Raw genomic sequence first — 142784 nt, forward strand, 5'->3', positions numbered from 1 at the left:
AACACACACACATGGAGAGAGAGCCAACTCCCTGGAGAGATTTACCTGCCACCTGATGTTTTCTGAATGGCACCCAATAAATTATCTACACTCGCAGCTTATACGTCCTGCAATAACTGACAATGAGCTGATTCCACTGAATTCCAAAATGACGGAGCTTCTGCCTCCTTCTGGTGGTGGGGACGTGGCTGGCCTGAGGAAAGTCAACCTTCCATGCCCCCTGGAGCAGGCATTCCGAGATCGAAGGGAATCCCCCTGCACTGCCGCAGCCAGGGCGCTGACTCCATGGGCCAGATGTCACCATGCTGGCAGGCTGAGACAGGGGCTTAGAGCCCAGGCTGGCTCTCTGGCACCTCAGCTCGCTGCAGCATGCCTTGCGCTAAGGCTGGCGTGTGTTCGTATAAGGCCAAGTGTAGGGAGACCGTGTTTTCAATCTCACCTAAGAAACTCACTTCCCGGAGTGGCGGTGGGGTGGTGAGGAGTGGTCAAGTGGAACCCGTGCTCAGCCCCCAGCCGCTAGGGAGCTAACTGTGACCTCTCTATCGTTTATAAACCGATGCGTGGATGTCAATTAGGGCCTAATTACCAACTTGCCATTGTTGCAAATGGCTGCAAGTAGCGGAGCGTCTCTCTGGGCTTTGGGTGGTCCCTGGCAGCTGCCCCCCCCGACAGCGAAGAGAACATGCCAGTTCCCAAGCATGAGGCAGGTGGAATGCAGGCTGCCTGGGAACCTGGCAGAGCTGCGATCAAAGGCACCAAACTGGGAACATGTTTTTCTTCTGTGTTGCTGGTTTTTTAACATTTTGAAAAATCCTGTTTGTGTTTTTTTATCCCCCACGGGGGATACAGACTGTCTGGAAGAAAATGCGAGTGCAGTCACCGTTAAGCCATGAAAAGCCGGGGCTGGACTGCTCTCTAACACTGCTGTGAGGTTACTATTTATCTAGCCCAACTGAAGTTGGCACTCACATCTGGCGCCTGGTACTTAGTGCAATTATTTATGATTTCCACGAAGATTTAAAAGCTCATCGCCGGCCTTGTAATGCAGTAACTGATTGCACTGCTAATGTAATTAAGAAAAGATTATGATGTCCACGTGGCACACCAGATGGTGGCATCCATAGCAATCGGCACACACAACTGGCAGACAACTGCACAAGGGCAGCAAGGCACAGGCAGCTGGAGTGCTTCATTTTCTACCATTCACTTGGAAAGGAGCAAAGGCTTCACACCACCCATCATATGGGGGAAGAACAAGTCCTCACCAGAGAGTTATGGCTTCCTCCTTACATTCTCTTACTAGCCCACACCCCCATGCTCACACAAAACACACCTACATTCCATAACACAACCACTCAGACATACAAACAAGTACACAACCCCATTCACATGTACCACTAACGACACCCCCTAAATACAAACACACCCTATTTGCTGCACACTCCCCAAACACAAGCACATACACACCCTAAATAACACCCTGTCCGTTTACGCATATACGCATGCATATAACCCTAAACACGCCTACATTTGCACACACACTCCCTCCAAGCACCGGAGTTGAGCGTGCCGTCCGTTAGGAATCATTTCCAATTTGCATGTAGCCCCACGTTTGGTCAGTGCCCCATTTGCAACCCACTCAGGGTTTCTGATTGGTAAGCTGGGTGACTAATGCCCAGATGGGGGCTGTTTGCAAACTGCTCAGGGTTGTTGCTTGCTATTCATGATTTATTGTGTGTCGTTGGCCACCTACGTCCCATGGTTCTGTATCTGCTCCCTGGTCGGACAAAGGAAGCTGTTTGGACAGGAGAATGATGAGTAGCGAATAGTGAATTGTCCCTGAGGAACGCAGTGGGGCGCTGGACTTCTTCACGTTCATGCTTCTTGTCTCCAGTCCCACTCTCCTCCTCTGAACAGCACGGCCTGGCTGCTACTGTTCGTGTGCTGGATTCCCCACAGCCTCCTGCAGCACTACCCATGGCTTCCCCTGAGGCATTCCTCTCCCTGTACACGTGCACTCAGGCTTCTGCTTTGTCGAGCAATATGAATAAGAGCGGGAGTGCGGGAGGTTCCATGTATAACTCCAGAGATGTCCTGGGGCCACGTTCTCCCCTGCAGCAGACCATCAGTTCCCTTTGCTATCAGCTTGTAGCCTGCATGGGGAGAACGGGTCCTGGGGGCTTTGCAAAGGCCAGGGTGCCAGCTCCCTTTGGCAAAAGAGTCACGTTGCACTTGCTAGCCTCTGGGCACGCAGGGGTCGTGGCCTTCTGACTCCATCTCTTTCCTTCACCATGGGGACAACAGAACGCTGCCCTCCCATCCCTTCACGCCCACTTTGCTGTGGCAAGATGGCCATGATGAAGCAGGGGGAAGCAGCTGCAGCAGCTTCTGGCAAAGTTCATTCAAGCTTGTGGGCTGCTTCAACGAGCACCCGGCCGCAGCAGCCTTCTGCGGGCAGAAGTCAGGGTCCTCCAGCGGGCCTCTTGGGCACAACACCCCTGTGTGCTGAGCAGGGCTCCAAGGCAAGGACACTAGCCTGCATCTTCAGGGCTCTTGGCCCATCATTTTGGCCATTGTGACCCTGGGACATTGGATGCTTTGGTGGCCACAGTGGCACAGGAGTGACGCTTGGAGCCCCTGTTTGAGATATCGCCCCTTAGCAGTCTGGAGCTGGAACAGCCCACATGCTGCGGCTCTGGGGACCTGCCAGACGGGGCCCTGGGAAGGGCTGACGGGATAGATGGCCCAGCCCAGTAGTGATGGGCCCTATCAACTTCCAGTCATTTCTGTGGGAGCGGGACTGCTTGGCAAGGGGCTCTCCAGCCTCGCTCCACTGTCTACTGCAGTCGGTTGGGACTCGGCCAGAAACCCCCCCCCCCGGCCCTGTCCCCTGGGCGGGGGTGGGGGACACGACTTCTCAGCACCTGCAGTGTTCGCATGTCAGGAACACCACGCCCGGGACTGTGTCTGCCGCTCGCATTCCTGTGCAAAGCTAGCAACCACCAGCCTGAAGCTGTGAGTCTTCATAATCCAGACCCCACCCCTAGTGCAGATGCAATCACTCCTGCTCTCTTTAGCTCCCGGGACTAGCTAACTATCTCCTCTTCTGCACTAGTCTGCATATACTCTACATACGTGCTAAACCAGGACCTCAAGACACTGTTCTATAACTGTTGATCTGCCATCCCTTAATTGCCAGGAGTTGATAGGTGACTGCTACCGAATTCTCCCTTCGGACGATTGCGGGAGTCTGTTTCGTTTTGCAGTTTCTGCTGCCTTCTTTTGTAAGTGTTCTTGCCAGAGGCACCATAGTGTAGGAGATGCTAACATTTCCCTTCAGAAGCTTTGGGCAGATTTCTGAAGTGGAATGAACCCTCGAGCGAGGGGTTGGGGGTGGGGGTGCGCGCAGCACTGGACCATGGGAGGAGTGCGTTGAGTCACTACTGCGGATCGCCTCTCCCAGGAGGCCTGGAACACACCGGCTCTTTTCCCATGGAGAAAGTGGTCTTTCCCTTTCAGTATTAACGAGTCTGTTTGTGGGTCTGAGCCTGATCTCAGCATTACTAACAAACAGCAGATGGCCCCTACAGAGCCTCCTATCGCCAGCCTCAAAGTTCTTGCCACACAATAGATCAGGCAGCCCCACAGGACCCCAGGCAATGGCTCCACTTCACAGGTGAGGAAACTGAGGCACGAGGAGGTTAACTGACTTGCTGGCAGTTACACCAAGTCCCGTGGCAGAGCCAGGAACAGAACCCAGATCTCCTGACTCATAGCCCTCCCAGATTTCAGAGCCAGCCTTTTGATTTAGGCCCATCTCTGATTTATACCTGCCCATCATCATGGTCTCTGGGCACAACAGCTGTCACAGACCATACCTCCCCCTCCCCCACCGGTTGATGATAAGTAACTCAGGCTCTGTCTCTGGCCCAGTCAGTCTCTTGCATACCCAGTGGGGACTGGATTCCTAAGCAGGTGCCCTCCCCCGGTACCTTTCCTCGCTCTCCCTTCCCTGGGTTCCTCTTATGATGGTGCTGTCTGCTGCTGGTATCAAGGGGCCAGCTCCAAACGGGTCTCCTGGGTTGCCCTGACAGGATAGCTCCCTAGACACATTGAGGTGGCTTTAATCTTCTATTACTCATTATTAGTTTTGTTTTCATGTTCCAGCAACAAACCCTACAGAGCCAAAATTGCCACAGTGCTTCCAAGTAGCAATTCATGAATTGGGCATTGCACTGGCAGATGACTAAGTGCAGACAGGCCTTTATCAGCACCAGCCAGGATTCGAGTATGGGGTCTCATGTTTCTTGAGATGAGCTCTTACCCTATAAAGGGCTTGCCGGCACGAATCGTGGCACAGGAAGGGACACTAAAACAGGTCCGATGAAGTGAGCTGTAGCTCACGAAAGCTCATGCTCAAATAAATTGGTTAGTCTCTAAGGTGCCACAAGTACTCCTTTTCTTTTTGTAAAACAGGTGCAGTGCTCATAGACCGCTGGAGTTCCTGCTTCAAGCTGGAAGGGCATTCCACTAAGTCTTTTTCTCCTGCTCTATGAAGGCTGCAATGAAAAGAGGTTAGAGCATTAAGCTGGTGTCACAGTATGGAAGCCGCAGATTTTCGTGGCTGTCACAGGGCGAGGATCGTTGGAGTTGTTTCTCTTGGTGCCTGATGTGCAGAATGTTGGTGGGAACTGCAGCAAGCAGTCAGATATCACCAAACCTGTGACAGGCTAAATTCCAATTCCAGCACCACCCGTGTCGATCCAGAGTAAACCCATTGTTCTCAATGGAATTGCTTCAGATTTATACTGCTGCAAAAGACCTGACTTTAGTTACGTGTTTCCAGGGGTTGAGGCTTTCATCATAAGGACTCTGTGAACATCAAAGGGGAATCAGAAGGTGGTAGGTAGATCAGACAGATTGAGAGTTGTTCATACAATTAGCTGGCAGGCATCAGATTATGGGATTCAGTGAAAGCCATGGTCACATCAGAGTTGGTGATTCTTGGGGAAGGATGGGAATCATGTTCCTGACGTACTTGGTTCTCCTTATATCTTTTAGGGTGAAGGATGTGCCTGAGGATTGCATGGAAATAGACAGTTCTTTTAGTGCTTTCGGTAACCAGGGGCTGACTTGTCTCACTCCATGATCTTTTTGGCAGCTTAGATATTCTGGAGAGCAGATCCTGCTGTCCCTGCATGAGGTAGCCCCTGACTGATGAGTTCCCCACATATGTATCTTCTCCTCAATGCTCCTAAACGGATCTGGGGTTTTATTGCTATAGGAAGAAAGTTCTGCCTTGTCCTTTAGAAACCTTGCATTTGCCAGGGACCTTTCCAAAGGTGAATGCAACCAGGCACCGTTCCAGGCACATACGGTCAGGTCACCCAGGAACCCCTCCCCTGGGACTCTGCTCCAGGATACTGATGTCTGTGTGATGGTTATGTGCACTATTCAGGATTAATGCTTATTTATTTGTACAGCCTTCTGTTATGTAATGCTGCAGCCTGGGCAGTTTATGGATTAGTATGAATCTGATCTCTATTACCATAGCGCCTAGGAGCCGTAGGCCTGGTCTACACTACAAAGTTATGCTGGCATAGCTCTGTCGGGTAGGAGTGTGACAAAATCGCACTCAGCCGACAGAGCTAGGCCAGTAACCCTGCAGTGCAGACACAGCTGTGCCCAGTGTAGCTCACGTCATTCGGGGTGGTGGTGGTACTGTGTGGGCTGAAACACTCCCTCTGTCGGCATACGCTGTGTCGACACTGGGGGGCCATGCTCACATTGGCTCTGAAGTGTAGAAACAACTGCAGCATGGCCCAAGACCCCATTGTGCTAGGCACTGTACAAACACAGAGATGAGTCCTTGTCAAGTGGATGGGAGCTGAGCTCAGAGTAGGCCCATGTTGAGGTTCAGTCTGTTGGGACAGATACAAGTTTGTAAGCAGTCAGGATGAACTCCACACTGACATCTGGTGGTGAGGTGTGGCAAGTTGTGGAAAAGAACTTCAGAGGCTGATCTCATTTGCATAGGCACACCCATCCCGCCTAGCCTGAGGCTATAGCTGCCCAAATAGTCACTTTGGCTGCTGTGGGATCCCCAGTTTCTCTGTTATTGGGGCAGGAAGAATAAATTGTTATTTATCCTGATTATGTGAATCAAGGACAGTGGAACTGTACTTGGCCTTTTGTTATGCTGGGGGGACTCACCATCAACTATATAAGATATATTGCGGAGCAGTTCGTGGGACAGTTGGAGTGGCTATTGGAGCAGAGCAGTTTGCGGGGATGACTGGAGCAGCTCATGGGGGAGGCTGGCAGAGCGGACCAATTTGGGGGATGGCTGGTGGAGCAGAGCGGGGCCCCATGGAGAGGTGGGGCAATCGCTTTTGACCATGCAAGGTGCCCCTTAAACCCCCCGCCCCATCTCCACCCAGTTTGGGAGGTAAAACTCTGCAGATAAACTTTCAAACTCTGGTGCTACACTGACCAGGGACAGAGACTTTTGGGTTTTTGGGACTTTTGGGTTGCTGGATTCAAGAACCAAAGGAAAAGAACATGCCCCAATTTGCTTGGGGTGGGTTTTTTGCTCATGGGTTGTGTTATGAATCCTGTTGGTGATGTTTCCCCAACATAATGCCACGTTGTTTCTCTCTGTTATTAAAAGGCTTTGCTACACTCAGACTCTGTGTTTGCGAGAGGGGTAGTATTGCCTCTTAGAGGCGCCCAGCGGGGGTGGTATATATTTGTCCCAGGTCACTGGGTGGGGGCTCGAGCCGGTTTTGCATTGTGTTAGTGGAATGGAACCCCTAGATACTGAACCCAGCCCTGGTTGCTGCCAACTCTGACAGGCAGAAGGGCGACACAAGTATTTGCCCTTCATAGCAGTAACGTGTGCAAGCTGCCTGGGTAACCTGAAGACAGTTCAGCCCTGTGTGTCCTTCTCCTGCTATTGTCTGTGGATTGAATAAAGTGGCTGTGACTAATACCTGCTCAGTGGTGGATCTGACACCGGTAAATACGTAGGGCTGTGACCTCGCTGACGATTCCATGCTGCCTGTATTTACGAGATGAATATTTCAGCAAATTTGACATTTCGGAGGCTCCTGTCTTTCAGGTTTAGTGACGCTGAGTATCTAGGTCAGAAGGGCTGCAGGTTCACCAGCAGCATCCTGTCAATAATTTAATGCTTTAAGTGCAGAACAGCATTAGACGCATGCACTCAGTCACTGCAGGGTTGGGTGGCTCATTGAGCTGACACAGTTCTGAGGCAACAGAAAACCAGTTTTTGATCTCTTGCTGGCAGCCTCTAACTGAAAAGCACAAAGCAGGCAGTATCCCTGCAGCAGTGATTCTGCTAACGTCACCGTAGCATGAATGCTGTTGGGCTGTCACTCTGAAAATGAAGAAAAGAAATACATAGGAACAGGGTAAGGCATTTCTCTCTTATTTGCTGCCCCAATGCCTTTTGCATCCTAAAGTGGATCTCACAGCTTGGCAAGCAAGGCCAGAGCATCTAGTCAAGTTGTGCTATTTATTGTTTAAAAGGGCCACTGCTTATGTTTCTTATCAACTCCTCTGGAAAAGGTGTATTCATGCACTAGACCATAACAGTGCAAGGGGCACCATTAATGCTCACAATGGCCCAAACTTCAGTCTCCCACACACTACCTAAGTACACGCTTGCCACCGCAAGAGCGGTCAGCGTGATGAAGTAAATAACGTGCAGATAAATCATTGTCTCAGCATCCATCAAGCTGGTGTCAGGAGTAGGATTTAGATTGCCTGAACCTACCCAGAATCTGAATAATCCTGAGCACAGGGAAAATGTGAATCTGGCTTTGAACTTTGTGGCTAATAACTATGCCTATTCTCAGATAAAAACTACATTAAGATGAAGCTCAGGGGAGTGCACATAGCAGCAGCATGAGGCTGGAGACATCACAGGGATGTTACTGTTAGCCCCAAAAGAAGTGTTCCAAACAAACATGAGCAAGTCTGGAAACGCCTGGCTCATGCACCCAGCTCCGCCCCACAATCACACCAGGCAATAACTGTACAGTTATGATTAATGTATACCGGAGGTTGTAGACCCAGATTAGATTAAACTGATTTTTAAAGACACATTTAGATTTTTTTCATCCCTCCCCTGCCTCATCATGACACGACCAGGTAAAGTTAACGTTTTCTTAACATAGTTTTTATCTGGAAATGTCCTTTTTTTAAAATACAAAAAAAGCCCCCGTGGCTTCAGTCCCATGGAGAACAAGCGTGAGAGATGGCAGCCATTTTGAAAGAGGTCAGTTCTTCATGGAATTCTCAGTTTGATAACATTATTTGTCAGCCCTGACGAAGGAGAAATGTTCAGTTATGAAAAATAACTACAAAAATTGCCTTTGATCCTAGAAGAATTCTTCAGATGTACCCAGTGCATGAGATGTCAGAGAGTTGGAACTACATTATCCTGGTACTAAGATTACTTGGGACAAAAAGGTCACCAGAGAGCCAGTGCTACATTTCTTAAATGACCCTCTGTAAAATGACTTTTAACTCATAAACTAATTAATCAATTCGCTTATAAAGTCTCAGAAATTCTGTATTCAGAGTAAGTGCTGTGAATCTGGGGGGCACATTTCACATAAAATGAAGCTGTTGAATCTCTGCTTTGAGTGCAAAACTCAACTCCGCTTTAACCGTGACACCACACTGCTGCTTCCACAATAACTTCCAACTGGAATCCAGATTTTCCAGGCCCTCCCGGCCCCAGCTTTCCCTTGAGCAATTTCCTCTGGAGTCTCTCGCGTGCTCACTCTGAAGTTTGCCCTTCTCTGAGATGTCAGAGTGCTTAGCACCATGACTGGCAATTTGCCCAAGGCCGCAGAAGGATCAGAACACAGGCTGTCCTGGCACCAGCCTTGTTACAATGACAATTTAGCATCAGCTTTGGGACCCTTTTCATTTCTGAGGTTTGCTCCACAAGCCAAACTGTTTGAAAGAAGAAGCTGAACAGAAGGCTGTTCCACTTCGGGAAGCCTGTTCCCACCTCAGCCCCAGGCTCTAGGTACAGAACTGCTCAGAAAACTAAACATTTCGCCAACATTTTTTTTCTGCTGCTTTGTTGTTGACGTTTCACCAAACACTTCCCCTGAAATTTTGAACTGTGGAGGTTTTTGGCTAACTCGAGTTTAACCCCAGGGCCCTGAGGCCATGGCATGTGTGCGAAGAAAGGAATCTCTTCTTCCAGACCTGCGCAGCACTCTCCCTTCAAGGCCTGTAACCCTAGCGCCCCAGTTTTATGCTTTTTCTCCACAAAAGAAAAACCCTTAGAGTGACAGTTCTTCCTCTGTCACCAGTGAGGACACTTGCAAGTTGTTTCAGAGGAACAGCAGTGTCAGCATGGCAGCAAGACCATCTGAACAAAATCAATCACCCCCTCCCCCTAGCTCCGCTCACCCTCCGCTATCACTGCCTTTGCCTCCATTGACTAGAGAGGGTGAAATTCACCCCTGTGAAGAGGGAGCCTGATCCAAAGCCAACTTTGATTTACTGCAAAGGGCTTTGGATCAGGCCCAGGGCTAGCAACAGACCTATGTGCTCGTTCAGTCACATTTCAGTCCTACGGGGAATGGCACATAGACCGTCCACGGGTCCCTACCCAGGGGTGAATTTCACCCAGAGAGAGAGAGAGCAACACACAAACAGCTGCTGTTATCATGCCTAATTATAATAATAAATCCAGTGATTAATGGGGTGGGTGGGCGGGGAGACATTCTGCTGTTGGCTTTGTAAAAGAAAAAAAGAGGGATTCAATGAGCAGGCCCCTTCTTGTTAAAATATGGGTGAGCTTCTTAGTCCTCTTGTGAAATGCTTGTGCTCTTATAAAATATTTACATAAAAAATACACCACTTTCCATACAAACGCTGCAGTTGGGCTAAGCACCCTCACAGCCAGAAAGGGGCTATGAGGGCTATTTCCTCTTGAATGTCAGCTCATTACTGCGTTGTCAAGGCGCACTCCAAACACCGAAAGGAACACGTGCTTTTGCAATGCGTCAAAACTCTGTTTGGTCATCAGAGAAGGTGATTTCAGCAGCAAGAGAATGGTCCTGCCTCAGCTGTGTCTGCTCTGCCAGGGTATCTTTGAGGGATGCTCATGATTGCATTTATGGAACAAAAAAGTTAAAACACGGAGCAATTAACTCAAAGCCAGAAAGCAAGTGAAATGGAATGGTTTCTCTTTAGTGTGGCTGGATGATCTGTAAATTCTCCCATCACAAGAAACCCACTTTCTTATACTTCCCATGAATGCAGAAATCATTCCAAGGGAACTGGCTTCTACATTTCATGTTGGTTTTATCTTCTTTCTTGTAAGAATTGGTGAGTGTGTTTTCCTGAAAGAACTGTGTGTCGGTAGGGTTCTAAGTGCTGGTAAAGCTGGAAGGGCATGAAAGCATGTTCTGAGTATGCAGCTGCTCTCGCTTGTGAGCCGTTGCAATCTAGATGTTCATAGTATCCGTTATAATTATATTACAGTAAAGGCCAGAAGCCCAGCTCAGAATCAGGTCCCTATTATTCTAAGCACTCATAAAACAGGAGCATGTCTCTCCCAGTGCTGGCCCATCATCAAAGACATTCGGATTCCAATTTTCTGGTCTCCCAGAGCTATTTTAAATTGTCCAGTTATTACTGACTCTGACATCCTTATCTGCACTGAGTCCTGTCCGAAGACTGACAAGCTCGCTGGGGTGCTAATGGGCACAAGCTGCAGCAGCCATGGCACAAGCTGCAGCTTCTAATACTGCCAGCTGGCCTGGGAATTAGAGCCGTGTGGGCGATGGATTTCTCAAAGGAGGGGCTGGGACTGTCTGTGTGACCTAGCACTGCTGTGCGTGTGCACGTTGCAGCCGGGAGGTGGAGGCATTGGTTTGGAGCTGGAACTTGGGCATAAAGTCTCTGGCACTGTTTTAAACAAGCTGTTGAGGATTTTATTAGCACAAAGGTGCATGCAAGGTGCTGACTGGGGGCCTGGTGTGGGCAGGGAAGGGTGTGCTCCAAGATCGTCCAGTCCCAGCATCACAGGATTAACTGAATCAATCGGGGATTTTACAGCAGGTTTATGCTTGGATACCTTGGCAAATCTGTTCCCCTGGATCCTTCTTCCCACTGGACCCCTTGGCCATTTCTTTACATAGGAACACATCTGAGCTCATTCCCTTTAAAATTATTTGTCTTGGTCCCTTTCCTACTGTCCACCTTACCTCTCCCATAGCTGTTCCTAGTTACTGGCTTCCTGTCAGGGTGCTCCTCGGGTTGGTATCCCTGGATGTGAACTCCCTGGTGTTTCGCTTTGCTAAACAGCATTTACTGCAGAGACTCCTGTGCCAGGCAAAGGTATTTGTGTTTATAGCTCTGTTCATGATGCTGATGTGGCTATTGCCTGCGTGGATTTTCACAGGCACAAAGGGAGAGCCAGTAAAACCCTCCAAGCAGTCAGAAATGTGCAGGGTTAGTCCAGCTGACGCATTCACGACTGAATATCGAACAAACACAGGTCTCCCTGGAGCGGGGAGAGACACGGGCCTGGCAGTCTCCAGCAGAGAGCAGTGTGCGGCAGGAAGGTGGTCGTGTGTGCTTTAGGGTCTGGCCCAGCCCTGTTCTCAGAGCGGTGAAACTGCCTTGGGGACTTGCTCTCCTAGGTGGAGATAAAGCAGAGCAGCACAAATCCCACTGGCTCTGGGTGTGAGAAGGCCTCGCACACGGGACTGTATGCGTACAGCCTGCAGGGTCTAGCAGGCACATGCAGATGACGACACGTGTATTTCTCGGGTGCTGGAGCCTGGGTGAATGGAATTGGTGAGTTACTAGTTGCAGACAAGGCTGCATGTTGCACCTCACTGCGGTGCTGCTGCCAGAGGGAGACGGCCAATCCAGCCTTTAATCGATTACTAATGGGGCCATTAGCCATGAGTAACTGCTGCAACAAGTTTCTAATATTTAAAAGGAGAAACCAATTTATGCTCAGATAAATTTATTATGGCCTTTCTCTAAACGAGAGAACTTGTGCAGACATTTATTTGTACACAGATACAGCTTGTTATAATTCCAGCTCGTTTATAAATCAAGCTCTAGTGGGGAGATAATAGTGACTATTCCGTGAAGCGTCAGTCTCCCCTAACACAGGATCAGACCAGATGACTCTGCAGAGAGAGTGATGGAGTAAGAGGGGTGCAGCCAGCTAGTGGGTGGCGAGGACTTGTCTATCATGAACCAGGTGGGGGAACCAGGAACCCCAAGTGCTTGGTAGTGACTATGGGAGCCTGGAGGACATGCCTCGTTTCTGCTGCAGGGATCAGTTTCAGCATGTTAGCACCAGTTCATCTGTGCCAGGCCACCATCCTCCCTGTCTACAGTGGAAACCATGGGGCCAGGTTAGAATCCCTCAGTGTCTTGCATGGGGCCAGATTTATCAGGGCAGCCAAGGGGAAGAGTCCCTGATTTGTGAACTCTAATTCCTATCTGTTGACATCCCAAAGCAAACTCAGGCAGTGTGGGACTTGCTGTAGGGCTGTGAATCTTAGTAGTCAGCAGATGCTCTGGGGAGGACACTGTGGTCCTGCTCACTTGACCTGAGTTGCATGGAACCTAGAACAAAGCAGCTCATGCATTCTCCCTGGTGCGGTGAGCACTATCGGCTAGACTGAAGGCCCAGGTTACTACTGGTCACTTTCTAGGGAGCACCAAAGAGAAAGAAACCAGCATGGAGATTTCCCAGTGGATTTCCCTGGAAAGTCTAGTCTGGCTCAGAGAATTTCTCCTTATTTCAAGAAAATGACTGACAAGATCCACTATGGCAGCAGAGCCAGGCAAAGAGCTTATAACAAATTCCAGAGCTGAGGAATTTCATCCAAGAATGTCCCTGAGCAGAACACGGTTCTCCCCAGCGTAGTCTTCAGTCACAAGCAAAGGTTTCCGTCATACTGTGGTTTGAAATCTGAAAAGCTGTCTGCGTTGCTGTGATTGGTCATCTAAATCACATGGCATTGTTTCTGTTCCCTGACTGGATGAGCATAACACTGATAATTTATTTCTAATGTGGATGCTTGCAGAAAGAGGAAGGATGGTCTGATGCTTAAGGCCCTGAGCTAGGACGCAAGAGCTCTGAGTCCACTTCCATGCTGGTAAAACTACTGCGGACTCCATGTGTGACCCTGGGCAAGTCCCCTCTCTCTCTGGGCCCCCCCTGCCCAGCCGTACAATGGGAATGATAAAACTCCTTTGTTTGGCCGGTCTATTTGGGCTGTAAATTCTCGGGGGCAGGAATTGCCTCTTACTCTGTAAGGGCAGCACCAGACACAATGGTGCCTAATCATGGTTCGGGCCACAAGGAACTACCACAGATTAGAATGAATAAATAGAGAGACCAGGTGGGGGAGGTGATATCTTTTATTGGACCAGCTTCTGCTGGTGAGCGAGAGCATCTTTCGAGGTACACAGAGCTCTTCTGCAGGTCTGGGAAAGGTACTCTGAGTGTCACCACGAAATACGAGGTGGGACAGATTGTTTAATATAAGCATACTGTAAGACACCATTCAAGGTGGCGTGGCCTGTGTGATGGGGTGTGCCAGTCCTACACTGGACCAGGAGGGGTTAACCCCATACTCTGGTCTGAGGAAGCCACGCCCCCTGGCCCTGATGGGCATTCTCCAACTGGAGCACCAGTATAAAAGGGAGCAGGACAGCTCAGTCCGGGCTGATTGCCGAGGAGGGAGGCTGCAGGTTGCAGGCTGCATCTCCTGGGAGCTGCTGAAGCCGCTGACTGTGGAAGCCTGAGGCGCCAAGACCCAGGTGGATACCCAGGCTCCTGCAGACGCCCGAGGGAGGTCGGAGTCACCGGGAGCCACCCACACCGAGGAGCCTGGAGACCCAAAGATGCCCAGAGCACAGCTTCGAGAGATCTGGTAGGAAGTAGCCTATGGGGGACTAGTTTCAGAGTAGTGGCCGTGTTAGTCTGTATCTGCAAAAAGAACAGGAGGACTTGTGGCACCCTAGAGACTAACAAATTTATTAGAGCATAAGCTTTTGTGGGCTACAGCCCACTTCATCGGATGCATAGAATGGAATATATAGTAAGATATATATTTTAAGGTCAGGCTTGACAAAGCCTGGCTGGGATGATTTAGTTGGGGACTGGTCCTGCTTTGAGCAGGGGGTTGGACTAGATGACCTCCTGAGGTCCCTTCCAACCCTGATAGTCTATGATTCCCCAGATGGGTTCCAGTGTGGTGTAACAGGAACAGCTAGGGGTGTGCAGTCAGAGGAGGGTTTATTTCTGTATTAAAGCAGGTTCTCTCAGGATATTTGGGTGGCCTGTTCAATGTTGTGATCTACCTCTCTGGGAGAGTGTCCTTTTTTGATGAAGGCAGTTTTTAGTGTGCTAAGGTGTGTATCCCTTTCTCCTCGGAGCATATTCTATGGTGTGTGAGTGTCTGACTGTAGATAACAGAGATCTTTGTGTGTGTTTGGGGTGGTTCCTGGATCTATGAAGATAGGTGCGGTAAACCGTGGGTTTCTTGTCTATAGTTGTCTGTAGGATTTCATTGCTGAAGCTGATCATGGGGTCCAGGAAGTTGATGCTGGTACAGAAGTATTCTAGAGGGAGTTTGATGGACAGGTGGTGATGGTTGAAGTTGTGGTGGAAATCCATGAGGGAATTTAGGTAGAAGATGAAAATAACACTGATGTATCTCAAGCATATCATTGGTTTTGTCCCATGTCTTGTACAAAGTGTTGTTGAATGTAAAACTGTTATGGGTGAGGATGAAATGGATGAACTTGGCGATGTGTTTGGGGTGGATATCAGAGTGTTGTCCATTGTCTTGAGGCAGGCAGCGTGTCTTTTTACAAAGAGAAGCTAGTCCAATAAAAGAGATTACCTCACCCTCCTTGTCGGTCTGATATCCTGGGACCAACAGGGCTACAGCAACACTTCAAATAATTAATAAAGAATACTGCAATAGCAAGTATCAAACTCACTGCACAATAACAAAGAAAATGTAGGAACTTGGCTACACTTGAAAACTTACCAGAATAGCTATAGAGCAGAAGCCTGCATCAAAAATAAATGTACTGGACTAGACCAGGGAGTCATTAGAAGACCAGTTTCAGAGTAGCAGCTGTGTTAGTCTGTATTCGCAAAAAGAACAGGAGGACTTGGGGCACCTTAGAGACTAACACATTTATTTGAGCATGAGCTTTCGTGAGCTACAGCTCACTTCATCGGATGCAAGCGAGCTGTAGCTCACGAAAGATTAGAAGACAAGTAAAGCTCTCTGTCTCCCTGCCGTGAGAATGAGCATGCTAGCAGGAGTGATGGTGAGAGAGAAGAGGGCCCTAAACTCCTGGTCGGAGGCTGCTGCCAGAGCAGGGACAGTTCCAGGGATCACTTGCTTTTGTATTCAGACTGTTTCACTGCAGTAAGAAGGGATGGGACATGGTCCCAGCCCTGCTCCCACTGGAGTCATTGGGAGGTTTGCCATTGATTTCAGTGGAAGGGGCCCAGACCCTGAGGCTTGACACCTGAGTCACCAAAGCACTTAGGCACATGCTTAGAGTTAAGCATGTTCTTTTCTGACTCATGGGATAATGGAGAATCATTTCCAGTAAGCATCATAAACTGTTTTGTTCTCACGGCTTCTGTGGCAGCTGCTGTAGGTGTCCCCAGGTTTACCCAGCACTGTGGGCAGGAGCCACACACTGATCACAGGAGGCAGAGAGGCATGACAACTACTCTGGGTGATGCACCTAGTTCATGGGGCATCTTCTCTACCTGACAGGGCGGGAAACTGAACAGAAAATAAATCCAAGAAAGAGGCAAGTTATTTCCACGAACGGAACTATTCATTCTCTGCGTTCATCCCTCGAACCATCTCCCCACACTGTCCCACACAAGCAAGCCGGACAAAATGTTCTTTCTGCTTTTCTCTGTCCGGATTAGGTTCCGAGGCCAAAACATTTCTCTGCACACAATGCTGCATCTTGCCGTGATCCCCTAACTGCGACGGCCCTTCGATTAGGCCGTATGTCTCACAGACCCGCGTTTAACATGTCCCAGTCCTTGAGAAGGGACACCATGCTGAAAGATGCAGCCCCAGGCATAGCATTTGCAACTGTCAGGAGATATATGAACAGTTCGTAAATGTGTTTTACAGACAGCTGTTAGGATGTGCTGAGCAGTATCTGTCAGGGAAAATTAGTTACCGCCAGGCCACTGCGGAATTGTGATCCGTAATACGTAATGATTATGATCTAACGCTTCCATTTTTCTCCTTGTGTTTTCCCCGGACCTAGTCTTCCGTTTGTTCACAGTTCAGTATATTCTGCTCTAAAAAAAAGTTCACATATTGCTCATGGTTGAAAGCAATTATCAGCTAGAATAAGTGGCATATTTACACACCTCTCACCTTATTTACTCCCACCCTCTGCTGCCTGACGAAGGCCCCGCTGAGGCCTGACATGACCTCTAACACTCTTCCACACTGCTAGAGGAAGTTCCATATTTTTAAGGTGAAATACGAAAGGCCCAGTCTACTCCACTTATAGAGTCTCCAGTAAATGGATAGGGTGAAAACTGTGTCAACCCAGATCACTATCATGACACTTAATCCTGATTGAATGTACCTCTTGCAGTAATCTTGCAAGTATCCTGATCTCTTTAGAGCCAGCCTGACTTCACCCCCTCAGGGAGCCTCGTTAGCATCACCTCCTGTAACAAGGGAGAATGCTTCCCTGAAATCTTCATACTCCTTGGAACCTCTTTTGGAGGCTATCACTGGGGCCCTGAGTGCACTGTTTGCAACTGTCAGGAAATTTATGAACAATTCATAAATGTGTTTTACAGACAGCTGTTAGGATGTGCTGAGCAGTATCTGTCAGGGAAAACTAGTTACAGGTTATAGCCAGACCACTTAAATATTATGATCCATAATATATAAATAGTGGGCCGTGTGCTGCCCTGCTGTCTTCGTGTTTTAAATGAAGGCCTGTGCCTTGCAAACCTCCAAGTAGTGCAATAGCAGGGACGCTGCTCTGCACATCGCTCGTCCCAGCCCAGGATCTCGCCGCACGCTGGCCACGGCCATGGCGACACTCGCCAGGGTACAGAGGCGCAGCTGCACCATTGTGAGCTCCCTAGTGGAGCTGCTCTACACCCGTGGGAGAGAGCTCTCCTGTCGATTTAACGAATCCACCTTCAATGAGCCATGGCAACTACGCCAGGGGAGAAGCTCTCCCACTCACATAGCGCTGTCCACCCCGGCCCTTAGGGCAGTGCAACTCACGTCACTCAGGGAGTGGCTTGTTCCCAGCCCTGCGCGACATAAGATATACTGCCGTAAGCTGTAGTGTAGACATAGTCGAAGTAACACACTAATTAAACTTCCTGGCCTCCCGCTGAGTAGATGTTGTTAGACCTATGTTACAAATGGGGAAACTGAGGTTTGGGGTGTGGAAGAGATTTGCAATTACAGTACTTGATGGCTGTGCTGAGAATGAAACAGAGGAGCCCAAGCTATCAGCCATGTATTCTAACCACTAGACCACACAGTAAGAAACAACGTTAAATTGACTGAAACCCAGGGTGCCAAGATGCCACTTCACTCACTGCTTACCAGCAGAGGGCTCTTGGAAAAGCATGGTGAGAATTGCGCTGTGCACGGTAACTAGGCGCGAGAGGTGAGGTGAGAATGCAGAGGCAGACTTCACTTCGTTTCTTTTAACAGGTTTCCTTAAATCTGGTTTAAGTCCAACTCTTGATTCCTGTTATTAGAGGAAAATGCCAAGGCAACCCTCACACTCACTGTTGCTCTGACACCCATCCATTAGCTAGGAGTTTTCGCAGAAAGAGCCCAGGGCCAGATTCTCAGCTGGTTTAAAACATCATAGCTCCTTGGACTTCAGTGTAGCTATGCCGCTTTAACCTAGCTGAGGGCTGGCCTAGCTGTGAAGCACAAAGTTATAGCAAGCCAAAAACTAACCATCAGTGCTGTTTTTCAACAATAAGCCATTGTTTTAGCTGAAAGTTACAAATGGCTTCTGAAACAAGAACAAAAAACTAAGCTCAAAATAAAACTGAGCAGACAGCAAAATCAGTTTGCATCCAGAATGCAGAGGAATCTGGTCCGTGGTTGGATGACTGTCAACCAGAAGTAAATTCCAATACATCTCTCAACAGAGGGAACCCTTGAAATGTAGCTGCTCCCCTGCTGTGTATTGCTCTAATCAGGAGCATTGTAATGCTCCCTCTTCCCTCTGACTCCCTTAGTCACCCACCTCCCAAAGTAATTGCTGTGGGAATCCCAGGGGAGAGCAGGTGTCTGCTGGAGACGTGGAGTTTCTTGGGCTGTGGTGCAACGTCTATGAATATTCTTTTAAAATTAAATCTCTCTGACTCTATCATCTGCTTTTTACAGGAAAAAAACCCCATTAGTTTACATATGATGGGGAATACGTTATTAGATTCAACCTTCTAAGAGGGCAATGTAGTGTCCTAGGTTACTGGAAGCTCTGAACATCAATGCAGTAAGATTCAGTTTTAAAGTAATTGTCAGGTTTGCTAGACACATAACGGTAAACACTGAATGGACATCTACAAGCACCCGCTAAACTTCCCAAGGCCCCTCTCACTGTGCAACAGGCACTCGTTACATTCGGAGATAGATTCAGTGGGTGAGATCTCGTCCTTGGTTGTCCCAGAGTGCTGGTCAGGAATCTAGAGGAGATCTTTCCTGGATGTTACAAGTAACACATCTAATTCAACAGCATTTCTAAAATGGTTTCCATCACAATAGCATCTAGGCGCTGATATATGATAGCGAACCACAGTGAAATTCCAATAACTTCTGCACTTCCCTTGTTCTACCCATTGGCTTCTGTCTTCCCGTAAGGAATAATTGAGGGAAATGTGTGTATATGTCATTAACAGAAACACCATTTTCACTGTTAGCAGTGCCCAGTCAGAGTTTCTGCAGTGGATGCAAAGGGACCATTTCATCTGTCTTTCAGAAGCACAGTTTAAAGTAGAAACATACAAGGAAAATGGTAGCTTGAAAGGAGACACTTTGCTATGCAAAGCTACATAAGAGCAGGCTAAGCAGGTGCTGAAGTCAGTTGAAACACAGGACAGCACCTGAAGCTCACCCTGCAGCAGTTCCTGCTTGAAACCAAACACTAAGTGCTTCTTCTTTGTTTTGTTTTGGTGCCAAACACAAAGGCAGATTTGGAAACCTGAGAAATGCTGCAGCGTCTCACCACACAAATGAAATTGGCTTGGGAGGCAAATGAGTTCCTGCACACCAAAAAAGAGTAACGCAAACAGTGTCCTGGCATTACATCTCTGAGCGAATGCATGACTGTCTTCTGTCACAGCTTGCTTTTTACAGTATTTCCCCCACAAACTGGGATCATTTGTGAAGCTGAATCTCAGCATTTTCACCTGCTGTGGCCAGATGAGTGCTGCGTCCCACTAGGAGTCACAAAGACTCCATGTACCTGGAGCAGCTGCCAGCAAACTGCCCCTCCCCCTGGCCGGTACAGCATCTACCTACTCTGGTATTTATCAAATGGGCCAGAGGTACCAATGACCTCATCCCAAGCAGCGTAGTGAGTCCCGCACTGAGGTTCAGCCCAGCTCTGTTTATAATAAATAGACTAATCGTATTTCATCCATTCTCTGCTGAAACTATAGGAACCCACAATGTTCGCAGGTCTTGCTCTGGGGGCTCTCCCAGGGGTTTCCTGAGAACAGACAGACCAACGTTTTATTTTTAGAAGCTGCCTGAAATGTAAACGTGGTGGCTCATTGTCACCAGGGGAGCGTTTCCTGTCTTGGATGTTACTCCACCCTGCCAGCTATTCCGCCTCTTTGTGGAGCTGCTCCCTGGGCGGAGGCCCACGCGGCATGTGCTGTCAAAACCATGCTACTGTGAACTCCTGTTCTGCATGCCAGGGCACTGGCCCATCCACTCTTCCTGCGAGGAACAGGGGTAACCTGCCAAGGAGAGCCAGGGGCTGGAGCACGGAGCTGCCATGGCAAGGTCAGGGGAAGGACCTGTATACAGTTTACAGCCCTCGCCCTGCCCTGGGAGGACTGGGAGAGCCTCTCTGGGGATCTATGCCATGCACTCCACCTTCCTGTGGATTCTCAAGCATGTGTGTTTGTGAACAGGGAAGCCATGTGTCCAACGCACAGTGCCTGCCCCACAGCATAGGGCCCATGTCATCTGTACCCATAGCTGTGTGGATTCTCCAAGCTCCCCACCACACGTTTCCTACCCAGCAATGGCTACAAGACTCGTCTCCAGAGACTGACCTTCCTTCCTCCCTTTTCAGAGGGGTCTCACTAGCAGCACTGACGCCAGCTGTAAGGGCCCAGGTATAACCTGTTCTTTCCTGTATTTCTCCTGGGGTGAACCCCAGTACCATGATTTTAACATAAAACCCTCCCTTTGCCCAGGAGGCTGCAGGCTGGATAGCCCCTGCAGAGACAGGATCATTCTCCTCTTTGAGCGCAATCAAAGAGGGGATTCTGCTGGATTCATTGGCTTGTAAAAATGTGGTGACAGGTTGAGACTATTTATATATTTTAGAATGTTTCACTCTTTGTCAGTAACCAAACCCTATTGTATTTGCACAGCATGTCTGTGGGTGGCCTGCCCTGGCTGCAGACTCCGGTTGGCACAGCCCACTCTCCCCAAAGGGCCAACCCACGGGTCATTTTATTTATCACCTCCCTTGTTCTGCCGTGCCCTGAGAGTGCTCACCTCATCCTGAAGCACGGCTGCTGCCTTTTCATGTCTGGGTGTGTTTTACGAGTTCAAATGATGAAAATAGCACACGCGCCACTGCAGAATGTGCTGTGCAGTCCAAGGAGCGGGAGCTGTAGGGCCGGTGACTGACTTGCCCCTTTCTCAGAAACAGCAGCCTGGACACCCAAGTAGTACATTCATTGCTTTGGAGAATTCTTCTGGAAGTTTAAAATCTCGGTGCCCTTCAAATCAGGTGGAGAGGAAACCAGTCTCACTCAGCCACAAATCAAGGCCAACAAGGAACAGAAATTCTCTAAGCCAACGTGTTTTTGTGAAAAACTCCCAGAAGATAAAACACTAGTAATCTGCACACAAGTTTGATAAAATCCAGTTGATTGCAGCATTGGTGTGTTGCACAAATGTGGTTTGAGTAAAAGGAAATAAGTAAACGTACTTAGAAAAGGGATTATGTAAAAGTACAATGGCAACATAATATATATACCTGCATACACTTACACACATGAGTAACTTTAAGCTCAAGCAGTCTCGCTGAACTCCATGGGACTGCTCATTTGACTAAAATTACTAAAATGTGCAAGTGTTTGCAGATTAAGGGCCTGGGATTATGCAGTATGAAAGGGCACTATAGCTCCTTCTCCATAACCCTAATAATCTGCAACAGATTAAAGGTCTCCAGCCCTGCAAGTGTTCTTGGGTCTTCATTGAAACCACCCGGAGCAGCTCAGGGCTCCGAATGCCGCAGCAGGAACAGTTGCTCTTCTTGGACTTGCAATATTCTCTTTAGGCAATGGCTACACGACAGAGTTTACCGTTTCCGTGAGTATAATGCCAGAGAGGAAGTAACTAAGCTGTTCTTGTGTAGCACTACAGGCTCATGACCACCACCTACTCCCCTTGGAAAACTATTATTGCAGGTCATGTAGAAACATGCACCCGAGTACATCTTGGAAGATTTTCTGGATACTAAGCAGCAATTAGACTCCTCCTCTGGAATCAATTGATTTCACACTGCTAGGGTGGGCAGGGAGGGTCTTATTGAAACGCTGAGTTTTTTAATATTATTACACTAAAGACACTCTCAGTATCAGCATTTCCTTAGGGAAGCATTAACACACTGTAATGTGTACCAACTTCTCCAGTTCAGGAAATCTTTCTGTATTTGTAATAGGGCATTTGGGGCATATATTATGTATGGAGCATATATTTCTCATTTCCACCAGGCATCATCTCTCTCTCTCTAAATTACTCTCCAAACCAAAAAATGCATTCTACTCCTCGCCACTCAAAATAATCATCTTTAATCTTTAGATACAGCAGCCAGTACCAGCCATTAGTGATGCACTCAGAGGAAACAAAAAAGGCATTGGTTGGACAAAGAGAATATAAGAACATAAGAATGGCCATATTGGGTCAGACCAAAGGTCCATTTAGCCCAGTATCCTGTCTTCTGACAGTGGATTTACTTAATGGCTGTTCTCATTTAAGTCATGTTTCAGGAACTTGTACAAAAATACGTAGTGAGCCTATTGTAGTAACAAAGTTGTTTGAGTCCTAGACACTGGAAGAAAAGGTCCTACTAACATACTGAGTAAATATAAAGCCTATGCCTTCACAACATCAAATAACAATAACAATTAGAAATTTATCTAGCCAGTAAGATTTAAGAGTCTTGTTGAGAGGGTAGTGTGCCGTGGCTGGAATGCATACAAGGAAGATTGTTGCTGTATCTGTTTGGAATAATGATATCAGAGAAGAGAAGATGCAGTACTTGAAGAGAGAGAGAACTAGAGAAAGAACACAAGAATGGCCACACTGGGTCAGACCAAAGGTCCATCTAGCCCAGTATCCTGTCTACCGACAGTGGCCAATGCCAGGTGCTCCAGAGCGAATAACCAGAACAGGTAATCATCAAGTGATCCATCCCGTTGCCCATTCCCAGCTTCTGGCAAACAGGCTAGGGACACCATCCCTCCCCATGTTGGTTAATAGCCATTGATGGACCTATCCTCCATGAATTTATCTAGTTCTTTTTGGAACCCTGTTATAATCTTGGCCTTCACAACATCCTCTGGCAAAGAGTTCCACAGGTCGACTGTGCTTTCTGTGGAAAAAGACTTCCTTTTGTTTGTTTTAAACCTGCTGCCTATTAATTTCATTTGATGACCCCTAGTTCTTATGTTATGAGAAGGAGTAAACTACACTTCCTTATTTACTTTCTCCACACCAGTCATGATTGTATAGACCTCCATCATATATCCCCTTAGTCGTCTCTTTTCCAAGATGAAAAGTCCCAGTCTTATTTATATCTCATCATATGGCAGCTGTTCCATACCCCTAATAATTTTTTTGCAATTTTCTGTACCTTTTTCCAATTCCAATATATCTTTTTTGAGATGGGGCGACCAGATCTGCATGCAGTATTCAAGATGTGGGCTTACCATGGATTTATATAGAGGTAATATGATACTTTGTCTTATTTTCTATCCCTTTCTTAATGATTCCCAACATTCTGGTCACTTTTTTTGATGGCCGCTGCACATTGAGTGGATGTTTTCAGAGATCTATCCACAGTGACTCCAAGATCTCTTTCTTGAGTGGGAACAGCTTATTTAGACCCCATCGTTTTATATGTATAGTTGGTATTATGTTTTCCAGTGTGCATTACTTTGCATTTATCAACATTGAATTCATCTGTCATTTTGTTCTCCAGTTTTGTGAGATCCCTTTGTAGCTCTTTGCAGTCTGCCTGGGACTTAACTATCTTGAGTAGTTTTGTATCATCTGCCAATTTTGCAACCTCACTGTTTACCTCTTTTTCCAGATAATTTATGAATATGCTGAGTAGAACTGATCACAGTACAGCCCCTTGGGGCATACTATTTACCTCTCTTCATTCTGAAAACTGACCATTTATTCCTACCCTTTGTTTCCTATCTTTTAACCAGTTACTGGTCCTTGAAAAGACCTTCCCCCTAATCTCATGACAGCTTACGTTGCTTAAGAGCCTTTGGTGAGGGACCTTATCAAAGGCTTTCTGAAAATCTAAGTACTCTGTATCCACTGGATTACTCTTGTCCACATGTTTGTTGACCCCCCTGAAAAATTCTAGGAGATTGGTGAGGCATGATCTCCCTTTACAAAAACCATGTTGACTCTTCCCCAACAAATCATGTTCATATATGTGTCTGATAATTCTGTTCTTTACTATAGTTTCAACCAGTTTGCCTGGTACTGAAGTCAGGCTTACAGACCTGTAATTGCAGGGATCACCTCTGGAGCCCTTTTTTAAAAATTGGCGTCACATTAGCTCTTCTCCAGTCATCTAGTACAGAAGCTGATTTAAATGATAGGTTGCATACCACAGTTAGTAATTCTGCAATTTCACATTTGAGTTCCTTCAGAACTCTTGGGTGAATACCATCTGGTCTTGGTGACTTATTACAGTTTAGTTTATCAATTTGTTCCAAAACCTCCTCTAGTGACACCTCAATCTGGGACAGTTCCTCAGATTTGTCACCTAAAAAGAATGGCTCAGGTGTGGGAATCTTCCTCACATCCTCAGCCGTGAAGAATGTTACAAAGAATTCATTTAGCTTCTCCGCAATGGCCTTCTCGTCCTTGAGTGCTCCGTTAGCATCTCAATCGTCCAGTAACCCCACAGGTTGTTTAGCGGGCTTCCTGCTTCTGATGTACTTAAAAACAATTTTTGCTATTACTTTTTGAATCTTTTGCTAACTGTTCTTCAAATTCTTTTTTGGTCTTCCTAAGTATATTTTTTACACTTCATTTGCCAGAGTTTGTGCTCCTTTCTATTTTCCTCACTAGGATTTAACTTCCACTTTTTAAAGGATGCCTTTTTGCCTCTCCCTGCTTCTTTTACTTTGTTTTGCCATGGTGGCACTTTTTTGGTTCTCGTACTATGTTTTTTAATTTGGGGTATATATTTGAGTCTCTATTTTGGTGTCTTTAAAAAGTTTCCATGCAGCTTGCAAGAATTTCACTTTTGGCACTGTACTTTTTAATTTCTGTTTAACTAACTTCCTCATTTTTGTGTAGTTCCCCTTTCTAAAATTAAATGCTACATGGTGGGCTGCTGTGGTGTTTCTGCCCCTTCCCCCCACAGGGCTATTAAATTTAATTATATTATGGTCACTATTACCAAGCGGTTCCACTATAATCACCTCTTGGACCAGATCCCGTGACCCATACAAATGTTTTCAAAAATACCTTGGCATTATCATTGTTCAGACACTGCCATCTGTTGAGCTTTGTCTCTGGTGAACAACCACAAAGGTAATAACACTGGTAGCACAAAGGACTGGTCCCAACGCAACAGAGCGGTGGCCCGTGGTAATAAGAAGACCATGAACATTAGTTGCTCTTGCAGTATATTGTGTTTATACTGTTCACAGGAACATAATCATAATTGTCATTTCTATAGCAGCTTTCATCCAAGGATCTCAAATACTTTACACAGACTAATGAATTAAACCTCACAGGACCTCTGCAAGGTGATCTTATCTTAGCTATGTTAAAGACAGAGAACTGACCTAGACATGATCAGACACAGAAGCGGGAACAGAACCCACGAACTCTCCTGACTCCCAGCACAGCTGGAGCAGGTCAGTTATCAACCTCAGCAACCCTAAACTACATTTTGGGCTATAAAGAGCTGTTGATTGGCTGAGCTGTATGCCTATCTGTAACAGAAACCAATCCGTTGCAAAAGTGAGGGCAGAGAAACCTATCAGCGAAAAGGAGAGGGTTATTTAGCTATTCACAAGGCAGGTTAGATATACAGAGAGGTTACAGAGCTGTAATGAAAGAGTAATTCAAAAAGGATTTTAGAAAAAGGGAACTAGCTTTCTAGGTGAGAAAAGATCAGACTATAAAGGGCCACCTGACAGGGTGAGTTAGAGCAGACACATTATGAGCAAAATAAATCAGACGGGGGAAATCAGGATTATTTGATCATTAGCCATGTAATTAAGACTAGACTGATCAGATACAGGGGACCAGCCTGTCACAACAGGGAAGCAGCACAATGTAATGAGCTACCTGCTCAGCCAGCCAGCGTTTCTTGGCCTTGTAAGGGGAGAGAGTATGGACAGACCTGGATGGTGGCTTCCCACTGAGGGCATCTTGCTCTTAAAATTGACTGGGGCCAAGCCTGCCTGGATGGACCTGTAGCTTTCTGTAGCCCCCGTACCAAGTACAGTAGTGGAACAGAAGTATCTTGTGGGCAGATTTCCATTAAGGTGGGGTCAACCGGTCTGCTCACTGCTGTACAGTTAGGTAGGAGACCTTTGCAGCATGTTGGCCTTAGAAGATGCTGCGCTTTGGATTTGCTATACAGCTTCCTTCCAGTCTACTCTCCTGCTTCTACCAGCAGTAAACAAACCACGCTTCAGAGAAGGAAACTTTAGCTTTCTTGCACTGAGGCGTTGTTTGAAGGAAATGGGTTGTATAGGTCATTTAGAAAATACGTCTCTGGTTCCAGCACCGCTAGCGCTATGAAAACAGGACGGATTGCCAGAACCTATTCCCTTCTCCCCATTCAGGCTCCCTGCATTGATGCAGCGGGGGCCGTGCGAGCAGGCTAGCCTCGGGTAAGTCGCCGTGCGGCCCGGCAGGGGCAGGGGCCGGGGCCGGGCACAGGCCGAGCGCCGCGCCTGGAGCGGGGGCCGCGGGGCCGGGGCGCCCGGGGCGCGGAGACCCGGCGGGGCGGGCGCGGGGCGGGCTCCGGCGGGCGGGGGCTCTGCGCAGCGCGGCGGCTCCGAGCCCGTGTCCGCCGCGCCGGCTCCCGTGGCCCGCGCCGCCGGCCGCAGCTCCCGCCGGGGGGGTCCGGGCGCCGGGGCCGGGGGGGTCCGGGCGCCGGGGCCGGGGGGCCGCGCTCCCGCCGGGTAAGGCACCGCCGCCGCCCCGCTCTCCGCCGCCCGCCGCCCCGCTGGGCCCCGCAGGCCGCCGCCGCCTCCCGCCGGGCCGGGCCGGGCCGGGCCGCGCCGCGCCGGGCGATGAGCAGCTGCTTCTGCCTGCGACGGGGCAGACGCGACCGGCCGCCGCCCGCCGCCCGGGCAACAGTTAAGTGTCCCCGGCCCGGCCCGCGGCCCCCGCCCCGCTCTCCGCCGGCCTCGCCCGGCCGGGGTCGCGCCGAGCTGCCCGGGGAGGGTGCGGGCGTGTCGGGGCGTCGCCGCGGGCGCGGGGCCGCTTTGTCTCGGGGGCGGCGCCCCGGGGCGGGTTTCCTGGGGGCTGGCCGCCCCCGGCCTTCCCCGGCCCGGGCAGCCTCCGCCGCGGGGGCGCCGGGGCCGGGAGCCGCTCGTGTCCTCTCCCCGGCGGCGCGCTGCGGGGCTAGGGTGGGTCTGAGCCCCGGGGAGGCTGGCGGTAGCCGCCGGGCTTTGTCCTCTGCCTTCAGCCAGAACACACCCCCTGCCCCCGAAAGCGGCAACACAAATTCCTCTGCTCTGGCAAACAATGGAGTGAGGAAAAGCTCCCAGGCAAGGCACAGAAGCCTCACAGGGCTAATCAACAACAAATGCTTTCCAGGGCGCCTTCCAGCTTTGATGTTCACCTCTGCCTTTGTGTGCACTCAGTTACAGCCACAATTGGCTGCCTAGCTTGTCTGTGCCTCTCTGACAATGATTTTCCAGTTTGCCCCTGTCCTGGCCACCATTTTTCTGGCTGCGGATTGGGAAGAAGCCCATCCACCCCCTCTTTGCTCACCTGCAAGCTGTTGGTGACCGAAGTCAGGAACTTGCAGTCCGTGGAGCCTTGCGGTACAATCCTGGATTCTGCAAACGCTTATGCATATGCTTAATTAGATATGTGAGTTGTCCCAGGGTCTTATTTCTGGCCTTGGGAGGGACCACGTGCACCAAGGGAGACCAACAGTGAGTTCACTGGGCTGGCTAAAGTCATGGTGAATTTCTCAGTTTGGACTGGGTGCTCTTCGGTGCTGTCGCTGGGTGTGTGTTAGCATTGTGTTCTGGAGGAGACCCTCTCAGTGCAGCACCCAACCACCTGTGTAGATAAACTAAGTTATTTGATCTGCTGGGTCAGTTGCAATAGTAGCTCCAATAATCTGCAAGATGATCTAGAGTACTGGCGAGCTTGGCCTGCTGATTCGTCCATGGGAAGTTAGTGGACTTTGTGGTGAAAGAGCAGCATGTGAGGTGAAGTGTTTTGCTACAGGTGCTTACACCTTAGTATTTCTTGATTTCCCCCTCCCCAATTCTCAGGGGTCTCTCCCCAGCCAAGCTGACAACGTGCATTTCCTTGTCCTGGAACATGGGCTGGGCAATGGCATTGGTGACCGGCACCTTTCTTTATTCACCTCCAACTTACACAAGTCCCAGTGATGTATTTCTGCTCTGGTGTTTGGGAAGGTTCATCCAGCTTCACTCAACCTTATCATGTGTTAGGCTCTGTCTAGACTAGGATTTAAAGATGTGGGATTAGGTCAGGCCAGCGAACATGATCTAATTTACACTTTCTGAAAGGCTAAGTCTGTCCTTCCGTTGAACCTGTAAAGCTCTGTCGATCAGGGGTGCGATTTCTTTTTATTAATACAGCTAGGCTTATATAAGCCTTAGCATGGATGTAGTTACGCCAGTATAACTGTTCTTACACTCATACAGCTAATGCCAATTCCCTGACCCCCTATAAGCACCGTTATACCAGTATAACCATGTCCACACTTGGGGCAGCTTTGCGTGTTCAGCTATACTGGCCTAACAATACCCGCAAAACCCTCTAAATGTAGACAAGGCCTAACACTCTTGTCAAGACAAGGCAAATTGTACTTCAGCAGGTCCCAAGGTAGTCAAGGTAAAGCTTAGATTCCCCAGTAGGTTTCAACTCAACCAAGTTAGCATGTGCTAAGCAGTGGTTCTCAACCAGAGGCATGCATACCTGGTGCAGGGGTCTTCCAGGGGGTACATCCACTCATCTAGATATTTGCCTAGTTTTACAAAAGACTACATAAAAAGCACTAGCGAAGTCAGTACAAGCTAAAATTCCATACAATGATTTGTTCATATTGCTCTATATACTGTACACTAACATATAAGTAGAATATTTATATTCAAATTGATTTATAATTATATGGTAAAAACGTGTAACAGTGCGGCAGTGACACTTTTGTATTTTAATGTCTGATTTTGTAAGCAAGTAGTTTTTAAGTGAGGTGAAACTTGTGGGGTACACAGGACAAATCAGAGCCCTGAAAAGGGTACGGTAGTCTGGAGAGGTTGAGAGCCACTGTGCTAAAGTTTGGCCTTGTCTTGACTGGAGTGATAGTGTGTGTTAGATTGAGAGAGCTAACATCATTTAACAATGCATCTTTAAATCCTAGCCAAGACTGGGCCTTAACCGTCAACTTTCCTCTGGGTACAGTAGGATGTTTAAAGCTTAAAATCTGATGTAGTTCATGGGGTCATGGCACTGAACATAATGTGTCAGTTCTGGTCTCATTATGCATAGCTGTCTCCAACACCAAATCTAAGGCTTTAGCCCAGTTCCCGTGACGCGAAGGCGCTTGTCTACACACACCCTGGAACCAAAATGACTCAGAAGGAACTAGCTCGGATGGAATCCAAACCTTAGGTTACTTCAGTGCAGTCGTCCCTGTGTGGACACTTTATTTGGATTGAGTGTCCTATTTCAATTTCCTTTGGCAATTTTTTTTTAATGATTTAAGAGAAATTGAAATAGGGCACTGGTAATCCACAAGTGTCCACAAATGGACTTGCACTGACATAACTGCAGTGTAAGTTACAACCAATTTAATTATTTCAGTTCCTGTTCCTGGTTAGACCAGCCCAGGTTCCCATCTGTGCTGCAGACGGTAACTGTCTGTGCAGGTAGCAGCTATACTGAAAGCGGGGCCCTTCCTTAGCTTCAGTGTAGAGAGGACCTAACGCAAAACGATAGCTCGCTTCATGGGTGACGTTTGAAACTGAAGTTGTGACTACCTGTGACCATCAAAGCTTCCACGGCATTGGAACCCAGTATCCTGGCCAAAATCTGACTGTCTGCCTAAAATTCTCCCCTGTCGTAAAACTGGCTGTGAGCTATTGAGCAGCTGCTACATCACGCCCCAAGTGTGGCTGCGTTCTGGAGGTGGGTGAAGGGATCGTGACGGTGTGTCAGTTTGTAGTGCTTTGCAATCCGCTTTGTGCTGAGAGTTGCTGTGTAAATGTAAGAGTGCTATTAATAGCTACAGCTTTTTAGAATGAACTTGCAAACAATCTTCCAATGGTATTTGAGTTAAGGCTACAGTAATGTCTCTCTCCATAGACTTTGTAGCTTTATTTCTCCTTTGGTACAGGAAGTCAGTAAGAGGTTTTAATTTTTCAGTTTAATCTTTGCTGAATGTCATTCTGCCTTTGTGGTAACAAGTTAGCGTCAGAAGTGCAGCGCATGTGGTTGAAGGAGGAAACGATAAAATTGTCCTCCCTGCCATTCAGCTTTAGAGCTGTGCTGGTTTCTCATGACGTGTTGTGCATCTGCCAAGTAGATGATCAGATCTGCTCCATTCTCACACAATTTGTTCTTTAAGTTGTTTGTTTTTGAATTTGTAAAACTTTGTTTTCTAGTTTACCTTAGTGTTCCATATTTTAAACTAACAGAAATTCACCATTGGAGTATGCAAGTATGTTTGTCCTGTGCTCTAGTGTGCCTGTGGTCAGGGCGTATTAATGAAATAGCTTTATTGTCCATTTCAAGTATTATACATTTAGCGTAAACCAATACAAATGAAGATGACGTACGATGAAAATAAGGTGGGAGAGAAAGGTAGGGAAGGAGAAAGGGAAAGAGTGTGTTTATAAAGATATAAACACAAGGGATTAAGATACCAGTCAGAAGGGGAGCTCTGTATATCTGTTGATCTGTGACCTAAGGGAAGTTAGCAAAGGCTGTGAAATGAAGTCTTACGGGAGAAGCTAGGATAAAAAGAACTAGACTCGGCTTTGACCTGGTTGGACAATGTAACTTGTTTCAATAATGAGCACTGTTAGCAACCCCCTCAAGGATCTTGGTTTTTCAAGAAACTCGGAAAACTCTTTTGAAGGAATCTAAGGTACTGGAACATGTTACCTGAGAGCACGCTGCTTCTTCCAGTTGAGATGAATATTTTTGTAGGCAGATAAAGGCTCTCAGTTAAAGTCCACAGGTCCCATGAATAGAGTTAGTGTCTCCTGGATTGTGTGCTCCTCAGCCCAGGTGATCAGCAGTGTTCTCTCCAAAGATGGACCCAGAGCTAAAAACCCCTAAATATTGTGTGTGCGTTTGTAGAAAGGGGTCAAAAGATCCTCTGACTCGGGATCCTGTTTCAGTTTGGGTGACCTTTGCCACTGAATGCTTGTTTGATATTCATCCTTTTGAAATATTCTGTCCTGATACATCTTCTGCTATTGGCCTCCAGCCTCCCTCTCTTCACTGTTATGTTGACCACTCTTAAGGCTGAAGATATCTCTAGAATGGGATATACCAGGATCAAGCTGTGGGCTACTTTGTCCATTTTCTTTTAAAAGGCCAGCAGTCTATTGGCTCAGAGCCCAGTGCCGCAGGAAGTCCGGCCCCGCTGATTAATGTGGTGTCCACAGGTAAAACCTCTGACATCTTGACCCTTTCCTGGTTTGCAGTTGGGAAGTCCCAAGGTTGATCTCTGCTGCGTGGCCCCATAGAGCACTGCCAGGTCAGCTATCTGCAGCAGGATGGAGTTGAAACGCTGGTTAGAGTCCTCTAGCCGTGACAAAGGGTTGCATGGGGGGAATGATGAGGTTTTCAGAGGTTATTGCGAGTCTCTCCTAAAGGATCAGGCTCTTCCTCTTCCACCCCCCTGCAGCTTTGGGGAGCTCTCAGAATGTGAGGCACTGTTTGGGTCACTGCTGCCCCTTAGGGTTACTGGAGAACTCACCACAAGGCAGTGGTAGGAGCATGTTTCCAGTGAAGGGATGGTCAGGCTGACTCTGAGTTGAACCCTGTGGGGAGAGAGCTCCCACTAACCAACCAGCAAGAAGCAGTTGGGCTCCTTATTATAGTGATGGATCAGGATGGCAGTGCTTGCATTTCCTGGGTGAATGTAGGTGTTTGCCCGTGCTGCGTCTGCTCCGCAGTGTGGGAGCCTGACTCCTCTGTGCCACGATGACCACAAGGAAAATTAAGAGTTGGCTTATTTATAACAATGCGTGACCCTGCTCAGGGTGAGCTGCTGATGCAAATAGAGAAACCCTCCCTCCCTAGCGTGTGATGTGGAGATCTCAGGGAAGAACTTGTCTACTTCTCCCCAACCATCTGTGTGCCTCCCTCCACGCTCTCCTTTGTATGTGGAATATCTTCTCCTCCAAATCCCTCCTCAAGACCTATCTCTGCTGTGATGCCGACAAGAGACTGGCCAGCAAATAATAGCCAGCTTGAAGGCCAGTCGGGGATGGTCATTCTGGACTTATTTAATAATAAAATCAGCACTATGAACAATGTCTGTCGAAAGCATATTCTCCCAGCCTTGGCCCGTTGCTTGTCGACCTAGATTTTGAGCTTTCCAAGCAGGGACGAGTCCTCCTGTGCAGTGGGTCGTGCCTAGAGTGCTGGTGCTACCGGACTGCGAGGGATGGCAAGTGAGCTCTTTGGCCGGCAAATTCCCTCTCCCCTCCTTCCCTAGTGAGCAGTGCCCACAGCAGCGATTTGAATCTGCCCTCCTAGAGCTCGGCATCTTCGGTCTCGCAGCCAACGTGGACTGGGTGTGCACAGGGCGTTTGGACTGACCTAAAGGGAGAATGTTTTCCCATTAGCTGGAAGCAATCTCTGAATTGATTTGATCTCTTCCCAAAGCGACCCTGCTCAGGATGGAGTTGGGGGGAGGGGGGGGGCTATCCATACAGAATTATACAAACACTGAGGGTATCAAATGGGATTATAAAATGCAGCCTCCCGATCAGCTGGTTTGAGTTCTCAGCTGCAGTGTGTCTAGCCAGGACTACAGGTCAGCCTTGCACTGTTTAAAGAGAAACTCGCTATAATAACAAGCTGTCTAATAGAAATGTTTGCGTAATCCTCCATCTGTATTCAATCCACTCTTTTATTGTTAAGGAAAAAATCACAAGTTCAGACACATGAAGGTAAAGCAAGCAAACTTCATTAATGCCCCCCAGGGAGGAATGAAGTGTAACCAATCGTGTTTGCCCAGCCAGGGTCTCCTCTGTGACCTGTTTAAAGTTCACAAAAATATTTATCTGCATTCCCAGTGGACATCCTCCCCATCCATACCCATTCCAGGCGCATCCCAGGACCATCCCCAAGATGAGAAATTGCCCTAAATAGGCAACCCGCAGCCCAACAGAGCTGTCTGAATAATCCTAGTTCTTCTGTGACATGGCGCTGTAGCTATGCGCCCCTGGTAGCAGAGTACAGGACTGCAGCTAAGTCTGACTGCAGCACACGTGCTGGGAAGGGAAAGGCTCCTGCTCCATGCTCGTAGGATGTGAGCCGTGGTTTGGCAGCAGAGCTGTAGGAGCTGCGCTAGGCGCAGTGTGTGACAGCCGAACCCCGCCCCGGGGCACTAGCCGTCTGAGGGCGCAGCCCAAGCCCTCGGTGGGGTGAGGTCTGCAGAGCTGGAATGCTTCCCAGAGCAGCTGGGTCTTCAGGAGGCTTGGGATGGAGGGAAGGCTGGAAGTGTAGCGCATACTGATTGGCAGCCCGTGGTGGGTCTGTGGGTGCTGTGAAAGACAGCACAAAGGCAAGGGAACTTCTAAGATCACTCCCTTCCCTGAGGTGATCCCCTCAGCCTCATGTGAAGCCAACACATCCCTCTGGTTGTACAGCACCTTGCACAATGGAGCCCTGTTTGTGGCCAAATGTACATCTAGTCCCAGTTGGCTCAAGGAGCCAGGGCCCGAGTCTATGCAGTCCTGCTCCCAGGGGAGCAGGATTGGGCCCGTATCGTTATGCACAGGTCTAGCCCAGTCTGGCTATGCTTCCCCTGGATAATTGTTGGAGCCTGTTTGCCAGGTTACAGTGCCGTGTCCGCATTGGCTGCGTCACGGGGGAACCTGGCTAGAAGAGAATGTGTCGAGCTGGCCACACTGTGCTGCTCCACCAGGAATAGGAGTCAAGCTCTGGCCTTCCTTTGACTGTGTGCGTACATCTCCCACGCCCCCTAAGAGAGTGTCACATCTGTGACTCAGCCCTGCAGCCTCCATCTCCTGCCATCTCAAAGGAGAAAGGCCCGTTTCTTTAGCTCTTAACCTCTGCTGTTACCCGTACAAAAAGGCTTTGTGTGAGCAGTGACAAAGTAAGGATTGATGCTGTTTCCTGCCCCCTGCCCACCATGCTGTGAGTCAGACACCCACAAAACAGCTTTGTGCTTTTGCTACACGGCACCTCGTTGACAAAGGCACCTTTCCCCCTTAAATTGAGGGCAGATTCGTGTCAGCCTTAATGGAATGAGAAGTGCATTTGTATTGAGCTACACCCCAGGGTACATACAGAAGCTCTTGCCTGTGTCTGTAGCTCCCTACAGACACTGAGCACGGATCTGTGACTTGTTCTAAGGGTTGCAGACACTCACTGGGCTGGCACTTACAAGTCAGACAACGGGCTGCTAAATTCTAGGGTGACCGGTCTTGAAGGAAAACCCAGTTCACGGATGCTCTGGCAAGTGTCTGTTCAGTGCAGCATAGTCCGTACCAGTGTGGCCGCAGCACTTCCCAGTGGAGAGAAGGCCAGAGAAATACTGGTATTTAGAATCCCTGGGCATCTTTCCCACTGTGCAAAGTTCCCCAGGCATCTGAATGATTCCCCAGAATTATTTCCCCTGCAGAGTCCTCTGAGCTGCGCACCGTTCCACAGTGGTAGAGGAGGGGCAGGGACCTTTGCTGCTGCTGTTGTTTCTCTTGGGAGACACTTGGATTCTCTGACAGGGTCAGTCCGAGCAGTCAGGCAGCAGCCTCGCCGTTGAGCCAGCGTGCTCCCAGGCAGAGGGTGCTGGACGGGACTTTCATGAAGCCCATTCCTGGGGCTATCAAGGGTGCTCCTCACTGATGCTGAGCACCCAGCCTGTGCTGTCCAAGAGTGGGTGAGTTCAAAGCCCTGTTCTCTGCTCCTCAGTCGCTGCAATGCTTTTCCCTCTGCCGGGGACCCGGCTCCTGTGGCCAGCCAGCAGAGGCAGATGCCTAGAATTGCCCCTTCCCAGCGAGGGGTGGAGCTGCAGGCCAGGTTCTTAGCAGAATGACATTGGGAGAGTTGGTGCCCGGATCCCATGACGTCCAATCCCATTTGGGTGAGTTGGGCTTTCATTGGATTCCGAGACCAGCTACACAGCGCAGGGGCTTACTAGCTTTGACTAGTCAGGTTTGGGCTGTGGGACTGCAGCCATTCGCCTTTATGCTGAGCTCTCTGTACCCTCCTTTACCCTGCTCCCACTGCTGAGCTTTGTGCCTGGCAAGCATCCTGCAATACCAAAACCACACAGCAGCATTACCTGTGCCTTTGAGGAAATGGTCCCTCCTTTACATGTGTCGGAAGCTGGAACTTCATGTTTTCTCTTAAACCGTGATCTCCTCAGGGTCCGGCAGCTGCTGGCAGTGTCCATAGCAAAATAACTCTATGTGGGGAGACTTGAGGGCTACTAATAAGCAGAAGTGTATTTTTGATCCTGGGTGCAATAAAGCAACAAGTATTTTCAGCCAGTGACTGAGAGTGAAAACTAGGGAGACTACACAAATTGTTCATGAGGCACACCAGAAAAAGTTCAGCTCCACCAGAAACCATGGTTACAAGGAGCCCTGGTAATTCTGGAATTGCATGGGAAATTTGCTTCTCCTTAGATGCTCGCAGCTCACGAGGGGCTTATTTTCGATTTAAAAAAAAAAAATTCTGTTCATGGTTTTCACTAACTCTCATAGACTACAGCAGTCTTCCGTCTGCGCAGCTGCTTCTCACTAAACCTTTAGTTCCATGGGAACCCAAAACTGCGGTTCAGGAATAAACAGTGTCCGGGGCCAGCATCACCCTGTAATTCTTGAGATTAAAGAGCTACAGGCGGCTTGAGCTACATTTCTGTGTGAGCCAGTTAGTCAATGCTGAGGAACTCTGCTAGACACAGAAAGAAAGAAAGCCGTCTGGGATGGGGGGAAGTGGTGACCCTTCCATGCCCTGCTCTAAAAGGGGCACTGAGACGGGCTGAGTGAAACGAGCCAGCGTAACTCAGAAGTGTGGAGAGTTCTGATGACAAACTGCATTCTGCATCTTCTGTGCATTTAAAATCTCAAGCTAAACGTTGTGCAAGCTTGTGGGGAGGCGAGGGGATGCAGTGGTGATGTAGCTGAACTCTTTAGTTCAGGGGTAGAGCTGGCTGGAGACTGGCGAACGTTTTCAGAAAGGTTCACAGAAATTTTCTGGGTTTTTAACACCCCTCTCCCCCCAATTTGTCAGGTTTTGGTTTTTCGTTGAAAAGCGAGAAAGTTTCAAAAGAAATGACGTTTTTATGCAAAACTGTCCATTTTGGGAAAGGTTTCAGAGTAACAGCCGTGTTAGTCTGTATTCGCAAAAAGAAAAGGAGGACTTGTGGCACCTTAGAGACTAACCAATTTATTTGAGCATGAGCTTTCGTGAGCTACAGCTCACTTCATCGGATGCATACTGTGGAAACTGCAGAAGACATTATATACACAAAAAGAAAAGGAGTACTTGTGGCACCTTAGAGACTAACCAATTTATTTGAGCATGAGCTTTCGTGAGCTACAGCTCACTTCATCAGATGAAGCTGATGATAAGCTGGTAATAGCTTATCTAAAGTGATCATCAACCAGCAGGAGAGTGAGTTTGTGGGGGAGGGGGGGCGGAGGGTGAGAAAACCTGGATTTGTGCTGGAAATGGCCCAACTTGATGATCACTTCAGATAAGCTATTACCAGCAAGAGAGTGGGGTGGGAGGAGGTATTGTCTCATGGTCTCTGTGTATATAATGTCTTCTGCAGTTTCCACAGTATGCATCCAATGAAGTGAGCTGTAGCTCACGAAAGCTCATGCTCAAATAAATTGTTTAGTCTCTAAGGTGCCACAAGTACTCCTTTTCATTTTGGGAAAGTCCATCTGTGCTTAAATCACGCATGCTGTCCCTGTGCAGTGTGACCGGGCAGGCTTTCCCCAGCTCTGTAGTGCAGTATTACATAACATACCAGCTCCCCTCCTTGGGGCCAGCTGTTCTTCGGAGGCGGGATGGGACTGTGGCATGGTTTGCAGCCCCGTGACTCCTGGGTTGGTATGTTAGAGAGGCTGGGAGGTTCTGAGGAGGAGAAGCTGCTTCAGGCAAATCACATGCATGGACAGATAGCTGGTTTGTTAGCTGCCTAGAGGAAATGGCTTGGGCCAAGATTTTCAAAAGCTGTGATTTTTTGGACACCCAATGTGAGTCGCCACAAAGGGATGGGCGTCCATTTTCAAAGGGCGATTGCTCAGCGCTTTCTGGAAATGAGGCCTCCCCAAATCACCAGTCACTTATGAAAATCGTGGCCTTGCTGGTTTGTGGGTTTCAGAGAAAAGGTATTGTGCGCTCCGTTCTTGTGAGTCTTCCAGCGGAGGACCGCCTGTCGTGATGTCCAATCCCTTATGGGGCAGCTGCTTAGGGGGCAGATGGGATGGTGTTTTCCACAAATGGAAGGAAGGAAAGACTTTTTCATCCCAGCATTCTGGCATGTCGAGTCCTGGCACTAGTCCTGAAGGCTAAGCCTGGGTTCGCCTACTGCCAGTCAGTGCTGCCACTGTGGTACCTGCCGCTGTTGTCGCGTTTGGATGCAGCAATAGCTGGTGAAACGGAAACACTTAAGCGGAATAGACACCCTTCCCCTTTGCTTAGATCGTAGTCGCCATTCCGAAATCTGCTGAGGCTCTCTTTTCCTGTCGTGAACTAGGGAATATCATTATTTCTTTGAAGGACAGTGTGGATTCACCTAAGGGACGTTAACATCAATATTTGTTACATAGCAAAAGAAATTGATGGGCATCAGTAGGTCACAAAGCTATTGCGAGCAACCTGGAAGTGTGTTTATCAGTAAACGTATCTACACATCTCTATGAAGATTTACGTATTCTGTATTTTAATTCACATTATGCTGCGTCAGCACTGCACAGCATAATGCCTTCAGTTATGAATTGTCAATTGCAAAGCATTTTGGTAGGTTGCAGTGTTTGAACCCCAAGCAACAGCATTGGGTTTGGGTTGGTTGTTGTATATAACTAAACATGAGAACATCTTTGCTGGAAGGTGCCGGCTGTGGGTGGGCTGCAGTCTCTCCATTCTCAGGGCTGCCTTCATTCTCCTGCGCTGACTGTGTGAAGCTGAGGAGTCTGTATGCGAAATAGAAGGGGAAAACGCCAGGGTTCAAAATGCAAATTCCTGTCTCCAGATTGCTAGAAGCTTGAGTTGTCTAGAGAATGAAGGGAGCTGCATCTCCGTTTCTTTGCGTTTTCAAGAAACTAGAAGCAGAACTCTTCCTGACACCAATTTGGTGGCAGTTGCTTCATTGACATCGTAGACGGATGCTGACCATTGGGGTTTTGGCGGCTGGGGGTGCTACAGATATGCTGACTCGCCATGTAGCACGGTTCTGTCAGACACCAGAGTCACCTTTTATTGCCTGCACCATGACCCGGCAGTAGGAAGCGTGCACACCAGCACTCACCTCTGCCTGTTTGAGAAGCAATATGTAACCAGCCCTGAAGAGGTTGGGTTTTAATTGCTGTGAAAAAGCAACTGAATGAGGTAGCTTTTTGCACGGCTTGTCTGGCCAGCTTCCCAGCAGCAACGCTCATTTACACAGTGCTGCCTTTTCATCGCTTGGCGTCGGGGTGGCTTCCTGGCGCATTCCTACCTGGAAGCAAGAGAGGACTTGCCTCAACCGGCTTTCCTGGCAGGATGCCACAGGCAATGGCACCGTTCCCCCAGCCTTGCCTGGACTCCGCCCCGGCTAGAATTCTGTCCCAGCCCTCTCACCTACTCCTGGGACCCGCGCGCTCCGGGTGACCTGTCCGCTGACTGCTCTCTCGGGCCCGCTCCCCTGCTACGCTTGGCACACCCCGCCCCTCGAAGTCACTCCAAACCCAGCTACGCTGTGTGCGCGCGAAAGTCTCCAGGCCATGGGCCTGTTTGCGCCTCCCTGGTGTCTCAGCTGTGTGGGACAGGCATGTCGTTCTGTGTCCCAGCTGCTGTACAGTGCCAGGTACGTGGTGAACCAGGTGCCATGTAAACCAGGTCTCTAACCTGCTCTCGCTAAGCCCTGAAGGGAGGCAGGCTCACAGTGCAATCCTCTGCTTGTCTGCTACTGAGCTGCAAGGGGGAACCTTGGAACAGAGTCATTCAAAGTAGCTTCCTTCCCTCCAGGAATGGCAGAGCCACCTGAGCCCGGTTGAATCACAGGGGTCAGTTTGCCTTTCATTGGGTGATGGGCTAAGGTTTACTTACGGGCACTCGATGGGGACCAGCCCAGGCTAAACGTCCTGGAAACAATCAAGTTAATCTCAGAAGAGGCTGTTGGCCTGAATTCCTGGCAAATGTAAGTTCTTATCAAAAGCAAATGCCTCTTTAAAAATCCTTGAAAGCTTGAGCACTTTAAAATGCTGAAGGTGCGTGTGGCCATAGCAGGAGCTGCTCCAGCATGCAGAGAGCCCCTGCGGGCGGGCTATGCATGTGCTAGGTTTTCTGTCTAAGGGGCTGTGCTGCTGCGTAGCCCTCTGACTCTGCCTCCCTGTTTCAGGCACAGTCCATAATGCCTGAAGTCCGAGACCTTTCCGATGCCTTGCCAGACGTGCCAATGGATCCTATCACAGGAGTTGGAGTGGTTGCATCTCGGAACCGGGCACCGACAGGTTACGACGTAGTAAGTAGAGCTGATGATGCCTTGGGAATATTGTTAGTTTGTCCTTTGCTTTGCAGAGAGCAGTATCTCCTCCAGAGAATGGGCCGGCTGTTTGTGTGCTCACCTTGAAGAACGTGTTCGGGGGTTCTTTTTTTTACCAGCCGCCCTCCTCCAGGTCTTGGCTTTGGAAGTATTTTAGCAATACTTTCCATGTGCAGTCATGTTAGTGCATCTCCTCCCCGCCACTGGCATGTCATGCGAAGCGCAAGACTTCTGTAATTATCTGGAGGAGGGCTTTCCAGAAACAGCTGGCCAATGTGGCATGCAAATTTAATAATCCTAGTAACACCCATCTTGAAGGGTTCCAAAGCACGGTACAGATTAAATCTATGTATAAATGAATCCCGTATCAGCTGTTTAACGTCACACCTCAACACGGTGCAACACTTCAGGCTGGAAAGCAAAGAATTCTACATCCAGCTGAAATTGCAGGGAGAACTTAGCCAGCAGAATGCAACCCTGCAAAGTGGACTTTGGTAGGAAGCTGGGCAGCTGGGAGAGGTACTTGGGTACTGCAGTGTTGAGGCCATAGAAGTATCTGCATGGCTAGACAGATGTGGGTACTTAGCAGCTGCTTAGCCCTTAGGTCGATTGGTCAAATTGCTCTGGAACCAGAACAAGAATTTTTTCCTAAGGCTAGTGACCCAAACCAGTGAAAGATTCAAATGTATTAAACTTCTGTATAGCTATAAATTGCAAACGTAGCTACCCCATCAGGGCAGACCAATGGTCCATCTGTTCCCCTCCTCCTGCTCTTTCCACAGTACAGCACAATGACCAATCAGCAGCCCCCAGCAGGGGCCAGTTACCTGCCTGGCCCCACTCGCTCCTTTTAAAGCACTGGGTTGGGGGTGAATAAAATGTAAAAGGGAAGGGAAAGGCTCAGGCAAAGTTGTTTTCCCAGAGCCAAGTGAATCCTCCTCTGAGGCAGCCCTGTGAGCGTTCTCCTCCTGTTCCAGTGTTATTTACACCAGAGTACAATAACTGGGTACCAACGAGCATCACAGCACACTGGCTGCATCTGACAGGTTACCTGGCTTGGAACAGTGGATGTAACTGATGAGCCAAAGAAATGGTAAAACGCAAGGAGACAGAGTGCCTCTGCAGTAGAGGCGTCCAGGAGGTCGTGGGGAATATTTGGTCTGTATTTGTTTTCGTGCAGCCCCTCACCATGGCTTTGAGTGGCATCTCCCTCAGTGTCTGGCTGAGCTGATGGATGGTCTAGGCAGGGCCTCGCAACTTCTGCTGCTTGGTGCATAATGTATCTTGCTCCCGCTCTGTGACAGCATCCCCTCTCTGAACCAGAGGCAAATACCCTTTCAGCCCGCCCAGCAGGAGCCCTTGTGTGCCCATCCCGATGGGAGGTGAGTGAGTTATCTGCACCACCTCCCTGAGCTCCCAGGATATCCGAATTAAATATCACCTGGAGCAAGGCTAGCTGTGGGGAGGTGGAGGGGCTGGAGTGGGGCAGTTGTGGGCTCTTGGAGGTATTTGAGCCTGAGATATTGTCACCTGCATGAGGAGTGTAATGTGCTGTGTGATTAGCCGTGTGCTGCATGATTAGCCATGTGCTGCATTCCCTGTGACTTACTGCTCAGGTTGGGCACTTATCCAGATAGTGTCTCAGTGGCTTAACGGGCCTGTCGGACACTAATGCAGAGTAGAGTAAAGGAGCTAAAAACTCCTTCCTGTGGGTTCTCCGGGTGTTGTGTTTGTGTTCATGGCTGTGGGTTGCTCTCCTTTGGGGCATAGGCATGAAGCTGTCGCTCCTCGAGTTTTGTCCCTTTTCTTATGTTTAGCTGTTCTCTGACCCCAGCCCCAGACAGTGGGGAAGCAGGGCGGGCCTCCTGTCTCTGTCCCTCCTGTGCTCCCTTCCAGCCTGAGGTGTGGCAGATGAGCAATCAGACTCTGTCCACAGCTCCCAGTGAGCCCAGAGACCATGGGAAAGGGGATCCTAGGAGCTGCTGTGTCTGCATCCTCCCAGGTGGGGATCAGGCCCCCCTGCCTCTCCCTGTCTGCGCACCGTCACTTTCACAGCCGTGCTGCTCATGGCCAACGTGGAGCAGCAGAAAGTCCGGAGAAACCCCCTCAAGCCAAAGCCACGGGGCAGCGCTCCAACAAGTTTGGTGGGATGCCGTCTGTGGCAAGAAGCCCCCTTGTCTGGCAAAGTGCCATTAACCCCGAAAGATGCTTGGCCCCTACAGCGATGGGGAATGATGGCGTTAAGTCTACAGGCCAAAATCTACCCCTGGCTGCCTGCGCTCGCCTCCCCCAGGCATCTGTGTGTGATGCTCCTGCCCGCGGCCTGCCCGCTGTGTCTCACGCACATTTTTGAAGCATTGACCAATGCCGAGACACGTCTTTGCATGCCTGGAATGAGATTCCCGGGTGGATTTTCAGTGGTGCTGAGCGCTGCAGCTCCTGAGGGCAGCTTTGGGTCCACTCTAGGGTTGCCAACCCTCCTGGTTTCGCCAGGAGTCTCCCGGAATCGGGCTCTATCTCCTGGAGGCTACTGATGCCAAACCGGGAGATTTTAGGCCGCTAAAAGTCGGGCGGCAGAGCAGGGCTCAGGCAGCTCCCTACCTGCCCTGGCCCTGCACTGCTCCCAGAAGCAGCCAGCACGTCCCTGCAGCCCCTGGGGGGTGGAAGGGGCAGGAGGTCTCCATGCGCTGCCCCCGCCCCGACTCCGCAGCTCCCATTGGGCAGGAAGTGCAGCCAATGGGAGTTGCCAGGACGGTGCTTGCGGGCATGGGCAGCACATGGAGCCCACTGCCCTCCCACAGGGGTCGCAGGGACGTGCCTGCTGCTTCCAGGAGTGGCGTGGGGGCAGGGAGCCTGCCTTAGCCCTGCTGCACCGTCGCCTGGGAGCTGCCCAAGGTAAGCGCCTCCCAGCCGGAGCCTCCAACCTGCACCCAACCCTCTGCCCCAGCCCTGAGCCCCCTCCAAGAGCCTGCACCCCCTCCAGCACCCAAACTCCCTCCGAGCCCATACCGCTCACCCCCGTCTGCACCCTAACCCCCTGCGCCAGGCTTAGCCCATAGCCCACTCCCACACTCCGAACCCCTCGGCCCCAGCCCGGAGCCCGCACCCCAACCTCCTGCCCCAGCCCGGTGAAAGTGAGTGAGTGTGGGAGAGAGCTAGTGACAGAGGGAGGGGGGATGGAGTGAGCGGGGCGGGGCCTCGGAGAAGGGGTGGGGCGGGGGGGGTTGTGTGATTAGACAGCTTAGTCCACACTGTTCTTTTGATGTGTGTGATCTGCTAGGCAACCCTGAGAGCCTGGCTGGATCAGGCCTTTTGAAGTCAAGCAGAGGTCAGGCAAGTTGTGACTGGCACCCAGATGTCAAAATGCAGACCTGGGAGCACAGTCCCCACTCCCCATCTCTGGGCCGATCTAGTGGTAGAAGTTTGGTACAGTGCCAGTCACCACTGTGTTTGGTGCCAAATAGTCTCTTCCATTGTACGCTTTTCCTTGTGACGTGTTTGAGTTTGTGCTTGGAGACTACGGCTCTGTGTCCTGCCTGCAGGGAGCCAGCTCCTCCCTCTGCCCTGTGTTGCGGCGAACACCCTTTGGTGCTCCCCTGGCGAGAGGCAGTTCCCATGGCAAAGCAGCATTGGCTCGGGCTCTCTCTGATCTCACTGGAAGGTCCATGGGGAGGGAGCCCTGCACATGATGTATGAAGTTTCCTGTTTACATTAGTCTATTTCTTCCTGCCACGGGTTTCCTGACAAGCGAATGCATGCTCACGTTCTTTCGGGCTTGAAAGAGGCTGTGAAAGGCTAATCTGGTGCTCCAGCATTGGAGATTAATTGCTGGCAGCAGTGCCTGGGCGTTTCCTTTCAACATTTCAGTCAGTGGCATGTTAACCCCAGCTGCCTCACTCTGCACAGCACCTTATCTGGGGATCTGCATATCGCATTAACTAAGGGCTTGTCCACACATAAAATGCTACAGCGGCTGCTGCACGTTGATGTAGACGCTGCCTACGCCAACGGGAAGGGCTCTCTGCTGGAAATCCACCTCCCCGAGCGGCGGTACTAGGTGGATGGAAGAGTTCTCCTGTCGCCGGCCCTAGCACTGTCTACATGGGGACTTAGGTCAGCTTAACTACCTGCTCAGGGGGGTGGATTTCTCACTGACCTAATTATCTAGGATAGCCCAGCCCTAATTAAGCTTCCCACATGCCCTGTGACTGTGGTGAGCATGAGACCGATCGTGGCCCAGACCGGTGAAGTCTCTGTTCCAGGCCACACAACGCTCCAGGAAACCCAGGAGAGCTTTTTCGTTGACTTCAGTGGGCCTTGGATCGGACTCCTGGTAAGTGGCTGAGCCAGGAATAGATCCCACAGGAGTCCTGCCCCCTCCGCTCGCCAGGAGACGACACGGCCACCCACTAGCGAACACGTGCACTGGGGGAGGCGGTTGCTAGGAAGGGGCCTGCCCCTGCTCTGCTTTGGAATGAGCTTCCCAGTGTTGGTGAGTGGGTTTGTGGGTGCGAAGGGCTGCGCTGGGAGAGTGGAGAGAGGGGAGAAGGCGAGGGTGGCAGGGTGACCAGACCTGGCTTGTGCAAGGGAGCTGAGGCGATGATCTGAGAGCTCAGGCGCTCCCCTGGGACAGGAATGAACGAGACTCTCCTGGCACATACCCTGGGTCTTGGCCTGCAGCTGGTTTCAAGCACTAACACCCTGTCAGAGGTGAGCTGCTCCCAAATGCACAAAATCTCCATCTGTCGCCTACAGCCAATCACTCTCCTTGCCCTGCTGCGGGCATCATGCTTGGCGCTAGGAGGCCCTGCATTTCTCACATGCGTGCTGGGCATTGCCATTCGCGGTAGCGAAGTGTTCAGGTAGGTCTACAGTGCCATTAAACACCCCGACTAGCCCAGCCCAGCTAACTCGGCTTGAGAGGATCGGGCCGTGGGGCTAGAAACGAGCATATGCATCAGGGCTTGGGCAGAAGCCCCGGCTCTGGGAGCCCCCAAGAGGGAGCATCTGTCATGTGAGTGTGACTCAAGGCAGGATGTGGGGCATCCTTTTTCACCAGACATGTGGGATGCTCCTTCATGGCTCAGCTTGGGCTGGGACACGCAGAGAGGGGTGCTCTCTGCGTGGCCAGTGAGTGACTGCAGGGGGGAAGAGCTTTTGCTTGATTTTGGCAAGAAAATGAAAGAAATGGGATTTCCTGGGAAGCTGCTGGGAGGTTTAATGTGTGTGTTTTGAGAACTGCTCAGCTGATGGGGGTGGAGGGGTGGTCTCAGAGAGGCATGGGCAGACCAGGCAACTTCTTAAACTTCAGCCCCCAAGTTTGTTCCTGAATGCAGAACCGCGACAGGCCGTTTTCCATCTCCGCTATCGCATGTCTCTCAAGCTGAGTATTGCACAGTCAGCGACTGCAGTACATTCCTCTGTACCATTGACTCTGACAGATTATTTTCCTTGGAATTTAGTTTCCTGACCCCTTTTGATTACACTCTTTATCTGCATAAGACATAAACCTGTTACAGACATTCCTTCATGGGATAGACTTACAGCAGTGTTAACCCTCTAAACTCCTTTAGACATCTGAGAGGAAGAAACAAACTAATTTTCCCTCTTCGGATCTACTCTCGAGGGATACTTAAAAGCTGTTAAAATCAGCCTACACCGAAGCTCCTTGGTGTATTTGTTGCCCCCAGGGACCCAGGTGTTTACAGATTTTAGCATTATCTACGCAGCTCATAGATATTTTTAAAGGCCTGGGAATGAACGCCCCAAAGCAAGCTAAATGTTATGCCTAAAAATTCAATTAAAATCAACCACAACAAATTCCTCTTCCTCCTCCAAAATGAGAACTAGTGAAAAATAGAGGTGTTGTCTAGGCTTGTGCTAGCAGCAAATGTTTCCTGTGTCTGTCCTTCGCACTGAAATCGCTCCATGGTGGTTGCACCTGCGATGGCCCCTGCCCAGCTGTCCTCACTGGGGACTTCTCCTGCCTGGACAGAGAAATGTGCAGCTGTTGATTCTGGCTCTGTCGTTCGGATTTCCCTCAGGCACGCTCTCTGTTTCAATCTCATGCATTTTAAAAGAACATGATTCCCCCAGGGGTTCCCTTTTCCCTGTGGGTCTGTAGAAGGAAACTCTAGCCACCTGCTTGGCTTGAGTCCTCCTACAATTGCAGAGCCTGAGAGCCCAGGAAAATGACTTGGCTTTAATTCTAGTGAATTCAAAATAGCAAAAGAGACTAAAAATCCTTTCTCAAAGTGCAGAGTTTAACCTCAGGGATGGTTGTTGGATGAAGCAAATCTAAAGAGAAGGCTTTGGGGTTTGATCCTGGAGGGCATTTTCCATGGGGGTATGGGAGGACGTCTTACATTTTCTTTGTCTTTGCATTCATTCCTTTGTCTTTTCTTTTTGTTCTGTCCTGCTCATTGCTTCCCAAGAGCGCAGGAGGGAAATCCTGCCTTCTCTCCTGCTCCCTTTCAAACCTTCCACACCTTCTGTCTCTACAGCTTCTGCAGAATAAGGCCCCCTAATGTCGTCTGCCTCTCCCTTTCTGCTCCACTTCTTTTCTGGTCTCTTCTCTCCCTTTTCCTGTCCCAAGTGGTGGGCAGTTTGGGAGCTGCCTAGCTGTGAGACACAGCATGACCGCTGGCCAAGATCTCCTGAAATCTATGGCATGACGGGCTCTGGCAGCTGCAGCCGAGTTCAGTTAGGGGATGTCTGCACCTTGGAGACTATACCGGTGTAGCAACGTCAGCATAGCCCCATAGTGTAGATGCGGTCTACACTGCCAAAGCTTGTCGGCTGGTGAAGCGATACCCGCTCACTGAACAGAGCTGTGTCAGTGGAAGCCTTCTTCCATGGACGTAGCTGTGTCTGCGCTGGTGGTTATGGGGGCTTGCGACAGTGGTCAGGAGTGCGGATTTAACTTTCCAGGGTAGATCAGGCCTTCGTGCCGCTGTGATCCTGGGGTGCTGCTGCTCGCACAGAGAGAGCCACCGTGAACGGGCACTGGTGCCTCCAGGAAAGCGCTTGTGCACAGGAGCTAAGCAAGTTCTGCAGCTGATAGCCTGGTCTTAAAGAAAGACACAAGATACGCCGGTTGTCTGGAGAGAGGCATGAGGCAGTAGGTCAGAAGGCACAAACTTAGTTTGTCAGGAGCCCACTCGACCATGATGCTAGGAATTGACCCCTTCTCCGTGTGAGCTTGTACTACCAAACCATTGGGCTGCTCAGAGCGCACGCCTCCCATGGCCTCTCAGGGCTGCTGCGGAGGCCCTGCAGCGGTCTGCACAGAGACGTGTTCGTTACGCAGGGAGCAGACCTGGAGTGCAACAGGCCACACCCGGCAGCCTCAGAGTCACGGCCAGGTGAACCTTGGGAGGTACTCTGTTTCTGTGGGATACTCCAGGAGGCAACCACATACCTGTCATCTGGAATAAATAACAATATGCCAGTGATTTTATTCCTTCACATAGAGAGGAGGCAGGAGAAAGTTGGCCCTGAATTCTTAGCACAGTTCACGCTGAGCCAGTAAGCAGTGCTTAGGTTTCAATGTCATATCAGTTGTGTGGTTAACCTTCGCTAACGGTTCTATGAAATACAACTTCCAGAATTATTCTGCAATAGCTGCTTATTTGGCTGCTGTCCTGACACTGCTGCTTATCCAGGCGCGAGTGAATCTTAACTCTGACCAGCCACATCACAGCGAAATGACCTGCAGATGGCAGGGTTGGTGTGCTGCACTGTGTGGATTTTTTAAGAACAAGAAAAAAACGATGCGATGCTCAGTGGCTTAGAAAGGGTTGATCTGAAGCATGGAATGAATGGGAAAGCGTCAGTCAGACGCTGCCTGCAGCAGAGCCTCACAGGAATCCTGCCTTCTGGGAAGTGGCAACTTTTTCACGTGTCCTGAAGCCCCTGGGTGCATTCAGCCTGTGTGGTGCTCACCTGCGCCGATATCCCCAAGCTCTGTCGTTCTGCTTCACAAACGCCTTGCACATCAGAGTGAGCTATTTATGTGGACTGATCACGGTTCTGCTTGCAGGACGCAACTGGCCGTATCCATCTGACGATCCTAAGGACATGAGAGCGGCCAGACTGGGTCAGACCAATGGTCCATCGAGCCCAGTGTCCTGTCTGCCAACAGGGGCCAGGGCCAGGTGCCCCAGAGGGAATGAACAGAACAGGGCAGTTTGTCAAATGATCCATCCCCTGTTGTCCAGTCCCAGCTTGTGGCAATCAGGTGATTAGGGACACTCAAGTTCAAGAGAGTGCCTTTGACACAGTGCTCCCCAGTAAATACCTGGGCTGCTCCCATAGCGCTTCGTTCTGTTACCAGGCCTGTTGCTGATCGTCCTATCAGGATCTGATTATTGCTTCTGTCTTTTCTCCTGAACCGCTCCTCAGGGTGGTCCATACACGTGTTCTCTGAAGAGCAGGGGTGAAAGTAACATTTAACACTTACCGGTACGGGGGCCGGGCTGGGGGTCAGCGTCCCCCAGCCAGCCCATCCGCACTGCCTGGCCCGTGCCGCCCAGGGCTCCGGCTGTAATTTAAAGGGACTGGGGTTCTGGCCACTGCTGCGGTAGCCGGAGCCCTGGGCCCTTTTAAATCACAGCCCTGGGGCAGCTGCTCCTTTTGCCCCCAACCTCCCCCACCGTCATTGGCCTGGGGGGGGGGCAAAGGACAAGGACGTGAAAGTGCTGCCATGGCCGCGCTTTTAGCAGGGTCCTTTGCTGCGGCAGTGTGTTAACGTCAGCTGAGTAAGGGCTGGGACCGGACCGGACCGGACCAGCCCACTTTCACCCCTGCTGAAATGGCGGCTCCCCGTGCCTGGTTGCAGAGAGAGCCTGGACTCTTCTCTTATGTAGTAAGAGGTGGGGCTTCTGCTGTGAACAGAAATTAAATTGTGAAGATGTTTGTTTCTTTCACTATTGGAAACTTTAATTCTTTCAGAGATTCTGTGTTCAGATGCATTGAGATGGGATAGGATAGGATGGGTCGAATCCTGTGCTGATTTACACCCTGCGTTCTGTATTGTGTTGGGGGGAGTGAGCCAGTGAAGTCTGGCCTGCTGCGTTACAACAGTTCTTGCCCTAACAGGCCTGGGACCATGGAGTAGACGCTGGATTAGAGGGGGTTGAGAGCTCCTCTGAGCTGCTGGTCACCGTGGAAACAGGAGACCTATTCCATGCATGAGCTTCAGAGACACTGGTGCCACCTCTGCGTACACAGCCTTCCCTGCAGCTAAAGCGAAGGCCCTTTGAAGGGAAAGGGGGAATTTCACTCTCAGACAGGCCCAGCTAAGTCTGTGGTTAACTCTTCTGAGCGTGTGAACCAAGTGCAGCGATTCTGGTACAATTGCAGTGAGTCTTTCTGTTGGAGAAAGGTGACTGTGACCCTTGTGAACTATCACAGCTTGCAGTGCTCCTTGGAACTGATGTTCAGGGCACAAGGTGCTTTCTGAACTTGGTAAAAAACATTCCACAACGGTTCACTGCTTCCACCCAGCCCCACTTGCTGGGCGTGTGAGCGTACCATTCAGGCAGGCTCCGGCCCAACTACTGGAGCTGGGGCACCTTTTGGAGGGCAATTTCCTGCATCCCTGAAATGTAGCCTTCTTTCCATGTTTGCAGATGCTGTGCCCCTTGTGATGGAATGGTAATGAGTGCTGTAATGTGCTGACTTTCCAAAGCTGCCGTTTCCTTATTAGAATAGTTTTTGTCAGGGATTCTTTAATCAGCTGACTTGCTCGAGACACTATTCTTAGAAGTTGGGGCTTTTTTATCCCTCCACTTTACTTTGTGAAATGAACTAATGAGATGCTGAGAGAATTCGGGCCAGCATTAATGAGAATAGGTACGAGGAAGATGTACTGCACATACATTAACTGTATCTTGGCTCACACGTCCTGTCTCTCCCTCTGTCTCATCTTTCCAGGTTGCACAAACAGCAGATGGCTTGGATGCTGACCTCTGGAAAGATGGCTTATTTAAATCCAAGGTCACAAGATACCTGTGCTTCACAAGATCGTTTTCGAAAGAAAATGTAAGTCCATTTGCCGAGTGACTGAACAATTTGCGACTCTGCTTGGTGTGTTCTTGTTCCTAAACTGATTCAGTTTGGGGAGCCAGGATAATTCAAGCAGGTTTTTCAGCAAGTCCAGGTGCGTCTGTAGCCAAGCTACACTGATGGGATCTTTGCTGTGCGCTCGTTCTCTTAATCAGCTGTTTGTTCATGGGGAAAGCAGCTCTCTGAAAGATTAGCACTCACCCAGGGTTTTCAGTAGCTGTGTGTGTCTGCTCTAGAATCACATTTTCCAACGTGGATAGTCAGACTTTGTTCACTGTGTGCAGGCAGCAGCTGTCTGGTGTGCCTCTCCACCGGGCAACTAAATCCAGCCAGTCTTTGTGGTTTGTGGTCTAGACTGTCACTTGGGTAAGGAGCGGTTAGTCTGGGAAAGCCCAGGATCTGATGCCTTTACTGGCTGTTTATATTTGTCAGTTGAATATAATCTAAAAACTTTATATTTTCTGGAGGAAAAATATTAGATTTTGCTTTCCAAGTGCAGTGAGAGCACTCTATATAGGGGGTACTTCTGCTGCTCTCTGTGTTTTGAATGACAATATTGATTCAGTTTTCAGTGTTTTTGCTGATAACAGAGAGAGAGAAAGGCAGCCCCCAGTAGCACAGTGGGATCCTGGTCCGTAACTTAGACTCTGAGGTGCTATCAAATAAATAATAATAATAATAATAATTAATAATAGGAGGCTGATCACGGATCTTGACTTGAAAGTCAAAGGATCCACCAATCTCCAGCCCCCGGCCTCGCTGTCAGCTCTCCAGTGTAACCGTAACCACACTGTTTTGACATGAATGACACTGGTTTCGTTGGGTGCAGTGTTGTAGCCATGTCGGTCCCAGGATATTAGAGGCACAAGGTGAGGGAGGTAGTATCTTTTGTTGGACCAACTTCTGTTGGGGAGAGAAACAAACTTTCAAGCTCAAAATCTTGCCTCTTTCACCAACCTAAGTTGGTCTAATAGAAGATATAACCTCACCCACCTTGTCCCTGGTTTAGTTAACAGAACTAACCTAGTTAAGTCTCTGAGTTTCACTCTAGGGCTAATTTGTGATGATGTTTATTGGGAGCATCATTCTCAACTGTGTAACGAAATCTTTGAGAGAATTTCTCATTTCCCAACATGGTGACGTTTTCCATGTCTTGGTGTTTAAATGTTGGGGACAGTCGGTTCTTTAACTCTTCTACCTGAGTAAATTGTTTGCTGCACTCTTATATACACTCCATTGGATCAGCACTGACTCCAGCCATTTCAATAGCTGATAAACTTAGGCAGAAGGAAAAAACCACACTATCTGGTGTTGATGTGGCAGAAGAATCATCAGTTTTACAGACGTTGAATGTTAGTGTAAAACAGACAGACAGTAGGAATAATACAACATGAAAGATGCATTAACAAAGACCGTTTTATCCACCAGTCACTGTGCCTAGACAAAATATTAACTGACACATTCGGATTATAGAAAATCAGCACTGCTCACTTTCAGCATCACCACTGTGTAGTATTTAGATTGCAGGGTATTGCTATGGACCTGTTAAGTTTAAAACAACCTGTTCAGAAGGTATGAAGCCCCTAAACAACCTGCTCTTATTTCAAAGCCTCCCAGTTCATACACACACAGTGATCAGAAAGCAGTGGTTTGTCTGAAATATTTTGCTTGCCCAGATAAAAACTGTGTATGGCAGTTTTCAGGAAGTAATGGTAAAATACACTGATGGGGTCTCATAGCTTAGAATGACATTTTAATTGCTTTTTGCATTTCTGTTCATAAAAGCCACGTGGCAACGAAAGAGTGTTTGTTTTCCTTCCACGTGTGAATCCAGAATATTGGCAGAATATTGGCTTTAATGGGAACTGCAAAGGAAATGAAGTCTCTAAACAATTGTGGAGGCTGTCATGCTAAATTGTTTTTTAGCTCTTCAGTCCTTGATTAATAGGACAAGGCACTGGTTCAGAATTCATATGGATTCCAAATGAAATTTATCATTCCAAATGGCGCGATCTTTTGGAGCTAGTTGTCTGCTTTTGGAGCTAGCACCATATGTGGTCAATATTAATTAGCAGAAGCATGTAATAACTTTGGCTGTGTCTATATTAGATGTCTTTCCTTAGCATTTCCCACCATTGCGACCATATAAACATCATGCGACTTTTGCAGCTGGACCGTGCATAGGGTTTGTAGGCTTACAGTTCACTGGGCGATGGTGATTCTCCTTTAGCTCACTGGGTAGGGACCAGGGATTTTCCAGGAGAATAGTGTGGTCTCTGTTTCCAGGGTACTAAGGGATTACAGTGATGGGTGTGACAGAAGATCCTGAATAAACAAAGGTGCCTGTAATCTCCTAGCTGATGACCCTGCTGTGTTCATACTGTGGGCTGTGTTCATACTGTGCTGTAGGCCATCAGGAGTAAAGCTACAATTTTGGCACAGGCTTTTTTCGTAAATTTAATGACAGAGAGGTTCGGGAAAACGTTGATAAGTCCCAGAAATGGAGGGCGGGGTTGGAGAGCTAGCCAACGCTGCACTCACCGCGCAGTGGGCGGCTCCTGTCCTGCAGGGCTGAGCCCGGCTCCCCACTCTAGGCCCTGTGACGTGGTGCCTGGAGTTACAGCACCACTCAGCTTTGGCCCAGCCTCACCTCCGCCAGTCGAGACAGGTGAACGGGCCAAACCTGAGTGGCGCTGTGACCCCGTGTGTTAGGTGGCAACACGACCCAGTTTGGGGGCTTAATCGCATGTGGTTTGGCAGCCATTTTTCCAAGATTCAAATTCACGGTTTCTATCACCTCTCTGACAAAACCACAGCCTTAGGTCTGAGTTGTTAGCCTGGTACCTGCTACTCGTTCGTCAGTCGCCCTGTCTGCTAAAACACTCTGCTTAACAGGGAGCTTCCAGTCAAATCGGCAAGACAAGAAGAACCTGAATTATTAAGAGTGACAGTCACCTGTTTTTCTCCTCTCTCTAAAGAGCCATTTAGGCAATGTCCTGGTCGATATGAAACTGATTGATATCAAGGACACACTTCCTGTGGGCTTCATCCCCATCCAGGAGACAGTCGATACACGTAAGTGTGTGTGCTCACAATGCCAGGATTTGTGAGCAGCGGGCTCCATGTTCATGCATGCCCCATGCACCGCCCCAGCAAGGGCAGGCAGCATTGCTGTGTCCGCATTTTTCTGGATGGTGCCAGATGAGGAATAAATGGCATTTTGTTGCCGTGTGAGATTGAGCCTGGGCCCGAGCTGTGCTGTGCAGAAATGTGCTGGGGGCTTTTCAGTGCAGCTGCCTTGACTGCCCACAGGAGCGTTGCACCTTCCAGCGGGGGTGGATCTTGCACGGGCAGGTGAGGCCCAAAAGGCATCTTGTGTCTGGCCAAAGGCTGTGTGGTAATGTTGATCATGAGCTGGGTGCTCAGCAGGCTCCCAGCCTTTTTTCCCCACATCTTCATCTGGTGACCCCAGCGAAGCTGGGATAGAGGATTTCACCTGGGGCAGAGCACCAGGACCCTGCTGCAAACTGTCCTGGTGGCAGGTCAATGCGATGGGGTCAGGTGACCCACGGGGGTCTATCTGGCAAGATAGAGCTGCTTTTAAAGACCTGGCAGAACCTCTCTTTTGGTTACCTGTTAAACAAGCTCAGCTGCTGGGAAAAGGTGAGTCTCTTCTCACACCTTCTTGTTGACTGTCTGTAATGGGCCACACTCTTACCACTTCAAAAGTTATTTCTCCTCCCTTGGTATCCTGCTGTTAATGGATGTATCTCGTTAGACTGACATAACACTTGGTAAAGCAATCCACATCCCTTCATGTATTTATACCTGCTCCTGTATCTTTTACTTCATGCATCTGATGAAGTGGGTTCTAGCCCACAAAAGCTTATGCCCCTATACATTTGTTAGTCTCTAAGGTGCCACAAAGACTCCTTTTTCCCTCCCCTCCTCTTCTGAGTAGTGCTGTAAAGGAACCTTTTGTGATGAGTCAAATTTAAACAGCAAAAGCTGGATTAGTCACTTAAAAAGGGCTCCTTGAATTATTCCCCGGCATGTGTCCTGGTGCATGCAGCTGTGTAATAGTCCTTATCTCGCTCGCTTTCATTAACTATTCCTAATGTGTTAGATCTCCTAGATACACAAGAGATGACACCAGGTATCTAAATGGCTGAAGGGCCACTGCCCCACCTCTCTTATCAATCCCTCATTCCCCCTGGGGTTTTGAAGGGGAGGGTTCTCTGGGAGCAGTTGCTAAGTGTGGTATTGAGCTTTGTGTGTGGTGCTTATACTGTACACATATAACTTGATAGCACTCAGATATGAGCAAATTAGTGCCTATGCACTGGGTAGCTGGGATCCACATAAGCCTCTCTCATCAGTGCCAAGATGAATTGGAAGGAGAATGCCCAGAAAATCCTCCCTTCATTCCTGCAAGGGAAAAACAGCTTTCCAGATAAACTACGTAATCTGGGGGAGAAAAATCCACTCAGCCCCAAGCCCTCTGCACCAATTAAGCCCGACTCTTGCACCCCCTGCGTGCTACAAAAGGGGTCTGAGCCCCAGCTCTGCAAACCACTCTCAGGCCAGTGGCTGGAGCTTGTGGGAAGGGGCTGCAGTCACTCTGCCAGTGCACATACTTGCAGGTCCTTTTTGCAGAGCCCGTAATGAAATCCAGACCAGTTTGTAAATTGAAAGGGAGGGGCTCAATGTGAGGGGCTTCACAGTGAATAATTAACCTGGATCTCCAGCACATGGGGATGGTTGTTCAGTCACTGCCAGCCTGTGGTTGACTTATAGGTGTGACCAAGAAAGAAAAGATTCTGTAACCCATTACTGACTTCCCAGGGCCACTACCCCCGAGAGCTCCGGAGCACATGTGGAGCAAGAGTAGAGCCAATCGCTTACCAAGGAAACACCATGGGGTTGTGGCTGGAGAATAACTTAAAACCAAATCACACTCACGTAATGGGTGGCTGAGGAGAGCGGGAGAGGCCTGCGTGATTCATTTACCATGTCCTGTGCAGCAGTCCATGCACTGTTTGTATAAACAAAGTGGGGCATTTCCCCGGCCTCCATGAGCACGTGTAATTAACGGTTCTAGCTCTGACGCTGAGTTTGCTACAGATGGAGGAATTTAGCAAAGTGTGAAGAGCCTGGCAGACAAGCCAATAAAACCAGCTTTGTGATATTCTGAAGGGAAAATAACAAGTGCCTCTCATTTTGTTCAAAGTAAAATTTGTGGCTACGTGTTTCCATTTGTCGTCTCCTGGGCTAATGATACAACACACTAAATGTATTGCTCCCTGGCCAGCTCAGCAAAGTTTAGAAATGTGGGAGTCAAAAGCCAGGCTTCTAAAATCCATGCTTAGACACCAAAATGAAAGTGGTCTGATTTTCAGAGTAGCGGAGCACCCACAAATACATCTGACTTGACTGGGAGCTGTGGCTAAGCTCCTTTAAAGATGTTGGCTGTGGTGTTTTGAATGGTGTGCCTTATACCCTATGGGGTCACAATCTGCACTGTCTGTACAGCGCTGGGATGCAGATTAGTATGGTGCTTCCAATGGCCAGACACTAGGAAGGAAGTGGCTTGAGATGGGTTTGGCTAGGAGTGCAGGAGGCTTGTGAAATCCTGTTTTATTAAATATTTTGCTAGGCTAGAATAGAGCTAAAGCAGCTAATGAGATTCAGAGGTTATACTAAAGCGGAAGGAGTTATAAACAACAGCAAGGGCAAAGAAATGTACACCGACTTCCAGAGATTAGAAGGGCCAGCATATGGTAGCAAAATGAACCACAGCTGGGAGAGTGAGCATGCATTTCCATTAACTCAGTTCTTTAAGACTGAAGCTTCTGGTACAATTAGAGATTAGAGCTTGGCTAAACTAGGGAAATATACCCTGGTGTAGCCATACTAGGCAAATTTCCATTGCAGATACACTGCATGAACACAAAACGGGGTTATGCCAGGTCAGTTTACCCTGGTAACTTCCTGGGGTAAATTGCACCATTGCAGCGTATCTGCAGTGGGGGGTTGCACCATTACAAGAGCTACACCGGTGCAAAGAGCCCAGTGTAGACAGGGTCTTGGATGCATTTGGTTGAGGTGTTCCTGAGGAGGTCTGAGTCCGAGTGCATGAACCTCTCCTGTGCCATCCTCTGGGGTCCAGTCTCTCCTCCATCTCCACCGCTCTAGTCTCACCAGGTGACAGCGCTTTGCTGAATGCTCCCAATTTGAGCCTGGCTGTAGGGGGCACTTACAAGAATTTAATATGCACGAATGGCCATGTGAAGAAAATCTTGATCCTGGATTGACCAGTGATGCGGGTGACTTTCATATGTGCTACCAAACCGTGTTCGTCACAGCAATCCCAAGAGATTGCTCTGCCGGCTGGTGTGGTGAATGCTACCATGAGACAAGTGAAGTAAATCATATGAGAGATATAGGACGTGGAAACAACAGCCTGACAAATTCTATTACAGAGGCTATAATTCTTTGTGGTATGTAGTATCTAATCTTCTCTGTAGATGATAGTGTGGAGAGAAGTACTGCTGAATAACAAATCTTGCATGCCACGCGAAAGGACTAGGGTTAGAAAATTTCCTCTCAGTCAGTGCATGGCTTTGTACACTTATTTGCTGTCCACCTCCTATTCCTGCCATAACTATCTGCATAAGATCTGAAGATGCAATAAATAACTTTTATACCCTGGTCATGCATAAAAACTAGCCTCTAATCCTGGTTTCCTTTCACAGAAGAAATAGCTTTCAGAAAGAAGAGACTCTGCATCAAATTCATCCCTCGAGATTCTACGGAGGCTGCTATTTGTGATATCCGAATCCTGGGCAGATCTAAGCAGGCCCCTCCACAGTACACATTCATTGGGTAAGTAGCACTTCATCAAGAGTACATTCCCATACCACAGCATGTACCAAACCCATGCACTGTAATTTCCTACAGGAATTAAGTGGGGGTTTGCAAGTGTTAATGTTTGTGAAAAAGCTCTGAGATCATTGACGGGAATGTGCTATATAAGTTTAAAGTATTATTCTGCTTGGTGTGAGAATTAATTGATCCTATGTGGCAATTAGCCTGGTTCTTATTACACAAGATATTTCTTGGTGAAACTTTGATATCATGTGTGCATGCTGCATTTGCTAATAACATTAATGACTTTTCTGTTACTTACAAAGGGAACTTAACAATATGGGTATTTGGTACCGAATGGGCAGGGTTCCACGAAACCATGACTCCTCGCAACCCATGACACCTTCTTCCCAAGTACCAGCTTCAACACCAGCTCCTAACCTTCCTAGGTAGGTTCTGCCACTTGTCAGTGTTTTCTATGGTTCTCTCCTGCTTGGGCATGCCATGTTGTGTATTTTAGCAGAACACTCAAACCAGTGGGACTGTGACCAGTGGGTACTGTCACTGTATAAATTATTACATGGTCCACCCTCATATGATGGGGGAATAGATGCTAGTCCCCAGAAAGCTATGCGGATATCATGCATCGATGGCATCTGGATGGAATGGGGGTGAGAAGGTAGCAATGTTGACAGACCAACAAAAATGCATTCACTGTGGGCTGCCCGGTGGTCCTGTGTAGCCTGCCGGCCTGGGTCAGAGGGTAAACAGTTCCAAGCATGAAACTGCCTGTCTTTTGTGTCCTGTATACCAAAGAGCACACTGTCAATACCCAGCAAACAATAACAGTGTCGTGGAGCTTTTCACAGGTGCCCCGTATCTTTGTTTTTAACTGAATATAAAGCATCTTTGGTCTCACCTGAGTGCCTAGGAGTCTCCTTTCTGGGGCAGGCCAGTGGTGTAGCTAGACTGCTACTCTCACCATCCCCCCCACCACCACCACCCCCCGCCGCCGGGAAAGTGAGGCAAGGGTAGTCGGGAGCATTCATGCCCTTGGTGGATACTGCAGGCTTATTATATAAGAGTGGGGAACAATTTTTTTTCCAGCCCCCAGAATTGAAGCCTGTGGTTTGCTTTTCTTTGTCATGGCCGAACCTGTGATTTTAGGCCCCGCTGCTGCCATTCGTTGTGCACAGACCCAGCCACCCACCCTCACACAAGGAACTGCAGCAGCAGGGCCGTAGAGCCGCTGCGAAGGTCATGGGTTTGCTCTTGCAGTATATGTGAGTGTGTATTTTATATGTCATAGTAACAGGAGTATAATTATAGCTTACAATTATTTACCACATTTTCCTGCACAAAGCCCAGTGGTGAGGGTGGTGTTAAACAACCCCACACGCAGAGAATGAATTGAATTATTTATATTATTGGCATTTGATATGAAAATGCAGCATTGCACGCAATGGTGCGAGAGTTGCTCTGAACTCATAGTCCGGGCAAGCCCGATTGGGAAACGTGTTCTCTGTGGGTTTTTACATATTTGGAGTGTCAGTGTTTTGTTAGCACATTCAGTGTATTGCAAATACATCTAGCAGATTAAAGGAAATTCTTGGAATTTATATTTCTAAGGAGATTGGTAGGTGGGAATTCCGTGGAGACTGTAAATTGTCCAAAGTTCTGTGTATTGTTTGGCTAGAAGATGCTACCCATATCCTTGGTTATTTTGCTTTTCTGTGCGTTTTAAAGAGTGGCAGTCTTAAAATTGCCTGAAAAAGGCTTCTAATGGGGCTACGTGGTAACTTTATCCTGGTTAAGGCCGGTATCTGGGTACAGGCATGCCCATGACCCTAAGTGTGCTTATAACCTAGTGTATTGTGGGGACTTCTCAACCATCTTCTGTGGCTTATTTTTGACAAGTCACTTCACTGAAAAGTTGTGCTAGATCTCTTCTCCTGTGCTGTCTGGGAGGAGTCCTTGCTGCAGATCCCAACTTGTACCCATGCACCATTCAGAGCCGTCAGGTCACGCCTCAGAGCAGGGATATCAGAAATAAGATAAGAAACAGGAGTCCTGCTGGAGTTCTCAGATTGTTTTATCTGGAACCATTGTATTGTTTCAAAATTGCACTAGGCACAAGCTGCATAAATAACAAAGACCCTGCGAGATCAAAGCAAGACATCTTGTCTTTTCAGTAGATGTCTTCATTTTCTGTCTGTGAGAAACATGCAGACAAATTTCCATGGTTAAGAGAAAAATTATCTTAGCAAGAGAATGTCAGTGGCTGTCCTTAATCACGAAGTGTGGAAGGGTCACTTTATTGCTGAGCAGGGAGGGCTGCAGAATAGCTCCAGAGCTGTTGGGAACAGGGCCAGAATTGGAGCTCAGAGCATCAGCGACAGTCTGAAAGAAGTGTTTACAAGGCTTATAGATTTTATAACCTCTTGTTGTACAGTTTATGGGTTACAATGGCTGCAAGGAAATTGGATCAGTTTTGTTTTACTCACCAAATAAAACAAATGTCAAAATAGTCAATATAAAATGTATTCTAATTTGGCTGAGTTAAAACAGCCAGTATGCGGTGGAATAATTGAATGTTACATTAATGCCTCCTAGTAAAAACCACCTGTCTGTAGCTGGCCCTACTCTCATGCACCATGTATGATTTACAGGTAACTTTTACACCAGAATAAAAACAGCCCAATCATTCAAGGCATCTATTCATGTCTGAGTTTTTTTACATTGATTATTTATTATCCAATATATTTTTTAGAAATAGAAATGTATATAAAGATGGTCCTTGCAAACATTTCTTATTAGAGGAAACATATGTTACGTGAACGGCTGTTTTAACACTTTATCAACAGGGTAGTAATTTATTCAAGCTTAATGTCCATGGAAGATTGTAGTCATGAGTAACTTTTTATTTTAACATGACCACAGAGATAAGAGAACACACTTGCAGCCAGTTTGCCATTTTATTCCATGTGGGCATATTCCAACTGTAGCTGCAAAAGTCTGTTCTGAATGACCGTGAACGCCGAGATAGAATCACTGAACAGCACAGTACACAACTAGTACTATTTAGCTGTTAGGTTGGTCAGATATTTGAAAGGATTCTCTTCAGTTTCTGGCTCGTTTTTATAAAATACCTTTTAAATCAGGGCAATATGCAGCGAGTCCTCAGTGCTTCGGAATGCTTGCTAACACTGTAGGTATGTACAGATAGACAACAGAACACTCCAGTAATTTACTGCAGAGCTGAGCCTTTCCATATGGGAGGGCTTCTTAATATGTCAGTTTTCATTTCTGTGCCGGGCAGGTTCAGCAGACTGGCTAATTATTGATTCTAGTGATGCTGGCGTGTCATAATTCCATCACACATGCTTTGTGGCTCTGGGAGAGGTTCCACTCGGCATCTTACTGTGGATCAGCATTGCTACTTCGTCCATCTGAGGTTCTGTTCAGGCCGTTCACACTCAGTCCCGCATCAGGACTTCCCTCTCCCCTGCTGTTAAAGTGGGAGGGGGTTAAGGAGTCACTGGACTCTGTTGCACTAGGGTTTGCTAGTTTGTTGGGAACTTGGAACTCCATCTCCAGTTCTGTACCGATATCGAATGAACAAAAGCTTTTTCTAAATCGTCTGCTCTTGAATGTCCTCAGATAGAGGTGGCCAGTGACTTGAGAATGTGGGCTTCACACTATGCTTGTGCCTGCCCTTTTGAGAGAGAGAGAGAAGAAATCTGTACCAAAGTACATTAGTCTCTGTCTTCTCATGCGCTTGTATTTAGTGCCTGGCTGGCAGCATCCTGGGTTTCTCAAAAAGTGACGCCTGCAGTGGAAGCAAACCTATGCGCTCTTCTTTAAGGACTTCCCTGTTCGCTAGCATGCTTGAAGCATCCAGGATACACCCCTCTTCCTACTATGGGGTAATACACCATTGATTCCAATGGAGCATCTATTCAGAACTGCAGAGCAGAAAGAGGCAAAGGGTTGAGCACAATTCCTCGTGCCAGCACGGAGGGGGAAGGATTGCATGTTTCCTCTTGCGGGGATGTTCGTGTCGCTTTGGCTCTCTCTTGTCCTTGGTATTCCCCATTACAAGTGTCTGGGCTTCTGGTCTCTTAGACCAAGGCCCACGTATGCCAGTGAGGCTGAGACGTTGCGCTGTGGAGTGCGACCTGATGAGCTGCCCTTGTGCATTGTAGGATGATGCGGTATCAAGTCACCCCAGGGTTTTTCTCCCTGTATTCTGTGCTGTGGGCAGTGTGGAGAAATCCACCTGCAGTTTCTCATCCAAGAGGCGAGTGTTAAAAATCCATTCCATTGACTTGAGTCGCCTATAACAGGAATGTTGCACATGGAGCTTTAAACTGCTTTCCTCGGTGTGTTTGCTGTGCAGTTTCCTAGCACTCAGCAAATAAAAGCAGCTTTGTCGAGAGGGCTGTTGTGAGTAACTTCACTTGTATAAGTTAGTGCTAACACAGCACAGTGATCGCTGCACCTTAGGGCACTTGGAGTGGGGGTTCCTGAAAGCAGGTGCTAATGATAAATATTTCAGCCTTGCCTTCTGAGGACGTCCGCTTAGTTGCTGTGTGTGAATGGCATGGGGATCACTGGGCACTGCCGTGTGTGCCAGAGACTGTCAGAGTCACAAGTTTGGTGTTTAGGGAATGAGCACTGGCAAAAGTTTAATTACAAGTTCGCCCCAGCCTGTAGTTCCGCATAGCAACTGTGTATGAGTTCAGCTTTCTGCCCTGCTCTCGTGCTCTCATTAAATCTAACCTCCGCTTTTCTGGGGGGAGCTCTGACTTCCTGCCAGCACGGGCAGAGCTCCCCCAAAGCCATCTCGCTTGCTGAGGCCTGTGTATCGGCTGCTGTCACAGCCGTTATGTTCCCTCAGCGTGTGTGGCTTCTTGGTTAGCAAGTGCCTTCCAAGTTCCTTCCCAAGATGCTGCTGGAGCCTCCACCACAGTCATTCAAACAGTCTTCTAACAATTTGTCAGCTTCCAGCAAGATGTCACTCAGTGCTGCTGAAGTGTGTTTTACAATGACAGACATAATTGCACTTAACTTTTTGCATGGATGTTATCAATCTGTGGCAGATACTTTGGGAAATGGAACACTTTGATTGCAGAAGATGTGTCACACGCGTTTAATCTTACTCTCAGCGAGACCGCGATTCAGTCACAACTTTTGCATGTTGCTGTCAGGTTTTGAGAATGTAGATCTGCGCTGACCCTGAGAATTGTTCAGTCATTCCGATTGCAGGGCTGTCATCTGAAAGGTTAATGGCTTACTAGGGGAAAGGAGAATTGTGCTGCAATCATCTTGTATTCAGATCATGCTTCACCACTGCTGGGCTCACAGAGCATTCAGGCCAAAAGGGCTCTTAGCCCTCCATCCACCTTCAGAGCTTACCCTCTCCACCTCCTAGGCAGTTTGGCCTGGGGTATCTGGAACACTTGTTTCGTCTCCTCTTGAATTAAAAATGAGCGAGGGACTGGTGTGGAGAGATGGAGCCTTTCGCTTCTAGGTCCCTGGTGCAAATTTAGCCCAGTCACTCCTTGGCAGAAGCTTGTTAGCAGGGGGCCTATCTGGTCCTGGTGGACAGATTACAGAAACCACCAGCAGAGGTCCCCTGCGTAGGCCGCTTCAGCCGAGAGGCCATAGATCAACTGGGTCGTGAAGGCTAAATTTTCTTCTTGGGGTGGGGTGTACAGCACAATGGAAGGGTAATGGAGATGGGGGGGGGGGAGCGTGCACTGCTGCTAACCTGCAGTTCCTGTTCTGCCAATGAAGGACTTCAGTCCATGGGGCTGCTCTCACCAGTGAATGGTGAGTGTGCAAGTTCCCTGGGAAAATCCTGGAGGTTTTATACCTAGTGCTGTTGTAGGGGGCGAGTGGGCTGGAATGCCAGAACACAAGCTATTGTTACAGCTAATTAATCAGAGACCTGTAGCAATGCCGATGAAATGAACGTTGTAACTTCCTAGCAATGGGTTTGCAGCCTCCTCCAGCCTGCATGCCTTTTCCTCTTTGCTTGGACTACAGACACAGTCTGTGCCCTTGAGTGCTTCATGCTGTAATGACATACAGAGCTGGTGTGGATGTTCTACCCGGAGAGCTCTGTCTGGTTTTGGTTAGAGAGTGGCAAGTATTTGATGTAAATTCTTGGAACAGGAGCAGCATGTGTGAATTTTCTGCCCTTGCTACTTTTATATTTTGAATAGTTGAGTTTTGCTCATATTCCCCTGAACATACCTGAGTTTGTGACCAGGATTGCAAAGATTTCCGGCATTGGGGTCTGTTGATTTTTAATTGTTTTGTTTTATTGATGGCATTTTAACTGTGGCATGTAGCTTGAAAGGTGATTAACATTTGGCTTTCTGTAGGGACATTATAGTATACAGGATGGGAGTCAATAACATGCTTCCAGTGGATGTGGTGCATCGGAGAACTAAACTCAGGGTAATACTGAGCCAGTCTCTCTGGCGCGAAGACGAATTGAGTGGAAGAGGAAAGCCTTTCACTGTTCCTAATCTTTTTTTAAAAGTATCAACACAAATTATTTACAGGTAGCAATATCTGAATCTCTTTCATGCACTTCAAACCCATTCTCTGAGCTTATATAGCTTATCAAACATGAGCTCGTATATCCTTTGAGCCAAAGGTTCAAATCACATTTATTGTGACAATACGGGGGAACATACTTAGTCTTTTATTAACTGACTTATTCTAAAAATATGTCAAGTTGAGAATGGGTCCAAAAGCCATCGAGCAGGTGAGCTCAGTTTGGATTTGTTGGAAGACAAAGACCTGCAGGGTTGGTGAGATGAGAACGCAAGAGACTGTACACTTCCAGGAGGAAGCATTTTCCACAGCCCCACTTGGTGGCACAGTAGGAAGTGCATTGTAAAGAAGCACATCCGTGATATGTGTGCCCCCCGTTGCGTAAGAAATATGTTGAGAACAGTTTGCATGAGCAGAGGATGGGAAGGCAGGTTGGCATACGGTTATTTTAGGGATTGTTTCCTGTTAAAGGTTTGTTATGAAACTTGAATTAACCCTGCATGACTTGCCTCCGGCTCTGCCACATGAAGTGCAAAAATGGGTTAAAGTCCAGTATGTTTCAGTGGTAGATGGTGATTAGGAAGAAATGTTGAAACAGTCTGAGCAGTTCCTAGCCCCAAGAATCCCCCAAAGCAGCTGAGAAAGAAAGACATTAACTGCAGTTAAGAGAAGTTTGATTTAGTCAGCTCGTTTTGAGGGTGGCAGGAGAAATATTCGGGACTACGCAGACTGAAGAAGCTTCAGTCTTCTCAGTATTGTTTTTCTTTAGAGAACGCTCTTCCTAAAGGCACTCTCCCACTGTGGTGTCATTTGGGATCATTGAATACGACTTGTAGTATTCATGCAAAGGAGCTGTGTGCTTAGTTGTTAAATAAGCCCTTTTGGGGAATTGGGAGTTTGTTTCTAAAACTGCAGCGGTGTCCGCTGGTTAATGTAATCTCTGCCACTGTGGATCTAATTGTTCTTTCACCCTGAAGTACGTGAGGGTATGTTCAGGGAGGAGCTGTTTCCATCAATCACTTTCACCATTTTTACTTTTCTCCAAAACATTTCTAGAGTTTATTGGTTTTAGACTCTCATTAGTGACTGTTTAAAGGCCTGGCAGTGCTCTTCCTGGAGGTGCCTGTGTGTGATTTCTTGGGGAAATGGCCTTGTAAATGTTGGGTATTTGTTTAAAAGGCTTTGTGGGAATGAGGCTGCTGTTTCTAGTGATTTGGGGCCTGATCCTACAATGCCCATTGAAGTCAGTGGAAATCTTTGCATTGACATCAATGGCTTTGGATCAGGCCCATATTCTCCTCTTCAAACAGACTCATGGTGTATTTTGCAAACAGAAGCGTTTAGTTCTGAGAGAGGCTTGTGAATTTGGGCTTTGTTATTTTATGACTGATTTGATAGTATTTAAATCTTCACTATGGAAGCTTATGGTGCATAATTTGATCTTTTGAGTATTTCTGCGGTTTGCTCCTTTCTGCCCCCATCCCTGAACCCAATTTCATTTTCCATAGAGTTGAAAACTACTAATTCTAGAGACGAAGGCTGTGGAAAGCTGCGCACACTTCCCATTGCAGCCTCCAGAGACACCAGACTGTACATCTGACTAACACAACAACTTCCTGAGCCCTTCGTATTTACAGTCTGAGGTCTAAGCGCTTTCATGCAGTCCTCAACTTACAGTACTTGAATGGGCTCCAGCTCCAGACTTTCAAGTTGGGTAAATTAAATGCAGAGGGTTGGTGGGATTTGTTTTTTCTTCTCCCTGTTTGGCAGCTGTTATATTCTGCTTTTTTAAATGTTTCTGATCATAAACAAATCCTCCATATAGAGCAAGCTGTAAGAGCTACACTCTGCAGTGAGCCCAAATCTTTGGATTGTGGTTTTCGTACACTAAACCAGGCACTCCCTGTTATGACTGTCTATTTGTGTTCCGTTTACTCCTGTTACAAGTGATTATTTTAGCTTGAGGAAAATAATCGTGACTCTAGTGTCCCATGTACGCAGCGTACGAGTGTGAGCAGAAGCGAAGTCATGCTGAATAAAGGTGCATTGTGCCGACACTCTGGGCATGTGCCTCTCCCCCTTGCCCAGCTCTGAGAGAGTGGTAGGTAAATCTACAATTCAGTGGGAAGAATCATTCACTCCCTTTTTTGCACACTCATGCACAGGGGCGGCTCTAAATCTGAGTCTGGCATCCCCAACGCTCAGTGATTTTTTGAGAAATAGGATATTTTGGCAGTTTGGAATGAGATGAAATACTTACAGGGCCCATATGTTGCTTGTTTTAGGCAAAGGGTCAGTGAGGTTTTTGGAAAGTATTTAAATATTTGGGTTTATGTGATTGTCTGGAATGAAAGCCGTTCCCTAGATAATTCTCCACCTTCCAGTCTTTGTTTCTCACTGCAGCTCTTTCACCTGTGAGGTAGGTGTTGTAGCATTGCAATGCTCATGTGCAAGAAGAGTGAAGGGCTGTGAATAAATATCGTAGATGTGGGTTTTGGATACGGTGGAAATCTGCTTTCATGTTTTCTTCAAACTGTAACCTGAGATGCCTATCCTGAGAAGCGAGCACTTGCTTAAGGAATCCTTTGACTTCTAGCCACGCGGCATCGACACGTAACTCTTTCCCTGTCCATACGCTGGGCTTGAAACTATTATCTTGTGGGTGGGTTTTTAGCTTTGGTAGCCAAGTGCACAATGACAGTGTCCTGCATTGCGAATGAGGTGAGAACTTCTGGTAACAGTCATTGAATGTGGAAGATGATGCAGTTTTATTTGGCAGTATTTCTGTGTGGCTCTACAAATTTTGCATCACAGGTCCTTATGTGCATATAAAATAAATGATGGAAGTGCAAACGGCACCCCAAAGCACAGCACTGCTCCTCGTTAGTGTTACACAACATGGGTTTGGTTTACTAAACAGCATGAGTCAGAGCTCTGTGTCTTGACTGACTTCTATACCACGTTGCACCTGAGCTGATTGGAAGTTAAAGTCACCACTGTTTATACTGGTGTCCATTGTGATACTTTGGAGTGAATTCTGAAGCTTCCTTGGCTCTCTGGCATTTCCCCTCACAATCCTTTGTTACTTTTTATAAGTATTTGCTCCCTAACTTCAGGAGCAATTCATCACCTTTCTGCAGACAGTCATTAATAACTGTTGTTTGGAACTGTTGGGCATCCCTTGGCCTGTTTGTTGGAGTGCCTCTAAAATACGCATCCGAAAACTGGCCATAATATGTGCATTACACATACCTCTCTCTTGACGGGCTCTGGCGACTTCGCCTGTCACGTGCCATTTTTGTTGCTGCCGTTTGTTGAATTGTTCCATGAGTTTAATGAGTAAAAGAGCAACTGAAGTAGAGATTGGTTAAAGCAAACCAGCACTGAATTGTTGTTGTTGTTTGTTGTTTGATACCACCATGGATTGTTCTGGAATTGTCAATATTTAATTTTTTGAGAAAATGTTTTTCCAGAATATGTGTATTTTAGTGCCCATGTTAAATCAATCTGCTTTCATTTGCCAGTGTTCAAGAGAATTGTTTTGAAAGCCTGATTTCCAGTCTCAATGGAGTAGGCGTTCCTTACTCTCCAAAGTCCATTTTGTCACTTTATAATATGGAGGGGGACGACTTTTGGGAGTGTGTGGGGGGGTGTGGAGATGCTGAAGAAAAATAATTGGCATTCGTGTATGTTAATGTGAGTTGTTGTTCCTTAATAGGAGAGATTCCACTAACGTACTAATAATTACTGTTAATATCTTTCAGTGGAAACTTTCAGAGTAAACGAGCAATGGCTGAAACAGTATTTAATGGCATGCTGCTGGCACGATAAGAATGCAAATAAGCGTTATTAGCCTAATGATTTTGCTGTCGCCATGGCTGTGCAGCAACACTGTTGTGAATATGTCATGCAGCACTCGTGAATTGGGAAAGTGTGTCAAAACACAAGTTCAATTAGTTTGCTCTAATTGTGGCTCTAGAGAGTTAGTAACTATATCACTCCTCATTAAAAGAGATTTTCTTATATGGATTAATGTAACATACAAAGGAAAGTTTCAGAATTCCAGAGAGGAGCTGGCTTCTGCAAAGAGGGAGGACGTAGGCTGTACAGGCTCTGTAGCCCTGGCTGTGTGCCCTACACTGCGACCTGAGCCTGGGTGGGAGTGAGGAGCCCTGAGACGCTGGTGCAAAGAGCAGGTTTGAAAGCCTCTGAGATCTCTCTCCCCACACAGGGGGGAGAGAGACAGAACAAGGGCAATGAAGGGTCAGGAATCCCAGGCCCTTCCCTCGGGACACTGGTTCTGCTGGCTAAGCATGATTTGCACCCTGCTGAGCCCCTGGGTGTGTCTGCTCCCGGCACAGACTCCCGCCAGCTCCGTTCGGGCCAGCGTGCTAACCATACCAGGCTATGGCCAGGCCAGTGGCGTGGGCTAGCCACCCAGGTCCAAGGCCACCTGACTCCCTAGCTCCAAGCTCAGGTGGCTAGCCCAAGCTGCTGCTGCCCCGCGTGGGGAGTCACGCCTCCCAGCTGCAGTGTAGGTGTCTCTTACGGGCCCTGCCAGGAAGGGTGAGCCGAGAGCAGGCATAGTCTGACGCTTGCTACACAGCAGCCGCTGGTGCTGAGAGTGGCTGTCCCCGCACCTGTGTCCGAGAGCAGTGTTCCGAGCTCCTGTCGCGTTCGATAGGCCGGCCTGAGAGTGTCCAGCGGGCTCTGCGTCCTTGCCCTGAGCGAGAGTCGCAGCACTGGCTCCATTGGCAAGCCTGTGGCTGTGTTCTCCAGACCGGGCACCACTGCTGAGCACCAGCATTACCACAATCTGTCTCCCACCCACCGGTCCCCTGCCGGGACATCTCTGCTCCCGGCCTCAAGGGAGTGTGAAGCCAGGGTGGGGTCTTTCTGACTCATCCCTGGTGGCAACTGCTGCAAGAAACTCCTTCTCTTGCCCCCAGTGTTTATCCATTTATCTCTTGCTAGCACCTACTTGCCATGGCCTGGGCATCTGCCAAGAGTGGGCTCCCCACTCCCTTTGCCGAAGGGCATTTAACAATCATAGCAGCACAGACCCAATTGTGCATTACAAGGGAGCCCATGTCCTTAGTCAGGCTGTGCACAAAAGAAACTCTCAATATCTAAATAAAAGTCCAAGCCCTCTAGATTAACATGAATGGAGTTCAAGAAACCGCCTTCCGTCTGGCGTCTCCGAATAGGATCCACAGTATGTTAAGTGCCCACAGAGCTTTCCTCCTGTATTTCTGATAAAGGGATTATGCCCAATTCCTGTTCTGCTGTCTGAACGTGCTCTTCCTTCACAGGAGTGGGGTGCAAATTCTTCAGCTCACAGGTGAGCAGATGCTAATGGGTTAAAGTCTAATTGTTTAAATCTTCTAGGCTTTCCTCCCAGTTCTGTGATAATTTGATGAAGAACTTCACCCTAATTAAATATTCAAATGAGGAATAAGTGTCAATATGGCTTCCCATTGCCTGGAATGATGATTAATTGTATTCAAAACTCTAGTGGCCACTGTAATCTAAACCAAACCGTTGTTCTTGATTATTTCTGCAACACATTTGCCATGTTTTTGTTTTAAAATTTAAACTAGTAATTGATTTGCCATATGCCACAGAGCTGCACATGCTTTCGCGATACGTGTTTAGGAACTTGGGGAGTTTGTAATTGGGATTTTCTTGCTTTTTTCGATGGCAGTCTATTTTTTTTCCTTCTACAATGCAAAACGATTTGGCTTTCACAACCCATAAGGAAAATTCATTATGCAATCAAGTTAGTAGGTATATTGATCCTGGCCAAATGTTTGCATTAATTTAAAATAAATTAGACTGTGTTTCCCTTCTCCCCCCCCCCCCCCCCGCCACCCCATGTCACATTTTTTTAAATTAGAATTTAAAGTTCTGATCTTGCACTAGAAATGGCACCAGCTCCTGTCCTGTGGTCTGGAAACTCAATTTCCTCCTTGGAGAGGCCCTTAAATCCAATCCCTGCACCGTGTTTTATTCTAAATGATGAAATCCCATTTGGCTATCAGAAAGAATGGATGTTCACAAAAGAGCTGAGTGAAGAAGGGAGAGAGAATCCAAAAACATTTGTATTTATTTGAAAACCTCCTCCTATTTGACAGTGCCCATTATTCAGTATTATTAAATGAATACTCCACTAACATTTGAGGTGCCATCACTGCACATGGACATGTGAAAAGAAAGTTATGGGCTTGAATGCTCACCAAAAGCAAGTTTCAAATTGTAGGTTCAGTTTTAATATTCATAATTTATTCATCATAGGTGTGGCTGAGTGCTCTAGGTTCAGAGTTTAACTTTGATGTGTTTAAGATTAAGAATAAACTGGAGATGGTGCTGAGATACGAGCCAAGAGCTGGATATGTGCTTCTCTACTGCCATGCTCAAGTGTATGTGGGCTGAGTCTGTTTGAGTCAGAGCAATTCATTTTAATTACGCTGGTGGAATGTATACACCATCTTAGCATATGGCACTTATGAACCTGGTGCTTGGTGTGAATTGCCAGGAAATGGTGGTGATAGTCAGGTTCTTTGTTCATTGGGTACGTCCCAACCCAAAGATTGAATTAAATTCTTATCTGAAGGTTCTTAGGTATGTAGAAGGTTACGGTCTCAACAACTTCATAATTTGCTTTCACAATGGGTACTATGAATTATTCTGATAAACCCATCATTTTTAGCCCGGTTGGTTGCTAAGATATGCATGTCCTGACTCTGGAGCGTGGGCTGGCTCTGTCTTCTTTTGAGGTCTTTTTTGCTGAAGAGTAATCTCCCCATGGAGAAGATCCAGCATCTCTGTCGACAGACGTTGTTAATCTCTGGTGACTTCCATGCGCTCTGTACTCTGGATTTCATCAGGCTACAGTAAGCCTTTAAATTGTGTTGCTCAGAGATGTGCCCTTTGGAGTTCTGACTTATTTTCTCCCTGTGAATCTCCCATTGGGGTTACTGTGTATGCATGCGGAAGAAGAGAACAGACCCCCAACATAAGCAAGAGACATTCAGTTGTCCCTCACTGTTAATTGTCTGGGTGGCTCATCAGTAAATTCCTGGACAATTTCATTAAAATTTCATTAAAAACTCAAGGGAAAGTGCATAACGCATAGACGTGGTGTAACTGGGCTGGGGCTGCTACTGGCAAAAAGCCCCACATGGTCAGAGTTTTCAATAGAAAACTGTTGGCTAAATTTGAAAATGTTTTCACATGGCCTTTTTGGTTCTTTGTTTTAATGTTTACTTGGAAATAGGTTTGGAAGTACACATTAATTCAAAGCAATGTTATCCCAGAGGGTCACAACCATTATCGTTGTTTTTAAAGCTGTTTCTCTGGTTTGTAGGAGTGTGTCCTGTTTTTAAAGGTAGCTTTTTTCCAACAAATATCTAATAAATAAAAATTCCTTGGCCTGAAAAACAGGCCAGACATTCTCTGCTGGAGAGTACATGATGCATTTCCCCTCCCCCCCCCCCCCCCCCCCCCAAATATGGTATTTGTGATGGGGAAAGCACTACCTTGTTTTCTGGCAAATGGGCACTGCAAGGTATCTTCCCTTGTTTATGTAGCTTTTAAATGTATGAAATGGACAGCTGCTGCCTCTTCCCTTCATGCTAGACTAAGTCTTTGCTGTGAAGAGAGAAGCATCTTCATTACATGTGGCAACTGGGTCCAGAAGATTAATGATAACATTTAATAAAAATTCACACAGACCTAGAATCAGCAGTAGAAAATATAGATTTAAATTAAAAAGGAAAAGCTTGAATCTCCCATCAAAGCATATAAATCTATAGCTAGCAAATATCATCTCCTAATAAAATGGATTCTGTAACTGAAGGGCTTTGGATGAAGCTCTCTCTCTAGTTTAGTTTAGTGACCACATTAATTGAATCAAGTATGAAGACTGGTTTAGGGGACAAAATAAAATTTTCTTCTGCGTTCACTTAGACGTATCAGGTGGCAGGAGAAATTGTGACCTTCTCTTCCTATCCACCTGAAGTATAGTAAATTGGAGAGTTGGTCAGTTCGCCATTAATAGAGGCGGCCTGGATGGTAAATAGGATCCAGCACAGGATTATGAAGCAGATGTCATGGGGCCATGATTCCCTGCCTGGTTTCTTGAACAGGGAGTGCAAGGAGCATGGAACCTAAAAACTTACCCTCACTGGTTAGTGGCTGTCAGGTTGGAGGTTTAGGTTTTTTTCTCTGTTGCCAAACAGCTTGTGTGAATAATCACACCCCCAGACTCCAGATTTTGAAAATCAACTGCTTGCAAATGACCACAAGACAGAACTTGCATTTCTGGCCCTGGTACCTACTAGTACTGGGGCTCCCTGAGCATCACTTCCAGCTCCTAGCCTGTGGCAGACGGGGATTCTGGGAAGCTTGCCTGCATTCTCTAGCCCACTCTCTACACCATTCCCTACAGCATGTGCAATTTTCTTTTAATAGTTCATAAATGCTGAGCTATTGAAATGGCCCTGACTTCATTTCTGCAGGCTTGTTTTATTTACAGCATGTGCTGAAGTTAAGGCTTAATTAAAGTTTTTAACTAAGTGGGCGGGAGGGAGCCTCGTGTTGCTGCCCCTACCAGCCGCGGACTGTGTTGCTGGCGACCACGTGCAGCTCTGTGGAGCGTTTTCCTGGGGCAGGGTTTAGTTGGTCTCTCAAGGGCAGTATGGAGTGTGGGGCAGGAGGAAACCACCTCGTACATTTGGGTTCTGTTTGGAGCAATCAAGCCTGAGTTGCTGAGGGGAGGATGCAGTGGGCTGTCAAGTTCAAAAAACATCTGCCCAGGGATTGTATTTGTGGATGTAGCAAGGTCACAGGGCTTTATCTTACAGAGAAATCCAGACCCACAGTTGTAATAGACATCCACTGACTGCTTGAAAGATACACATTTAGCTCCTTCAATGCCTGCCTGCAGACTGTTAGTACTGCATCATGGGGACACTTCTATAAGTCAAGGGAATGCTCATGAAAAACTGACACCTGCCCCATACCGCTCCATGCTGCTCTCAGGGGCAAGTGGGTGGGTGGGTCACCAGCTCTGTCACTTTCCTGTGATTTGGGCCCACTCTGCCTTTTGCTCGCAGTTTACCACTTGAGCTCACAGGAATTATCATCAGGTTAAGGAATGGGGTGATAGCAGCATCTTCTCCTGCTCTGTAATAATGTCATCTCCATTCCCCCCTCTCTTCACCAGGCACATATCTCTGACGCTTCCCGCGAGCTTTCGAGGCAAAAGTAACAACTCCCGACTCGACTTTGAACACCAGCACTCAAATTTATACGCCATATCAGGTAAGCTAGTGTATGCAGTGATGACTCTCTCTTATACTATGCTCTGTCAGCTTAATCAGAAAGTATAACCAAATAGAGCAGTCCTGGCTGCATAAAAAGGAAAGAGGTGTGGGATCCATGCACTGGACTTCCAAGATTTCTGTCACTCAAGCATCAAAAACATGTGGGATGCGAATTAGTTCCAGAGGATGTTCAGGCACAACTGTTAGGAACAGTGAGTGCCATTGTTCACTGGAAACAGTGGAGCCCGGTGGGAGTATGGGTGCTAGGAGTGGGATTTCTAGGTAGTTTTTGTCAGTCTAACACCTCTACGTATCTTTCTTCCTCTCCCCTTTGTCCTGATCCTTAGCTTGCCTCCCCTTATTTACCTCATAAAACCCACAGCTTCTTTCCATGCTTACAGGACACTTCTTTCAGTGTGATAAGCCCGGTTTCCGCATAGACACTGCTCCGGTTTCTTCCCACCCCCACCCAAAAAACAAACAAACCCACCACATACATAGTGAAAATAAAATAACCGAACTCCTGCACACTCAGTGTGTCGTGTGCAGGCACGGCATAAATTTCCTCACCTCCTCTGGGATAAATCAAAAACTAGACACTCTTTGGTTTTAAGGGGGTTGTTACTTTTAGAACCTCTCTAGCTTTTTTTCCGGGTGGGGGGGCATACTCCTATTTCCCTCCATTATCTGCAAATTCCAGAGTGGCCTTAATCTCACTCTCTTCAGGAGCACTGGGGCCTTTCATGCTCTTTCCCCAGACGTCTTGGATACTGGAAGAGAGAGAGACACCAGAATCCCGTGCACGAACCACATATGTGATATGAGCACACGTTGACTCTTTATTCAGAAAATGGCACTATGTGCCATCTGGGGCAGGCCTACGCATACTAGAGCTGGTCAAAAGTCTCCAAATTTCAATGTGGAAAAAAAGTCAATGAATATTTTTCCTGATTTTTTTTTCCCCTCATACTAGCTCTAGTATGCATGTAAATGAAAGAACAACTAAATACATATGTAAATACCATGAGCAGGAACGAGACCGTGCATGTGTATAAATGAAAATAACCAGCCAGCGCAGAATATTTCGGTCCCTGCACATGATCCCGTGTCGGTACTGGGCCTAAAGCTCGGCCCATGCTGACACCTATGCAAACCCATTTCAGGAGGACTTTTGTCTACAGATTCTTTATTTCTGTGGTGATGGTTGGGCCAGAAAGAACACAAAAACAGCCATACTGGGTCAGACCATTGGTCCATCCAGCCCGGCATCCTGTCTTCTGACAGTGGCCAGTGCCAGATGGTTCAGAGGGAACAAACAGAGCAGGCAATCATTGAGTGATCCAGCCCCTGTCATCCAGTCCCAGCTTCTGGCAGTTGGAGGTTTAGGGACACCTAGAGCATGGGGTTGCATCTCTGACCATCTTGGCTAATAGCCATTGATGGACCTATCCTCCATGAACTTCTCTAATTCATTTTTGAGCCCCTTTATACCTTTGCCCTGGCAACCCATCATGACACTCAGATACAAGGCTGGAATTGCCTGGCTGCAGCTAGGAGGTTGTGAGGGGAGTTTTTATAAATATAAAATCTCACAGAGCCAGTTACTGTGGAGCCAAGAGCAGTGTAGTCTGGAAGCCATTTGTAGTCCACAGCAATAATAAATGTAGTGGTCCTACAAATTTCTGAATAATGTTACGTATTATGTGCCAAGATGGCATTCTTTATGTTAACTATCTACATACAAGGTGGGTGGGTGGGGGTGTGTGTGCACACGGGCGCGCACACAAAAAAAATCATATCCTGCACTAACTGCTACGGTTCAGAATAATATCAGACTTAAATGATTTTCTCAAGTGCTTTTCCCTAGACTAATTTCAGGCCTTTAAAACTGTTGTGGTAGCCTTGGTGAAAAGCTAATTAGCCTTAGTGTTCCCTTAGTTGTGTCACTTTCACAAAAGGAAGAAAATATCTGGCTTTAAAATTTATTGTGCCAAAATCTGGCCAGGAAATTGGCTGCCTCACTAGATTATGGTGGATTTACAGGTCTGATTGGGACCCCAGGAAAACCAGCCATGAATTCAGTGGGTGTAAGATAGAGTATATTGTGCTTGCGCATCGTAAGGGAGGAAAAGGTGGCAAACCTGTGCCATCCACAGGATCTTTCTGTTAATGGTGAGTGACACTTCTAACACAGGAACATGGCATTAATTCATGTACCATCATCAAACGGTTATTTAAAAGATAATCTCCTGCTAAAACTGCAGCTTCAGATTCCTGAATGTATGGAATATAACAATGGCATAATTCATGTCAGGACTGGTTTTTCTCATTACTCTTCTGCCCTAATAGATTTGGCTCTGTAAGGGAAAGCATGTTCTTGTGCTCACATCACACCGGTCTAGAGGGAGGAAGGGAAGGTCATGAGTTCTCACTTACTGACACCTCATGAGCCCAACAGGCGCCCGCAGGCAGAGAAGCAATATTTCTGCCTGAAAGCTGCTGGAGAGACCCCTTGGTCGTAGGAATTCCTGGGGACTGCTGCTTCCGGCAGCAGAACGAGCATGGAAAGATGACCTATTTTATACAGACCCTGAATATTTCACCAGATGTTTACAGGCAAAGTGCAAAACAAGCCTATAAAACCAGGCAAAGCAATAGGCTTCAGTGTTTGCACAAATTTCAATCAAAGTATGTAACTTTTTTTCCTGCCTGCCAGTCCTCCTCCAGGCCTATTGTAATACAAGCTGCGGTGCTTCTGTTTGTTGTAATGGCTGTTGCAGCTGTGAACGTTTCCACAGAAAAGGTCTAGTGATGTGAAACCTCCTGTGCGTTGACAGGCGTCTTGGTGTGCCGTCTGACCATTGCTGCCTGTTCGGCAGCCTTGATTAGGTGCTGTCTGTGACCATTCCCTCTGAGTGCTTCACATTACAAAGGCACGTTTAGCATCCGGACACAGTGGTAGCCATTCAAAAATGTCCTGTTCTGTCTATGTAATTTGCAGTCAGTCAGTTTTATCTACAGTACAGCGTTAGTCTCTTGCTACAGGGCTATGGTAACAGGAAACTTATGAATGTACACACCTGATTACTCTGCTGGGGTCTAGATTTGCACAGGTAGGATACTGATTGTGACATGCTGCGGGTCTTGTACTTGCTTCTTGCAGTTTAAGAGCTTGTGTCTAAGGAGAGACCGCAGTAGATACTGGCAGCGAAGCAGAATCCTTCAAAGGAGAATGGCTAGAACTGTTGGGTGGGAATCAAAATAGACTGAAAGTCAAGGCTGGCTGCTACTCTAGAAAGTGTCGGGGAGGGTGTTACGGAGCCTGGATGTTTTATTGGGCCAGGTCAGCGTTGGATTAGAAGGAAATACTGTGTCCCCGGCTGCTTATTGGGGGTTCTGCAAATGTAGCCCCCCGCTTCGGTGCTGTTTCCACATGCTGGTAGCTGCTGTATGCCAGGCTCTCCCTGGATCCCAGTTCTATTGAGGAGCAGAGCATTATGCTGCGGTATTTGAGAAGATCATACACCTTTCACTGGGAGTCTGAGTCCTCACCAGTCGCTAACTTTGTAGCATTCCCGACCTGCACACATGTGAGCCTGACTCCCTGTTTCTTTTCAGTTGGTTAAAGGTAATTCTGTTTACAGGTAGCTGCATTGTTCTTTCAAGCCTCTTAGGACTAGCAGAAATGTAGCTATCTGAACAATTTAGTGGGTCTAAATATTGCTTTGCTAAGCAGTCAGTGGGACAGTGGCAGATAGGCATCTGTGAAATCTGCTGCCTCTCTAACTACCTATTAGCTCCAAAATGCCCTCTGAAAGGGACAATAACCAGGCTTTTCCCTGAACCACAGAGCCAAGGAAATTCTGAATTAGCCACATTCTGTATTCTCCCAGTGCAGGGTTCTGTCATTAGCTTGTGATATTCCCAGACCTAAAACTTCATTCAGGATGATTATCAGTAAATGAAGGATTTAAAAAAGAAAAAAAACCACTTGCAAGAAAGTTGTAATGAGCAAAGACACCACCACTAAAAGCCAGGAAAGTCTGATTGCTTTCTGTCATAGTGTCATGGTTTTCCTTTAGCATAATCCCAGACTGATTTTACCTTTCTGTCCCTTGCAGCCCTGAGCGACACATTTGTGTTGATGATTTGTCATTTCCAGGCAGTCAGTTATTTAAAAATGCCTAGTTTATAAAGGGTTAGGGATTTACTAAGAACCTCCCAAGTGTGGCTTTGCCTGTTGCATCATGATTGTTACCTAAAATATATAACAATGGCTAGCAGAGTGGTAGAAGGGAGATGCAATGTCCTTCTTTAACAGGTTAAGCCAGTCTCTAACCACTAAAGCTTTCTTTGCAGAGTCTAGTGCTGGCCACTGTGGGAGACCATGTACTGGGCCAGATGGTCCTTGGGACTAATCCAGTCTGCAGTCTCTGTATTGCTATCCAATAATTGGACATTTGCACCTCTGAAAGCTTGCTTACTGCATCTTTCCTAATGAGCAGTTACTCAGGTGAAAGCCTGGAGCCGCAGTGTGGTACAGTGAGCCTTTGCTGCCTTGGCAGTTCCAGTTCGTGTGGCATTAGCAGCGACTCCGGAAAGTTGACTAGGAACTGCTGTGGGAAAGTCAGATTGCCTAGAGAGAAATCCTCCAGGAGGATGGAGCCAGGGTGGAGGCTCCCTGATTGGTTGGGCTGTACTTTTGTTTTCCAGCCCCCTGTAGATGCCAGCTTACATGGGACACTGCTGATTTCTGTAAGCTCCCATTAGCAGTGGTACAGAAGTGATAGGTGGCTAATGCGGCTGATGGAGAGGCACTGGCTTGCTGTCTGGCGCTCACTGAAATGGCTGTTGTTCTTATTGCACAATTCTGACATCCTAGGAAAGCAAAAGCAATTCCAAATAATTAATGATTTTTGAATATCTGCTTCCCTGCCATTGCAATTTTAATTTAGTCCTCATTTAAATAGCAGATGGGCAGTTAATCAATTTCATAATATGTATAATTATCTCCGTCACCCATATTAAAAATTTCAGCCAATTGGTATAGATTATTTTTTAAAGGAGGGTGGAAGGGAATCTGTGTATGTTACACCAAGGAGGGTAAAAAAGAGCACACGTAGTGCATATTCTGAACGTACAGAGCCAGGCCCTGCCCTCAGATGGTGTAAGTTGGCATGACAACATTGGACCTGGCCATTATCTCTGTAATAATTAAATGACTCCAGATCTGTAATTAAGGTGAAAATAGAGCTGAAAGTTGGTTGGTTGGTTGATCTTTGGACATTTTCACTCTCAGCAATTAAATGCTGGGTGACAGAAAAAAAAAAGATTCTTGATTGCAAGTTAGAGCAATAAATTAATCTTCAAGATTTGCTGTATATAGAAAAATACGACCCCAAATCTGTAATGCTGCTCGGGGTTTCCCTGCACAGAGCTCTGGTGCAGGATCAGGGCCTCTGTCTGGAATCACTTTATTCTTTTTCACACACAAGATGTTTTCTCCCCACCTTGTAACACCCCAGGACTGGAGCACCCATCTTTAGAGCCAGGATTATATATGACTGGATCTGCAAAGGGTCTCCTGTGCTGTTGGGAGCATGGCACCAAACAGTGGATTGAGTTTTATTATACGTTTTCAAATGACCACCCATTAGGACAGGGAATGCCTCATTCCAGACAGATCCATCGACAATGCTGCTCAGTATTTTACAACATAGTCCTTTTTCATAGCCTTCAATTTAATTAAGATGTTGTTGTGACTACATATTGCCTTCATTTCAGACCTCAGCATCCCTGAGCATATTGCTTTGGCTTATCAAAGCTACAAGGACAGAGAGAGAGAGCCCTCTCATGCAGCCACAGATAATAGCTTACAGGGAAAATTCCTGAATGAGGTGAAAAATTATTTATAATAATGGTGCTCAAATAAGTCACTTTAAGGGTATATAAATTTTTATGATAGTGTACAAACAGCCATAGCTCGCCTTGTCTCACCATCTATCCCTGCGAAGAATGAGAACAACATCTAGCATAAAGAAAAATATAATAAGAAAACTAAGAAATGAATGGGCAGGGCTGAAGGATTGATCGCCCTGCGTATTTGTATATCCTGATGTAAAAGGTGCTGCTGACAGGTGGCCAGGTTTTCTCTGTATAAAACCATGTGTGTGCTGTCAGGGCCGTGCAAGCAGCCTTGTTTCGATTGATGAATTGCCTGCTTTCTTGATTAAACCTTCCGTCACTTAAGAAACAAAGAGCCTGTGTTTGGATGGCAGAGTGGGACATGTCACAAAAATCTGTCTGCTTTACCTTTGTGCAGATGTTGGGCACAGACTGTAACATGTATTATTAAAATGAATGTGGCATTTACTGTGCATTATTTCTTTCCTGGGAGAAAGGACCTGTAAATTATATGCTAATAATAAGCTTTAACCCTTTCAGAAAGTAAGAGATTTAAGAGTGCAAATATTCCTGCAGTCCTCGCTAATTGGATGTGCTTTAATACCACTGTAGCTATCTCACTGAAGTTAATAAACAGGGTGTTTCAGGCCAATATGCTGATGCCCCTTGGGGTTCTTGCCTCCAATAAGTTTTCTGCTGTGTAAGTGCCACTGAAACATAAACCTTTTGAATTACAAGATACTCCATCGAAAGCCCTCTTCAAGTTCTGCTTAGAGATGGAAGACATCTGCCTGCTCAAAGAGAGGCCTGCGGTGGGGCAGGTTAGAGTCAGCCATGCATAGGACACACAGCGCTATCTGTTTTAGGAGCTTGGCACCCCGCTGCACAAATTGCACCAGCTTTTTAAAAACTCCTACCATTTCAGCCCCTCAGGAGCAGAGGTGGGCATGGGAGTGTGGCAGTGTTTTGTGCCACTAGCCAATGGCTGACCTGGCAAAGCCATAGTCTGTCAGTTATTTGTGATTTCTGAAAAATAATTTGCGGTATATTTGGGCAGTTCAACAGGACACGTGTAATCATAGCTAGAGATCTCTCTGCTAATCCAGCCATGGCAAAGTCACCTCTGGTGAAAGTGACTGCGTAGGATTATCATTTATATTTTATGTGAAATTCCTCTGTAGGCAACTTCTGAATCACATTTCACACAAGCTCAGTTTGTAGAAAATCCTGTGTCATGCACCCAGATGGAAATATATTTATATATGAATTTATATATTAGATATGTTTATACATCATCCTGTGCCACACACCAGATGGATCTTTATTAAGCAGTGCTTGTAGCTTTTGGGGTTTGAACACCTGCTGTCATGGTGTCCATATAAAGACAGTATTATGCAAAATGTGGTGGACTCTCGTAGACTTTAAGGTCAGAAGGGACTATTATGATCTTCTAGTCTGACCTGCACAACGCAGGCCACGGAATCTCACCCACCAGCTCCTGTAACAAACTGCTAACTTATGTCTGAGCTATTGAAGTCCTCAAATCATGGTTTACAGACTTCAAGGTGCAGAGAGCCCTCCAGCAAGTGACCCGTGCCCCACACTCCAGAGGAAGGTGAAAAATCCCCAGGGCCTCTGCCAATCTGCCCTGGGGGAAAATTCCTTCCTGACTCCAAATATGGCGATCAGCTAAACCCTGCACAGGAGCCATCAGAATGTGCATACCATGTAGCCAAAGTCCCTTTGAGTGAATTTGTGAAGGCCATAAACTTATAGATATCACTGCAACTGATTTTATCTCAGCCAAAACTCTAGTTTCAGTGAGTGAAATCCTGCTCTTGTGCATTTTTTTATTTAGAAGAAATCTTCAGGTACCATGCTGCTGATGCATCCGATGAAGTGAGCTGTAGCTCACGAAAGCTTATGCTCAAATAAATGGGTTAGTCTCTAAGGTGCCACAAGTCCTCCGTCTCTTTTTGCTGATACAGACTAACACGGCTGCTACTCTGAAACATGCTGATGACGATTCGCCTTGGCCACAGCTGAGTTTGTTGCTCTTGAAGGATAAAATATGAGAACTGCTGGTTGTGGAAAGGCAGCAGAAGACAGGTAAAGAGCACTTTGATACATTGTTGGTCAGATAACTTCTAAAGAGCACTTGCCAGCTGTCCGCCCTAAAGAAATAAAATATTTTGGTGCGTGTCCTTTAAAACGGATTAGGTGGATGTCATTGTGGCAGCCATGCGGACGGAGTCTGTGGTGGTGTTAGTCCATCACACAGGATCCAGAAGTGCATTGCCTGCTGTCAGTAGCAGTAAGGGAAGAAATTACGAAATAAACTTTTTTAAGAAAAAATAGGGTTAAGAAATTGACATCATTGCTAAATTCTACATTTGCAGAAGGGTTTGATTTAGTTACAGATCGTCTAGAAATCCACATCCCTGGAGCCAGCATTAAAAGTATTTGGTAAGAGTGCTATTTTTAGTAATTTGATTTATCACTATATCCTTCCGAGTTCTGAAGTGCTGGGAGTTCATAACGAATCTTGATACCACTTCTTTGTTGCCTAGACCAAAACTTACACTTCAGAATGTTTTATGCAGTTAGAGCATAATACCTGCATGTGGAGTGGGTTGCAACTAAGTACCAGTCAAATATATTTCCTTATTTTATTCTGAACCCCACTTTTATTTCATTCCGGCTGTAATCCTGGATTTAGTTGCAGTATTCTAAAAATGCCCATTTCTGTTCTTGAATACTTACAGGTTTTTTGTTTTCTTTGTTTGGGGATTTTTTGGGGTGCCGGGAGGGTGTGGGGAGGAGAGTTAACTGAAGATGAAGGTCTCAACCAGCTTAATGTAAAGGACAGGTGGTTTGTAGGTCAGAGTTGAGATGGAATAGATCTGTCACATCCCTGAAAAGAGGCTAATTATTCAACAGATTTGTTTTACAGTTGTCTATAAGAAAACGAATGACACAAGCTCTAGCAGAGCTGAAATCCTTTGTTAGGCAGAGAACTGTTTTCTGCATGCCTGACTTGTTTTATAGCATCCAAGACCTAGTGAGCTCCCGGTAAAGTAACATTCACTATTGGAAGGAAGCAGCTGCACTTGCCATTTTTTGCCCTGTGCATCACCTGTAGGTGACCCATTTGGAAGGAGCCAAGAAATGGAGCAGTGCCGGGGGTGGGGGGGTTCCAGTCTATGCTACACCTGGTTTCTGTAGTGCTCACACAATCACTTGTGGGATGTATGGTTTCTCTGACTAAAATACAACATCTGAGAGGATAGTAAACACTCGCTAGCACCAGATTCAACTGGCAAGACCGAGTGATGGTCACTAAAAGCCTGACAAATCCAAAAGGGAGCTTGTCCCGGCAGCTCTGGGAGATGAGATATTGGCACTCCCCTCGTGGCTAGCTTTGGTGCTATGACGCCTTTGGTTACGGCATCATCTGAATTCTTGAGACATCATACATGGTTGAGAAGGAGAGCAGAGCAAATTCTGCAAAAAAATGTCCATAAATCTTAGTTCCGAAAAGGGCCTGGCGTTCCGTGACAGTTGTGACATTTTTGTTTGCAAAAATATCCTCATAATTCCACATGGGCCCTCTCTGGGATTGATTATGGATCGATAAGCCGTCCATTCACGTAGCAGAAACAACTCTGACTGTGTCACTTAGGTAACTGCTCACCTTGCACAATTAGCAACTTACTGATAGCAAATTGTCAAAACAACCATCTCAGCAGACCGCGGGCCAGCAGCCCATGGGGTGACACATGTTCACACAAAGCATTCGCCAAGTCACTTCATGTGCCAAATGCATTGAAATTTGTAGGGCTGGAGTCTCCAATCTACTAAGACCTGTTTGCACAGCACATGGTGGCCTTAAAGCAGCCAGAGATACCACAGGGGAAATATCCTCATTATAAGGGAAATCTGTGCTGGAGGAGAACTGGTAGAGTTAGCATAGACCCTTGTCCCTGGGGTCAGGGCAGAAAGGGGCACGGCAGGGGCAGGGAGGAGCTGAGCTCTGCTATGCCTGATCATCTGCAGGAATAAGGGACTTTGCACCAGCACTGTGAGTTAGAGGAGGCACCTGCTGCCCTAGTGTACGCCAAGACTGAGCAGGCCTGAATCTGGGAGCTGCAGCTTGCTCCCTTCAGCTGCCCCTTGTTCTGCACTCAGATGTAGAGGAGAACCAGGTCCTTAGTCTGCTTATAGCTAATTTAGAAACAGACCAAGGGGCTAACTTTGCCCAGTTTGCTGTGAATTGCACCCCCAGCTCTGCTGAGGATAGAGGGGAGCCAGTGAAGAGCTAACCCAGGTCTTCCAGCCTCCATCTCTCTCTGACTGTCCTTAGCCAGGGCAGGCTGGTGGTCTCACTTTGGCATCATGAGGAAGCCCACACCCCACTCACTAACCAGAGTCAGATTCTGGAGCAAGAGCTGCAGTTATCTGAGCGTTGTCTTCTGGGTGTTTGCAGTAGGAAAAGTTTGGAAGCTTCAATTCAGTGCTGTGGAGGGAAGAACATAAAATCAGACGTAGGTATAAGTGATAATCCCAACACAGCTCTATAACTGCGAGTGCCGGAGACAGCAAAGACATTGGAAACTCATCGTATTTATGATCTGGGGAACCATCAAAGCAAATGGATTCCTGAAATAAATGCCAGCTTCCTTTCCTGGCTAGATAATGGAGATCCTGGCAATGGGTAACTGTGAATTCCCTCTGCCAGGTGTGCTGCAGTTTATCGGGTTCTGGGAACACTTCAGGCATCAGTGGAACGTATGCTCCGAAGGAAAGAACAACCTTGGCATTAGCACAGGAATCAGTCGGGCTCTAAGTGTTCAAAACTTCTTTTAAATCCAGTGATCTTTGAGAGAAAGTGCTCAGATACTCCCGTGATGGGTAGCCTCTTAAAAACTTGGTGGATAGATGGATGAATAGCTGCCCCCCTTTCTCTTCAGGAGGCATTTGGAATGGAAATAAAGCATACAGGTCTAGAGGCATACAGGTCTGGAGTCTCTGCACAATAAAGTCACTGCCGGAGGCTGGGTTTTATTCTGCTCCTCACACTAGTCTGCTCCCACATGCCTTCATCTATTGCAAACAATTTGACTTCCCACAGCCCATCTCTGTACCACTGCTCTGGGTCTGGCATGTGCCTTTTCCTCCTGAAACACCTCTGAAAGGAAAGGAGTACTTGTGGCACCTTAGAGACTAACCAATTTATTTGAGCATGAGCTTTCGTGAGCTACAGCTTGCCACAGACCCTGATCTGAATTTCATAGCCCGGTCCGTTTGTAGAATCAAATTCCCTACAAACAGTTCAGCGTGTGATGGCTTTGCTCTCTGTCAGTGCCTACTTTGGAATTGTGATTGGCTCAGAGGATTCGGAAGCTCGCTGTCTACGCCACATAAAAAAAACCTTCTTTTTAATTGGTTTTCCAGATTTAGAAAGAGAGGAAAATTAAATATTTCCTTACATTTCAGCACGCCATGCTTTTTTCCTTTTATAAAATGTCAGGTTATCCATGCCACAGTACGGCCATGTCTCCTCGATATACATTTGCTTAAGGTATAGTATCTTTTGTCTGCATGTAATGAGGACAGACGTTTTAATCAGAGGTTAGTCATTTATTTTTGCAAACTTGTTTTGATTCATCATTTTTGCAGATAATTAAATGGTTCACTTGGCACAGTGTGTCTGCTGTATTAAAACAGGTAATTTTGAAAAAAAAGATGCTGGGTTTTTGGATCACTGCACAAGAATTGCTTTTATCTTCATCGTTGAACATAGTTTCTGGTTGTTTTGCATTACCCTCTTATGTTCAAGTGTTTTAGTGGACTCCACTCTCTAGAGGCGAGGCCCTGTGCTGCATTTTGACATCCCAGCTTTTGAACTCAATGCATCTCTCCAAGAAGAGAAGCAGAACCAAATTTAAATTTGTGACACTGAATTTTAATCAGCGAGGTCCATAATAACAGACCAGTTGTGACATTAGCTGAATGGCTTGGGCTCTGCATTGAAACCCCACTGGGCCAAGATTCAAGTCAGCCTCTGCTTTTGCCCTATTGCAATTTCCACCCTTTTGGCTAGAGAGAGTCCTGGACAATCTTCAGAAGTGTAAAAGGTTCCATTTATTGCCAACAATTGGTGGAGGGAGGCTGAGGTCTTGTGTAAAAGGCAGCACATGCATATTTCAAAAAGTAAAATCTTATTTATTTAGACAAAGTATAGACATGTATTTACTAGGAAATATGAGAGAGAGAGTGTGTGTACTTCTAAAATCAGTTCTCCTATTGTGTATGGTTTTCTGTCTGCTTGCTGATGTGCAGTAATGTTTTGTGTCCTCCTTTCACAAAAAGTAAGCAACACTCTAATCAGGTCATTGACCAGCTGGTGAATGGTGGAGCTCCAAGGTCTGCTATTAACAATATTATTTTTCAAACATGTAGATTTTCTGGTTAATTCAGTGATAAAGCTGTTTTTTATGTCAAACAGGTAAACTTTGGAGGTTCATTTTTCCTAAGTTATGCAAAACTGTAAAAGCCTTCGCTACAGCCCTGCTCCCTGTATGCCTCTCTCCAGAGCTAAGTCTCGGCTAATGCACCAAGTCACAGCTTTGGTGTGAGTGCACAGCTACACTCCCAATGTCTCTATCCATTTTTCCAGTGCTTATAATGTCTTCAAGGGATTGCCTGCTTCTCTCTCTCTGTCCAGGGATTTATCTTGATCCAGTCCTAGGCAGTGTCTGAGCACCTCATAAACACTGACACACAGAAATAATGATAAGCTCCCTGTTCCTCCCAAGGTTGCGGGTTTATAAGGTTTGGTTTGCAGGAAAGCTAACTTGGAAAGGTGGGATTTTCATTAAGTTCCGAAGGTGATGAGGTCCTTGGTCATTCTTGTATCTGGAGTCGAACGCCAGTTCCTGCACTCGCATAAGCCTACCTCCTTTGACCCAACAGTGCAGTTTTTCCAGTGCATCATAGTTATAATGAGACAAGTAATGACCATGGAGGCAACTTGGACCCAGCCCATGGAGGGCTCTGGTTGTTAGGACAGAGACCTTAAACTGGACTCTGCAGTCAGTGGGGAGCCAGCGTACCAGCATGATGTGCTCACTGCTACTCATATCACTATGCAGACAGGCTGCTGCATCTTGTACTAGTTGCTGGAGGAGTGAAGCCTTCAAGAGGAGCTGCAGTGTATTTGTTTTGCTTGTATGAGTACCATAGTTTAATTTTTTTTAATCAAAAGCTGTTGTGTAGTTTGGATATTTAAACAGTTATTAACCGAATGACAATTAACAGATTGCATAGACAGATTTTCTTTTGAAAACCTCTGAAATTGAGTACGGTTTGCAAAACTATCACAGCATAGTAATGACAATGAATTTTGATTTCCCGGAACTGATATTAGACTCCTTATTAAACTATGTGCATCTGCTTTTAATTTACTCCAAATAATTGGAAAATGCAATGAAGCTTTCCAATTAAAGCACGGCTTTATGCTGTTTAATAATACCCCCATAATATTATAGCTTATGAAGTGACAGGTGAGTTGGTGTATGAATAAAACATAAAGGCAGCAATAAGGGACAGAAAACTGGAGACAGTTGTTGGGGATTTTAAATGCTGGATGTAATTTGCATATATTAATCTCTTCTTTTCAGCCTTATCAGGCGTTCTTCAGTATTTGAAGTTAAAATAGCGTTGACAGGCGGGAGTACGCTTAGTTTTTTCAAGGATTTATTACTTGTATAATTTCTGATCTTTAATAAGCAGATATGACTGATCCTCATAGTTCTATAGAAATCAGTTAATTGTTCCAGATGGCGTGTACTGATTATGCAAAATTACTTTTCACACCATTTTTTTTTTTTGGTGATAGTTTGGAGTAAAATTAAATTTTTTTTATAGCCTTCTTATCATGCTGTTTTACAGTGGTTTTTGCACAGAAGTTGAATTTAATCTACTATATTACATTGACCAGCACAGTTACTCTAATGGAGCATTTTGTGATTTGAAGAAGAATAATAGAACACATTGCTCATTGTTCGTTACTGTGCTGCTAATAAAAAGGAGTTCCAGTGTAGAGAACCAGGCTGTTGTTTATGAAGAATGCATAATTCACACAGTTAAAAATGCAAACTTATTACATGGAGATGTTCTCTCTCCTTTGGATAGAAGATCTGGGCAGAACAAATGAAAATAGCCTTGTTGCTACAGATTTCACCTCATAAAAAAGGATTTTTTTTTAATGACTGGTGCAGTTAAATTGTGGGGGGGGGTTTGTTAGGAGAAGCAGTCATCCGAGTGGCATGCACTGAGCCCTACTGAGAGGTGTCAATGGTGGCGTTTTCGCTGATTAACGTAATCTGGATCACTCAATGGCATAATTTCATAATTGAAAAGCATTTATAAAGGTTGTTGGGTTTCATTTATCTAATTGAAAGCTGTTTATACAGAATAAACCACACACACAAACCCCCCTTGCTAAGAAGGTTATTGTGATTCATTTTGAATGTTGACTAAACTGTCAGATTATCACGAAGAGCACGGCACTGGTTTCCCGTCAGCATCTGAGATACCAGCATACGCAGCAGGATTGCTGCCAGGCACCCCGGTCTGCCTTTCCCTTTGGCCGGCTCTTCCAGGAGCGGCGGGGATGGGAGCAGGGCAGCAGCCTTCCCCCACACAGCCTGCTGGTAATGCAGGTGGCTGTCACCTCCCTGTGGAAGTTGGACAGTGCCTAGGGAGGTGCTGTTTACCTTTACAGCCCTGTCATCTGTCTAAAGTATCAAGTAGCGCAGCAGTTGTTCCAAAGCGCACGGTTCTCATTCATACTCCGTCATCTGCTGTAGTAGGTTTGTCAGAGAATAATGCCAGAGTCTGTGTAACTTTCTTGTTATTTTTCATTATTTGTCCTACGCCCACAGGCAGGACATGAGCCTTTTCTTTTGGTGGCTCTGATCACTGTGTTTTATACGAATCCCATTGACATCGGTGGGCGGTAGCTGGTTTTTCTCTCCATTTGACAAGTTTTAGGGTGGTTGGTTGGTTGTTTTTGTTTTGTTTTAATTCTCATGCCTTCTGCCGAAACAAACAGCCAATGTTCTCTCCGCTCTGAGCCAGTCTGCTTGTTCACTTCCGGTGTGGGCCAGCAGTGGGCGCAAACAGCACTGGTTTTTTGTGTGGCCTGAAAATAACTCTGCTTTTTATTACACAGGCCAAATTTGGGCATAAAATCCTTCATGGTCACCTTTTCAACATTTATAAAGAGGCTGAAGGTATATTCTGGTTGGATTTAATTAATCTTACTAATCTTTGAAAAGTAAAACAGCAAACGTTTTTAAAATGTAGATTATAGAATTTAATTTCCCAATTAAATTAGAAAATCAGGGGTACAGGAAATGGTCTTTAAAAGAGTGCTTATTTTTAACTCGCTAAAGACAAGTAATTAACTCAGCCATTAAAAGGCTTAAAATTTCACTTGTCTCCCCTGCAACTGGAAAATTGTTTTGTATATAGCTATTATATATCGGATTAATGGTATAAATCAGAAATGATTAGAAAATATTTGTTCTAATGAAGTAATAATTTGATAGTAATGCTTTTCATCAGCATAGCTTAAGGCTACATTGAGTGGACAGACTTTATGTGAATTCTCTAATTTTAATTTTTAAAATGCTATCTAATGTCTCATTAAGACTTGCATATAATGTATCTTAAGTACAGTCATTAAATATAGTTTAGGGAGATTTATGTGCAGATATTGCTTAAAGATGTTTTAATAGGCCCATTTACTCTGATGATATTAATGATCTCTTAACACATATTAAGCTTCGAAAACTAGAGGTATGACTTCAGAGTGAACAAAACAACTTAGAATCTGTAAATGGATTGGATATCCAAGAACATTGTTTTTGTTGGTTATTTGTAATCGATTCCTGAAATACTCTCTTGAATCTGTTAACTCTTTCAGGGTCTGGCAGTGGTCTCACTTTTTTAAAGGTGCTTCTGTAAATTTCCACGTATTCCTATGGTGTACGTTACACAGGCCTCGGCAAGGTCATTCAGATCCTCTTTTATCAGATGTTGTATTTCCCGGACATGTTAGGAGTTAGCAGAGATGATTGTTTCTCATATAATTACATATGACATAGGGGACCACACTTTCTCACCTCCCTCTATGAATGTCTTGCACCTGCTGTAAACGAACTGTAAAACATTACACACATTTGTTCAGCTCATAGCAACAAGAGTATATTTATAGAACTAAATTAGTTACTTTAAAAAACAGACCAACACAAGACCATTTTCTAAAAAATTCTAAGCCTTTGATCATTTAAAGTTTGGATGCAAAAATTATGTATAAGTAACAAAATCTGTTCATTTCAATAATGTCACTTTATTTCCAACCCTCAGAGTTATTGCAAACAAAATTCTCTTGTTTCAGTTGCTAAACTCTCCTATTTTTAAAAAAACCCTTCCGAGTTCAGAGACTTTTATAATTACTAAATTGGTTTGTTAGAAGAAGATAATAGCAAATTTCTTCTTTTCATAATTGGACATTTCTTCCCTGTGGGCTAATGTATGCACAGCCCTTGCATACACAATAAGCTATGCATTTGAAAAGCCATAACTAGCTAATAAGTGCTCTAGTGTCATCAGAGAGTAATGGTTTGCTGATTAGCATAATTAATGACAAATGGTGGTGTGGAATTGGTGGATTGGTTTAGCGGATGATGAATGTATCGCAGCCCAGGCTGGATTCTGCCAAGTAGGCTTTGCTAGCTGTCAGCCCTTCTGTTCTTATGCAGGTAGACCTCATTAGTCACCGTGCGAGGGTGCCAGCTTATTTTCATTGCTGTTTTGAGCACAGAAAACTTAATAATACAAGCAACTGCGGTGTCCCTGTTTTCTTTAAGCATTTTCTCAAAATCTGTTCTTCCTACCTAGACAAAAGCTCATTCTTTAATTCTTTGACAATGAAACAGGCAGAATCCTATTCAGACTCCCCATTGGTGCCAGGGGGTTCTGGGAGGTGTTCTAGCAAAGCACCACTAGGTATCAGTGTTGCTTTTGCAACAGAGAGATGAATTGCTGCATCTGTCTGAAATATTTTTGTGGGCTGTGGGCTGTAAATGTTCCTTTTCCTTTGAGGGTAGGAAAGATGCAATAGGCAGCCATCCATGCTATGAGACGGGCGCGTTTATCTCTGACTTGATTAATCAAGGTTGATTTGCATTCACAAATGAGACTGATAAAAATGAAGTTACCTTTTCACCTTTAGTGGGGTGGGGAGGATTTCTGGGGTGTCTTTCCTTTAAGTAATAAGCAACTCCTTTACCAATAAGGATGAAAATCCTTAATTTGCATTAGCAAAAAGGGCTAATTATTATATAGATAATTAGCATCTGGAAATGAGGATTATCTTAATTACAAAGCACAATTTCCCTAATAGATACAAAACTGTAAGTTTGATCTGTGTGAAGACCAGTGACTATTATTATGTAATTAGTAATCATATTAATGGTGCGTAGTATTTAGATATAATTTGCATATGCAAATGAGATTTACCTGATAGAAATATGTGGCCTTTCTAATGACTCAGACACTTAAAAATTAAAATACTTTCAGAACTCCAACGTCTGATTTGCAGTTTGCTTTTACTTTAGGTGACTCTCCCTCCGTGAGGAAATGTTAGCACTGGATAGCATGGGTGCTTGTGTGGGGCCAGAGGGCCCAAGATGAAGGAGGATGACATCACCCCCAGGGAGCCAATGTGTTCACATCCCAACTCTGGGTAGCTCCCAGCATTGATTTTTATTTGATCTTTGAAAATCCACCCACCTACCTCCAAAGTCATGTGTCCCCTCAGCCCCCTCTGCCGCCGCTCTGCCTCGGGAGCCCCTTGTACATCAGAGATGTGGCACGGCCTTGCTGACTTCCTCTCTCTCCTGAGGTGCAGACGGTGTTCTTCGGGGCACTTGTCAAGGGTTTTCCTCCAGTGGGTACTTTCTACCCTCAGGACTGATGCACATGCTCCTGGACCAGGTGTCCAGTGCTCATGGCCGTGCCTGCTCTGTCAGTGTGAAAGGTGCTGCTTGCATTTCCTGTGCAGTGCTGTTTATTCACACAACTGTAACTTTGGCTGTAATGGGACAGGACTTACACGCAGACTTTTGGGGGGAATATTATTATAGTCATTCTTTCCAAATGCTGAGAGTGGAGACATTCACAGAGACACTTCGTAACTGTAAACTGTTTTTAATGGTTATAGAAATTTGAATATGAATGAAGCTGCTTGGTGGGTGGGGTCGGTATTCTGAAGTCTATTATCCAGAGTGCTTTGTCAGTTCACAGCTGCTTCATGGGCATGTGGATCTCCAGGTTCTGGGAAAAACTGTCTGAGGTAAGCCTGCTTGTCCGAGTCTGACCTGTCTCCACTTTTAGCCTCTAGGCCTTTTATGACATTTTGGTTGCATTCAGATTATACGGGCTCTAACCCCATCATATGGGTTAGGCCCAGCACCTCGATTGGTGCTTCCTGCCTTGGCTTGCAGGAACCCAGAACCTGCAGGATAGGTGCTCTGTTCTCCCAGGCCTTTCCTTTCCTGGCGTAAGGGAGGGGTTGGAATGGCACCATTCTGGCCACCACAACAGGCTTTTACTTTAGCATCTCGCTTTGTGAGCCTCATTGGATGTCTCTTGCTCCCTGGTAAAGCCTGGGTGTTTAATAGACGAAGTGTGCCTATTCTTGTTTCAGAGGAACAGCCGTGTTAGTCTGTATTCGCAAAAAGAAAAGGAGTACTTGTGGCACCTTAGAGACTAACCAATTTATTTGAGCATGAGCTTTCGTGAGCTACAGCTCACTTCATCAGATGTATACCGTGGAAACTGCAGCAGTTGTGACTGTTGTTGTTTTTACTGCACCCATAAGTGTGTTGGGCGCTTTACAGAGCAATTAGAAAGACTAAGTCTCTGCCATGACTGGCTCCCCAGGGGATTTTTAGATAGGATGCTATGGGTGAGTTGCCCACAGGAGGCCAGGGGAGAAGTGAGGAAGGCCAAAGGGCATAGCAACACAGCCCACATGCTGTTTGGCTTATGCACACAGGGACAGTCAGGAGAGCGAAGGCAAATCAGCTGACGGTGAAAAGTCAATTAGCCCCGGTGTGGATGCTCTTGTTCAGGAGTGAAGTGTCCTTAGTTTGCTGTAATTTAATCCTTCTTGGGAGGATAAAGTTAAAGCAATCTGAGGGCTCTCTACTCCTGAATGAGAGTATCCACAGGGAGGGGGTTGATGTCCTTTGAGTTTTGGCTTCACGCTTTTTAATTGATTTGCCTTAACTTTTCTGTCTGTCTCCACGCAGAGGCAACCTTAGTGCTGAAGATGGGGCAGATGGCAACATGTAAATAAATAAAACTCCTGCTCTCCTGGGAAGGGGGTCTGGGTCTCCCTGCTGCATGGCAGTCCAGGCCTGTGCTAGTCCAGGAATGTGTCTGGACAGGTGCAATCAGCACAGAGATATGGGAAGCACCCCGGTCTTGCTCTGATAACGTCACAGACCAGCTCGCTTTTTAGCAGGATGCTTCCCACCAAGGGATCATTTAATCCTCAGTGCTGCTCTGGGAGAAACAGGTTTGGCTTTTCCTCCCGTTCACGTTTGCGGAAGGCCTGCCTCTATTTTGTCTGGCTCACTGTAGCATGATACTTCCAGGCGGCAGCCACTCAGTCTTCTTCCACAAGTTTGCGATACCATAAACACCAAACAGCACATACACTTCAGAAAATGAAATCCTCCAAAATAAAGCCCTACCGAAACAAAACGCTATGCTACACTGCACACACAGCTCTCCCCTGGGGAGAGGATCTGAGAATGAACCACATGTAATGGCCGTAAGTCACTTCACTGAATGCCTGGCTAGAAGGGGCTGTTCTACTGTGTGAAGAGAGTGGTATAAGACCCTCTATAAAACAGAACAGTGGCCACTGTTAATACTTTGCCTTGTTTCATCTCATCGTACAAATTCATCCCTTGTTTAATGAGACACTTCAAAGGCAAGTTCCAAGCACTTCATTATGAGCTTTGGATCATGCAGCATCTCCCTGGAAGAAGTACATTGAGCAAGGCACTACATGATCCTGTGTCTGTCGGAGCAAAGGAAAAGCCAAGCCCACGCAGCAGGATACTATCACACAATGCAGCATGTTCCCTAAATGTGCCTAAGTTCTAACCTAGGGGCTGAAAACAATTCAAATGCAAAAGCCAGGAGCTCTGTAAGGAAGCAGCTGTTACTGATCAAGGTAAAGGCTCATCAGAAAGAGAGGTGTTCGTCACCTCAAATCGTGAAACGCTACTGCTATTCTGGGCACTGCTTGATATTATTTTTTCAGGTGTCAGACCAAGTTGTACGTGCCTGCAGCTCTATGTGCCTATGATACAGACAGATATTTACATGTTTAATGAGTTCCAAGGAGTCTCTGTCTCATTAAATTTAGAGCTAATGGTAATTGAAAAATGCCTGTTCTCTCCTTCAGCTCAAAGCCCAATGTATCAGAAGTGGAGGAAAATGCACAGCTTCATACCGCTTTGGGAGAGGCTCACTTAGCCCTCAAAGACACCATTTCTCTCTCCATCTCTCAGACTCTGCAAGCGTCCAGTACCACTAGCCTCTTTTGTACCTGCTCTGGTGTCATTAATTAACGGTTGTTGCCAGGAAGTGGCACTTCCCCAGGTGAGATCATTGAAGTTCAGTATTTGAGGAAGACTTCTAAAGAAGGTTTTATTAAAAAATAATAAAATCAATATCTTAGTTTGTAAACACTTGCAATTTGAAGGGCACATTTGAAGTGTCTCTGCTTCCTGCAGATGCTGGTGCAGCCACAGCTGGGAGGGGTTGCTTAGCTGTCCCCATTCTGCACTTGACATTTTTATTTTTTAACAAAATCAAAGCCAGGTGTATTTTTAAAAAAAGTTTTGTTTGCTGGATCTCTCAGCACGGAAGTTCCCATGTTGCAGCAAGTTAGTGGCAAAACCCAGCAAAGATGTAGAGAAATTCTAAGGATTAAGTTCAAATTAACAAAAGGAATTTTAATAATTTTAATAATGCAGTCCAGTAGGGACAAAACACCCGTCTTCTGCTTTTAATTAACGTTGTTCCAAGTAAAACAGAGACCTTCCAATGCTATCTCTATACTGAGCCTTCTTTCCAAAACCGTGAACGCATCCATTCATCACAGTTACTAGTGTGGGCATGGGGTGAGCTAGCAACGTCCACGAGTCTGAAGCGTCTCCAGTTTACTGTTTCTGACTGGACAAGAGCTTGCCAAGTAGGCCTCAGCCCTTGTGTGGCTGTCGCTTGTTAGTCACGGCGTGAGTTGTCTGCTCATATTCTCTGTTGTTCCTAATGTGAAGGACACACACACCAGTAGGTTTCTGGCTTCCGGAATTAGAAATTACAGAAAGTATGCTTTATATCTCATGTGAAGATAAGGATTCTCTTTCCTCCTCCTGAGGTTATAGTCTAAGGGGATTCCTTTAAAAGTGCCACTAATCTTGGCCCAAGATTGTTCCTCTTCTGGGGCGCAGCAAGTGCCTTGTTAGAATGGTCTCAGAGAGGGAAGAGTCCGATTGGGGCTCATTTTAATTTGGGGAACTGTTACAAACCAGAAAACCCACTGCAGGCTTGCCGCGCTCCTGACTCAAAACCCATTTTAGATCTCACACTGCCACAGTGGCAGAGCAGGCAGTTCTCCGGTGAACTGGAAAGAGGAAATGCCATGCCTGGGGCTTGCAAAAGGTTCAGTGCTTTAATTTGTATGTGCATTAGGCAGGTTTTGAAATGGTGTAGGCCAAAGCGATGCCAGGGACATCAAATAGCTGAGTGTGGGAGTAAGAGAATGAACAGGCTGAGCTCAGTAGCACGGCGCTAAACTTTCAGATCTCGCTGCCTGGTGTACAAGGGCAGCCTACCCAGCAGTGCCCTGGGGCAGATGGTCTGTGAGTGTATTCAGTATTAAGATTAAAGGAGAGAATAACAAGCAAGTGCATGTGTTTATCCTATGGCTGGGGTGACTGGAGTCTTTCGCATCCTTGTACCGAGCCCACGTTGCTCTAACAAGAGAGGCCTGGCCACCTTCTTTAGTGAGGGGGGATCCAAGCATGCAACACTCAGTGTCTGAGAACACTCCTCTTCCTCCCCAGGACCTGCAAACTGCTTCATTTCATGCCTTCTCCCCCATCTCAGATTGCCAGCTTGCCCCCAGCTGAGCAGGCTGGTGCTCTGATGCAGAGATTCTTAACCTGTAGTGATCCAACCCTTTCTGAATGCTCGCCTGTCTCGGTGGGTTAGAACAGAAGGTCTGGATTTGACCGTCTTCTTTCTATCGCTCACGTTCTGGGGCCAGGCTGTCTGGTCTACTGAGGCCACATTGTGCCATGCACAATAGCCAGTGAAATAGCCAGTGGGGAATTCCCCTTGCATGGGCAAGCTCTCTGCCCATGGAGGGCTGTGCCACCCCAGCGTAAAGGGAGGGAGGCCAGGTCAGGGGAGCTCCAGAGGCAGGACATAAGCAGGACAGGAGAGGGATTTGTGGCGCTCACTTCACCCCCCCCCCAATCCTTCCCTGTCCATTGTGAACCTCGTGCCAGGGTATTGCCCCTGCTGCTCTAACCTCCACTGGGGCCAGAGGACCAGCAAGCTCTGGGGCCAGGACATCAGTAACTCAGCCTTGCCTTACATATCTCCAGAACAAAAAGGAACCCAGGTGTCCCGGGAGAAAACCTCACATTCCCTTTCACAGCTCACCAGAACCCCCTGTTCTCCTCACCATGCGAAGCACAGTGCTGTCCTTGTTCTCTTAGTACAGGTCATGGGCTCCTCCCCTCCCAAAATGCTCCTGGTGGTCGGGGGCTGCTTTCACTTGCTCTCATTAGGCCATTTGACTAATGACTGGAGGAGTCTACTGAGCTGTTCGGGGACTGATGGACTCTCGCTAGTCCTCTTCCAGCAGCCTGTGAAGGCAGCCTCTGTTGAAATGGCACAGATGGCCGGCCCGAACGGCAAAGTAAACTACAATATGTCTTGGAGACATTGTCAGGCTGCAGCTTATTTGTCATGTCATGGAAGCCTATTGGGTTAGGGAGTAACTTTGTCTTTCCCCCGTCTCCTGGTCTGAGAAATTATTTACAGTATGTCTGCTCTGTTGGCTGGGAGAGAAGCTGGAGACAGGCCACAATAAACAGGGGTCAGTTTCTTAACATGTAGGGACTTTTCTTTGTTTTAAAAAAAAAGGCTGAAGGTGGGGGGTGGGGAGGTGTTTCAGCCCATCCATCAATGAACACAGCCTCTGGCAATGACAGGCGAATTTATTGGGAGAGGGTTGGGCCAGATTTTTGGTGGAGGTTGCTGCTCTTTTGCTCTAGTTAGCGATGTGCAAATGTGCAATTGGAATGAGCCACATTCTCCATCCTGTGCACACATGTGTTACTTTTCAGGCTTGATGTTCGGACCACTATGGACAGAAATTCAAAGGTAGGGGGCTTCTCTGTACAGGATGGAAAATGTGGCTCATTCCAAAATACTCCTGTGATCTTCGCAACCCATTGCAGGCTAGTGTAAAGTGTTTTTCCACATTTATGAATAATTTTCTTCTGTATTGAGATCACATGACATTTTGCCCATTGTTTACCTTGGTGTGCAGCAGAATCTCCCATGTGTTTAGTAAAGCATTGTTCATAAAAAGAATAACATTCTGCTAAAAATGAGATTCTGAGCAGGAGGTAGAAATGTACTGATGAGAACCAAAGCTTTGGGTATGTTGGAAGTCAAATAAAGTGTCAGACTTAGCAATAAAACACTTTATTCCAAAAGACAAGGATTATAGAGAAGTTTTATAGAAATCAATGGAAATTTTAACCTCTTCCTCAATTCTTGAGTAATTCTTTGGGATTTAATAGATTATCATGTCTCTGCTATTGAATCCTCTAGGATGGCTTGAAAAGAAAGCTCTTAGTATTTGTGTTACCATAGGGCATAAGAGCCAGGTCATGGACCAGGACCTGTTTGTCACAGGTGCTGTACAGACACAAAACAAAGAGATGGTCCCTGCCCCAAGGTGCTTATCATCCAGAGAAGATTCTTTTCCATTAAATTCTAATGGTTTTCCAAAGTAGTTTCTGTAGAACCCTGTTGGCTTTGTCCCTGTTGCATTCTCCAGGAATGCTGCAGAAGGAAAGCGTTCCCATCAGTCTTGTCATACACCTTTCTCGACAGACAATACTCACTTGGCAAAGTGGAGCAATATTGCTGAGTCCTGCAGCCTTTTAAATGACGAAAAGCTACAGGGCAGTGGGTAAGAACGAGTCAAAGCGTAAAGTACAAGTGTGCCCCAATCCATGCTTTGAGGGGCTTCCGCCCGCCAACTGCAAAACCTCATGTGCTCATAGAAAAAAACAAAACATTTTCTAAAATTGTGAGTGATGGCCAGATCTACGGGGTGGCCCCTGCTCCTTTTCCCCTGCCCTGCACAGCCTGTTGTTCTTACTGCTGCTAAAACGTTGCTTTGGCAGGGGGCCTGATCCTACCTGTTACTGAATGACCCCAGCTCCCTGGAGTCCAGTTGCAATTGAGAGGACTCGTGGCCCTGCAGGATTCAGAGGGCATTGGAGAGGAAGGACAGGACATTTCTGTTTCTTAGAGAAACATAATGCTGTGCAAGGATAATTATCAAGCAGCAGAAATGCAGAGGATGAAAGACACACTGAATACAGTGAAGCTTCCTTAGCAAGATGAGCATGGGCGGTGTTGTGACACCCTGTTACCCCGAGCCTGCTCATAAGGGTCACTAGCGCTCCAGGCACATTACTTCCAGACAGTGGGTCTGTGCCATTCACCTGAGAGCAGAACTTGGCCCTTTAGAGCTCCTGCCTTCTCCAACTCCCCTTTGGCCTTCACACTGCTAACTTCACTTTCAACTCCAGCTAGTAACGCAGGCTACTTGGTCTCCTTCCAGTAGCAGTGCCAATAACCGCCACTGCTGGAATGGTGTGCGTGAAAACTAACAGGGCACAACTGGCATCAGGTGGAGGGATTACTCCGGGCACGGCTTTGGCGTATCCTTGCTTGTCAGACTCTTCTGCCTCTAGCAGAAGCGAGGTTTCACACACACAGTTCTATCCTAGCATGTGTCTGTAGGCAGCCGACCTGTTCTACACTGGAAACATCACTTCTCCTCCTCCTCCGAGTCCCCAGCAGGTCTGTCCCATAGACTGTGAGTTCCTTGTAAAGCACTGAGCCCATTGTCATTACCCCATAATTAATAATCATAATTACAGAGAGTATATATCTTCTAAAGGGAAAACCATCTGCATGTTCACAGCAGATTTATCAGGAGGTGGCACTTGTCCCTGAATCCTGCACACGCCCCACATACGCCGTTGCTGTTGGTTGCCCATAGAATAGACACCAAGGTTGAGATTGGCAAAGGACCCTCGGGGAGTTAGGTGTTTGGCTCACATTTGAATTGCAGTGGGATTTGAGTACATAGTGCCCTTCGCTCCCATTGAAAATCCAAGCCTCAGACAACTCATGGCCAAGTTTCCATATTAATAGGATTGATTATTTATATGACAGTAGCACCAAGAGATGCCAGCCAAAATCTGGACCACATTGTGCTGGGCACTGCACAAACATATTAAGTCCTTACCCCAAAGTCCTTGGGCAATACGTTGAGTTTACGGTCTTTTACCGTATCGGATACAGTATCCTTTAGCATTTGTCCAAGGTATCTGCAAATGCAGCATCATGTCTTTTTGTAATATATTCATTTAATTTCACGCTGGATAGTGATCCCTTTGTGTGGGGAGCTGCCAGATTTGAACTCCTGAGTTGCCCGCATCCTGTGCCAATCATTAACTTGTTCCCACGTAGTCCCAAATTCTCAGGGGAACCAGTGAAGACATTATTTCCCTCTGTTAGCTGTTCAGCTGAAAATGATGTGGTCTTTAGCCAGGTGAGCTTTGCCATTTTTATGAGACTGTTTGAAGCTATTTTCTGAGATCCTCATCTTCGTGAAACACAAATCCTGCACAGTGCTTTCGGAGCTGGAGAGAGGCTTGCGGACTGTTATGCTATTGCAGGAAGCTGGTTGTAGAAGCTAAGGTAACTTAAGTGTTAAAAGTGGCAGCAATATATTCAGTGTTGTTGGTTTTTTAAATTGAATTTACTGGTTAATTTTCACACAATCAGGAGGGACGTTTTTGTAGGTTTTTAATATCAGCTGTTGAAAATTCCTGTATAAAAGTTTGTGAAAAGAAAGCAATAAAAGAAATTCAAAGCTATCAAATCCTAGGGTGAGAATTTCAGTGCAGAAGTGGCTGTTGTTTCCTTGGGACTCTAGGGACGTAAACTCCTCCATGGCTGCATCTCCCTCCACAGTGGTGTGAAGGATTAGTGCTCACTGCAGTGTGCACACTGAACCCTCCAAGCACTAAAGCAGCTATTCATCTATACCCAGGAGCTAAATATGACAATGTTAGCATTTTTCATTTCCCTGACGTTACCATTAATAAAGCAATGATCCAAAAGAAGCTTTGCTGAGTCTGTTCTTTATGCTTCCATCACTCACGACTAGATAATTTCACACAGGATCGTTTTTAAATTAAACGACGATAAAAGCGCTCTGCTGCTCTGTGTTCACTAGTTCATAGAAGTCTATCAAGTCATTAACGTGTCATGACAAACTGCTAGATGGCTACAAGAGTAATTAATTATTTGCATAAATAACAGGTTGAACTTGGTGCTGTGAACCACAATGACATATGTATCATATTGAGGGTATCTCAGTACCTTTCACAGAGGGGGCATAAAAAGAGTTAAAACTTAAAATATTTGAAATCATATGTTCATCATTTTTTAAATGGTCAAAAGCTTGGCTTGAGTTTTGATGCTCTTTGTTATAAAGTTCGTTATTAATGGACATTTTAAGAATGCATCTGATCATTGGAGGTTTCAGTGAACAATTATACAGATTTCTATCATCACTATTAATCGCCACATATTTTTCAATATAATAAGAGCAATTATTATTTAGATTCCTCTTGTATGTGCACATTGTAGAAAAGAACAAGTGCTTATTATAGTGAGTAGTGTAGTGAACTCCAGTCTTAAATTCTTTGTCATCTAGAAACTCATTATGTTAGCTGATTCTGCCTATGAAAGTTCGTCAGCCTGGTTAAATTAGGGTAGCATTGGCAGATCTGATTATTTAAATCTGGTAGCTTTGCTAAAAATATCGTTATTCTAGGAAGATGAATTACTAATTTGACAACTGAGATTTAGTTGGAATCTACAACATTAGGAAGAAGGCAGCATCTATCGTACAGCAAGCAAAGAAGGGTGACAGTGGGGGGTGAGGTTTTTCATATTAGAGAGAACTTCTAAGTGAACTAACAAGTTGTATTTATAGGATATAGTTTTGTGACATGCCCTTTAAAGGTTAATATTAAATCTTAGTAATTTACAACAAATTGCACTTGAGGACGTATCAGATCCGTTAAAAATGAATTCACTATTCTGCAGTTCTACATCAAATGAGATTGTCATTTTGCCCTAGCTTCTGTCATCTGCTACTTCCTTTTGGGGGAATTCTCTGGGAAATTCGGTCCATCACATTTTGTGTTTTGTAGGAGTGGGATTCTCACTTCCAGCTCCCTGTTCCTCCTGTATCCAATTCCAGTGAATGAGCTAATTGAATGTGACTCTTGGGGAGGAGCTACACCTGGGAGATAATAAACAGTTGAAAACATTTTTCTTTCTGAAATTCCTGTTTGCTTTTTCAGTTTTAATATGAGAAGGGTGCAGGCACCTCACTGGTCTGATACAGATGCCATAGACATAGTTACACAGAAGGAAGAAAACAACTATCCTTTGTTTCCCTCCCTGCATTTCAAATTCTCTGTTTTCCAATACCGTGATACTGTTTCTTTTCTCAAGCTGGTTTCACACATGGAGTGGCTCCTGATTTGCACTGTTATGAGGAGAAAATTGGGTTTCTTGGATTTAGAGTTTCTAGTGACTTTTGTTTCAGAAGGAAAACCCCTTAGCCTTAGATTATTCCCATCCATTTCTCATAGGAAGAGATACTGTACTGATGCCTGTCAGATCTACCTAGGCAAAGACTAGGCAACGCAGGGAAATGGTGTCTCGATACAGAATATGTGTCACTGCTAGGTCATAGAATCATAGAAGTGTAGGCCTGGAAGAGACCTTGAGAAGTCATCGAGTCCAGCGCCTCGACTGAGACAAGACCAAGTAAACCTAGACCATTCCTGACAGGCATTTGTCCAGCCTGTTCTTTAAAACCTCTAGTGACAGGGTCACTGGTTCCAATCCATGTCTGGTCAGTAATAACCAAAAGTCATTGCTCTTACACAACTGTTTGGAAGCCTGCCATATATGAAAAGCGTTGGTCTCTCTCCAGTGCAGGGGAGCCACATGCCATCGGTGAACTAGCCATCCCAGCATGGTGACGATTTCAGCTTAAATAGGAAGGCATGAATTGTCCAGGGACAGTGAGTGAACTTGTTGCTGGCACACTCAGAGGTGGGGTGTGTCGGGTTCGGGGATTGTACTAACTGCTGGGATCTTTTGAGGACGAAGAGACTATTCCAGTCACTTTATATGTGGGTTTGGGCAGGGTTATTGTTTAGATACTGAAATTGATACAATCTCAAAATACATTTCAAATCTACATGATTACTATGAACTTCACACAGTTATGGAAAAGCCCTACAGAATTTAATACAGAATGATAATCTTTCTGTAGGACTTCTGCATCACCCTGAGGAATTTAATGGGAAAAGGTATCCGTACTGTAGCTTTCTATAGGATAGTTTTAAAAACCCATAGAAAGAACGCCATTCTCTGTTAAATACTGCAGATCTTTAGAATTGATTTTTGGCAGATCCCTATTGATTTCTTGCCTGTTTAAATTCTGTAGCACTCTCCCAAAAGAGACAGGTATATAACTAAGCCATGATTCCTCAACAAGTGTTGGCTGAGAATCGCTTGAACCCGGAATGTTTGCAAAGTCAGTCACTGCCTTAGTATGAGTTTATTAGATCCTTGGACAACTCTGGGAGCTTTCTTTGGGAGCTTTCCACATGTACATAGCACCCAGTGATGGGAGGAGGAACAGAGTAGTGTACGGGTGAGAGGGTGACGCCAACAGGCATCATCTGTAGGAATAAAAGTTTCTGGTTTTGGTTTCTGGGAACTTTGGCTTAGTTGTTTCTCCTATTCAGTCTGCCCATAGATTGGTCACTGATTATTTAGTCTTTCAAGACAGAGCACGCTGGGTGAGTGTTTGTCTTGGTTTCTCAAAGACGTCACCTCGGATATGGGAGCAGTCTTTCTCGGTGGCCGTGTCAAACATCAGATGTGTTCCATGCCCCGAGGGAACAGTTCAGGCCACTCTGTTTCTCCTGCAACCAGCCCAAGGGAAAGAAAATGTGATGGAATTAACTGGCTGCACAGGCCCTGGAACTGCAGTTGTTAGAGAGCTTCTGGCACCTCCTGAAAAATGTGGGAAATGTTTTATTCTGCCAAGGGAGACCCTGTTTTCTCTAGTTCTTTCCCTTGGGGGCTATTCCTAAGGACACTCTCATACAAACCAGGGTTCTCCTTTGTGTAGAGGTTATCTGATTTGCTGGTTCCCTCTACCAAGTCGTCACACTCCTCACGGCTGTTTACAATGGGTGTGATGCTATGCTATAGATCAGGTGACAGATCTTTAAGGCCCTAATTTTGCAGCTATGCAGCTGGACCCTGGTGGGTCCCAGCCACACAGATACAGGATTTGTGTCTTAATATTTAATCTCTCAGCTAATAACTTTAATTGATAGTTTGGAATGTTTTAGTGCAGAGACTTTATTGATGAGTCTTTTACATTATTATTATTTATTATTATTATTTCTACTTACTTACCATATATAATAGATGGTCTCTCTCTCCCTTTGTCATCAGTTGTGGATGACACTAAGCTGGTGGGAGAGGTAGATACGCTGGAGGGTAGGGATAGAGTCCAGAGTGACCTAGACAAATGGGAGGAGTGGGCTAAAAGAAATATGATGAGGTTCAACAAGGACAAGTGCAGAGTCCTGCACTTAGGACGGAAGAATCCCATGCACCGCTACAGGCTGGGGACTGACTGGCTAAGCGGCAGTTCTGCAGAAAAGGGCCTAGGGGTGACAGTTGACAAAAAGCTGGATATGAGTCAACAGTGTGCCCTTGTTGCCAAGAAAGCTAATGGCATATTGGGCTGCATTAGTAGGAGCAGTGCCAGCTGATCGAGGGAAGTGATTCATAGAATCATAGACTATCAGGGTTGGAAGGGACCTCAGGAAGTCATCTAGTCCAACCCCCTGCTCAAAGCAGGACCAATCCCCAATTTTTGCCCCAGATCCCTAAATGACCCCCTTAAGGATTGAACTCGCAACCCTGGGTCTAGCAGGCCAATGCGCAAACCACTGAGCTATCCGTCCCCCCACTATTCCCCTCTGGAGTACTGCGTTCAGTTTTGTGCCCCCCACTACGGAAAGGATGTGAACAAATTGGAGAGAGTCCAGCAGAGGGCAACAAAAATTATTAGGGAGCTTGGGGACACGACTTATGAGGCGAGGTTGCGGGAACTGGGCTTATATAGTCTGCAGAAGAGAAGAGTGAGGGGGGATTTGATAGCAGCCTTCAAGGGGGGTTCCAAAGAGGATGGTGCTAGGGTGTTCTCAGTGGTGGCTGATGACAGAACAAGGAGCAATGGTCTCAAGTTGCAGTGGGGGAGGTCTAGGTTGGATATTAGGAAACACTATTTCATTAGGAGGGTGGTGAAGCACTGGAATGCGTTACCTAGGGAGGTGGTGGAATCACTGTCCTTAGAAGTTTTTAAGGCCCGGTTTGACAAAGCCCTGGCTGGGATGATTTAGTTCGGGTTGGTCCTGCTTTGAGCAAGGGGTTGGACTAGATGACCTCCTGAGGTCTCTTCCAACCCTGATCTTCTATGATTCTTTGTATACTTGCCATTTATTTGTCCCCAGAATGGCTGCATTCCGATGGCCACTTTCAAAAGTTGTTAGCAACTCCCAGGCCAAGCCCTGCAACGTTTGCTTTCGTTCTGCCAGAGCTTGCTCAAATGTTCCTTAGGAGAGCCATACCTTCTTTGTACAATGCCATCTCCAAGGTGGTGATGATTTTCCTTGGTAGTCTTGGGGGGTGAAGAAGTAGAAATGCACAAAAATAAGCTCTATTTTAGGTCTGTCTTGTATGGGAAATATTACAATTATCCAAGAGTCTTGGATGTTAATTCATTCTTAAGGTTTTGCTGCCACTTATAATTTGTTAGCTCTTCCCTTCTATTGTCTGAGTTAAAATGAACCCTTCAGCAGATGGCTGGCTGGTAACTGACTCTCTGGAGTTGATATCTGACGTTCATTTAGGGGAACATCGACAACAGCCAGCCGAGGAGGAATGGAAGACGTGGGTCAATCCTGTCAGAATAGACAGTGCCCTCTCAGACTACAAATGTAGCAAAGGAAAATATTAATCTTTAACAAGAATTGTGAAGAACTTTGCTATAGGGAGGACCATCCGCAGCACTGCCTGTGCACATTTTAAAAACCTGCACCCGGGCAACACAAAACAGGACTGAAATTCCAGAGGTCAAGTTCCCACAACGACTGTTAACTTGGATACCTTGAGGGAGATTCAGACTCTCCCAAGGCCTATGCCTCACAGAAGCCCCATCTTTTGCGCTAGGGGAGAATTTCACTCATGTGCATGTACTGTATATTAAGCAACCTTTTAACAGAAGAAGCAATACACAAAACTTCTGTACGTCCTGTGTGCAATGGGACTGAGATTATGTTGCTGTTGGGAACCTTCATTTTTCTAATTACTTGACTTTTTAGCTGTTCCATTCCCAGCTTAACGCAGCCCTGAAAAATATGTAGGAGCATCTAGGTATCTGAAAAGCTTTGCCTGTTAGAGTGATTTAAATGCCGTTAGCCAATGTGCAGGGTCATGGTGTTTCCTTTGTTTTTAAACTGAATCCCTTATAAAGGCTATAAATACTTGGAAGTTAGATCATGGAACCCTCCCATTGTGAATAATGCTTACACCATCCAGCCTAGGGTCGCCTTCTTATGGTGAATCACCAGCTTTTAGCTTTGGAAAGAGTTTCCTTGTCCATCCTCCAGCATCCCTCTGTTTTGTCCCTTCACGGTGTTGCTGGATACAGTCGACTGTAGCACAGTTTGTCTATAAGGAACATTTGAGCAAGCTCTGGCAGAACGAAAGCAAACGTTGCAGGGCTTGGCCTGGGAGTTGCTAACAACTTCTGAAAGTGGCTATCGGAATGCAGACCCTTCGCTCGGCTCTGTTCTAATCACAGACTGCCAAGAGCTCTAGAAAAGCACCAGGAAAAGAGAATCAAAGGTTGTAGATTATGATTATTTTCAGCGCAGTATTGGAGCAGGGGACATCGAATTAAAAGCCTCCTTCTGATTTCATTTTACTTCATTTTGAAATGAACGGGCTGCTAGTAAATCACAGTTCAGTATCGTCTCCCGCTGCACTTTGAGTGAATCGCACCCGTGGCCAAGTACCGATACGCTGCACCTCTCAAGCCGATAGTCGCTGCAGCACTGGTCATGAAACTGTTTCCTTCTCTTTGTTCTGCTCAGTCATCGTGTTGCAACGACATCCTCATATGGAATTAACATCCACATTGATTAAACCTGCCCCCTCCCTTGTGAGTTACCAGAAACTTCACTTTAGTGCTAATGGTGATTTGGAAAAAAAACACTTGAGGGCTGGATTCTGCCACCCACACTTGCACTAACATCGAATTGGGCAAAGGAGCGCCACTGACGTCCTTGTAGCTACTCGCAGAGTGTGGCCTTATTCAGCCGGAGCAATTGGGGTAGAGTCTGGCCCTACGTGGCAATGGGTCTCAGCGTGATGGTGCGCCATGTCTCCTGATTGCCTGTTCCATGGAAACAAGACTGAAACCACCAAACCTCCAGCTGCCAAGTTCTAGGAGACTGGCTGGCATGCTGGGCTAGCTGAGGGTTACTAGGGGACAGTGTGCTGTAGAAAAGGGAGGGAGGCTTCGGTAAGTGGGGGTGACTCTTTCATTCAGTGACTCCATTCTGCCCCACACCCAGATTCTGGCTGCCTCCCCATCTCCCTGCAGTCCCTTGTGCTTTGTTGTTAATGATTATTTCGGTTGCAGTATTGCCCAGGATGTGCCAGGGGAAATGCTTGGGGGAAATCCTTGCCCACAGAATGTAAATGTGAGCATTCATTGAACATGACTCAATATTGTGGTGGGATCAAATATCCCCATATCAAACATGCTTTAGCCATCTGGATTCAGATTCCTGCAAGGAAATTTGGGCTTTTGTCCCCAAAATTGCTACAAACGCTCACAAAACTGGGCTTGGAAAAAGTGCTTCTAAAAACCCCATCATTTTAAATCTCTCTCACATGGTGTCTCATGTTGGAACAGTTGTGGTCCCACTGCGCTTTGTGTACTGATGTTCAACCTACAGAAATCAACAGGTGGGGGCAGGGTGCAGGACTCTTCAGATCAGTGGTGACGCCCATCAAAACATTTTCTTTGGCAGGCAACAGAATAGTTCAGGTGTGAAGTCAGGGTAAAGATACCAGCTGAAACCCCTTCGTTTTGTTAGGAGAGATTCCCACACAGACACTGGTTGGAGAGCAGCCTACTTCCAGCTGGGCCCCAGTCCTGTTCCAAACAATGTGCATTCTGTGGACTGGTCCCACACTCTCCAAACCACTGACCCTTGTGTCAAACACAGGTATGGGGCTGGTAGGAAAAAAACACTTTACTTTCTCCCCCTTCCCTTCCCCTAGTCTAGGACTGGTGGAGGGACAGGCAATGACAGCTTAGTGCATTATTTGTTTAAACTCTCCTGAATCAGTAAGTATTTCAAATCCTCAACTTCTAGTGCCTGCCTATAAAAAGAACAGCTGAATGAGCTCATTGTTTTCTGATTTTTCCCTTTAATGTATTTTACAAACAGCCTAGTGACGGGCCTGACACGCTGATTCCTATGTATGCTGCTTTCACTTTGGGATTACAGCATTAATAACATACTTCCATGCATCATGCCATTTTTAAGCATGATCGTTATGATAAAGGGCATATACTTAATTACAGGCCTGCTTAATTACAGCTCTGTTGAAGCTCGTTTGTTTAGGAGAATGCTAATTGCGCTACTGAGCCTTTGGCACATCCTTCCTTTCATCTGCTGGGTTTCTCTGTACTGTGTATCAGCATTTTTTTAATGACAGTCTCAAAGACTAAGGGAGCCTACTGATGCTTTTCTGTGGCTGTTTTGCTGTGTTAGAGGAACAAACAGACGAGTGTTGGGTTATTTCTTTAACTTATTTAACAAAATCCATTGTCTGGCTGACCAAGGCATCTCTCTGCCCCTGTAAGAAGAGCTGCCAGTCTCCCAGGTTTGAGAACTTGCTTGGCTCTGTGGCACCGTTTCTCCTCTGTATGTTTTGGTGGTTATAACACCGCGGCTGTGTGTTGCTGCCACACAGCACCCTGCCTCCATCTGAGTTGGTTTGTCAAAGAACAATTATATAAAGTGCATGTAAAATTTTAAATGTATGAAAATCTTCCTACAGCCAACACCTGAACTCGCCCATGTTGGCTGATGTTAGGCACGCAAACCAAAGAGTTGTGAGAATCCTGGGCATTTCAAATGAGAGCCCAAGAAACACTGCCCTGGGTCTGATGCTTTTCGGACTGTTTGGAGTTAGGGTAGAGGCCACTGCAAGCATTAGACTTGTTTTGGGGACATGGTCATGTCTTCTTTTTCTCAGAGCTGAAATGGAAAGGGGCTGGAAGGATTGAAGCAAATAAGCGGCGTGGATAAATTATAAAGCCTATTCAAGACTCAGTGTGCTGGCTTGGAAATGTGCCTCTTTCAGAATTTTATGGGAATTGCTGAGAGATGCAGGTTCCAAAAATAAACTAGCTCACCTGGGCTACGGTGCCTTTCAGAGCTCTCTTTGAGGGTTGCAAAGGCAGTGACAGTACAATGAAGATTCTTATCCTGGTTTAAAAGAGAAGACAACCCAAAGCATATTCAAAACCCGCTACCTATTCCTAAGGTTGTCCTGCAACCAAGAGAGCCAGGGCAGTGTGACTCAAGGCTGCCCACTGCACAGCTACCCCACTCCCGGTGTCTTGGATACTCTGATTTCATGGGCACCTGCTTCCAGTGGACTGTGTGTTTAGTGTATTATATTTGCATTTGGTTATTTGCTGTCTAGTGTTTTCATCAGTAGTAGATTGGCAAGGGAAGGTCATTTATCCTGATGGTCTGGGAGACTCCATTTCATCTCTAGGGTCAGGATTTTTTTTAAAGGATTGCAAACATGTTTCTCCGAACCTCCCCCGTAAGTCTGCCTGAGGGGTGTTTAGTGCCTGGTGTTCTAGGGGGCAAAAAACATCTTGTCCTCTGAACCAAACATTTGATTTTTCTCTCACTAGGAAAACGTACTACATCATGAGGGTTCTTTTTTTATGTAGCAGTTTATATGCAAACTATTATTACACAGGTTTCAGAGTAACAGCTGTGTTAGTCTGTATTCGCAAAAAGAAAAGGAGGACTTGTGGCACCTTAGAGACTAACCAATTTATTTGAGCATAAGCTTTCGCGAGCTACAGCTCACTTCATCGGATGCATACCATGGAAACTGCAGCAGACTTTATATACACACAGAGAATATGAAACAATACCTCCTCCCACCCCACTGTCCTGCTGGTAATAACTTATCTAAAGTGATCATCAGGTTGGGCCATTTCCAGCACAAATCCAGGTTTTCTCACCCTCCACCCCCCCACACAAATTCACTCTCCTGCTGATGATAGCCTATCCAAAGTGACAACTCTTTACACAATGTGCATGATAATCAAGTTGGGCCATTTCCTGCACAAATCCAGGTTCTCTCACCCCCTCACCCCCCTCCCAAAAACCACACACACAAACTCACTATCCTGCTGGTAATAGCTCATCCAAAGTGACCATTCTCCCTACAATGTGCATGATAATCAAGGTGGGCCATTTCCAGCACAAATCCAGGTTTTCTCACACCCCCCTCCCACCCCCATACACACACAAACTCACTCTCCTGCTGGTAATAGCTCATCCAAACTGACCACTCTCCAAGTTTAAAGTGGAAGTCTGTCCTTTTAAGCCAGCTGCATTTGTTTTGGGCTCCAGACGCTGTCCTGCTTGAGAGGCTGGTTCTGTATTCAGTCCACCGAAGTTGGGAGCAGATTCATAGAACGCAGTCTATGAAATTGTGCCAATGGCCAGAATGATATTGGATGTTATCATGAATATACCTGACTGCCCCCCTGTGCTTTGAACTGGCAGTACAATTGGGAGAGCTAGCAGAGAGGTCTGCCCTGAGTGATTTGCACCCTGTTACGTTATTGCCAAATGTCGATGCGATTCATACGTGGTATCTTTCTGGAAACGCAGTAAGTTATTGGACATCAGAATATTGATGCAAGATTTCAACTCTTTGTTCATCTGTATTTTTCAGCCATGGATGGAGTGCCTTTTATGATCTCAGATAAGTTTGCCTGCGCTCCTGAAGGGGTAAGTTACTGTCATCATTCTCTAGGGTAAAGCTCGCCCGCCTGTGGAGGGCACTCACAAGGCATAGGCACCAGTTAAGCTTGTGGAACATAACTGGTGCGTAGTCCTGGTGCTGGCCACCTGCACAAGGGTGAATTTCACTCTAGTGACTGTAGATGCACCTGAGAATACTTTCCTTTGACGTGTGGGTGGCTGTTTAGAGGTGCTGGCCACCTGCACAAGGGTGAATTTCACCCTAGTGACTGTAGATGCACCTGAGAATACTTTCCTTTGACGTGTGGGTGGCTGTTTAGATTGTTTCACCAAATCATTTCTAAAAGTAAATTCCTCTATTAGCTGAACCCTCGATCACTGCCAGATAGAAAAGCAGTACTTGTGGCACCTTAGAGACTAACCAATTTATTTGAGCATGAGCTTTCGTGAGCTACAGCTCACTTCATCACCTGCCAGATAGAGGTGATCATGAGTAAATTCCTGGCTGCGTTGAGACTGTCTGTATATGTTTAAAAAAAAAAAAAAGCGCAAATACCTGATTTTCCAAGTCTATCTTTTGTCCCTTCCCTGCATAGAGGTGGCCCTGTTCCTTCAGATCCCAGAAATTGAGTGCAATGCTAATGACACTGTGGCTACTGCAGACGCTCCCTGGGAGTTAGAGATATTGCAGGGTTCTTTTCATCCCTGTTCTTCATAACTCCGCAGAGAGCCATGCCAAGCTGCGGTGAGACCTTGCACAAGTGTGGTATGAGGCTGGTAAGGCACCTTCAAGCCCTCCCCAGGAGCAAAGGTGGCAGGGCTGCCATCGCCCATGAATACTTGATCGAACCAGCACGTTACTGTAATTTGTGTTTAAAAATGAGGGGTTTTCAGTTCTTTGGTGGGAGCCCTGGACGTTCCATTGTGGGTCTGGCCTGTTGCTGCTGAGCCAAAGTAAAATTGTTCCCAGCCTGCATCCACATCTTTGTTAGAACCGGCAGCTCAGCTTTCCCAGGACCTGACATGCTGGTCACGGGGTCATAGAAATATTGCTCTGGGACTGCACTTACAGCTGAGAGTCCTGGGCGGTGCCTCCATTCCAATGAAACACAATATGCATCACTTACATCTTTCTGGAAGCTGCTTAATCTTGAAAAATGCTTGTGATTTTGCACGTGGAGTGCAAGTAACTTTAGCTGACCCAAGGTAGCTTGGTTGCCATGGCTACGCTGGCAGGATTCCAGTTTCTGTGGAGAGAGGCTGTGCTGTCCTGTTTACCAATTCCAGCCTAGAAAGTTGAGCGAGGTTGTTATGTCCTAATGATACAACAGCTGGACCTCCGCTGGGGTCCAGGCAATAGAAACGTGGCTAGAAAAACGTTTTTAGTATTCATGTTTCCCTCTGGTTTGAGAGATTATATATGCCAAAGTGTATCAAGTGCAGCAGCAAGGCGAGGTTGCATTTCCATGTGCAGGATGCTGTCAGCTGAATTCTGAAGTGAACGTCGTGCTGGTGGTGAATTCAGGGTCTGCACTGACAGCCCTGTTGATTCGGCACCGGCAGTGACCATGTTAACTTCTCACACTGCCCTGCACTGCGGTTTCTAAACTCTGACCTGTGTCTGTTTCTGAAGGGAGAGGGCTCATGTCCTGTTCAGTCCAGAGTGTATCTGCTGCGATGGTCAGCAGGTGCTGGTTAGTTCCTAATGTGCTGGTGTGTTTTGTGAACACCTGTCCATAGGAATGGATTTCCTGGAGAGTCCCAAATAAGTGCCATTTAAGGACTTTGGAGTACTGCTTGCCTGGTACTAATTTAAGACTGTAATCTAGAGCTGAAAAGCTCCACATTCCATTACAGTTCCCCTAATCCAGCCAGTACCTCAAACAATATCTCTTTAAAAATCAATGAACATGAAATTATAACTGAAAACACGGAACTGTCTTCTGTGTCTTGTTCTTCATGTCCTGCATCTGGTGTTGCATCTTTTTTGTTTTGTTTTGTGATTATAGAAACTCCAGGTAAAATGTGATGGTTTTGCAGCCACTGCTGTCTGGAAAGGATTGTGTGTACGTTGTTCATCCCTTCCACTCACGCTCCCAGAGAACTGGGATCCCCCTGCTGCTAGGAGAAATGCAGAGAGCGATTAGGCCATGCTAATCCTTCCTTAAGATTCCCGTGACACCATTGCCACCAGATGGTCAGCATGGTCAGGCTTTTCCACAACTAATGCCTCTCCTGCTTATGTCCCCACTGCCATCTAAAATCCAGGGTGTGTTACACACAGTGGTGCAATAGCCGTTGTCAGGAAGACAGCGAAGGATTTACCAGTTTAAAATGACCCTGTCCAGAATGGCAAATAATCCTGGTTAGTTATAAGCAAGCATTGCAATCACTGCCCATAGTCCACCTGCCTCTATGTTGGTGTGGTGTACTGGGGGAAAGGGTTTCACACACATTTATAGCTGGTGCCTCTGACTCTCCAGTGACAGAATGTATCTGCTGAATTATTCTGAAAACTAAATAGCATGTTTCCCGGGTCTTTGGGGTGTTTAGTTTTGTTTTTGTTTTTTTAGATGCAGCAAGTTGATCTCTTGGGCATCACAATCAAATCCCTGGCAGAAATTGAAAAGGAGGTAAGTGGCTCTGTGGGACTCTGAGCACAGGCACAGCCAAATCTGTGCTCGCGTAGTTGTAAGGTTCCCTCCCTTATGGAAAGAGTTTAGCTTGCTTTGCCAGGTCACTGCTGGTGAGTAAAATCAACATTAAGTTAAGCCAAACAGTAAGCTCAAAATTACAAATGCCTTTTGTGATTTGTGCCAGAAGAAGCTTTAAGTGTTGAATCTAACAGCAAAATCTGCACCCTCCATTTAATTCCAGATGTCTCTTTTGTTTAACCTTTCTTTCTCGCTTATTAACAAACTACGTGTTTCCCGAAACAGGGCACTGTTTGTGTGAGATTGCCTCTTCCATTTCAGGAAGCAATTGAACTCAGTTAAGCAGTGTCAGGTAAACTGCTTCATAATTTTTCAGTTTGATGGTGAACGTAACTTGTCACCAGGAACAAATAGGCTGAGATTTTAGAGACTGTGAACCCTCCAAAAGAGAGAGAGGATCAAACCAGAGTAGTGTCCACCTCTGGTTTTGTGTAATTGCTGATTTCCTAAGGCAGTGTTTTAGTGTGCACATGCGCTGTACCGCAGGACGGTAAGCCGTCAGCTGTTCAGAGGCAGCTTCCCTTTGAGAGGAATATTTGTCTTAAAAATGGAGCTGGTAGAGCCATGTTCCTTTGGGATTCCCTTTTTGTGTTATCAGCTAACAGGTTCCTGTGCTGAAGGATGGCCGGAATGAAGGCAAAGTGAATCAATGTGGCACAGCAAAATTTCTGAACCTATCGTAGCCAACGCAGAAACACAGCTGACTAATCCTTTTGTCTTTGATTTGTAATATGTCATAAAAATGAAAGGAGTGTCACATGCAGATTATAGGTGACTTTACAACAAAACACAGTGGTTTATTACTCAAGTATTTTTATGGGAAGTTAGGAATTCTCATATTTATTTCCATAATAAGGAAGACTCTATTTATAAGCTAACAAATCTTCAGGAACAAGTTATTCAGATTTAAGGTGAATCCAGATTGTGAATAATTCCTTGCCCTGACACATAATAGGGTTTAGCAGCCAGGCGAGCTGGCTGTGGAATATCTCAGAGTATCCCACGCGTCATTTCCCCCATGGAAATGTGTATCAGTGACAAGCCAGCTCAAATCCTAGAGCCTTGCTGTTCTGTACCATCAGTCACCTGCTCCTCCGGGGCACTTGCATACAGATAGCATATAAGATAATAGGTTAATGCGTTTATTTTCCCTTTCTTACTGAGAAATGGCAGAGTGAGGGTATAGAGTAGCTTCCTGTCTGAGGGCATACATGGGGTATCTCTGGTGCACAGGGTCTGGTGCACAGAGATGAACTGTACCCTGAGTGAAAAGCAGAACAGCATCTAATTGTGTATCACAAAGACCACAGAAGGAAGGCCAGCTTGGTCCATGCAAAGCCTGACTAGTGTTGGGTGCTGCTGCTCCACCCGACGTGGACCTGACCTGTTAGCATCTGTTGCTAGGATCAGCACTGAGCACCAATGTTTTAGTTGGTAGGTTTTGTCTATCTTGCTAGAGTGGCAGATTAAGAAGATGTTAGATTTCAAAGTCAAGGTTTGAAGCCCAGCACCATGTGCAAGATCTTGGATGCAGGAGAGCCCTCCAGACATGGAAGCACTGCTCCAAAGAGTCATGGATTAAGAAGCCTTTTCAGTGTGCCACCCCCCAACCAGCTTATATGAGGGAACATGAGTGTCACTCTCATTTTGTGCTGCAGTGAAAGGGAGCCTTCCATCCCAACATCCCCTTCTCCCATCACAGGCCGCATGTGTTTCAGAGTAATGAAAAGTTTAATTATGCAGCCCGTATTCCTTGATGAAGCATCTTGTCTGCATACAAAGAGATGTGCATATAAATATTGTGAATTTCTGTGTAGCTTTATTTCCCTTGCAAGCAATAGCTCCATTACAGCAAACCTGCTGGATTTCCAACCGCAGTAAGAGCATTTTCCCTGGAGCTGCATGCCACACAGAAATATTCCCAAAGAATTCCAGGAATGATTATTCATTTTATATAGTGGAATATGCCAACTGTACCAGCCGTTCTCCAGGCTGTGATAACAGCCTTCTCCTTTACATGAACAAACCAAACTTTCAGCTTTTTGGGGGCTAGAGACTCCCACCTGGATGAAGATGCCGTTGTGCTGGGCGTTGTAGAGACAGTCCCTGCCACAAGGAGTTTACACTCTAAACAGAGAAGACAAACCAAAGGGTGGGAGGGTCGCCTGCCAAAGAGAGGAGGAGCAACTTGTCCAAGGTCAGCCAGCAGGTCAGTGGCAAAGCCAGGGGTGGATCCAAATCTCCTGACACCCAGGAGAGTGTCCTAGTCACCAGAGCACAGTTTACTTCTTTCGTGGGAGCATTTATACATTTGGAAAAGACCCTGCTGTTCCCGCCTTCAGGTCCAGGAAGGGATTTTGTGCTTGTTTGTCATGCACCGCATGTGCCCCTGCATAGCGAGACCTGTGTAATGCATTGGTAACGAAATCCCCAGAAGGCGATGGTCTCAAGAAGTTAAACCATCTTCTGTACAGGTCAGAGTGACACCTACGGCCAGTGAAGAGGGCCCTCAACCCCGTTCACACCCAGAACACCACAGACCGTAGAGAGCAATTTATCAGACGGCTCAATATTGCCTTAAACCTCCATGCTGTAACATCGTTAACAATAAAGTGTGACCATTGGGCTCCCAGCTCTTTTCAGCGCAAACATTCGACAGAATGCACCACTCAGTTTTAACTTGGCATTTAGCTAAAAGTCTAGTGAGAGTCTAATTAGTAAAGTGAACATCTAATATTAATCATTCTCTTAAAATTGACAAGGAAGGCAGTTTATTTAACCACTTAATTGCTACAGTTTTTCATAGGCTGCTCTTTGCAAACATTTTAATGAAGAAGTTGTAAATCTACAAGAGTTTAAAATCTTAATTTTATACAGAAATATTTTTCCTTGTTCTCCTGTTTGTAGTCAATTCTCCAGAGTGTAGTCACATGAAATGTTCTTTAAATGAACATATTTGCTAACTGGCATGATTTCAGTTTTTAAAACATTGGTTCCAGCAATTAGGCATTTTTTTCTGTTCCCAAATGACTAGAGAAATTCGTCTTGATTATAATTGCTCTTAGCCACGCATATCTAATTTGTGTCTTTTTAAGTGTTAATTAGTAAACAGTTTGAGCTGACATCTTTATGTGTTTGTGTATTGAAAAATGAGGCTTATTGCTTATTTAGCTTGGGGCTGATAGTGCTGGCTGTGACATCACGACATTGAGGTAAAATTAATGAAGACATGTTTGCCGATTAAAAAGCTTTCGTGGAGAAGACAACTTCTTGACACATCCTCCCTTGCACAGATTCCATATGCACCTGGGAGCTGCGTGCCATAGATCACTTTCTTTATAAGGTGAATAAGGCAGGAGTTCCTTATGGTTTTGGCACCTAAATACCCATTTCTCAGTTGCCAAGGCAGCAAATTTCCTTAGCCCCGTATTGTCTGTGTTCACTTTTCTTTTTTTCAACTGCCTTTTGTAAAGGTTAACTTTAAAGAATCGCAGGTTTTGTCACAAAGTAATTTGTGGTCATGTAGCTCCATCTAGTGATGTAACATTTTATTGCAGCTAGAAAATAACTTAGCTTGCCACTTCTGTGATCAGCAGTAAATATTTATAAGATGGTGGCACCCAAAAATTCCTGTTGGAACTGGAGCCACATAGTGCTGGATATGATACAAGCATAGAAAAGAGACCATCCCTACCTGAAGCCTACATGATTATTTCTTTATCTAAAGGACACCAGATGCTACCCAGAAGAAGAGTCCCTGCCTAGAAGAGCTTACAGTCCAGATGAAAATAAGTTACTGTACAGAATCAGTCATCTAGATGTGATGGCAAAAATGTGTTTTCATTTGTGTGGCTTTAGGTGTCAGAGAAACAGAGTGATCTAGTGGGCAGAACACTGAACTGGGAGTCCGGGGACCTGGGTTCTAGTCCTGACTTTGTTCCTGGCCTGATGAGTGGCCGTGGGCCAGTCATGTCCCCTCTCTGTGCCCGGTTTCCTGTCTGTAAAATGGGGATAATGACACCGCCCTCTTACATTCAGTGCTATGAGATCCCCTGATGGAAGCGCCTTTGTCAGAGGTAGGGCGGTGTGATATTCAAGGTCTAGAAAACATGACCTATGAGGAAAGATTAAAAAGGGGAAGGCTGAGAGGGGACATAACAGTTTTTAGGTACACAAAAGGTTGTTACAAGGAGGAGAGAGAAAAATTGTTCTGAATAACCTCTGTGAACAGGACAAGAAGCAATGGGCTTAAATTGCAACAAGGGAGGTTTAGGTTGGACATTAGGAAAAACTTCCTAACTGCCAGGGTGGTTAAGCACTGGAATAAATTGCCTGGGGAGGTTGTGGAATCTCCGGCATTGGAGATTTTTAAGCACAGGTTAGAGAAACACCTGTCAGGGATGGTCTAGATAATACTTAGTCCTGCCAAGAGTGCAGGGGACTGGACTAGATGACCTCTTGAGGTCCCTCCCCGTCCTATGATTCTGTTCTGCCCTCAGAGGTGGCTTTAGCATGGCGAAGGCTGTTCGCACTCAGACCCTTCCAGCACCGGCCCTAGGCCAGTGGAGCCACGGGGTGCTCCTGAGCTCTGCTGCACGCTGCATGATTTAACAGAAATCACTGATTTGCCGGGGAGTCCATGCCCAGCGTGTGGGCCCATACGTCCCAGGCTCCAGCCAGCTGAGCCCCTGGGCTTCAGAGCTCCTGCACACAGGCATTGTCCTCCCATGTCGGTCCTCGGCTGGCTCGGCTCCCTGTGCCTGGAGGCGCTGACCCTGGGCAGTGCAGCTGCTAGCTCGTTGGCAAGGCCGGTGATGGCATCGTTGCCAAGGGGATGTTAACTGCCCCCCTCTCCAGCAGCACGGGCCCATACTGGTGCACAGGAGACCTCTCTAGATTGGGCAGGCCATGGACAAGCAGGGGAGGAGATTTGAGTATCCCTTGCCTTTTGACCCATGACCAGTGTCCTTTTAGCACCAGGCCCTGAGCTGGTAGCTCTGGATAGAAAGAGCCATCTCCATCCCTTCCCCCATGCTAGGAACACCTGCCTCTCCAACTAGTACAACTAGAAATGAGTCTAGGTACCTATGGATCCTCCCTGTCCCTTCGCCCCCTTAGCAGGCCCCCAGTGTCTCCAGGTTGGGTCCTCCCCCCAGTGGCTTGGAGAGGGGGGTACTTGTGGCCGGTTGCCCCAGTTCTGAGCACTCCTCAGTGGGGTCAGTGGGGTCTCTGCCAAGAGGGCAGGCCGTATATCTGCCTTTATGACCCGTGAGTGAGGGCCAAGAGGAAGGGGCATGGAGTCATCCCGTGGGATTGATGCAGTGGGTTCAGTAGAGCTGGGCCAGTCCCCAGCTCTGTGCATGCCCAGCTGTACAAACCTGGGAACGCCCCCACCCACACGGCGATAAGCAGCACGACTGAGCTCTGAGACCGTGGACTAGACAAACCAAGCCCTTCACGCAGCGCGAGCATAGGTCGAGAGCGAACCCTGTGCTTAGGTGCTTTCTCGAATGGGCCCGTCCTGCTGTCCGCACGTTCACGAATGACCCATTGTGTGTGTAAAGGCGAGTGGCTCCCCTGCACAGACACCACAGGGATGTCGATGCAGGGCTGCAGTTAGAACTGGGCAGCTGTCCCCACCCAGCGTCCAGGCAGAGCTGCTTCCACGCACATTTTAATTTGCTTCATATGAGTTTGGCCCTTTCGTGCTGGCTTCCTCCAGACATCCCAGTGAAGGAGTCGATTGGCTCGAGTGCCTGTGGAAACAGCCCTACGCTGAATGGTTGGGTTTTCTCCTGACAGGGCCTGTGTGCTCGGCACTGTACAGACGCAGGGCAAGAGACGGTTCCTTTGGTGGGTTCAGACTGGAAAGCTGGTTTTTAGATGGATGCTAATCCCACTGGGGGACAGAAGCCCAGTGTGAGCTCTGTCCTGTCACGGGGAGGAGCCACGCACACGCGAGATACAGACAAAGAACTAGCTGCAGACAGTACCTGGCAAATACCTGGACTGAGGGGAAATTCCCATGTGAGCATAAACTGGCTGACAGTGTGTGACCAAAGAGGGTCTAACTCATTCGGCTTGCACCATGCGCTGTGGGTTACTGGCTGAGTACTGCTGGCAGCCGGACACCGGGGAGAAGTAGTGTTGTGGGTATGAAGGTTTAGGGCCTTTCCCAAGTTTAGCCCCTCTGCTGGATCATGCTGTGAGTCTCCTGCCCTCAGATACGCATCCTGCCCGTCATGAGGCACGTGCACAGGGCTGGTTCATTACCAGAGGCTGGGCCCATCACGTTTTCCAGGCCCCATCACCACGGCACCGTGTCCCACATTGGTTCCATGTCTGCGTTTGCCAGAGGCGAGGCCAGCAGCCTATGGACCCAGTGCATTGTCTTCCCGGGGGGGTGCTGCCGGCACAGCCCTCCCAGAGTCACTCAGAGGGACTGTCTCAGGGAAGGGGGAGCCGCTGTCCATGCAGGCTCCCTGCTGTCGTTCTGAGCTGGGGGCCTGAAAGGCATAATCCGACCGGAAACGTGCCCAGAACCAGGCGTGAGGAACTGAGCTGCAGTTTCGTGGTTTCAGTGACCGTTATCCCTGCGCGTCCTGAGGGGCTGTGGTGCTTCCTGAGCTGAGCTCACCCTCCAGTGTCGCAGCAGGAAGAAGACCTTTAAAGAGTGGGGTAAAAGCCACTTTTAACTGCCAGACCTCAATCGACCATGTCAGTGCCCTCCGCTCTGCTCCAAGGCCGTTACTAGCCAGGGCGAAGGGCTTTCGCTGGCATGCTGGTGAACTAGCTGTGTGCTTCGCGTGTGACCGTCACATGTACTAGCCAGGGCCAAGGTTATTTTACTGAGCAGTGATAGTGAGGGTTCAGTTTAAATGATTCAGTATTTCCTCCTTCAATATGTTTCTTGGCCGCAGTAGAGGGACTGCTTAAGCTGTGTAACTAGGTGCCTGGGGCAAAGGGGGGTGTTTGCTCTGGACTAGGAGGTCTGGAATGGCTTCTTCATCATCCGCCTGTTCGGTTACTTTGGAGACGAGGGTATGAACGACCCTAGTGACCAGAGCTAGGGCCAGGGGAACGGAGTCGGGACTCCCGGGTTCTAGTCCTAACTGCCAGTAGGGTAAGTCATTTAATCACTGTGTGCTGTGTTTTTCCTGTGTGTCCAGCTGGCATGATCGTTCTTAAGCCACTTAACTAATTGTAATTGCCTGGGGATCCTGGGCTGAAAGATGCCACAGAACAGCAAAATATTTCAGTGTTGATGAGAGAGCACGTGCTCAGTGGATTGGATTGGAAGTGTCTGAGCCACGATTTGCCACAAGATGGCTCTGCTACCATGCACTTACAGCTCTTCTCAGTGAAAACCTCCAAGCACTAATGGTCAGGCCTAGGGCATTTCCTGGGGATTAATGCTGGCTGGGAGGAGCTGATGGCCAGAGGTTCACTGGAGGATCCCAGTCAGCCATAAATCCTCAGGAAAAGCCCTGGGCTGTGGCTGTTATTGCTGTTCGAAGATGGATTTTCTGGCAGGGAAGCGCAGTGTCCTTTGGTCTGTGCAGGCAGGGCATCTCTGGAGTCAAGTGCCCTGGAGACAAGCCAGCCGGCCAGGCCGAATCCTGCTAACAGTCACACTGGGTGTCGGAGCGAATCACTGTCCCAGAAAGGCCTCTGGAGCTGACGTTGGAAAGCGGCTCTTTGCGGGATAGCCTGAGTTCTGCCGCGCCCAGCTGAGGTCGGTCCTGTTCTCAGGGAAATCGATGGCAAAGCTCTCCAGGGCCCCCCTGCCCAGAAGTGTGCTGGCTTCATGTGAGGTTTGATTTTCCACATGGACACTCTTTTTTGTTCCAGCTTAAACCCGGTTTATTTCTGTTTATTGTAAATCGATTAGGAACAAGTTTAAACTAAACTGAAATAATGAAACAAGAGCATCTACTTGCATCATGGTGAAACAAGAGCATCTACTTGCAGGGTTGCACCATCTAACTAAACCAGTTTAATTAAACTGATGCAAGTTTGTGTACCCACTCCCTGAGAGGAGAAATATTTCTCCCAGCTGCTTCATGTGATAGATAATATGTTCCAATTTATCTCAGCACAAGGAGCTACTTAATCTGGAGGAAGGAATTCCCTGCATTCCCACTTACAGTGTTCCTGCTGGTTCCACTGGCCACACCAGCATCACTCTGGGAGCTTGGCTATGGACCAGTGCTTGGAAATGCTAAAGAGCATTTGTTCCCACTAACTGAGAGTTGCTTTTCCATTTATTCCTTAGCACAGATCTGGATTATACAAAAATGAGTTTTTGGAGGAAAAGCGAAAGAATCAGCAGGGCTTGGGGGACACCCCTGCTTTCTCTCCATGAATGTTGTGCAACGTATTGAGCTGGCAGCAGATAGCATTGCCACAGACTTAAAGGGCTGGTTTGTGGTGGAAGGGGCAGCAAGTGTGACCCTTTGCAGCATCCTATAGTGGCCTCCTCTGGCCAGTGCACTGGGCAGCACTGGTGGGAGCAGGGCTGTCGGCAGGCTGGGGAGAGCTCTGTGCAAGAACGCAGAGGGGCTTGTGGGCGTGCATGGAGACAAGGGGCACGTTGCTCACCCAGGTACAATGTGTTGCCCTGCCTTAACAGCTCTGAGTGCTGCGCCAGGGAGCAGGGCGTGCCCCATTTTGCCCTCCACCGGGTGGCGAGAAGGCTGGGTCTGAGACCAGAGCTTGCGTGCTGCTCTCTGCATCTAGTGCTAGTGATGCAGCTTTAGCCTGCTCCCTCGCATCGTCGTCACTCCTGTGTTGGTCTCTCTCTCTTTGTTTTGCTCTCTAGTATGACTACAGCTTCAGGACAGAGCAAAGCGCTGCTGCCCGGCTGCCCCCCAGCCCCCCTAGATGTCAGCAGATGCCACAGTCCTGAGGAGCGAGGGAGGCCGGCTCCCCGGAGACGCGGCGCATGTGCCCAGATACTACTGATGGGAGGCGAGCCCTGATGAGCAGTGTCACTGGAACCCTTCTCGGCAGACAGGACACTTTTCTAATGACTTGCCTTCCTTCCTGTGCTTTCCCTGATCATTTTGTACATGTTGTTTCTGAGGTTTGGACTGTGTTAACCCTTTCTGCCAGGCACCCTCACCCCTTAGCCCTGCTGGGACAATTCCTGGTCAGGAGTCCCTTAGTTAGAGCCTGGCAGATGGCTTCCGCAGTTCTCCCTGCTTTATAGCACCTGCTGCAGCATGCTCACTTCCATACAGATCTGAAGTGAAATGTTGCACGCCATGAACCCAGCTCATGGGAATCTGGAGAGATTCCTAGCAATGAGCCCTGCTAGGGATAGAGCATTTGGGGAAATGAAACTAAAGATACAGCCAGTTAGTCAACAAATCACAAAATGCACCAGCTTAAATTGGGAACTGAGGTGCAGCGGGATAAACTGCCCCAGCTGCCCCGCTCAGTACAGCAGCGTTCTCTGGTTTGTGCAAGGTCACAAAACCATCAGGTCAGCAGTCCAGGGGTGTCCTTTGATTAGCAAGCTAACCCTGAGTTATGGTAAACCCTTCATCTGCTTCTCCAAGTCAAGACTGCCCTCAGCTCACTTGTGGCCAGGATACACCTGAGACCTTAATGGTTTTTGTTACTTTCAGCTCATGTAGCCAGGGTCGCTCGCTCAGTTCCACTTAGGGCTCTCTCCCAAGTCGCTGGCAAAGTGCAGTAGCTCAAAGAGCACAGGGATCTCAGTGGCACAAAGAGGCTGCATGTCCATTGCCTGGAAGTAGAGGATCGTGGCAAATGTTGCATAGCTCTCTCTGGCCTATGGAGAGCCAGCGAGACCTCTGCAAGGCCATCCTGACTTCTCCCAGCCACCTGAAAGCTTTGCCATGGCTTTGGCATAAAGCAGCACTGGAACCTGCCAGTTATTTTGGCAGTTTTCAAACATTTGCCCCTGCTGGCTGCTAAAAGGAAAGAGATTTGTGCACCCCGTCCCTGCACACTGCTGCACTCAGGGAGGGAAATGCTAAAACCTGACCATGTCGGACAAGGCTGAGATAGTTCCACTGGGCAAGTGTATGATGCATTAAACCCTGACCTCAGCATGCTTATAAGTGGTGTCCCTGACTCACTTCTGAGTCAAATGCATGTCTTGGTGAAGTCTGTTGCTGTAATAAGTTCTTTAGAAGCATTCATCTTAGCTCTGTGCTGCTTTTCAAGTCTGCTGTGGAACAAAACTACGTTACAGCAGCGAAATGGCATTTTTTAAAAGTAAGTGTTAAAGTGTGCATCTTCTTGTATTGTAGAAGACAGGTTGTCTAACCCTATTAAAATGCAATTGCCATAGTAACAAATACTGGTATTGTAGCTCTGGGTTTGGGTTATTCGGACCCGCTTTGCACTGCTTTTGACTTTCCTGAGTTCTCTAGTCTAACAGAGTGTTGACTAATAGTAGGTTTTGTACTGTTGGTTTGTGTATTTTGTATTTGTACATATGTAAAATATTTCTTGTCCAATGATCCATTTCTGGTTTCAAAGCACTGTACCGTGTTGCTGGGGGGAAATAGGTGCAAAACACCATAGCATTCTGGGTAGAACCTGATTCCAGGTCTCTGCTTTGACTCTCCAGACCAGTCTCTCTTTTACTAACTGCCTCTTAGAGACCAGCTCTATTGCTGGAAGAATGGGAGTATATGGTTATAAAAGGGTCAGGTCTGAGCACAAGAATTGAGGCCTGTAATATTTGGCATCAGCTGGTATAGGCCTGGGTGACTCCCAGAAGGTGCTCCTTTCTTTTAGGGTTCCAAAGTGGCTTTTAGTTCTTATTTTCTGCTGCAGGAAAGCAAAGCCAGCCTTTACTGCCAAGCTTTACAGAGGCTAGATTGATGGTGCTGACATCAACCAATGAACATATCACGGAAGCTAGCGCAGTCAGCCTGGTCATTCTGCTCAGGTTCACTTGAAGTTCAAATTCACTCCACGCTGCAGTCATTTGTCCATCCCATCCATCTCTCTTGTGTTTTCTGCCTTTCAGCTGTCTGTAATTTGTCCTGTAGTTCATTGTAGATCAATTTGTAGCTCCCTCCTTGGCTGAGGGCAGCTTTGTGGACATAGTAACAGGTAGATCAAGGTTTTCTGCAACATTGGTCCTAGCGTAAGGATGAAAGTTAGTGTCACAGAGCTGCCCCTCCCCACACACTGAAGCTGGAGAATTGGGAGCTTGTGATTTAACACCAGGGTAGCTAGTGCGTGGTCCAGAGTTATGCCATGTAGATCTACCAGATGAAGGTGGAGTGTCTCCCGTGGGAGCTGTCGTCTCAATGGACAGCTTCTCCTCATTCCAGGAGAGGCCAGACCCAGCTGCTCCGTTGTAGACACATTTCAGTGGGCAGCACAGGCTGCTGAGAACAGGCCAGTGGCCCCGTTGGTTGGATAGAGCTTGGGTACTCCTGCTCTAAATCAGAGCTAAGCCAATATCTGTGGTTCTCAAACACCGATCCATCCTGGGGGCCACCGATCATATTCTTGGCACCCTGAGGAATGTCTGTCAGAGGCTGCCGCATTCGGCTCAGCAGACTGAGCTGTGGAAACCATCCAGCTCTGGTGCAGCTCAAATGTTGGGATAGCTTTTTAAAACCGATCTGGAGCTTTGCCTTCTTATTTGTGGGAGTAGCTTAAAGTGCATCAGTAGCTCTTCGCTCTCGGAAACTAGAGTCGATGCTATAAGCTGCTTCACAACAGTGACAGTGCATTTTCCCTCAGCACCTTCTGAGAGACAATACACCCAGCTTTACCTGCACGACACATGCCAAACACTGGATCGCTCCAGGTGTTGACAGGCTGTCTACTTGGGACAAGGATTTGTTCAGTGTAGGCTTCCTCCTCCCCGCCTTCTCCCAGTCCTTGCAGAGCTGTTTCAGGGATGCCTCTGCAAAGGAAAGCTGAAAATGAACACTTGACCGTCACATTTGTGCTTTTGCAGTTTGCCAGTGACACATCAGAGATTTTCTGTGCCATAGGCTGGGCCAGCACAGCTGCAGACCTGCACAAGTGTGTAGGGCAAGTGGGGTTTGTTGGGTCAGGATCCATGGACGGTTGGTCAGAACCTCTCGTGCATTCTCAGGCCTGCTCGAATGGCTGTGAGTATTTCCTTAGACAAGAGGGCTGAGAGTGCAATGCAGGGAACAGTCTAAGCAGATTGACAGTAGTGCAAGTGATTTCCTTTGGAACTCATGAGCTATGGGGCACTTTCCCCCCTCTGTCTCTGCAGGCATCACATCAGTATTTCAATAGGCAAGTTTAATTACTGAACAGTAATTTTCTTATTCAAAATAACTCCATGCAGGGCTGGCCCTGGTTCCTAGTGGTTACTGCTCTCCACTGGCAAGTGGATTTCCCATTACGTGTTTTACTCCCCACGCAAGGTGTGAGTTCTCCAGCATTGGCCCGCACAGTCCCAGAGGAGGGAGTGTGTCTGCTGTTCTGCACTGAGCCCTGAGATTGAGGTAGGAGTGGCTGCAGAGGGGTCATGATCAGGCCTCCTTGACAGAGGGTGTGGGGGCGAGTGGATGTAAAACAGAAGGGCTGGTTCCTCCTACCTGTAATGAGTGTGTCTTGGTCAGCCCACATCTGTCCCCAGAGCAAGCTGAGGAGTGTGCAGCATCCACTTGGAAGAAGAAGAAATTACTTTGCCAAATAATCATGAAATCTCCTGACACTGCTCATGAGATGGTGTTGGGAAAGTCAGGGCTTGCTTACAGTCAGATGAATTATTAACAGTGATGCACTGCCCTGGGATTTCCCAGGGTGATGTTCCCCTAGCAAAGGCCAGAACTGCAGTAATGTGTGCTGGTAGCTCCTGGGCCAGTCAGGTAACTAGATTGTGAAATCCCATGTAGTAGTAATAGAGAGGGAAGGATTTATTCCCAGTGATGTAGCCTGTGAACATTGTGATAAATGCCAGTGTGGTTAATTAGCTGATACGTTCCCTCATCACATAGCCATATTCATGTGGGATGAGACTGTTCCTAACCCTCCTTCCATTGCTGCGTCACTTGCCCGGAGTTCACTCTGACCAGGTGCTTTGTAGGGACAGTCCGTTGTGACCCCGCTGTGCTAGTTAGAGATCAGTATTCTGTGGTGCTGAGTTTATTTGGGTTTTTCACCAGTCTTCTAATTTCTCAAAACCAAAACTGTCAAAGACAGAAGAGGCCGAGCTGGTCTCAGTGGACTCGGGCACAGCACTTCACAGTTTTTAGGCTTGTTAGCGGAGCCTCGGAGATCCCATGATCCGCCACCACCCCTGTATCTCCAAAGGGGTGTGTAGCGTGAGAGAGGTAGGGTTGGGGGTGGCTGGCAAAAGCCATTTCTCAGCCGCTTTCCCCCAAGCAACCTTTGTCTTCCTCTGCCTTTCCTCCCCTCTGCCCCACGCTCCCCTCACCTTTCCTTCTTCCCAGGCCTCACCTGGCCTGCACCTTCACACTCCACTTTTTGTGAATTAAATTTCCATACAAATTGCTTAAGGAACTGGATATTCTGCTGATCCCAAGTGGCAGCACCCCATGGGAGGGGAGCTGTGGCCTGTTTTGTCCATCCCACATATCTGCTCGCCTCAGTCATGGGGCGTGCTTTTCACCAGCATTCAGCAGCAAGATCCTGTCTGCCGGGCTCAGCGTGGGCCAGGGGCAGCCATCTTGCTGGGAAGCAACATAATGGATGGGAGCCAGGGATAGAGACGGCTTAGAACTGAGCTCCAAGCTTTTCTACGATGGGGTTAAACCATCTGAAGAACAGCAGTGAGGTTTGGTATTTAAAATGATTTTTTTTATAACTTCAAAGCCATTGTTGAATCTAATAGAACTAGATTTGTGGCCCCTTTCCCTGAGCTCCCAAGAGCTGAGAGCAAACAGCTCCATAAGATGGCTGCCTCCTGCACTCGGCTTTACCCTTTTTTTAAAAAGTGCAACGGCCTTGGAGTGAGAGGAGCTTTGCTGGTGGATTCTCACCTCCTGGAGCTGAGCAGAATAACTCCAGCTTTCCACAGGATGAGACAGGCCTTGTCCCTGACACTGACTCCTACAGGATTTATGGTCCCCATTAAGAGTTTCACATTATGCATTTAGGGCAGAATCGACCCTTTGCTGAGGGCCAGCAGTAGGCCTACATGTCCTCCAAATAGCTTAAGTGGGACATAAGTGGTGCCTAAGTCTTCTCTGGATCTTCTGCATAGGGCTGAATTCCGCCCATCACAAAGGGTTTGTTCATATCATTGCATTAACTATTACCTCAGCCTTTGAGCCTTAAAGAACTACTTTAAGGTAAAGCTCTCTCTGCGGCAATGAAGAGAGAGGATAACAAGACACACTTCAGCACTGGTAATTCTGAGCCATAAAAGTCAGACATGGTTGTCAATAGAGGAAGTGCAGTGCTGCTCAGTTTTGTCTGTTCATTTGGTACAGGGAAACCAAACTGGTTGAAGCTTTCCGGGTTGTTTGTTGTGAAACGAATTCCTAACAGCAACAATTTTAACTGTCGTGTCATAGAAATGGAAAAGAAAAACCTTTTATGCAGTTGTGAAATGTTTTTAAGATGCTGCATTTTTGTTGGGCTATTGGAAGTGAATTTACTGTGCATTAATCCGAAGAATGTTCTGACTTTTTATATTTATTTTAGATCACCCTCCTGTATTTTACGAAGGGAAGTTTCATTGTGTGATAACGTAGTCTGTATTCTTAATATAATTTGCTAAATAAAAGTTTGTTTTAACTGGTTCGCTCTCCCTGATGTTTTGGGTTTTTTTTAAATATGAAGTTTAAGAAACTTAACACACCCTTAGAATCAGAGGTGCGTGTGGCACGACTCTGGCCTGGAAGAACCAACCTGAAGCATGAGAAGGCGTCATCAAGCTCCATGAAGATCCAGTGACTGTCAGCCTGCTGCAGAGGTAGGACACAGAACCATCTGTGGTATGTTGATTTCAGTGATGAGGACATCTTAGGCCATCTGAACTGAACGTAGCTCCTCTTTCCCACTCCAAAAAGCTGTCAGATAATAAAGACTTTAGGTCACAAATGATTTGAGTGCATTTGGGCCAGTGCCCTAAAAGTGAGAGGCTCCTAGTGCTGCAGCTGCTGGCAGTTGGCCTCTTCTAACTATCAAGGTGGACAGGTTGAGCCAAACCACTTCTCTGCCTCCACTCCATCGGTCTCATCGCTCTTCACATCAGAGTCCAGATCCGAATGCTCTGAAAATAGTTGAGAGAAACCAAGGAGAGCAGTGAAGTGAATTTACACTTATTCTGAACTGAACCACTGTGTAAATTCCTTGGCACTGCTCCATAGAGTTGCCTTTATCATTTCTTGATGAGATTCAAGGTGGGTTGATAAAGGCAGTAGTGTTGATGTAAAATACTTCTGTAAGGCATTGACACCACACAACATTTTGATAAACCAGAATTATACCAAATCAACATGGCACCTTATAAGTAGGGCCCTACCAAATTCATGGCTGTGAAAAACGCGTCACAGACCGTGAAATCTGGTCTTCCCCAGTGAAATCTGGTCTTTTGTGTGCTTTTACCTTAGACGATACAGATTTCACGGGGGAGACCAGTGTTTCTCAAACTGGGGGTCCCAACTCAAAAGGGCACTGCGGGGGGGGGTTGCAAGGTTATTGTAGGGGGGTCAGGGTATTGCCATTCTTTCTTCTGTGCTGCTGCTGGGGCATCACCGGCAGAGCTGGGCCCTCGGCCAGCAGCCGCCGCTCTCCGGCTGCTGAGCTCTACACTGATAGCAGCCGACAACTACTGCTACCAGTTACTCCTTGAGCTCGATGGCAGAGGCTTGTGCTGTGGATCTAAAGGTCCCCACCCCGCTGACGACCCATGTGGGGTCAGTATGGTTCTGCAGGATGGAATTTCTCGGGTTTTTTCAATTTGCTTTTTTTTTTTTTAAACCTTAGAAATTGCACCCCAAAAAACTGTCAAAGTTGAAAAATCAAACACTCCAAAGTTGGGAAAAGTCAGAGTTTAGGGATTCTGTGGAAAAACAGTGAATCACGTGAATCTTCTACATATTTCCTGTCACTGGGCGTGTCCCAGATGTATTTAGCTGTGACTGTGTTGGGTGAGTATTTCCAGTGCATAGTCTCTTCATTAATTACAAAGTTTAGCGACCTCAAAGTCCTTGTAATTAAAAACTGTATTATAAAGCATACCCAAAAGGGGGCCAAATTAAGGTTGCACAGGCAACCTTAAATCTGGTTTTTCCAAACTTTTCAGGGCTTGGCTTTGCAATAGAAACAATCTTCTAAGGCAGCGTCTCTGTCACTGTGGGTGTGGGTATGTTATGCATCCCTCGCTCCTGTACTGAAACCCTTTGTTGTATCCAGAGCTCCAGGATTATCATAGAATCATAGAATATCAGGGTTGGAAGGGACCTCAGGAAGTCATCTAGTCTAACCCCCTGCTCAAAAGCAGGACCCATCCCCAATTAAATCATCCCAGCCAGGGCTTTGTCAAGCCTGACCTTAAAAACTTCTAAGGAAGGAGATTCCACCACCTCCCTAGGCAACGCATTCCAGTGTTTCACCACCCTCCTAGTGAAAAAGTTTTTCCTAATATCCAACCTAAATCTCCCCCACTGCAACTTGAGACCATTACTCCTTGTCCTGTCCTCTTCCACCACTGAGAATAGTCTTGAACCATCCTCTTTGGAACCACCTCTCAAGTAGTTGAAAGCAGCTATCAAATCCCCCCTCATTCTTCTCTTCTGCAGACTAAACAATCCCAGTTCCCTCAGCCTCTCCTCATAAGTCGTGTTCCAGACCCCTAATCATTTTTGTTGCCCTTCGCTGGACTCTTTCCAATTTATCCACATCCTTCTTGTAGTGTGGGGCCCAAAACTGGACACAGTACTCCAGATGAGGCCTCACCAATGTCGAATAGAGGGCGTCCCTCGATCTGCTGGCTATGCCCCTACTTATACATCCCAAAATGCCATTGGCCTTCTTGGCAACAAGGGCACACTGCTGACTCATATCCAGCTTCTCGTCCACTGTCACCCCTAGGTCCTTTTCCGCAGAACTGCTGCCTAGCCATTCGGTCCCTAGTCTGTAGCTGTGCATTGGGTTCTTCCGTCCTAAGTGCAGGACCCTGCACTTATCCTTATTGAACCTCATCAGATTTCTTTTGGCCCAATCCTCCAATTTGTCTAGGTCCCTCTGTATCCTATCCCTGCCCTCCAGCGTATCTACCACTCCTCCCAGTTTAGTATCATCCGCAAATTTGCTGAGAGTGCAATCCACACCATCCTCCAGATCATTTATGGATTAGCGCTAATGCAGTTCACAGTGATGTGTCCCCTTGGGGAAGCCTCGCAGTGCCAAAGATTTCTACTGGCTGAAGTGGCATGATGCATCATGCTCAGTATGGAGTGTGTTCGATAGGAACATAAATTAAAGGACTAGGGAGCACTCCGTGCATCTTGGGGTGGGCTGGCTTGTCACCGTTCCAGAAAGCTCAGTCAACAAGAATTTGCTAAGTCCAAACTTTAAACCTCCCTCCAGTTCCCTGGTCACTGCTTCCTCTCAGCACACAGTGACTTGGCAGCATTGCGGCTTTTCCTCACCCAAATGGCCACCCACAGAGCCACTCTCTGTTCCCGCGTTTCCTGTTTGAAACTGGACAGACACGGTGAATCCAGGCTGCATGTGGCTCCAGGTTGGTCCCTGCCAAAATGTGAGAGCTCTCTCAGGCCAAGAGCTGCTCTAATCAGCTCACAGTTCCAAAGCCTTTTTACAAATGTTATAAACTGGAATTCTGCAGAGTCTTATAATTAACTCTGAACTACAGCCCCGCTCTGAGTTATGGGGCAGTACCCGGCTCCTACAGTTCACTGCTTCCGCTTCACAGAGCTGGGCTGCACTTTGCTTGTTGACTACCCCGGTGAAAAATGTTTTAATTGCACCAGAGGGATATTGCTGGGACTGGCACTGAGCGAAGAGAGGCGGGGACATTTCCTAATGTGAGATCTGTTTGACGGTTGGCTCCTAAAGGGTGTGGAGAGAAGCCCCATTGCTGAGCCAGGGTTGGAACAAAGCCTTGAAAGAAATCCATGGTATGGAACAGCCCTGTCTTGCTTGGGGAGGGAGAGAGGGGTGCTAACATCTTTTATCTCGAATTGGGATTATCAGATTTCATCCTATGTTTTCCCAAGGAAGCGTAATGGAATAAGCTGCTCCAGAGCTTCCACGGCACTGGTAGATCAGCTGGGCTGCCTGGCAAGTGTAACTTTACAGCTTGACGTGTCCCCGTGGCTGGAGAAGGAACTTCAGGTCCCGGCTGACCTCCCTCTGGAAGGCGATGGCGGGGTCACGCAATGTTTGGCCTGAACAGAGTGCCTGAGCTGGGACCGATGCGGGGATGTGGCTGGCACGTCACAGCCAAGGGCCACTGGAGCCTGTCCCCGAAGGGGTCCCAGCACCCCAGGTGTGTGAGTGCCGGGGCCCAGGCAGTGACAGCCGTCAATAGCTATGGTAACGCCTGCCCAGAACTTGGTGCTTACGCCCGGTCTCTTGCCCTGAGGAACTGGGAGCTCTACGGAGACGACGTGCCCAGGTCACAGAGGGAGGGAGAGCCCCGTGTCACTCCAGCAACTCCAGAAGGTCTCTCCCCAGGTGCCAGCAGCTCGGCAGTGTGAATTGCAGGTGGCAGTCTCCCAGAGCGGGGGGGGCCCAGCTGCGTGGGGTGGAGGCTTTATGCGCGGGGCACTGCGTGTGCATCGTCTTTGTGAACTACAAGGAGTAACAGCCACACGCTGGCTACGCTCTCCCCTGCCTGGGAGGAGATCTACCTCACCAGTGGCATATCGCTCTCCACGGAGTCCTTTCACCCAGTGCTGGGATGGCACAGGGGAGTTGTCTGGATTGGGACCAGTGTTGTGAGGGGATAATGAACGTCCGCAGGGCTCCCAGAACAAGTGGAACCTTCCCCGTGGCACGTGCGGGTGGTGAGCTCCAGAACCCAGCCTGGGAAATGTGCCAGGGCTGCTTCAGCAGGCTCAGGGTGACCTGCCGGTGTCGAGCTTTGGCCGGCTGTTTCCATCCGGGCTCTGAGCTGGAGTAAATGTTTACAGTTTGCACTGGCGCTGCAGAGCAAATGAACAGCCGGGAGGCTGACAGTAGAGAGTCCCTGAGATGCATCACAGGCTTAATCCCTCCCCTTTCACAGCTACAGCCCACCTGATGGGTATCAGTTATATTGGCCATAACAGGAACATGTCTGTGCATGGGCAGCAGCAAACCTCCAACCTCGGGGGACTGGAGAGACAGGCTGCCCCAGAATCAGAGCAAGAATATTTTCAAGACACGCCAAATAAAGAGGTTTGACTTTCATGCTAGAGATTGACTTCTAAATTGTACCCAACCTGACACAGTAAATTGTGACCTTTGGCTTCTTCTTTCACCCCACTCCTCTTGCTAACTCAAATATTTAGTCATCTTTGAATTCAATCAGATGAATACCTGACTCTCTGAGATTCTCTGCAGGCATATATTTTATAACCTCCCTTTTCAAATCAGCACCATTTCCCCAACCAAAAAATAAGAAACTTCATCTTAGAATTGCCGTGGCACCTGCTGAATGGGGAGGCCAGGGGGAGGAGGTGGTGGGTTGGATGTAAAGCAGAATTAGCCCATCCCACGCTTCCATGATTGAGCTCTTCCCCTATTGTCCGTATGATGCTTTTAAACCTGAGACCTTTTTTAGGAAGAGTGCTGTGCTCAGGTAATGACTGAGAATATCAAAGCATCTCTGGGTAATTTGCTCTTGCTACTTTAAGTGGCCAGGCTCTATAGCCCTTCAAAGTGTGAGGTTCTGCATTTCTGGGCAATACAAATACAATGTTCTTATCAGAACGACAGTGTCAGAGAATCATGCAGTAATGTCTCCAAAGGCCAGGGGGCAAGTTACTTCCATTCAAAGTCTTATTTGTATTTGTGTTTGCACGCACGTACAGGATGCAATACCCCAGACTTTACCAAAATCTCTGTTCTCCTGGCTTCTCCTAGTCTCCTGCTGCTCTTCTCATTTCCCAATAGAGTTCATCAAAAATGTTGCCATTTTTGTTGAAACGTCCAAAAAAGGGAAGTTTTTTTCAACCCAAAACTCTCTGCCTTTCCCAAGTAACTGATTCCCAGTACTTCCCCCCCGAAACAATTTCAGCCCCGAGGCTCTGTTCTGAAATTACTGTTGTCATTGGGTTCATTTCTGGGAGGCAGGTACCTACAGTGGGAACCAACCCCACATGGTTAGGAACTGCACGTCTGTTCCATGGGAGCAGGAGACACCTTGGAAGGATGGTGCTGCCTTCGTCCTTCGCTTGGCAGAGTGAGATGGTAGAAAAGCTTTGAGTAGCTGTGTTCTGATGTGAGGTCACACACTTCCCATAGTGATGGGGGTTTGTGCAACACTCATCAGGCTGTAACTGTTGAAAGGAAGGTGCTTTCCTGTCTGCTGCAAACATAACCTGCCGGGGATGATAAACCCCAGGGCAAGGGCTGCAGAGCCCTGCCTGCCATGCTGCTCTCTGCTGGCAGCAAACATACAGAGTTCTGAATGAAGTTGTCTTTTGTTATAAAAACATAAGCCATTTTGCTCCATAAATCTCTGCGCATTGAATCATCTTCTCCCCTTCAGCTGCTATTCTCTGTTTGATGTTTCAATTACTCCTCCTCAATTCCTTCCTTCGTAGACAAACTACAGACTTTAAAACTCCACCCTGCGGGATTTATTGAAGCAGAATGCAGAGCTCAGTTGCTGGGTGAGAGGCGTGATTTCCCCTGGAGCTATCAGGGAAGATTCAGTCTGTGGCTGCCTAAGGGGGTTGGACAGGAGGGAAATGGCTGAACTCAGTTCACATTCCACTCCTGGTGGATCTGGAACTTGGCAATCCTCATACTAGCTGCCAGGGAAAAAAAACACAGGCATGCATGCAAAATACCACAACTTGCTATGCACTTAATGACACAAAACCGAAATGCTCTGAGTTTCCATCATCAATAGATATAATGAATTGAAGATTGCATTCAAATGAACTAGTTATCTTCCACATTGCCACCAGTATTTAAAAATACTTGTTTGCATTCTCCTTGCACAGACCTGTACCTGGAGCAAGTGTTACAAAGTAAGACTTGAGCTGGCTTCTTTTGAGTTGTCTATGGTTCTACAGTTTGTTTTCTAAGGAAATGTAATAAATGAATTTGAACATTGAAGGCAGACTTCTGCTCTGTTTAATACTCAAACCACCGAGAGCTGCAATTTTTCTTCAAAAATGTCACTGCCTGGCAAATTTTAACCCCAAAACAGTCTTTGTTTTGTAAAAAAAACAGCAAGGAACTACATGCATGAAAGTTAGAGAGAAAGCCAGCCAAAGGACTCTAGAAGCCTGGACACACACTTTGGGGATTTGATTGCTTGGTTGGTTTTGTTTTTCACTATTGTTTGTTTTTCCTATAGTATTAAAAATTAACTTGCATTGGGAATTTTTTCAGATATTTTCCTTTTTAACACGTATCTCTGAAATGATTGATAAGCCACCTAACTGATTGTCACGGCCCTGGAGAGGGAAACATCTTATGCAGTTTAATATAAAACCCTCTCACTTCTCAGTTAATAAGTGTTGAAAGAAGCATAAATAGAAATAACACAGGATTTCCATGACTAACAAGATGACCACATCAGTGAATGTTGTTTGGGGTTACAAATGACTCAGCTTTTGCCTCCCTAGGGTAAGATGTTTTATTCCATTGCAAGAGAGGCTGCCAACAGTACTTTGAAGGTCTGACAAACTCAATATAACTTGTGTTCAAAACTAGGAAATGTTTGAATGCACAGTTAAAAAAAATAAAATAAAAAACTTTTAAACTCTACTCCATGTGTGCAGATTTCTTAAAGATAAAGGAGCCCACAGCTTTACTCGACTATTGCTGACTCTCTTCTTTTCAAAAGCCTTTTCAGATGTTTTCACTTTTCTGCTTGCTTTGTTGAAAGATGTAAAAATTTAAGACAACCACAAAGTAAACATTTCAAAACTTTCTATTTTGAAAATTAGTGACATTTTCAAAATCCCTTGAATTCCATTTTCAGAAATGAAGATAATTTTTTAAATTTAGTTGACAAATCATGCAGGTAGATTTTTTTGTTTGTTAATAGCCTTTCTTTTATTTTCAAAGAAAATAGATTTATTATTGAATAGAAACACTAGATAAGTAGATGTCTTTTTCAAAATAAAGCAGGTTTTCTTTATTAGAGTGAAATAGTAATGAACTCATCTGCTTCCAATATTTATAAAGAGTAGAGAAGGCCATTAATTCTACTGGTTGTGAATAAAACCATCTGTGATTTCTTTCCATTTGATGTGTTTTGGTTTTAATATACATTTTTCACAAATAAGTGCAGGGTTTTTTTGTGAAAATGTCACATTCAGAATCTCATAAAGAAAGAACGCAAAGAGGGGGAAACGAAATGTTTTGTTAGCTAAGTAATTTCTCACCTTGCATACAGAATAAAATCCATGCCAACTTTAACACATTAGGCGACAGAATTACACGTTCAACTCTAATGCAATCCATGACATGTTACAAGGCAAATAGAGTATGTTTTGAAGTTTGTTTTCCTTTGGGAATTATACAGTACGTTTAACCTAATCTGTCCTGACACTTGAATTATAACATTATGAGCTTCTTCAGAGAAGCATAACAGTAGATGCCTCCTTTAAAAGCAAAGCAGAAGTTAATAAAATGGGCTAGATGTCAGGGAAAAAAGTCTAATCAAATCATGGTGTAATTCTCTAGAGAACACAGGTTCAAGTTATTTTTTTTTCCACCAGAAATCTTGGAAGTCTAGTGACATACTTCTTCCCAAGGTGAAATCTGACCTCTAGAATTTTGCTTGATTAAACCAAAAACTGTGAGAATACCCCAAATGGGACCACTTTGTAGTTTGACTTATGAGTGTTGGATCTAAATTAAAATGAGTATTCATCCAGCTGCTCTGCCAGACGTCATTTTACACACTTCCCACCAACCTGCACTGTGGAGCCTGTACTGTATTGTAGTTGTCCTTGTTGTCATGCTGAATAACTGGTCATGGTGCAGGTTTCTCACTCTCTCTCTCTCTCTCTCTGTCTCACACACACACACACACACACACACACACACAAAATAAAGCGCAGGTAATGGAATGTCCCTCAGGAAACTTTGCTGAGATGTGGTGATGGTTAAAAAACAAAGCCAAGGTAATTTTCTTAGCACAACTTTAATGACTCTTTTGGCATGCCCACTTTAAATGCTGGATGTTCTGCAACGAGTGAAGCAAAGATCCTTGAACTATAGGATTATACTATAGGGGCCTGATCCAATGTCCATTGATTTTAATGGGATTCTGGATCAGGCCCTCATATTTTAATCCAAACCCATCATGACCATTTGGAGAGACTTAAAACAAATATGTTGCACAAAAGGGTAAAATGTCTCAGCTGATGCGCTCTGTAGCAAAGCAAATGATGGAACTGTGCCAGATTAATTAGTCCCAATGATACATCAAGCAGAAATTCTGCGAAAGGCTATTGCAGCCTGGTCCGGGGAGCAGAGGGTGCTCAAGCCATTAGTGGGAAGGTCTGAGTCCGTGCTCAGCGCCATAAGCCCAGGGAACTCTCACTAAAACAAAGCTGCCCCTTAATAGGCCATTTCACAAACAAGCTCACTGTTTCCAGCACACTCTACATGCGTTTTATGTAGACCACCTGTTTGTTAATGTGACCTCCTTTGGTTCTAAACAGTGATAGATCAGACAGGATTTGTTGGGACCCATGACATGATCTATAGGCTTCAGCTTTACTACAGCTGAAGCTAAAGTTATTTATGCCTATTAGCAGTCCGGTTATCATGGGAAAGCAAAGAGGGCTCTCAGGGCAACTTGCATGTACATTAAGTAGGACCAGATAACTTTTGCGCATGTGGTGTTAGGCCTAAGAGATTGTACTGATGATGATACTATAGTGATGATACTATACCTCACTTAGAAATTACCATTGTCATTAAGTGACTAACACGATGCACATAACCCCATATGCAAAACCCTTCTTATTTAGTTTTTCTCTCCCTCTCTGTTATAACTAGGACTTCAACTTCCACAAGTCCAGAGGTCCTGCTCAGAATGGTGTTACCCAAGACAGATCTGCAGGTCTCCTTCCCAATGGATGCCCAGAGTCTTCCATTTCATACTCCCTTATTCCCATTTCCCCAGCCCCTCTCAGAAATCCCTCCGACCTGGGCAAATCATGAGCTGGAAGCTCAGAGGGGTCAGCCCTGTGGAATTTCCCTCATCCCTGTGACCCTTTCTGCCATGCCCAAAGGGATCTTACAGCCCATCAAAGGGTTCACTGACACATGTTTCTGACAGACAATGGCTTTTGGATTAACTGGAAATTCTCAGGGAAACATTTCCGTTGTCCTCAGTTATTTTGGGAATTCTTATTGAAAAAAAGGAAGAAAACAAAAAGAAAGGGGCAACCTTTCTCTGTGTCTGTTACTGTCCTGTACTGGGGGTTCTGGCTGAGTCACTGCTTGTGCACTCTGCTGTTTCCTGGAGCTTTGGTTACACATATTATTACACAGCTTTTATGTTTTCAGCTTTGTTTACTCTTGAGTCATCTTCTCTTTATCTTTGCCAAAGCTCACAGTGTAAGCAAGAACTACTGTGTGGCTTAGGTAAGAGGAAATGCCTTTAGATGGTATTTTGAATATTATAACATTATTTTGCTAGACTTATTTGTCTCCTGCTATTGTGGGCTGTAAGAGCAACTGTTAAAAGCAAGTGTCTGTGATGAAGTTTAAACCTAACCCATCCCAGTGTCTCTGGTCCCAGAGGTAGGGCTTTCAGAATGCTGTCTCTAGCAAGTACTGGTGAGCCCACTAACAACATAGGATTTAAGAAAAAAGAAAGAAAACTTGAATTGTAAAAAAAATGGCATATTTTTAGTTAGTTTCCAACATGTTCTATTTATTGCACATGAAACAATGTACATGGCTCGTGCAGAACCTTATGTGAAGGACAGGCTGTTGCTGTCTATGACACATTAGACATCTAGAGTGTCCTATCAGACAAGCTAAAGAAAGCAAGCAGTTCGCTATATGGGCGTAGAAGTATCTCCAACTGAAGTCTTTAATTGCAATAGGATGTAGCAGTTTGTGGAGCTGGCAACTTTCCTGCTGTGAACTGGAGGAACATCAAGCCGCTGCCAATGGATTTTCTTCTGGTTTCTGCAGCAGGAGGTCTGCACTTTTCTGTGGCTGCCTGAGTTCTGGACTTTTCATGAGAAAATTACATCAACACACATGCACAAAGGAAAGAAAGAAAACAGGCCTTACTCGTTCAGTATTGAATAGCAGACTGATAAAAAAGGCCTCACTCAATTTGCTCATATTTTATTTTTTAACTTAGTTGTGGTCCAGAATTGAAGGGGAGATACCTGTCCAGGCAATGGGGCTCAGTCTGGCTGTCCGGTAGCCAGTTGATACATTTGTTAGGGGTAGCTAGTTGTATGTGCCTAGGCATATGCCCAGGGTGAATGAAATGATATTAGTGAGGAAGGCTACATTACGTGTTTGTTAAAATTCAGAACAATGGTAGCCAAATAGCAGCAGCATAATTCTACTGCTTAGTACCAACTGCGCCTAGAAATGCAGTCCTGTACTCTTTGGAAATGGGCACTTCATAAATACACCTGGTTTACTCACATACTTAAGGGGCTGGCTCACACCCAAAGGGAAAACACTGAGTGGAAGGACAGGCAATGAAATTTGATGGCTGCTGTGGGAGAGTTTGTGTCTCCTCCCTAGAAAACCTCTGCTGCATGCATCACACATCTGCTACTTCTCATGCCGAGTCTCTGACATATTATATTTGCACATTCTGGCCCTGTTATTGTAATAGGTGCCAATGAAAAAACATTCAGCAATTCACTGTCCATGAGAGAGAGCTGGAAATGACACTGGGAAAATGTGTGTGTGCGCATTTCAAGCAGTGAGGGCAGAGTCAGATACACATAGGGTGCGGGCAATAAACCCAAAGATCCAACATGACTAATTAATTCCCCCTTTCAAATTTTATGTCTCAGGTTGAAGAGTAAAATATGGGTGTCACAGTGGGGCTGGCCTTTTAAGGGAGTTGAGCCCAGCCTCACCTGTGATGGATCAGCTGCCTCGCAGCTGAGACAGATCAGCTAGTGATCTGGTGCTATCAAAGCCAGCAAGTAGGGCTGTGGGCTGCATGGAGCTGGAAGGGTTCTGTTGGAGAACAGTGCTTGAGGGAAAGGGGGGTTGGTGTCTGGGGCAGGCCTTGGAGCAGAGTGACTCCCAGGCAAAAGGTCTCTAGGAGGATTGGAAAAGAGCTTCTAGGATGCTTCTGGGTCAGGGCTTGGGGAAGAGCACAGTCTGTGGCTGACCCGCAGGCAGGGGGTCTGGAGTGTGGAAATCTGTAGGGCATCAATAGGCCCCTGTTGAAGACCCTGGATTAGGGGGAAGGGGTGATCGATGTAGGATTTGTGTTACCAGGTTTATGCAGAAGAAATAAAGCTGAAGCCCTGAGAAAAAAGGCCTTGCCCAGTCTCTGGGTGTGGTGGCAGGGCTTTCTGGGCTGGGGGAGCAGGCCTGTAGCTGACAACAGATTAGTGGGAAAATTGACTTGTGTGTGTGGAGCTTAGTTGAGGTCAATGAGCACAAACACAGCTGCTCCCTGGAACAATCAAGGACATTCTGATAGGTACACAACACCCTGCTCATGCACACGAGCAGTTTCCCTGCTAACTAATGCCTCGCACACGAGGTACTGTGTGCTCCTTGGAAACTGCCAGTTAGAGCCTTTTGTTTCGAGAGTATAATCTGGGTCCGTGTTACACAGGACACGAACTCTCCCAGATTGTGGAACTGAACAAATTTAAATTGTATCATCAGTTTGGGGTGGGGGTGGGACTAACTATGCCCATGTTAGTTTCATTTTCACCTTCAAATGTAAAACCTTCGGTGCAGGCTGCTGCGTTAGGTAGGTGTCAAAGTCCATGTCTGAGAGCAGAGCACTCGATGCTTGTTGACCGCCCAAGGTTGCGGGAACACTGTGCTTGGATCGTGCAAGCAACTGTACTAGAGTCACTGAAGCTGATGGCATGTCAGGCTGTCACGGGCCGCGCACGAGGTACCTGTGAAGGCCAGAATGTCTACCATGAAGGAGCTGATCCTGGTATACAGAGTGCGTCCCTGACAAATGATGTGTTGCATGACATTTGCTTTATTCCCAAGTTGGATGAATCTTATAAACATTTCCCATGATCATTGTGTATGTCTTCTGTTTGGGGGTAAGCTGCTGCGTCCCTGACGGCAGCAGGACATGAAGCTATCGAAGCTAATGAGCTATTCAATCTTTGCAGGCCATCCCTCTGCCAAAACACGACTGTCCCACTTGGCTAGAGTCAGCCAAGAATTACTCTTTATAAAGTACAAGCAGCCTATAATTACTAATTGCTATTTATCGCGGTAGCACCCGAAGGCCTCGGCCAGGATCCATTTGGCAGGCTGCATGCTACAGAAAGGCATGACAAGCGAGTGCAAGCAACAACAGGGGACAGGGAGGGACGTCAAGGGAGGAAATGGGATGCTCATACAGACGTATGGTCACCAGTTCACCAACCTGGTCTGGTCTGAATTATTCCCTATTTTATTAGAATAGCCACTGCCTGTTTCTACTTTTATTTTGAACCGCTGTCTGTATTTGCGTGTCCTCTCCGGACACCTTCCATCACCAGAATCTAAACTCCTAGCACTGGGGACAACCTATGAAGAGATACAAGAGAATGGAATTGGCTGCTGGAGGGAATTTTCTTAGAGTAAAACTTTCTGTGATTTTGGCTTGTCTTACCAATAGGGAGCATCATATTCAAAAGCTCCCTTAATCATAGAATCATAGAATATCAGGGTTGGAAGGGACCTCAGGAGGTCATCTAGTCCAACCCCCTGCTCAAAAGCAGGACCCATCCCCAATTAAATCATCCCAGCCAGGGCTTTGTCAAGCCTGACCTTAAAAACCTCTAAGGAAGGAGATTCCACCACCTCCCTAGGTAACGCATTCCAGTGTTTCACCACCCTCCTAGGGAAAAGTTTTTCCTAATATCCAACCTAAATCTCCCCCACTGCAACTTGAGACCATTACTCCTTGTCCTGTCCTCTTCTACCACTGAGAATAGTCTAGAACCATCCTCTCTGGAACCACCTCTCAGGTAGTTGAAAGCAGCTATCAAATCCCCCCTCATTCTTCTCTTCCGCAGACTAAACAATCCCAGTTCCCTCAGCCTCTCCTCATAAGTCATGTGTTCCAGACCCCTAATCATTTTTGTTGCCCTTCGCTGGACTCTTTCCAATTTATCCACATCCTTCTTGTAGTGTGAGGCCCAAAACTGGACACAGTACTCCAGATGAGGCCTCACCAATGTCGAATAGAGGGGGTTGATCACGTCCCTCAATCTGTTGGCTATGCCCCTACTTATACATCCCAAAATCCCATTGGCCTTCTTGGCAACAAGGGCACACTGCTGACTCATATCCAGCTTCTTGTCCACTGTCACCCCTAGGTCCTTTTCCGCAGAACTGCTGCCTAGCCATTCGGTCCCTAGTCTGTAGCTGTGCATTGGGTTCTTCCGTCCTAAGTGCAGGACCCTGCACTTATCCTTATTGAACCTCATCAGATTTCTTTTGGCCCAATCCCCCAATTTGTCTAGGTCCCTCCGTATCCTATCCCTGCCCTCCAGCGTATCTACCACTCCTCCCAGTTTAGTATCATCCGCAAATTTGCTGAGAGTGCAATCCACACCATCCTCCAGATCATTTATGAAGATATTGAACAAAACCGGCTCTAGGACCGACCCCTGGTGCACTCCACTTGACACCGGCTGCCAACTAGACATGGAGCCATTGATCACTACCCGTTGAGCCCGACAATCTAGCCAACTTTCTACCCACCTTATAGTGCATTCATCCAGCCCATACTTCCTTAACTTGCTGACAAGAATACTGTGGGAGACCGTGTCAAAAGCTTTGCTAAAGTCAAGATACAATACATCCACTGCTTTCCCTTCATCCACAGAACCAGTAATCTCATCATAGAAGGCGATTAGATTAGTCAGGCATGACCTTCCCTTGGTGAATCCATGCGGACTGTTCCTGATCACTTTCCTCTCATGTAAGTGCTTCAGGATTGATTCTTTGAGGACCTGCTCCATGATTTTTCCAGGGACTGAGGTGAGGCTGACTGGCCTGTAGTTCCCAGGATCCTCCTTCTTCCCTTTTTTAAAGATTGGCACTACATTAGCCTTTTTCCAGTCATCCGGGACTTCCCCCGTTCGCCACGCGTTTTCAAAGATAATGGCCAATGGCTCTGCAATCACAGCCGCCAGTTCCTTTAACACTCTCGGATGCAACTCGTCCGGCCCCATGGACTTGTGCACGTCCAGCTTTTCTAAATAGTCCCTAACCACCTCTTTCTCCACAGAGGGCTGGCCATCTATTCCCCATGTTGTGATGCCCAGCGCAGCAGTCTGGGAGCTGACCTTGTTCGTGAAGACAGAGGCAAAAAAAGCATTGAGTACATTAGCTTTTTCTACATCCTCTGTCACTAGGTTGCCTCCCTCATTCATTAAGGGGCCCACACTTTCCTTGGCTTTCTTCTTGTTGCCAACATACCTGAAGAAACCCTTCTTGTTACTCTTAACATCTCTCGCTAGCTGCAGCTCCAGGTGCGATTTGGCCCTCCTAATTTCATTCCTACATGCCCGAGCAATATTTTTATACTCCTCCCTGGTCATATGTCCAACCTTCCACTTCTTGTAAGCTTCTTTTTTATGCTTAAGATCCGCTAGGATTTCACTGTTAAGCCAAGCTGGTCGCCTGCCATATTTACTATTCTTTCGACACATCGGGATGGTTTGTCCCTATAACCTCAACAGGGATTCCTTGAAATACAGCCAGCTCTCCTGGACTCCTTTCCCCTTCATGTTAGTCCCCCAGGGGATCCTACCCATCTGTTCCCTGAGGGAGTCGAAGTCTGCTTTCCTGAAGTCCAGGGTCCGTATCCTGCTGCTTACCTTTCTTCCTTGTGTCAGGATCCTGAACTCAACCAACTCATGGTCACTGCCTCCCAGATTCCCATCCACTTTTGCTTCCCCTACTAATTCTTCCCGGTTTGTGAGCAGCAGGTCAAGAAAAGCTCCCCCCCTAGTTGGCTCCTCTAGCACTTGCGCCAGGAAATTGTCCCCTACGCTTTCCAAAAACTTCCTGGATTGTCTATGCACCGCTGTATTGCTCTCCCAGCAGATATCAGGAAGATTAAAGTCACCCATGAGAACCAGGGCATGCGATCTAGTAGCTTCCGCGAGCTGCCGGAAGAAAGCCTCATCCACCTCCTCCCCCTGGTCCGGTGGTCTATAGCAGACTCCCACCACTACATCACTCTTGTTGCTCACACTTCTAAACTTAATCCAGAGACACTCAGGTTTTTCTGCAGTTTCGTACCGGAGCTCTGAGCAGTCATACTGCTCCCTTACATACAGTGCTACTCCCCCACCTTTTCTGCCCTGCCTGTCCTTCCTGAACAGTTTATAACCATCCATGACAGTACTCCAGTCATGTGAGTTATCCCACCAAGTCTCTGTTATTCCGATCACATCATAGTTCTTTGACATCACCAGGACCTCCAGTTCTCCCTGCTTGTTTCCAAGGCTTTGTGCATTTGTATATAAGCACTTGAGATAACCTGCTGATCGCCCCTCATTCCCAGTATGAGGCAGGAGCCCTCCCCTCACAGACATTCCTGCCTGTGCTTCCTCCCGGTATCC

The 142784-nt window shown here is 46.8% G+C and overlaps 1 protein-coding gene across 5 annotated transcripts; it reads left to right on the top strand.

Moving 5' to 3' along the window:
• The first annotated feature begins 25600 nt into the window (after positions 1-25600).
• Positions 25601-121460, top strand: MVB12B (multivesicular body subunit 12B). Of its 5 annotated transcripts, none has more exons than XM_048822788.2 (10): positions 25601-26434; positions 39577-39699; positions 49657-49764; positions 52767-52863; positions 56544-56673; positions 56982-57104; positions 72452-72549; positions 109128-109183; positions 111730-111789; positions 120692-121460. In XM_048822788.2, exons 2-10 carry the CDS (start codon positions 39589-39591, stop codon positions 120776-120778), a joined length of 870 nt encoding a protein of 289 aa, XP_048678745.1. In that variant the 5' UTR covers positions 25601-26434; positions 39577-39588; the 3' UTR covers positions 120779-121460. The 5 variants fall into 5 exon arrangements, with proteins under 5 accessions (XP_048678745.1, XP_048678746.1, XP_048678748.1 ...); XM_048822789.2 differs by having other exon boundaries at positions 25610-25733; XM_048822791.2 differs by lacking the exon at positions 25601-26434 and adding an exon at positions 26703-26728.
• Positions 121461-142784: the final 21324 nt, after the last annotated feature.

Source organism: Caretta caretta, chromosome 16 (assembly GCF_965140235.1).
Source record: "Caretta caretta isolate rCarCar2 chromosome 16, rCarCar1.hap1, whole genome shotgun sequence".
Taxonomy (NCBI): Eukaryota; Metazoa; Chordata; order Testudines; family Cheloniidae; genus Caretta; species Caretta caretta.

Coding starts and splice junctions, on each gene's coding strand:
- MVB12B (XM_048822786.2), top strand. CDS start 26,840: ATGAGCAGCTGCTTCTGCCTGCGACGGGGCAGACGCGACCGGCCGCCG. Junction 52,864..56,543: donor CCAGGAGACAGTCGATACAC/GTAAGTGTGTGT, acceptor TTCCTTTCACAG/AAGAAATAGCTTTCAGAAAG. Junction 57,105..72,451: donor CCAGCTCCTAACCTTCCTAG/GTAGGTTCTGCC, acceptor TCTCTTCACCAG/GCACATATCTCTGACGCTTC.